This window comes from Monodelphis domestica, chromosome 2 (genome assembly GCF_027887165.1).
Source record: "Monodelphis domestica isolate mMonDom1 chromosome 2, mMonDom1.pri, whole genome shotgun sequence".
NCBI classification, from domain to species: Eukaryota; Metazoa; Chordata; class Mammalia; order Didelphimorphia; family Didelphidae; genus Monodelphis; species Monodelphis domestica.
Genome location: NC_077228.1, coordinates 201,022,268 through 201,146,514, shown reverse-complemented (window position 1 = coordinate 201,146,514; position 124,247 = coordinate 201,022,268). Strand labels below are relative to the sequence as shown.

Below are 124,247 nucleotides of genomic sequence, written 5' to 3'. Positions count from 1 at the left end.
GTAAAGCACTTTATATATGTTTTCATATGAATATATACACACATATGTTTGTATACATATATATTGTCCATTGTTAAGTTGTTTTTTTATGGTATCTGATTCTTCATGACACCATTTGAGGTTTTCTTGGCAAAGATACTAGTTGTTTGCCATTTCCTTTTTCAACTCATTTTTTACAGATGAAGAAACTGAGGCAAATGAGATTAAGTGATTTACCCAGGGTCACATAGCTAGTAAGTGCTTGAAGCTAGATTTGAACTCAGGGAGATGAATCTTTCTGACTCAAGCCCTGGCATTCTATTCATGTACCACCTAGCTGCCCTATCTATAGGTGTATAAATATTTGTTTGCATTTGTATATGTATGTATATCTATATCTATCTATTCACCTATCCATTTATCTACCTACCTACCTACCTACCTACCTATCCATCTATCTGTCTACTTATCTATCTATCATCTATCCATCCATCCATCCATCCATCCATCCATCTATCCATCTATCTATCTATCTATCTATCTATCTATCTATCTATCTATCTATCTATCTGTAATTTCATTTGAGCCGTATCACAACTTTATAAGGTAGGTACAGCTATTCTTTCCATTTAGTAAAGGAGGAAACTGAAGTTGACAGCGGTTTCACAAAACTAACAAACATCTGAGGTTGTCTGACTTCCAATTCTAGCATTCCATTCACTAAACCACCTGTCTCATTCTCTATTTGGGCTAATCAGAATTTCAAAGTGCACTGGTAATCATGTAAATGTGAAAGGAATAACTTTGATAAATCTGTTGTCAATATTACCCTCCCAAAAAGAGAGAAATTTGGGGGCAGCTAAGTATCTCAGCCTGGAGATTGGAGGTCCTGGGTTCAAATTTTGCCTCAGATACTTCCTAGCTGTGTTACCCTATACAAGTCACTTAATTCCCATTACCTAGTCCTGACTGTTCTTCTGACTTGGAATCAATGCTTAGTATCAATTCTAAGACAGAAGATAAGGGTTCTTGTTGTTTTTAAAAGAGAAATTTCTTTTTATTGATTACTGAGAGCAGTGACAAGCATTTTACTTGTGTTCTTAAATAGCTCAGTGTCTTGCACATAACAAATGCTTAATAAATTCATGTTGAGTTGAATTGTCTTGGTTTAGTTTCCAAAAAGTGCAGGTTAGAGCTCTTTATTAAAAGTACTATAAGGGGCTTCTAGGTGACTTAGTAGGTAGAAAGCCAGAGCTGGAGACAGGAGGTCCTGGGCTTTATAATGGTTAAATTGGTGTTTTGACTAAATAAGAGAGTTATAAAAAAGTGGTTGCCAATTATTATCCCTTAAGTCAGGAAAAGTGTTAGCAGCTTTTAACAATTTTGTTTAATTGGAATATTAGTAAAAAGAGGGAAATGTGGAAGGGAAAGAGGTAAGGAACTGTCTAGCCTACCCTAAATGCTGATCCAGTGAAATGAGGCTCACTCCCCAACAGAGTTCCAATCTATGTGGGAATCCTAGTCACTCAGCAGTAAGTTGAACAGGATCCAGGCCCCAATGCAGAAAAACCCTCCTGAGCTAAGCTCATTGAGGCAGCAGTGAACTCAACAAGAAAGTCCTCAACTCCAAGAAGCTCCAAAGCTGAAAGTCAAAGTCCTGAAGCCAAAAACTCCAGTGGAAAGGTCCAAAGCTTCAAGTTGAAGTCAAAGTCCAAAAGCCCCAAGGAGCTGTCCTCCAAAGAAGAAGTCCAAAGGAGAAGATCCAAGGAGCAAAGACTCCAAAGAAGAACTCCAAAGGAGAAGTCCCTTGGACAGTAAGTTCAGAATATTTTATAGTCCTTTTTCCCACATCACTTCCTGTCCCTTCCCCACTTTTCAAGAACCAATTTCAGTCTTTCAATTTGTCTAGCAGGGAGGGGGAGTGGCCTCTGGAGTTGTCACCCACTCTAGCAAATGACTTGTGAACTCTCATACTTAGTGACTGGTAAGGTACTAAGTAGGGGTACTTAAGTTTTTGGTTTATTAATTTAGAAGTTGTTGATTGATAGACAAAAAGAGTTTGATTCACTTTTCACAGCTCAAATTTGTCCTCAGACACTCCCTAGCTGTATGACCCTGAGCAAGTCACTTTACCCTAATTGCCTAGCCCATAAGGGCTCTTCTGCCTTGAAACTGATACTTAGTATCAATTATTATTATTTTTATTTTCTCCATAAGTGGTTTATTTTTTTCTTTCTTTTCTTTCTTTGTTTTTACAATATTTTCCCATGGTTATAGGACTTACATTCTTTCCCTCCCCTCTACCTTTTTCCCTCCCAGAGATGACAAGCAATTCTACTGGCTATACATATATTATCACTTAGTATCAATTCTATGACAGAAGGTAAGGGTTAAAAAAATGTGCTGTGAGGCATTGATTTAATTTGTTTTTTAATCCCTGAATTCCCAGTAAGAACAAATAGAGGTAACATCTCTAAGGGGAAATACCAGGACTAGTGGTCACACTAATAAACAGGATATTCCTGAAAATGAAGATCTATTTGGACATGCTACACAGTTTTGAGGAATTAATCATATAAACTGTCTATGAATGGGAATGAATTCTGTAGGATAACATTTGAAGTTTGTTCCTCCAGGTGATGGGGACTGGCCACATCTAGCCATCATGAACATGCATGTTCTTAATGCAGTCTCCACATGGGCTTCAGAACATCCAAGGTATTCCATGATTATTTCAGGTTTTCTAGTCATGGGGGGGGGCAGAGAAATGGACTTTTGATTGGCTGACAAGTTGGAAATCGACATACATTCAAAAAGCACAAACATACCAGAATGACTTTCTTGCTTTTCCTATTGGTTGTTTGATTTGAGGTAGGAGGCAAGAACTGCTGCACAACTTTGGGTAGGGAAAGAAAATGAGTGCCAGTATCCAAGCCTTCCCACCCACATCTTCCTGAAATTATGAGAATATGGTTCTACGGTTGCTTTTGTATCTACTGGGTCTATCCTTTCAGGCCTTGTGTGAAGGAGTGTTGGGGGTAGAATGTCACTTGTATTGTTTTCTGTCCATTAAAATCTCTAGAACTTTTTTTATTTTTAATAGTTCAACTTTTAATAGTTCAACAATAGTTTCAACTAATCAGCATTTTAAGTTAATCTTTTCCTTCCATTATCTTCTTATAGCTTCTTTTACTATAAGTAAATGGGGAAAAAATACTTGTGAAAATAAAGCCTTTGATACCTATGTATGGAGACTGGCAAAATGAGTCTTGATTAGTATCTTTGGTATGAGGGTTTACTGAGCCCTTTTCAGGGCTGCTTTCCTCCTTTGGTGTCTACCTGCCATCCAGTTCTCATCTGTGACTCCAAGAAGCTGTAGCATGTGCATTGACTACACTCTGGTAAACTGTCATGGCAGACAGGCTAAACTGGGTTGAGGGTAACCAGCAAGCATCAAAACCATCTGTGAGTTAGGGAATATCTACCTCAGTCATGTGAAGACTTCCCTAGGAGGAAGGAGCAGATAAGAACAATTTACTCCAATGGCCATGAAGGCAGATCAAGTAGATGTTGTGGTACACTTAGAGGTTGGTCAGACATCAAAGAGGCCAAAGTCATCCACTGCATCCAGGGCCATCACCAGTTGTCCTGAATTTTTCTTGCCACTTGACATGGATAGCTCTGGAAGAGAGAGGGAAGTCCACAACTTTGTACAATTCTGCCTCACTTAAATCCAATTTATGTATGTCAAAAGTCCTTATCTGTGATGTCATTTTGGTCCTCTTCCAGTACTAAGGACACTATGAAGGGCTTTTTGCTGCTTTTCATAGCCCCTGGAAAGACTCCTCTCCTAAAACTCTGTTTCTGACCATCTTTTTCTGCAATCCTGGACTGGGTGAAAAGGTTTTCATCTTACTGCTTAGTCTTTATTATTTGATTTGGTGCACCTTTGCATCCTTGTTGGAGTGAATATGGAAGATCTAGGATCCTCTGGATTTACCACCTTAACTAGAAGTTCCTGTTCATTATTCTAAAGAACTTTGCACCCAGAACTGAGTTTCTTCCTCTGAAGGTAATGAAAAGCCTCTGTAGCCAATTCATTGAGGGAATATGGCAGGGGAAAATTTTTTTATTGGTCTAAAGGTAAAGTGCCGTGGTCAGGGTCCAGCCCCATTCGCGACTCCAGGGTTCCCGACTGGTGGTGAACGATAAGTCAAAATAAATAACATAAAATAAATAACAAATGGAAGACAGCTTAATCATTATGGCCATGAAACTGCTTTGCATTTCAGCTGCTCTGACATTCCCAGGCTTGGGATTTATTTTTATATTCATATTCTTGGCTTGCAGGTATACAAAATCAAAGAGAGATAATTGGAAAAGTGATACATTAACTTTTAGCAAATAACTTGATTAACATTCTATATTCTTGTATTGTGATTACAGACAGAATAAAGTTTGCACCCAAGATAAATGATTTTGTCACAGGTGGCTTCCTAGGGAGTTTGAGTTACTGATTTGTGTAATTGAGTCCCTGAGGCATATTGAAGCTTAGTGTATTGTACTGTACCTGTACGTATTGTATAAGCCTCTATGATTGATTTGTGTGCTGGCTTCATGAGAAAGTTTTGGGCTTGGCCTGTAGCTGTGGTTTTGATGGGAATTATGTACCTAAGTAAAAGTTAACTCATGATAGTCTTTTTTGGGATTGGGTTTGAGGGTCTGATCTTTTGGTGATGTTTTAGGGAATTAGGGTACAGGTGTTTTGCTCTTGCATGATTTCTTTTGAGTCTAGGGGGAATAATAATCATGCAAAAGGGATAGAGTGGGCAGTCACATCTCACCAAGGACCACTCTGTGGTCTCCCCAGCTACCACGTGTGACTCCGTCAAGGCATTGTGGACTAATGGCCCCCAGCAGTAAAGCCTCTTTGCTTTTTCTTTTCTTTTCTTTTCTTTTCTTTTCTTTTCTTTTCTTTTCTTTTCTCTTCTCTTCTTTTCTTTTCTTTTCTTTTCTTTTCTTTTCTTTTCTTTTCTTTTCTTTTCTTTTCTTTTCTTTTCTTTTCTTTTCTTTTCTTTTCTTTCCTTTTCTCTTTCTCCTCCTTCCTCCCTTCCTCCCTTCCTCCCTTCCTCCCTTCCTCCCTCCCTTCCTTCCTTCCTTCCTTCCTTCCTTCCTTCCTTCCTTCCTTCCTTCCTTCCTTCCTTCCTTCCTTCCTTCCTTCCTTCCTTCCTTCCTTCCTTCCTTCCTTCCTTCCTTCCTTCTTTCCCCCTTACCTTCTGTCTTAGAATCAATACTATGTATTGGTTCCAAGGCAGAAGAGTGGTAAGGGCTAGGCAATGGAGGGGGGGGTCAAGTGACTTGCCCAAGGTTACACAGCTAGGAAGTGTCAGATTTGAACCTAGGACCTCCCATCTCTAGACCTGACACTCAATCCACTGAGCCACCCAGTTGCCCCTCCCCCTTTTTGCTTTTTCAAAAGATTTCAAAAAGATCCAAGGACAATACTTAATTTGAAAAAACATGTCAACTGTTTATTTGCCCAAGATTTTTTAAAACTAAAGTTACAATTTAAGAACAAAAAACTCATTAAGAAGATCGTTGTAGCACAAAGTAGAAAAAACACTTTTAAATTAATTAATAAATTAATTAATAAAGAATAGTTTTCCATGATTCCATGATTCATGATTTTCCCTGTCCCCTTCCCTCCCTGCTCCCAGAACTGATGAGCAATTCCACTAGGTTATACATGTAACATTGTTGAAAACCTATTTCCATATTAATATTTTTAATAGATTGATCATTTAAAGTCAAAATCCCTGATCCCATCGAACCATGTGATCAATTATATGTAGGAAAAACAATTTTTTAAAAGATTCCATTTTTCTGGATTAAGAAATCCTCTCAAGGCAGCTGGTTGGCTCAGTGGATTGAGAGCCAGGCCTAGAGATGGGAAGTCCTAGGTTAAAATCTGGCCTCAGCCACTTCCCAGCTGTGTGACCCTGGGCAAGTCACTTGACCCCCATTGCCTAGCCCTTACCACTCTTCTGCGTTGGAGCCAATACACAGTATTGACTCCAAGACAGAAGGTAAGGGTTATTTAAAATAAAAAAAAAATCCTCTCTCCCCCCATGAATCTAGAATAACTGAGTAAAACTTTTGAGTGTTGGTTTTGAAAGGTTTAGAAGAGGAATTCTTAACCTGGGGGGGGGCATGCATTCCAAAAAATTAATAACTTGATTTCAGTATTATTGGTTCTCTTTGTAAGTAAAAAAATTAAAAATTTAAAAATTTAATTAACAATTTTAATAATTTTTTAAAAATTTAAAAATTACCCTAAACTATAAAACTTCATCAGACAACCAGAGAGATCCATGAAACATGGAAAAGGTTAAAACCTCTGATCTAGACAATCCAAATGATAATTGGGGACTTCTCCTACTACCACTACCCTAGGTCCAAATTACAATCAATGATTATCCCTCACTGTTAGCAAGTTCCTTCCTCAGTTCTCTTAGAATAGCAATAACATAGAGTTATTTCTTTCTCCTAGGTGTGGATACAAGAGCAAAGATTCACAAATGACTTCTTGTGCTAAGAGCATCATGCCATTTAAGTTTGGGAACAGTGTCATGAAAAATCAAAGTAATTTTCTATAAAAATCTGGATCTGGGATCTTGTGATCACTGAAAATTTTCACAAAAATAAAAGGGATATTTTCATCTGATTAAAAGAAGTATACATACATATACGATTCTTTCAAGAAGTCATTGATTAATAAATTATTCATATATGATAAAAATTGTCTTTACTACATGAAATTATTGCGGTGTTTCAAGTTGTGGTCAATAAATAAATTGACCTCCATACCAACATTTTTGGATTATTGATAACAGGAAAACATGGGCCATGTCATAGACAGCCACTAATATTCTGTTGCAGTTATCCCATATTTTCTAGAAATGGCTTCTTAGAACTTGTATGCTATGAACTACCAGCATTAGTATTTGTCAATAATTCTATCAGCAGAGCTGATGCTATTTAAATCAAAGAAAAGGTAACTTTGTGTCTTTGGGTAAGCCTGACCCTCAGGTTTCCCATGTATAAAATAGGGGTGATAATACTTTTACTTAATACCTCGAAGGATTACTGTGGGTAAAATATTTCATAAATATTAACATGCCAGTGATAAAGGGCATCTATTAAAAGTCATTAGCAAGCATTATCTGTAATGGGGATAAGCCAGAATCTTCCCCAATAAGATCAGGGGTAAGCAAGGATGCCTATTATCACCACCACTACTTAATATTATACTAGGAACACTGGCTATAGTAATGAGCAGGACAAAAAAGTGAAGGAATTAGAACAGGTAACAAGGAAACAAAACTTTCTCTGCAGGTGATATCATGGTTTACATAGAGAACACCAGAGAATCAACCCCAAAACAAAAGAAACAATCAACAACGTTAGCAAAGTTGCAGGATACAAAATAAACTCACATAAATCATCAGCATTTCTATTTTCCACCAACAAAGTTCAACAACAAGAAATAGAAAAGGAAGTTCCACTTAAAATTAATGTAGACAAAATAAAATACCTGGGAGTTTACTCACCAAAACAAACCCAGCCAATGATATGAACACAATTACAAAACATTTTTCACACAAATATTAAAGCTCCATTTAGGTGTCAATATTATTGTTGTATTATATGTTATCTTGATCACTGGTAGGATCAAAGTCATAAAATGACTGATCTTAACTTAGTTGCCCGCCTTACCATATCACCCATTCCATTCCTTTTTATCAATTACACCATGGTTCTAGTTGTCACCTTGGGCCATTTGGTGTTACTTCACTGATGGTTGGTCCATTCCTTCACTCTCTTTCCTATTGACTGGGGGAGATACATGGAAAAGTCTCACTGGCACATTCCACATTACCCACCCACCTCATTTCTGAGTATAACACTGGAGATGATTCTTGAAGTAGTGGAGAGTCAACTTGAACTTGATCTGATCCTGAGAGTTATATCGGAACCGACTATACATTTTTTCCAGGGAAGCTTGATCTGGGTCAGAAGCTTTGGCGTGGGACTGGTGATTCACAACCACATTTGAGCATGATCCCACACGAAGATTCCCTAGCCCATCAATGAAAAACTCTGTTAAGAAAAGGGAAATAGAAAGAGGGGTTTGCTGTGAACTTTGTGCCAGAGATCCCTGTGGCCAATTCCCAACTTGTATTAGCAGTTGTTTTTATCAGAGTCCTGGGAAATAATTCATGGGAAGAGTAACACAGTTCTGTCCTCAGAGAACTTCCATTCTGAGGGCAAGACACAACCTCCTATGTGTATTCTTTCCACCTATGAAAATGTAAGTTCCTGAGGTCATGAAGAGTCAGACACAACTGAAAAATGAACAACAAAAGGAGGGAAAGTAGGGACAGCTAGGTAGATGAGTAGATAGAGAGCCAGGCCTGGAGATGGGAGGTCTGGGGTTCAAATCTGGCCTCATAAACTTCCTAGTTGTGTGATACCCTGGCCAAGTCACTTAACTCCAAATGCCAGTCCTTAATGCTCTTTTGCCTTGGAACCAATAGTTAGTATTGCTTTTAATTTTTGAAAATTTTATTTAATTAGTCAATTTAGAACATTATTACTTGGTTACAAGAATCATATACTTTCCCTCACCTCCCCCACCCCATCCTGTACTCAAAGGGCAATTCTACCGTGTTTTACATGTGTCCTTGATCAGAACCCATTTCCATGTTGTTGATGTTTGCATTAGGATGATCATTTAGTCTACATCCCCAATCATATTCCCCTTGACCCTTGTAATCAAGCATTTGTTTTTCTTCTGTGTTTCTACTTCCATAGTTTTCCCTCTGAACGTGGAGTGTTCTTTCTCATAAATCTCTCCAGTTTGTTCAGGATCACTGCATTGCCACTAATGTAGAAGTCCATTACATTAGATTGTACCACAGTGTATCAGTGTCTGTGTACAATGTTTTCCTGGTTCTGCTCCTCTCGCTCTGCATCAGTTCCTGGAGGTTGTTCCAGTCCCTATGAAATTCCTCTACTTTATTATTCCTTTGAGCACAGTAGTATTCCATCACCAACATATACCACAATTTGTTCAGCCATTCCCCAATTGAAGGGCATCCCTTCATTTTCCAATTTTTTGCCACCACAAAGAGTGCAGCTATGAATATTTTTGTACAGGTCTTTTTCCTTATTATCTCTTTGGGGTATAGACCCAACAGTGCCATAGCTAGATCAAAGGGCAGACAGTCTTTTAGTGCCCTTTGGGCATAGTTCCAAATTTCCCTCCAGAATGGTTGGATCAATTCACAACTCCACCAGCAATGCGTTAATGTCCCGACTTTGCCACATCTCCTCCAGCATTCATTACTTTCCTTTGCTGTCATGTTAATCAATCTGCTAGGTGGTGAGGTGATATCTCAGAGTTGTTTTGATTTGTATCTCTCTGATTATAAGAGATTTAGAACACTTTTTCATGTGCTTATTAATAGTTTTGATTTCTTTATCTGAAAATTGCCTATTCAAGTCCCTTGCCCATTTATTAATTGGAGAATGGCTTCATTTTTTGTACAATTGATTTAACTCTTTATAAATTTGAGTAATTAGACCTTTGTCAGAGGTTTTTGTTATGAAGATTTTCCCCCCAATTTGTTGCTTCCCTTCTAATTTTGGTTACATTGGTTTTGTTTGTACAAACACTTTTTAATTTAATGTAATCAAAATTATTTATTTTACATTTTGTGATTTTTTTCCCCAATTCTTGCTTGGTCTTAAAGTCTTTCCTTTCCCAAAGATCTGACATATGTACTATGCTGTGTTCACCTAATTTACTTATAGTTTCCTTCTTTATATTCAGGTCATTCACCAATTCTGAGTTTATCTTGGTGTAGGGTTTGAGATGTTGATCCAACCCCAATCTCTCCCCTACTGTCTTCCAATTTTCCCAGCAGTTTTTAGCAAATAGTGGATTTTTGTCCCAAAAGCTGGGATCTTTGGGTTTATCATAGACTGTCTTGCTGAGGTCACTTATCCCAAATCTATTCCACTGGTCCTCCTTTCTATCTCTTAGCCAGTACCATATTGTTTTGATGACCACTGCTTCATAGTATAGTTTGAGATCTGGTACTGCAAGGTCACCTTCTTTTATATTTTTTTTTTCATTATTTCCCTGGATATCCTTGATCTTTTGTTCTTCCAAATGAACTTTGTTATGGTTTTTTCTAATTCAGTAAAAAATTTTTTTTGGAAGTTCAATGGTTATTGCACTAAATAGATAGATAAGTTTGGGTAGGATGGTCATTTTTATTATGTTAGCTCATCTTACCCATGAGCAGTTAATGTTTTTCCAATTGTTTGGATCTAGTTTTAGTTGTGTGGAAAGTGTTTTGTAGTTGTGTTCTGTAGTAATTAAAATAGTTGAGGCAGTAAACTGTAGTGATTAAAATAGTGGAAGACTTAAATTGTTGTAGATAAAAGATAGCAAGGCCCTTTTATTTCTATGCTTTCTAGTGTTTTCAATAGGAATGAGTTTTGTGTTTTGTCAAAGGCTTTTCCTACATCTATAATGTGAAATATCATGTGATTTTTGTTGGTTTGCTTGTTAATATGGTCAATTATGTGGATGGTTTTCCTAATATTGAACCATCCTTGTATTCTTGATATAAATCCTACCTGGTCATAGTGAATAACCCTTGTGATCACTTGCTGGAGTCTTTTTGCTAGTATCCTATTTAAGATTTTTGCATCTATGTTCATTAAGGAGATTGGTCTGTAGTTTTCTTTCTTTCTTTCTTTCTTTTTTTTTGACCTGCCTGGCTTTGGGATCAGTACCATATTTGTTTTGTAAAAGGAAGTTGGTAGAACTCCTTCTTTGCTTATTCTGTCAAATAGTTTGCATAATATTTGGATTAGTTCTTCTTTGAATGTTTGATAGAATTTATTTGTGAATCCATCTGGTCCTGGGGATATTTTCTTAGTGAGTTCTTTGATGGCTTGTTCAATTTCTTTTTCTTTTCTTTTTTTTTTTTAAACCCTTACCTTCTGTCTTGGAATCAATGCTGTGTATTGGTTCCAAGGCAGAAGAATGGTAAGGGCTAGGCAATGGGGGTTAAGTGACTTGCCCAGGGTCACACAACTGGGAAGTACCTGAGACCAAATTTGAACCCAGGACCTCCTGTATCTAGGCCTGGCTCTCAATCCACTGAGCTACCCAGCTGCCATCTTTTTCTGATATGGGTTTGTTTAGGTATTCTATTTCTTTCTTTGTTAGTCTAGGCAATTTATATTTTTGTAAACATTCATCCATATCACCTAGATTGGCATATTTATTGCCATATAATTTTTAATGATTGCCTTAATTTCCTCTTCATTAGAGGTGAGGTCTCCCTTTTCTTCTATGATGCTTTCAATTTGGTTTTCTTCTTTCCTTTTTTAAATTAGATTGACCAGTACTTTGTCTATTTTATTTGTTTTTTCAAAGTACTAGTTTCTAGTCTTATTTTTATTGCCTTATGATCTGAAAAGGTTGCATTTATTATTTCTGCTTTTCTGCATTTGTTTGCCATGTTTTTATGCCCTAGTCCATGGTCAGTCTTTGTAAATGTACCATGTGCTGCTGAAAGGAAGGTGTATTCCTTTTTGTACCTATTTATTTTACTCTAATTTTTCTAAGATTTCATTCACATCTCTTACCTCTTTCTTATTTATTTTTTATTTGATTTATCTAAATTTGATAGTGGTAAGTTCAGGTCTTCCACTAGTATACTTTCAGTATCTATTTCCTCCTTCAACTCTACTAGTTTCTCCTTTAGAAATATGGATGCTATACCATTTGGTGCATACACGTTGATTACTGATATTTCCTCATTATCTATACTGCCTTTTATCAGGGTGTAGTTACCTTCCCTATCCCTTTTAATCAGGTCTATTTTTGCTTTGGCTTTGTCAGATATCATAATTGCAACTCCTGCCTTCTTTCTATCAGTTGAGGCCCAATAGGTTTTGCTCCAGCCTTTAATTCTAACCTTGTGAATGTCTACCCACCTCAAATGTGTTTCTTGTAGACCACATATGGTAGGATTTTGATATCTAATCCATTCTCCTATTTGTTTTCATTTTATGGATGAGTTCATCCCATTCACATTCAAAGTTATGATTGCCACTTGTGTATATTGGTTTTTTTTGGCCTTTTGTGGTAGTCTATATCAGTAGGTGCTGAGGAGAGAAAGAATCCTGTGTCTACACTGCCATCATGTTTACCCAGAAGTCCCTCTTAAATCAGTATTACTTTTAAGATGGAAGATAAGGGTTTTTTTTTTTCTAAAGAGGGAAAGTATTATCTCTCCTCATTCCTTTTCCTCTCCTTCCATTCCCCTTTCTCCTCTCCTCTTCTCTCTTTTCTTCTCTTTCAAGGAGCATTCAGTCTGAAGGAGGAATCAGGACATAAGCTACTGTGACAAACGCAGACTTAGAGAATAGACATGAATAAATACTTCTAGCTGAATAGAGCACTATACTCAGGAATGGGAAAGGGGATAATGGAGACTAGATGGAAATGAGTAGTGGACTTGAATGTGGTGAGTCTGGGAAGACTTTTTAAAAAAAAATAAAAACCCTTATCTTCCTCCTTGGAATCAATACTGGGTATTGGTTCCAAGGCAGAGTGGCAAGGGCTAGGCAATGGGGGTTAAGTGATTTGCCCAGGGTCACACAGCTGGGAAGTGTCTGAGGCCAGGTTTGAATCCAAGACCTCCTGTCTCTAGGTCTGGCTTTCAATTCACTGAGCCACCCAGCTGCCCCCTTGAGAAGACTTTCTGAAAGAAGCAGAGCTCAGAAGGAAGGGCAAGGTAGATGGACCTCCACTTCAAAATGTTCTTTTCCAATTGCAATGCCCCAAACGGAATATAATATTCCAGATATTGATGGATCAGAGTGAAGGATAATGTCCCAAGATGGAAAACAGTCATTGTCAAGACTTAGAATGGGAAAGGGTGAAGAGGGAAATGAAAAATCAAAGAATCATAAATGTAGAGTTGGAAGGGACCTTAGAGGTCATTGTTCAATCCAAACCCCACCCCCACATTCAGTATTTCAGATGAGGAAACTGAGGTTAAATGGCTTCCCCATGGTCACCCTACTAATAAGTGTCTGAGGTAGAACTTCAAACCAGGTTCTGGTGCCCTATATTACTTTGCTTTAATTTGAATTGGAGTACTTTTGAAAACTGTCTCTGTTTTGTAATAAAATATGATAAATGAGATGTATCTCTTGGAAGCAGAACCAGCTGCTGAATACGCTTAATCTGAGGCTGCTTCTCAGTCTCCCCATCTAGCCCCCTTACCTGTGTGTGCCACTCTCTTTAGTTGGGGATCAAATCCAACCCTTTGGAGGCTCTCTGTGTGAGCTAGGAAGAAATTGGCAATACCACTGGTCACCACACAGTTGGGGAAGCCATTCAGGACCTCGAAATAGCCTGACCTCTTGTGTATGCAGTCACCATCCTCTCCTTGTTCCATCAGTAGTTTAAACTGGAACAAATTCCCAGACACACTGCCACCAACCTAGAGGGTGGGATACGTAAGGGGGAAGAGATCAGGGAAAATCTGCATCAGGGAACTCCTGACTCAATACCCAATTTTCCATTTTGGGGAAACTTTCTCATGTTGTAGTCCTATGTTCATTTATTTCACACTCCCAACTCATCTTCCTTACTCCCATATGATTCTAGCTATCTACCTACCTGCTTCCATCACATCCCTTTCCATAGTCCATATCTTCCCTTGAGAAAACCAGAAGTCCACAGTCTTGCTATTGCTACCACCACCAAACTTTTTTTTTTAACCCTTACTTCTGAATTGGAATCAATACTGTGCATTGAGTCCAAGGCAGAAGAGTAGTAAGGGCTAGGCAATGGAGATTAAGTGACTTGCCCAGGGTCACCCCAAGGGTGTGGCAAAAATTGAACCCAGGACCTCTTATCTCTAGGTCTGGCTCTCAATCCACTGAGTTACTTAGATGTCCCCAAACCATTGCTGATTGCTTTCCAGTTTCAATCCCCTCAGAATTATCTCAGTAATCCTAGTCTGAGTGACAGGGACAAAGATCAGAGATCTCCAGGGACCATAGAATCTTATACATTTTCAAGGTTTTGAGAGAGCTCAGAGGGCACCTGCTCCACTCTTTGCATTAACAGGAATGACCTCTGAGCATCTCTGACAAATAGACACCAACCCTTTGTTTAAAAATTTATAATGATGGAGAATATACTGTTTCCTGAGATAGCCCATTCCACTCCACATTTGGACTGCTCTAATTGGAAGATTTTCCAACACTAAGTCTAAATTTCCCCCTTTGCAGCTTTTCCCATGGCTTCTAGCTCTGCAGCAAGCTCCATTATCTGTAGCAAGAAGACTTTCTTGTTGCCCTTCAATGCTAGTGCTTTTCCTCTCTTGATTTCCCCTGATTTGTTCTGAAACAATTTTGCTTATATGTAGCTATTTTTAAAAATATAATTTTTATTTTAAAAAAATTTCCATGGCTACATGATTCTTCTTTTTGTAAATCGATTGATTGCTTTAGAATCTTTTCCCATGGCTACATGATTCATATTCCTTCCCCAACCCCTTTTTTCCTTCCCCACTCCTGGAGCTGACAAGCAACTCCACTGGGTTATACATATATTATCACTCAAAATCCATATTATTCATTTTTGTAATAGAATAACCTTTTAAAAACAAAACCTCAAATCCTCTACCCATATAAACATGTGATAAATCATATGTTTTTCCTTCTGCATTTCTACTCCCACACTTCTTTCTCTTGATGTGGATAGCGTTCTTTCTCATAAATTCCTCTGGATGGTCCTGGATCATTGCATTGTTCCTAGTAGCAGTCTATTACATTTGATCATACCACAATGTTTCAGTTACTCTGTATAATGTTCTCCTGATTCTGCTCATTTTAGTCCTCATCAGTTCATTGAAGTTCTCCCAGTTCATATAGAAATCAAGCAGTTCATCATTGTAGCACAAAGTGTTCCATCACCATCATATACCACAATTTGTTCAGCCATTCCCCAATCAAGGGACACCCCCTTGTTTTTAAATTTTTTTGACACCACAAAAAGCACAGCTATAAATATTTTTGTATAAACAGGTCTATCCCAATTTTTTTTAAATCTCTTCGAGGCACAAAACTAGTAGTGGTATTGCTGGACCAAAGGAAATGTATTCTTTTAAGGTCCTTTGGGTATAATTCTAAATGCCTCCCAGAGTGGTTGGATCAATATACAACCTCACAAGAAATGTATTAGGGTCCTAATTTTGCCACATTCCTTCCAACATTTATTATTTTCCTTTATTGCCATATTGGGAGGTGTGAGGTGGTACCTCAGAGTGGTTTTTGATTTGCATTTCTTTAACCAGGAGGGATTTAGAACACTTTTTCATAGGATTATATATATATATATATATATATATATATGTGTATATATACACATATATATATATATATAATTAAATACTTATTGCTTTCCCTATTAGACTGTTAACTTGAGACCTAGGACTGACTTTTTTTGTTTGCTTGCCTTTCTTTATATCTTCATTTTAGCAATAATGCCTGGAACAACATAGTAGGAGGTTAATAAATGTTTGGTGACTTACTGACTCATTCATGCTAGCTCAGTCTTGTTCTGGCTGGTGTCCCTTCTGTTATGTTAAAATAGCATTAGTGACTCCATTTTGCCTTTAGCCACTGTTCTGGGAAGCTAAGTTTCAGCTGCTTTCCCTCTTTTCTTGCCTCAGCTTCATCATAAAAACTTGCTAATGTTATTTTTTTAGGGAAAAAAATAGGTGGGTGGGAAGGACAGGTAGGTGACTCAGTGATTTAAGAACCAGGCTTAGAGATGGGTTCAAATCTAAGTTCAGACACTTCCCATTTTTGTGATCTAGGCAAGTCATTTAACCACTATTGCCTAGCCCTTTCTTACTGCTCTTCTGTTTTGGAACCAATACACAGTATTGATTCTAAAAGGAAAGATAAGGATTAAAAAAAAAAGGGAAAAAGTTATTTGATTTTGGAGAAGTCACAAGATTACTTTCCCTCCCAAAAAGGGAAACTTCAGTTTAAGAACATCACAAAACTAACTCTTTCCCTCTCCCCTTGGTGTCTCCTCTACCAATGTGGAGGAGTAATCCTCTTCACCAATAAGAAACCAGGTACCTCAATCTCCATCTCCTGTTTTTTGTTTTTAACTACCTCTATATTTTATGTTAACTATGTAGAAACCAATGACCAATGTCCTTGGTAGACTAAGAGCCTTGAACCTGATTTGTTTCTGCAACTTCAAGCACATACAAAGCAAATATATATCATTGCTTGGATGCAACTTCTCAGGGTCTTTATCCCACCATATTTCTTGATCTATTTGTGTCTTTAGGGAACCCAAACCAACACAAGCCTGTTAGCACAGTGGGGAAGGCAATTCACCTGAATTGTTTTTTATGGAAGGGAGAGAAAGGCTATTGCATTGAGAGGATGCAACATCAATATTTTCATCTTCTCTTGGTATACCAGGAAGAAACAGAGGAAACTTTTTGACATATTTGAGACAAACCTTTTACAATTCTGCTGAAAAGAGGTAGGGAATGAGGCAGGTAAGACTTTGGTCGTCATTAGGTGGCACTATGAAGGTGCTTGGGTCCCTGGGTCCTTCACTATGTCTGCTATGTGTTTGAAGGGGCCCAAGGGAAGTGGGTGGTATCTGTGTATATTGTCAGGGTGCTGTGGTGATATCATCATCATCATCATCATCATCAGTCATCATAGCTAGCATTTATATGGTGCTTTCAGGTTTACAAAGCACTCTACAGATATCTCATTTTATTCTTACCCCTGGGAAGGAGGTACTCTCATCATCCTTTTTTTGCCCTTATATATAATGAGCGGAGGCAGACAGAGGTTGCAGTGACTTTCCCAAAGTCACATAGCCCAGTGTCTCAGGCTGGGTTTGAACTGAGGTCTTCATGATGCCAGGTCCAGTGTTCTGTGCATCGTGGCTCCACAAAACAGCCAATATTGCTAGTGGTCCATTACCTCTCATGTTTCTGTGTTACACTATACTCCCTTGACTACTCTCCTTAGCAATGTTGCCAAAACCTTTGCACTCCATTTGCCTCCAACTTCAAGCTTTCCCATGCCACACACATACTTAGAGCAAGGACACCCTCTATTTCATTTTGAAGACAGAGCTCCTTCCACTTGTCCATTCCTTTGAACAAATAGTCTTAACCCTAAGGACCTAGATTTTATTTTTTAAATACCTTGATAAATCTATTTAAACATAACTGGTTCCCTTTATAATCCTCTTTATTTTATTTAATTCATCTTAAATCATTATTCTGAGGAGGCCAGAGGTTTCACCAGATTTCCAAATGGGGCCCTGACAAAAGAGGTTACAAATTTTTGCCTTAAAATTTCTGGGCATTGGGGCAGCTAAGTGACTCAGTGGATAGAGAGTCATGCCTGGAGATGGGAGGTCATCTGGTCTCAGATACCTCCTAGTTGTGTGACCGTGGGTAAGTCACTTAATTCCAGTTACTGAACCCTTATTTGCTTTGGAACTAATACTTACTCCCTATTCTAAAACAGAATGATACATTTTTTTAAATGACTTCTGGGCATCATTACCCTTTTTCTTCTTTTTTTCCTCATCATAAAGGTGTGTCCCTTAAGGCGAATCCCTCTACCAACACCCTTAATGCTAATCCCTTTAACTCCCTCATGAATCTGGAATGTTCAGAACTTTTCAATCCTTTCCCTTGAACTCTCTACACCATTCCACTCCACTTCTCTTTTTCCTTTTGGGGTGAGTCTAGAAGAGGTGACCTGCATGACCTCCAATATGCCTCATATCTCTATAACCAATCTGATCCCAGACTCTACAGACTTCTGTCTTGCCCATTAGTCAGGCCATGGTTACTTCCCTACTGCTGCTGAGGGAGGCCTGAGCAGGGAGCTGCCCATTCTTGGAAGTTCAGAAACATAAATATGTCAAAGCCCCAGCAGCTGGTATGTACCAGATCAGAACTTAGGGGCCAAGCAGACCCCAGCAACATGAACATGTCAAAGTTTCAAGGATAGTATGTCCCAGATAAAAGACTGGGGGGCCATACATGTGGAAGAGTATATAAGTCCCAACATTCAGGAGGATAATTGGAACTCCTTTGCTGAGTTTCCCTAGTGCTCGCTAGTTCAATAAAGGACCCGCTTGCTAATTGCATTGTCTATTGGTCTTCCGTGGTGGTGGGCGAAAACCCAGACCCTAACACTGCATATTTACCTTTTGTCCTTAGCCCTACCCCCTTCCACCTCTTTCTTAGGGATTAATAATGAAATAAACAATTTCAATACTATTCTTAAAGTCAATAATCTACTTCCTCATGGCTAGACTGTTTTTGCTGACATTCTGCTCATTATTGCTTGTTTCTTTATCTAAATCCACATCAGCCCAATTCTTGTCTTGTCTTTCCCTTCCAGTGTACCCTCCCAAATCATTGTTTTATTGCTAACAAAATGTCTTTCCTTCTATACCTCTCCCTTTCCTTGAAAATCACTTTGTAAGTAATTTGTATTTACCTAAATGTTTGCATATTGCTCTCCTCTAATTAGAATGCTGATTCCTTGAGGCCAGAGACTATTTTGTTTTGTCTTTGGATTTCCAGAATCTTGAACAGTACCTGGCACATAATAGATACTGAATAAATGCTTATTGAATTGAAATGAATTGATCCACATCCCTTCGAAGTGAGGTAAGTAGGGCAGATGCATTATTTTCCCATTTGGGGGATGCAGAAACTGAGGCACAAAAAGGTTAAATTATTTGTTCAGCCACAAGAAGAGTCTGTGGTAGAATTAGAACTCACACCTAGTTCTTTGGACTCCACCTTCAGTCTAGGGCAGTGATGGTGAACCTTTTAGAGCCTGAACTCCATGCCCTGCTCCCCAGGGACCAAGTGCCATGCCCCAAAGCTCCCCTCCAGATCAAGTGCCTAGCTCCTCTATCCCCCCATCTTACCTCATACAGGGGAGGAAGAAATTGCTCCCATTGGGCAGAAGGGTGGGTGGGTGAAGTGAGAAATGTCCCCAGAGTAGGTGGAGAGAGGGAGGGAAGTGGCCCAAGTGTTCCACTCCCCTCCAGCTCTGCTGCTTGTGAGTCATCCACCTTATCTCTTGTGAGCTTCCATTGGGCTGCTGGGCAGAGGGATGGGTGAAGTGAAGAATGTCCTTAGCCTTGGTAGTGTGGGGGAAGGGTCTCTCCCTGAGTCCCTCTGCCTTTCTAGTAATGAACTCTGGTTAGGGACAGAGCATTCCCACAGAGAGCACTCTGTGTGCCCTCTTTGGCATGCATGCCATAGGTTCATGATCACAGGTCTAGGGTCTTCACCACCATGCCAAAGCTAGCTAAATCCTCCCACCTTGTACTTTGTGTCCCATGGCTCCTCCCAGATTTCAGTGGAGGTGGGAAATAGTAAATATTTCTTACCACATCCAGCTCTGTTTTCTCTAAAACATCTACCAGCTCCTCAATCTTGGTATCTTTTGTGAAAAGAAAGTCATCATCCACCCATAACACATACTTTGTGGTGACCTGAGACACAGCTAAATTCCTGCCAGCAAACCAGCCCTGTGAATGAGAATAAGGGTACATGAGTTACAAGCTCAGGCTCCAAAGGAAAGCCTAGAGAGGGGGATGATGGTTGCAGTCTGGGAACTGGATATTGGCTGTGCTGGATAAAGAATCACAATGTCAGAGAGGTAAAACTAGAAGGGACCTCAGAGGATATCTAGCCCAACCCCTTAATTTTAAAGAGAAGGAAACTGAGGCCAGGGGAGTTTTCATTACTTGCTCAAAGTCCCAGGGGGAGTTAATTTCAGTGATAGGATTTGACCCAAGATCTTCTGACACATTACTTAGTTGGTTTTATTTCCTCATTTCCTTATGCTCTATTAACATAATTCTAATCTTTGTGATGCACTCATTTCTGCTCTCCACTGAGCTGCATCCCAGTTAGAAGTGAGATTCTGTATGGTGGATAATCTTTGCTATATGGATTCTCTGGCCCTTTGGTGGTGATGGTAGGGTTTTCAGCCCCAGATCCTTCTAACTCTTCTCAGCCCAGGGGAAGACATAAGCTGGACTTTGAGCCTAGGTTAACTACCAAAGTTGAAGGTGTGTCCAAGTAAGTAATGATACTATCCATTCTCAACAGGAAGGAAAAAAATTAGAGAAGAGATAAGCAATGGAAATTCATCTGGTTTCCATTCTTCTGCCCTGACACAGGTCTTTCCAGCATCTCTCTAGACATGGGTTAAAATGGGCTGTGAATCCACAAAACATTAGATACTCTTAGTCAAATTTCTAGACCAAAATAACTTCTACAGATGAAGAGGAGGGACCTTCAGATTAGATACATCATTCATACAAGTTTGGGAATGATCTTTTCCTCAGACTATGATGCTTGGACACAGCACAGAAAGGGCCAGGACTTGAGGTAAGAAGTAGAATCTTTAACCCCTTCTATCTACATAAACTTATCTTTGTATCTCTTCATAAAGGCAGCTATATTATCCCCTTTCCATGAAGAGAGTTAGGGCTATGGCTCTCCTTCTCCTTGGGGATCTAAAGGTCCAATGCACCTTGGATCTGTACCTTTCCAAAGGGCATGATGTAATGCTCCACATAGGTGTCATTGATCTTCTGTGGCTTCTCGCTATCATCAGCCACAATCACGGTCACATCTGGGTAATATTGCCGGATACTCATAAGTAAAATCTGGAGCTTGTGGGGACGGAGGAAAGTCTTAGTAGCAATGGTCACCAGGTTCTTGAGCTTCTTTTCTGGAGAAGGAAAAAAGAGTTCAGTGTCTTTTCTTATTCTTCCACTGCACATTTCTTCATAATCCCTGCTCTCCTGTGATGGTATAGAGGAAAGACCACTGGATTTGACCTTTTCCTACATAATATCCCATCTGCCGTCTCTGTGGCTTGGCACCAGCTGTCCCTCATACATGGAATGCCCTTCCCCCTCACCTAAGCTTTTTTTTTTTTCTTAAACCCTCACATTCTTAGTACTGAGACCAAGTATTGGTTCTAAGGCAGAAGAGTGGTAAGGGCTAGGAAATGGGGGTTAAGTGACTTGCCCAGGGTCACATAGCTGGGAAGTGTCTGAGGTCATATTTGAACCCAGGACCTCCCATTTCTAGGCCTGGCTCTCAATCCACTGAGCTACCCAGTTGCTGCCCCCCCTCCTCCCCCCATCCAGTTTTTAAAAATTATTATTGAGTTGAAAACAGGTCATAACAAATCCCAGTCTCTCAGAGCTGAAGCCATTGATCATTTTCATCATTCTCTACTCCCTCTCCTTATCTTCTCTCCTGGATCCTTCCCACCCCACCAATCAAGACGGTAGCATGGTACAATAGAAAAGCCTTTTGTACCAGGAGATTTTGCTTCAATTGCAAGCTTTGGTTGAAAAAGACTATTTGTGACTTATGTGACATTGGGTAGGACACTTAACCTTTCTTCCTTGGCTTCATGCATAATATGCATGAGAGGGTTGGACTAAAAGATCTTTGAGGTCCCTTTCGGCTTTGGTTTTTAGATCCAATGTGCAGAATTCCTCTATCTTTAAACACACACACACACACACACACACACACACACACAAAATTTTCCCATCCTCCCACCCCTTCAATCTATTATCTTCAAATTCTGCTCCCTGTAACTATTCAACTCTTTAAAAAATAGTCATGGGGGCAGCTCAGTGGATTGAGAGCCAGACCTAGAATGGGAGGTCTTGGGTTCCAATCTGGCCTCAGACACTTCCCAGCTGTGTGACCCTGGGCAAGTCACTTAATCCCTATTGCCTAGCCCATACCACTCTTCTGCCTTGGAGCCAATATATTGATTCTAAGATAAAAGGTCAGGGTTTAAAAAAAATAGTAGTTATACCACTTCCTCATTATTCTTCATCCCTCTTCAGTACCTTGCAATTTGAATTTTGACTCTACTATGCTACTGAAACTGTTTTCTCAAATGTTACCAATGACATTGGGAGAGGATGATTGTTTTGTTTGTTTTTATTTTTTTTAAACCCTCACCTTCCGTCTTGGAGTCAATACTGTATATTGGTTCCAAGGCAGAAGAATGGTAAGGGCTAGGCAGTGGGGGTTAAGTGACTTGCCCAGGGTCAAACAGCTAGGAAGTGTCTGAGGTCATATTTGAACTTAGGACCTTCCATCTCTAGGCCTGGCTCTCAAACCACTAAGCTACCCAGCTGCCCCCAGGATGATTGTTTTTTAAAAATAAATTTTTTTTGGTATTTTAGTTTTTATATTGCCTATATTTTCCATTGTATTCTCTCCCACCTCCCCTCCCCACTCATTGTCCTTTATAATAAAGCATAGATAAAGGAAGAAAGGGGAAAAAACTGCTTTGTAAAACTAAAGATATGGAAAAATGTCTGACAGTATATGCAGTATCCCACATCCATGGTGCTCACTTCTAAAAAAGAGCAGATGAGGGAGGGCTTTCTCATATCTCTTCTTTGGGGCCAAGTTTAAAAAAAATTTATATTATTGTAATTCTCCAGCTTTCAGTTTTGATTGTCTTTTTGTTGTTGTTTGTATTATTTCACGTATTGTTCTGCTGGCTCTGTTTAATTCATTTTCCTTAAAATAAAGAATTGTTGGCTATATCAAAATTCCCAGGTCTCTTTCTCTCCCCTCCCTACACCAGAGAAAGCATCACTTGAAAAAAATATGTATATAGAAATCATTATGTATACGTATATATGTATGTTTCTATCTTCAACATATTCATGATTTCTTGCAACATAGTAATATTTCATTGCATGAGTGTACTATAGTTTGTTTAGCTACGCCACAGTTGAGAGGCATTTATTTTCCAGGGCTTTCTTACTGCTATAAATACTTGTCACTGACCTCTTTGGCATATATGTCTAACGTTTTAGTCACTTCTTTTGCATCATTCAAGATTGCTTCCCAGAATAACACTGTACCAAAGCACAGTTCCCCCAACAATGCATTAGTGTGCCTATCTTTCCACAACTCCTCCAACATAGAGCACTCCTATCTTATGTTATTTATACCAATTTGTTACTGTGAGTTGAATTTTCAGGGTGGTTTTAATTTTAATTTCTCTTTATGAGCAATTGAGAACATTCTTTTTTTTTTTTTAATATATTTTATTTGATCATTTCCAAGCATTAGTCGTTAAAGACATAGATCATTTTCTTTTCCTCCCCCCCACCCCCCATAGCCGACGTGTAAATCCACTGGGCATTAGATGTTTTCTTGATTTGAACCCATTGCTTTGTTGATAATATTTGCATTAGAGTGTTCATTTAGAGTGAGAGCATTCTTTTATGTGATTATTAATAATATACAATTTTTTCCAGAACTTGTTCTCTCCTTTGACCATTTATCTATTGGAGGAAGCCCATCACTTTTTAAAAAAAGTTCTTACCTTCCATCTTAGAATCAATACTGTGTATTGATTCCAAGACAGAAGAGCAGTAAGGGCTAAGTAATGGGGGTTAAGTGACTTGCCCAGGATCACACAGCTAGGAATTGTCTGAGGTCAGATTTGGTAAATCAATCATTTTTTAACTTCTGGCTGCCTTTTCTGGTTCTCATGCTACTACTTGCTCTGACTATACCTATCTCATAAATATTCCCTCTTAACTTGGCTTCTGCAGCTTCTCTCTGCTGGTTGTCCTTTTGCCTTTCTGACTCCTTTGCTGAATAACACCACCACCAATAATAAGCACTTGCAGAGGCCAACTAATTTGATCCCCACTGCAACTATGGGAGGTAGTTGCTATTATTAGGCCCATTTACAGATGAGAAAACTGGAGCATAGTGTGATTGACTCACCCAAGGTCATATAGTTAGTACTATTTGAATCAGGATTTGAACTCAGGTCTTCCTGACTCCAGCTCCAGCATTCTCTCCACTAAGCCATCCATCACCTTCTCCCCAAGTCTGGAGTATTTTTCAAGGCTCTTCCCCAAGCCCCTTTTTTTCTGTATCATTTCCCCTTCATGTACTCTGCATTCCAGCCAAGATGGACTACTGGCTATTCTTTACATATCACATACTGTCACTCACTCCCAAGTGTTTGTACAAGCCAGACCTTATACTTAGAATGCATTTTCTCAACATCAACCCATCACATTCCTTTATTGTCATTCTTCAAGGTTCAGCTCAGGTGACACATCATCAGGCCCTCCTTGATTGCCCTAGCTGTTAATATTATTTCTTTCTTCAAATAGACTGAGACTTAGAGCTCTTTGTCAGAGCTCTCCCTTGTTACTGTCCCTCCCCAAGGTATATTCATCTTATATATGTAGAATGTAAGCTCCTTTAGGGCAGAGATTATTTCCTTTTTTTTTTAAACCCTTACCTTCTGCTTTAGCATCAATACTGTGTATTGGTTCCAAGAGAGATGAGTGGTAAGGGCTAGGCAGTGGGAGTTAAGTGACTTGCCCAGGGTCACACAGCTAGGATGTGTCTGAGACTGGATTTGAAACCAGGACCTCCATCTCTAGGCCTGACTCTCAATCCATTGAGCCACCCAGCTCCCCCCTCTTTTTTTGTGTTTGTAACTGCCATTAATTAGCAGAGTGGAAATTAATAGGAAATCAATAAATGTTTGCTGAATCCAACTAAAGATTAGCAGAAGTCTGTCAATAAGTTTGAAATTTTAAACCAAACGAACTAGAATATTTTCAAGCCATTTCTCCAAGGAATCAAGTGAGTAAAGAACTTACCTGGCCCAGGGTCATACAACTTGGGGATGGAGGGCTGATTGACATTCACAGGAAACTTAGCTACTGCACTTCCAAACTCAATACTCACTGAAAGGAGAAAGAAGATGTCAGTGTAAGGTCCCTTTCTCCAGTCTTGGGGAGCAGCATCTTTCTCTTCTAGCTCAGGGAAGCCTGACTGATAAAGAAACTGAAGACATGGGGAGTGAGCCTGTGTCTTGAATTCAAAACTTCTGGCTTGGCTTTGCCCTCAGATTGTCTTATGACCTTGAATGAAATGGCTTAACTCCTCTAGGTCTCTGCTTTCTTTTTATATAGGTCATGGGAGAATCATCCCTTTTTTACTCATGCCTATAATCTACCCTTGTACATCAATCTGCCTACATCTGTTTCTCTGTCTGGGGCATGGGCCCTGTCAGCCTGGGATCACCTGGTGATGGGGGACTATTTCTTAGCATAAAGCTGCATTAGTAAAAGATATGGACAATTTCCATGCCTTCTCTCTACCTCTAAAATGTAGTTTCAATCACAGAAGGCTAAGTGTTCTATGGACAGAAACCCTGGAAATTCAGGATATTATTAGTGAGTCTGATTAGCACTGTGGCATCATGGTTAATGAGCCAGCCTAGGTTTAAATTTTGTTTCTTATATTTTCTGACTGTGTGACTTTGAGGGAGTCATTTAACATCTTTTTTTTTTTTAAGACTTTCTATAGTACTTTAATTCTTCAAAACCCTTTACATGCACTAATTATCTCATTTGATTCTCATAACAATCCTAAGGAGTAGGTTCTGTTATGATCCCTGTTTTATAGAGGAGGACACTGAGGCAGGCATAGTGAGTGTGCCAGAGTCACTTCACTAGTCAAGGTCTGAGTATAACCTTTTAATTTTTCAGGTAACTCTCAAAGACTATGTCACAGAATAGGAATATTCTCACCAGGGGTTCCTCATGCCAATTACAGATGGAGTTCAAAAATAAGTGAGTGGGGCAACTTGGTGGCTCAGTGGATAGAAAGACAGATGGGGTTCAAATCTGGCCTCAGACATTTACTAGCTTGGGCAAGTCACTTCACCTCCACTGCCTAGCCCTTACCACTCTTCTGCCTTAGGACCTATACTTTGCGTTGAATCTATGATAGAAGTTAAGGGTAAAAAAAAACAAAAACAAAAATGGAGTGAGCACTGCAATGTACTAGGGGTCAGAAAGCACTATCTAAGAAAGCTCCCCTTTACCTTCTACAGATCTTTATAGATATCATACCTCTTCCTTTTCTCTGTGAGCATTGCATTCTGGACAGCATAAGCTAGAAAGAGCCACCTGCAGAGCAGGTATAATATGACACAGAAACAAAAGAAAAACCATTCCCTCACTCCATCTATTTAGATTGATATATGTTTCTTCAAGGAGACAGTCTCTGAGAGAGCCCTAGTGGTGTCTTTTCTCTCCCAAAGGGTCCTGGGATCAAGTGATGAGCTCTCACCAATGTCCACAACTCCTGGGTGGTAGATAGTGCTGGTGTATGTCACATGCTGCAGGATGAAATTCAGGCGATTTTGAGAAAGGGTCAAAATGACCAGCTTCTTGTGTCCTCTACCCATCACCTCATAATCTGGGGTGTCAGCAAGAGTGTTCAGGGTCCCTAATAAGGCTTTCAGAGTGACCTGGAGGGGCGAGGTAAACAGACACTAAATTTGGTTGTTGGACAACCCCCTTCCAAAGAGATGAGCAGATTTGTAGTTTGTGGGTGGATAGAGTAGCTTGGAGGCTGGAAGCTTGTGATTCTTATGCCATACTTGCCAAGCCTAGATACAGAATGCCTTCTGAATCTTCAAGGCCACTTGGTTCATATTTGATTCTCTTTAGTGTTGAATCTGGTCAGAAGATGATAAATGGGCACATGGGAAGAGGGCAAGAGACAAAGAGATAAAAGGGCTTGGTACTGTAGAGTTGGGGAGGTCTAATAACACCAACCTTGTATGATGGTACTTTTGTTCCATTAAACTGAAGACCTTGAATTCACAAAGAGACAGATATCAGAACAGGTGCCATGGGTTCTTCAAACAGTTCTTAGTATCATGTATAATGAGCCAGGGGTGATACTGAAGGATGCACAGGACCAAACTTTTCTCTTATTTCTCAGTTCTTTGAACATATACAATATTTCCAATGCCTTTGTTCAACCCATCCTCTTCAATCTGGAATGCCCTCAGTATTTCAATGAATAGAAAAATGTTGTTCACCCTCCAAGACCTCCTCACCCCTAAACACTGCAGAAATTGGTGTAGAGTGGAAGAAAAAGTGATTTTATGAGAGACAGACAGAGGTAGAACAGAGAGAGAAAATCACTATGAAGCTTGGGGCTCTAGCTGCTTTATGAGAGAAGTTTAATTTGAGGGAGACTAGATTGCTAGGAAAAGCTTAGAGATTGCTACATCCCATCCTGCACACTGAGATCAAAGAGATCCTGTGCTGAGTCTTAGTCCCTTCACAGGCAGCTATACAAGTATTTGGAATTGGGAAGATAAGTCCAATAAAGTTTTGTATTATGTGTAAATGCTAAAGTTTCTGAACTCCTTTTAGTCTCCCCAGAGGAAAAGGATGTGGGCCCACCACACTCAAAAGGACTTTGAACTTGGACAGGGAGGGGGACCCAGCAGTATGTTTATAGAAAACAAGGGAAGAAGAAAGTGATTCCTTACTTAATGAGGGGGGGGGGGGAGAAGGGATGAGGCTAAAGTGATCATGTTATGAGCAATTGAAGGAGGAAAAAATTACTTTCAACTTATGAGAAAAGGAATGTCTCATGAAAGAGATGGTATTTGGATAGATTTTTTTAAGCTCTTACCTTCCATCTTAGAACCAGTTGTATTGGTTCCAAGGCAGAAGATCAGTAAGAGCTAGGCAAGGGGGGTTAAGTGACTTGCCCAGGATCACACAGGTAGGAAGGGTCTGAGGCCAAATTTGAACAGGACCTCCTGTCTCCAGGACAGGCTCTCTATCCACTGAGCCACCTAGCTGCCCCTAGAATTGATTCTTGAAAGAAGTGGGGGACTTCAATAGTAGGAGAGGAATTTGTTCCCGCCTTGGGAGAAAGTGTGAGGGAAGACATGAAGAGGCAAGGAGAGAGAAAGGGAAAAGAGAGAGGTCAGAACAAGAAGCAGAAAAGGCTCATAGTCAACCTTTTCTGTAGAGAACTTAAATGGAGAGTCAGTAGGAGATAAAGCTGGAAAGATTTGTTGGATTTTAGCCCCAAATGCCAGGCCAAGGAGTTTTTACTTTTTTGGTTGGGCAGTAAAACATTATTGAAGGTTTTTGTGTTGAGGAGAGAAAATTATATAAGGAATAGTCATATGGACAGATTGGATATCATCAGGGAGGCAGATCAGTTAGAAGGTTATAATAATATGCTAAGCAAGAAGAGGTAAGTGGTTGCAGTGGGACTGAAAATGATGGGATGGATTTGAGAGACATTTCAAAGGTAGAATTGTCAGCACTCAAATACTGGATGTTAGGAAGGGAGAAGTGAGAAATAAAAGACAAAAATGACTCTAAGATAATAAGCTTGGGTGAATGAGCTTTGGTGCTCTCAGGGCTTTTAGTTTTCTGATCTTTATGGAAGGGAGGGACCTAGGGAGATTTCAGAGGGAAAAAACTGAAGATCTGTAGAGGCATTGAAAAGTAAAGAAGAAAACCTTCAGATACAAAAGTAGATATTCCTCTGCACTAGAAAGAGTGCTAGGCTGGAATATCTTAATTGTACAAGTAGATAGCCAGAAGACAATGAACTGCCTCTAGAGCATAGCCTGCATTCTCAATTTATTTTTTACTTCCTCATCTACTTATAGTTCTCAAAGCAACATGAAAAGTGAAAAATGGTCATCATTCTAAGGGAACATGAAGTCACAAAGGTAAAAAAAAAGTTTTCCAGCAGGAAGGTACTGTCCAAAAGTACCAGTACCATCTATTTCTCTATTTATCACCAAAAAAAATGCCTAATAGTCTCAGAGCTTAAGATCTGAGTGAGTTGAAAGGAAGGATTTTTTTCCAACTTTAAGAGCTATTATTTTAGCTCAGAAAGCTTCTGTTGTGCTGCAGCTGAAAAGAGTGCAATACAATAGAACCTAATTTTATGTGACCAATACATTCCAAGACCCATAATAGTATATTAATATTAATAGCATAATATCAAACCCAATTATTTAATAAGTATTTATTATACAAATATGCATCGGTACTTTTCTACTTTTCTTAGGCCTATCAGAACTACTGGTATCACTCTTCTTGTATTTTGGGGTCATTATTAATAACTAAGTAGCATTAATGAAACAAAGAGGAGCCTTTCTTTAACACTGACACAACTTTACAAGTGAGTACTCAAGACATTGATGCAAAAGCTAATGTTTGCAAAATGAAAAAACCTGAAGCTTGGGACAGTGCCCCTTCCATTCTGGGAAAATAGCCCAACGTTAACATTAGGTTAAAAATTAAAAAATAGTTTGGAAAATGAACAAACAACAATAACAAAAGAACCTGACTATAAAGAGTTACTATGCCCATATAAATCATCAGCATTTTCATATATTTCCAACACAACTCAACAGCAAGAATTAGAAAGAGAAATTCCATTTTAAAACCGCCCTAGACAACATAAAATACTTAGGAATCTATTTGCCAAAACAAACACAGGAATTATATGAACATAACTACAAAACACTTTCCACACAATTAAAATGAAATCTAAACAATTGGAAAAACATTAATTGTTCATGGGTAGGATGAGCTATGTAAAGATGATTTTAGAGTTGTGACTTAAATTTTGGTCACTAGGGGAAATCCCAAATAAAATACCCAAGTCACAAAAATCTTTATGACAAAAACCTCTGACAAAGGTCTAATTTCTCAGATTTATAAGGAGCTAAATCAATTGTAGAAAAAAAACAAACAAACAACAAGCCAAAGGGACACGAACAGGCAATTTTCAGATAAAGAAATCAAAACTATCAATAAGCACGTGGAAAAGTGTTCTAAATCTCTTATAATTAGAGAAATGCAAACCAAAACAACTCTGAGGTATCACCTCACACCTGGCAGATTGGCTAACATGACAGCAAAGGAAAGTAATGAATGCTGGAGGGGATGTGACAAAGTGGGGACATTAATACATTGCTGGTGGAGTTGTGAATTGATCCAACCATTCTGGAGGGCACTTTGGAACTATGCCCAAAGGGCTTTAAAAGACTACCTGCCCTTTGATCCAGCCATAGCACTGCTGGGTTTGTATCCCAAAGATATAATATGGAAAAAGACTTGTACAAAAATATTTATAGCCATGCTCTTTGTGGTGGCAAAAAACTGGAAAATGAGGGAATGCCCTTTGATTGGGCAATAGCTGAACAAATTATGGTATCTGTTGGTGATGTAATACTATTTGTGCTCAAAGGAATAATGAACTGGAGGAATTTCATGTGAACTGAAATGACCTCTAGGAATTGATGCAGAGTGAAAGGAGCAGAACCAGGAGGACAGATACACTGTGAGAGACTGATACACTGTGGCACAATTCAATGTAATGGACTTTTCTATCAGTAGCAATGCAATGATCCAGGACAATTCTGAGGGACTTATGAGAAAGAATGCTATCCACATTTAGAGAAAGAACTGTGGGAGTAGAAACACAGAAGAAAAACATTTGCTTGTGTGAACTTTAGATTACTCCACCCTACTTAGTCTAACAAAAACAGGAATCTTTATTTACTTAGAATATTTTTCCATGGTTACATGATACATGATCTTTTTACCCCTCTTCCCTCTCCTCTGTGAACTTTAGATTTACTCCACCTTGCTTAATCTAACAAAACAGGAATGTCTACACCCCTACTTAAGTATTAAGTATTGAGGAGGATGGCCTATGAAAGACATGTGCTAGCAAATGACAAATCAGAAACAACTGACAGACCCTGGGCTGTCCTAAGTCAAGCTTAAGCTACCATTGGTTCATGTGAGATGCAGGAAAGTGATATAAAAACCGTCTATATATTTTGCATCACTTCCTCTCTCTGGTTTCTTTGGTGGTGGAAAGGTGGCTCAGGTGGCAGCTTGCTGAGCGTTTCAGCATCTTGGTGTGGTGGCAGCTATTTTCTGGGTTTGGCGGTGATTTTTCCTTGATACTATACTGGGAGAAGCTTAGTAGCCTAGTTCATGTGAGGCATCTTCACTGAGCTCTCTTGAAGTTTAGGCTGATTCTTTTCTCCTTTACCTTCCAAACACTAACCTCTTAGGAAAGCCTCTAATCTTCTTCAAAGACCTTGTGGTGGAGGTCTTTGAACTCCCCCTGGCAAAGGCCAGGCAGGAGAAATCCTATACCCTCTCTCTCTCTCTCTCTCTCTCTCCCTCTCTCTCTCTTTTCCTTAATTCCTTCCCACTATATTAATTAAAATCACCATAGATTTCCAATCTGACGGATATTTTATTTGGGATTTTCTCTGGTAACCAAATTAATTTAGATTAAGTCACAACCCTAAAATTACCCTTACACTTGATAACATGGTTTGATGGGGATATGTAATAAACACATGATAGTTCATGTCTATAGCAATTTAGTGTTCAATACACCCAAAGATCCAAGCTTTTGGGGAGAGAACTCACTATGTGACAAAAACTGCTGGTAAAATTGGAAAACAGTATGACATAAACTAAGAATCTCACACCATATACCAGGATAAAGTCAAAATGGATATACTTGATCTAGAAATAAAAGGTGACACCATAAACAAATTAGAGGAACATGGAAAAGTTTACCTATAAGACTTATGAATAAGGGAAGAATTTATGATCATATAAGACATAGAGATCATTACCAAAAATGAAGTAATGTTGATTACCTTAAATTAAAAGAATTTTGGACAAGCAAAACCAATGCAACCAATATTAGATGGGAAACAACAAATCTGGAAAAAAATATTTATAGCAAGATCTGACAAAAGTCTAATTTCTCAAATATATAAGAACTGAGTCAAATAGATAGTAAAACTATACCCTCTCAGAACTAGATAAATTTCCCCATAAAATAAACATGAATAAAGTTAAAGAGATAAGTAGAAGTTTTTTAAAATTTAGATGTGATAGATTACTGGAGAAAATTGAATGGGAATAGACAAGAACATACTTTTTTCTCAGGTAAATATGGTATCTTCACAAAAATTGACCATGAAAAAACCTCAGGACCAAATGCAAAGAAAGAGCAGAAATATTAAATGCATCCCTTTCAGACTCTAATGTACTAAAAATTACATTAATGAAGAGCTGTACAAACATAGATGATAAAAATTAATTGGAAACTAAATAATCTAATTCTAAAGAATGATAATGTCAGAGAATAAATCATAGACGCAATCAATAATTTCATTAAAGAGAATGACAACAAAGAGACATTATGAGATGCAGCCAAAGCAGTGTTTTGTAGTTGTCGTTTAGTAATTTTAAGCTCTATACTCTTTGTGACCCCTTTTTGGGGTTTTCTTGGCAAAGAAGATAATGGAAGGGTTTGCCATTTCCTTCCTTAGCTCATTTTAAAGATGAATATACTGTAGCAAACTGGGTTAAGTGATTTGTCCAGGGTCACATAGCAAGTAAGTATCTGAGGTCAGATTTGAAGTCAAGTCTCTCTGACTCCAGGACGACACTCTTTATACTGTGCCACCTAACTTCCAAAATGATACTTAAGGAAAAATTTATCTCTCTAAATGCTTACATTAATAAAAATAAAGAAAAAGCAAATCAATGAATAGGACATACAACTAAAAGAATTGGAAAAAAAATTAAATATCACCAATTTTAAGCACTAAGTTGGAAGTCCTGAAGATTAGAGAAGATTTATAAACTTGAAAATAGGAAAGCCCTTCATCTAATAAATAAAACTAGGAGCTTAATTTATGAAAAAGTAAATACAATGGACAAACCATTGGTTAACTTGATTTGTTAAAAAGAATAAAGAAAACCAAATTACTAGCATAAAAAACAAAATGGGTAAATTCACTGCCAATGAAGAGGAAAGTAAAGCAATTATGAGGAACTCTTTTGCCCTATTATGTGCCAATAAATCTAATAATTTAAGTGAAATGGATGAATATTTACAAAAATGTCCAAATCAATAGAAGAATAAATAGAATAATTAAGTAACCCAATCTTAGAAAAAGAAATTGAACAAATCACAAATGAGATCCCTAAGAAAATTTCACTAGGACCAGATCCCAGGTGAATTCTATGAAATGTCTAAGAACATTTAATTTCAGTACCATATATACCACTTGGAAAAGGGGGCAAGGAAGCAGTCCTACCAAATTCCTTTTGTGACACAAATATGGTGCTGATACTTAAACCAAGAAGACCAAAAACAAAATTATAGAACAATTTCTGTAAAAGAAATTTTGACACTCCCTACTCAGTTTAATCAGTATTTATGAGGCAGCTAGGTATCACAATAGCTAGAGCATCAGACCAGGAGTCAGGAGGACCTGGGTTTAAATTTGACCTTAGACACTTTCCTATCCATGTGACTCTTGGCAAGTAATTTAATCCTGACTGTCTAGCCCTTACCACTTTACTGTTTTAGAATTGATACCAAGACAGAAGGTTAGGGTTAAAAAAAAAATCAGTATTTACTTAGTTCATGTCGATTTTTGGAAATTCGTTATATTAAATAGTTAAGACTGATAGGCAATAGGTATATTGTTAGACTGACAGGAATATTAAGTATGTATTAGTGATTATTATATTATTATAGATTATAAAGCAAAAACTATATGATTGTCTGTTAATAGAGAATTATATTACCCCTAACTTGTTAATGTTTTATCAACACTCCTCACTCCTACAAATCATAGTCACTACTCCTTTCTGACATTTCCTCTAGACCAGCACTTCCTTATTCCCTTGGATAATGCTGACCAAATCAGCCATTGATTAATTTCTTGTGAAAATTATTGCTGAGATGGCAGGAGGTGCACCACTTGTCACCTGGAAAAATCTGCAGTTAATGACCAGAAATGAATGTACTAAAAGCTTACTGATCAAGTGGTTATGATTAACCTGTATATCCCTCAACCAATCATAGAGTTTTCCTCTCATTTCTGGTATTAGCCAACCATGACATTGTATTACCTCATTTTATTTTTGATGTACTCTCCATCTGCATAAATATTGGTCACTCTTAAGTAGCAGGGATCCTTCACTGTCAGAAAGGTGTTGAATCTTTATTGCTTAGGGACCATTGATCTCCCTAAATAAACCCATTATTGTGTGTAACTCAATTGCCTTTTGTTGCTGATTGGAAATATTGTGGCCCACATTTCCTTAGTGAATAGTGATACAAAAATTCTAAATAAAATACTAGCAAGGCGATTACAGCAATCGATCACAAAAAGCATATGAGTAGGTGAGATTTACACCAGGAATGCAGGATTGGTTCAATATTAGGAAAACCATTCACATAATTGATCATATCAGGTTTTTTTTTTTTAACCAAAATACAACATTCATTCCTATTAAAAACACTAGAGTCAAAGAACTAGAAAGGGAAGTGATGTTCATCAATTGGGGAATGGCTGAACAAATTGTGGTATACATTGGTGATGGAATACTATTGTGCTATAAGAAATGATAAGCAAGATGATTTCAGAAAAACCTAGAAAGATCTTCAGGAACTGATGCAGAGAGAACTAAGCAAAACTGGGAGAACTGGGACACAATAACAACAATATTGGGTAATGATTATCTGTGAAAAGTTGGCTATTCTCAGCAATGCAATGATTTGGGATAATCCTGAAAGATTTATGGTGGAGAATGTTATCCACTTCCAGAGAAAGAATTATGGGAGTTGTCTTTCACATCAGTGTATTTATGGTTTCATTTTTGGGTTTTGGTTATTTTGAGTTTGCTTTTACAAAAATGATTAATATGGAAGTATTTTGCATGACAATAAAATATTTTTTTACAAATAAAAATTTTAATTTAATGAAAGCATAGGAATTAATGGAGCTTTCCTTTAAATGATAAGTAGAATCTATCTAAAACCATCAAAAAGTATTATAAATAGTATGGATAAGCTTCCCTTATTACCACTATTATTCAATATTGTACTAGAAATGCTAGGTCAAGCAATAATAGAAGAGAATGAAATTGAAGGAATTAGACTAGGCAATGAAGAAACAAAACTATTACTCTTTGCAGATGATATGATGGTATACTTAGAGAATCCCAGAAAATCAGCTAAAAAAACTACTGGAAATAACTACTTCAGTAACATTGCAGGATATAAAATAAACCCACACAAATTATTAGCATTTCTACATATTGCTGACAAAATCCAACAGGAAAAGATAGAAAGAGAAATTTCATTTAAAATATCTCCAGCTAATATAAAATACTTTGAAGTCTATCTACCAAGACAAATCTAGGAACTATATGAACACAATTATGAAACACTTTTCACAGAAATAATGTCAGTTGGAGAAATATGTATTACTCGTGGGTAGGTTGAGCCAATGTAATAAAAATAACAATTCTATCTAACTTAATGTAGTTTTTCAGTAAGTAATCAATTTTTTTCATATTCAAACTATCAAAAATTCATTTTAGAGAGTGAAGAAGTAATAAAATGTATCTGGAAGAACAAAAAAGAAAGAATATCAAAGGAATCAATGAAATAAATGTGAAGGAAGGTATCATAGCAGTACCAGATTTCAAACTATATTACAAAACAGTAATCATCAAAACAATCTGGTCTTGGCTAAGAAATAGACTAGTGGATCAGTGAAATAGATTAGGTACAGTGTATACATTGGTAAATGACCACAGTGATCTAGTTTTTGACAAACCCAAAGATCTAGGCTTTTGAGACAAGAATTCACAATTCTGACCAAAATTGCTGGGAAAATTAGAAAGCAGTTTGTCATAAATTATATATACACTAACATTTCGTATTTATCCTGAGATAAGGTTAAAAAAGCAGTCATTATTTAGATATATAGGGAAGCATGGAAAATTTTACTTGTCAAATCTATAGGTAAGGGAAGAATTTATGATTAAAGAAGAGATTGAAAGCATTGTGGAATGTGAAATGGATAATTGTGATTATATTAAATTTAAATTTTCTTGCACAAATAAAACCCATTTAGTGAACATTAGAAGGAAAGCAGAAAACTGGGGGACATTTTTAAAAATATCAAGTCTCTGATAAAGGCCTCATTTCTCAAATATATAGAGAACTTAGTCAAATTTATAAGAATATGAATCAGGGGGCAGCAGTGTGACTCAGGAGACAGAGAGCCAGGCTTGGGGATAGAAGGTCTAAGCTTCAAATCTGGCCTCAGACATTTCCTAATTGTGTGACCCTATGTGACTGCTCTTTTGCTTTGGAACCAATACACAGTATTGATTCTAAGATAGAAGGTAAGGGTTTAAAAAAAAAGAATAGGAGCCATTCCCCAGTTGATAAATGGTCAAAGGATATGAAGAGGCGGTTTTCAGAGGAAGCAATCAAAGCTGTCTATAGTGAAATGAAAAAATACTCAAAATCACTATTGATTAGACAAATGCAAACTAAAATGACAGAAAAGGAAAATGACAAAAGATGGAGGAGATATGGAAAAAATAAGGCTACTAATGCACTATTGATGTTATTGTAAACTGATTCAATCATTCTGGAGAGGAATTTAGAACTATGCCTAAAGGGCTATAAAATTATGCATATTCTTTGACCCAGAAATATCACTACTAGATCTATATCCTAAAGAGAATGAAAAAAGGGAAAGGACTAATTTGTACAAAAATATATGGGGGCACCTAGGTGGTTCGGTGGTTCGGTGTTTTGAGAGCCAGGCCTAGAGACAAAAGGTTCTGGGTTCAAATCTGGACTCAGATACTTCATAGCCATGTGATGCTGGGCAAGTAACTCACTGCCCCTACACCCCAATTGTCTAGCTTCTACAATTTTTTTGTCTTGGAACCAAAACACAGTATTAGTTCTAAAATGTAAAGTAAGATTTCACACACACCACACATATCCTTTTGTGGTAGCAAAGAATTAAAAATTGAGTGGATATCTATCAACTGGGGAATGGTTGAACAAGTTGTGGTAAATGATTGTGATGGAATTTTATTATGGTATAGGAAATGACAAGCAGGATGCTTTCAGAAGAACTGGAAAGACTTACATGAACTGATGCAAAATAAAGTGGAGAGATCCAGGAGAACATTGCATACAGTAGCAGTAATATCACGTGAAGATCAACTGTGAATGACTTAGCTACTCTCAGTAATACAATGATCCAAGACAATTCTGAAAGATTTATGTTTAAAAATATTATTTACCTACAGTGAAAGAAATTATGGAGTCTGAATGCAGATGGAACCATCCTTTTAAAGCTTTATTTCTTTTGTAGCATGGCTAATATGGAAATGTTTTTTATGACTGCATATGTATAGTCTATATCAAATTGCAGGGGGAAGAAAACATGGAACTCAAAAATTTTTTTAAATGTTTAAAATTTTACACAAACAAAAGAGGAAATAGAATACTTAAATAATCCCATCTCAGAAAAAGAAATTGAACAAACTATCAACGAATCCCCTAAGAAAAAGTCCCCAGGGCCAAATAGATTCATAAGTGAAATCAATAAAACATTTAAAGAATAATTTACCTGAATGCTATAAATCCTATTTGGGAAAGTAGGCAGAGAAAGAATCCTACCAAATTCTTTTTTTGTGACAGTGTTTTCTAAGTCAGGAAGAACAAAAACAGAGAAAGAAAATTATAGGCCAGTTTCATTAATGAATATATATGCAAACATTTTAAATAAAATGTCCCCAAGGAGACTAAAGTAATATATCATAAAGATTGTTCAGGATGATCTAGAGGGATTTATACCAGGAATTCAGGGCCGGTTTAATATTAGCAAAACTATCAGTATAATTGACCATATCAGTAATCAAACTAACAGAAATCACATAATTATCTCAATAGATGCAGAAAAAACCTTTGACAAAATACAACACCCATTCATATTTTAAAAAACATAGAAAGCATAGGAATAAATGGGCCATTTCTTAAAATGATAAGTAGCACCTACCTAAAGCCATCAACAAGTATTATCTGTAAAGGGGGATTAAGTTATAAGTCTTTCTAATAAGATCAGGAATGAAGCAAGGATGCCCATTATTATCACTTTTATTTAAAATTGTATTAGAAATGCTAGCTTTAGCCATAAGAAAAGAAAAAGAACTGAAGGAATTAAAGTAGGCAGGGAGGAAACTAAACTATTACTCTTTGCAGATGAGATGAAGGTATACTTATAGAATACTAGAGAATCAACTAAAAACTAGTTGAAATAATTAATAACCAACAAAGTTGCAGGATACAAAATGAATCCATATAAATTATCAGCATTTCCATATATTACCAACAAAGTTCAGAAGCAAGAGATAGAGAGAAATTTCATTTAAAACAAATCTAGACAATATAAAATACTTGCGAATCTACTTGCAAAGACATAGGAATTAAATGAACACAATTACAAAACACTTTTCACACAAATAAAGTTAGATCTAAACAACTGGAAAAATATTCATTGTGAATGGATAGGCCAAGCAAGCTATTATAATAAAAATGATAATTCTACCTAAATTCATTTACTTATTCAGTGCCATACCAATCAAACTACCAAATAATTATTTTATAGAACTAGAAAAACTAATAATAAAATTCATCTGGAAGAACAAAAAATCAAGAATATCAAGGAAATGAAAAAAAAATGTGAAGGTGGCCTAGCAGTACCAGATCTCAAACTGTACTATAAAGCAGTAATCATCAAAATAATCTGGTCCTGGCTAAGAAATAGATTGGTAGATCAATGGAGTAGATTAGGTATAAATGACTTTAGCAATCTAGTTTTTGATAAACCCAAAGATCCCAGCTTTGGGAATAATAACTCACTATTTGACAGAAACTGCTGGGAAAACTGGAAAATAATATGGCATAAACTAGATGTAGACCAATATCTCACACCCTGTACCTGTGTTGGCAAAGGTGTGGTATGCGTGCCCTGACAGCACTGAGGGGGCTGCTCCATTCCCTGTCTCCACAGTGCCCAAGGACATTTTTTGCATGCCATATGCCTCTGTCCAGCTGCCCAATGTGAGCACTTCCTCCCTCTGCTCTCTGGGGTAATGCAAGGGGTGGGTGACTCACAGGCAGCTTGAAGTTGCAGTTTGGACATGTGATCTCAAACATTACTCTGCCAAGATAAGATCAAAATGAATATATGATCTAGACACAAATTGGGGGAATAGTAACACTGGACTTTTTGCTGCTTTTCAGACACAACACTATCTTCTGCTTCCTTTTCACTGGCTATCTCCCAGACCTGGAATGCTCTTTGTTCAGAACTCTGTCTCTTGCTTCCCTGCAATTTTTTAAGACTTAGGTCAAATCTCAACTTCTAAAGGAGACTTTTCTTGGTTCCATCCACTAGCTGTGCCTTCTCCTCTAAGATTGCATCCATTTACACAATCTATATCTTGTATGTAAATAGTTGTTTTACATTCAGACTGTAAGTTCCTTGAAGGCTTTTTTTTGTTGAGGGCTCTGTTTTTTTTTCCTTTTTTTCCCCTTTAGGCTTTGATTCTTAGAACACGGTATGAGACATAGTAGATGGTTAACAAATGGTTGTTTAATGAATGAATGAATAAATGAATGAATGAATAGTGGCCAGGGAAAAGTATGATCTGGAAGCATATATATAGGAAACCTCCCAGAAACTCCATATTCATAAAGTCTGTAAGCCTAGAAGTCAATTTATGGTCAACAGTAGGAGGAAAATACATTTTTAACAATTAGAGATCTTTATAATCATAACTGGTGGGGTTACTGATCAAGAACCATATATCTTGGAGAATGAAGTCAAGTTGACCTTAGGAAGATTTGCTAACAATAGGGTTAGAAGAGATGATAGAATTCCAACTAGGCCATTTGAAATCCTAAAAGTTAAACTGTTGCAGTCAATCTGCCAACTGGATTGGGAAAGTCTATGTCCCAACTTTAAAGACAGATAATGCAGTGCAGGTTGGTTTTTGAGGAGGCAGAGGAACTGGAAACCAAATTGCTGACATTTGCTGGATTATGGAGAAAACAAGCAAGTTCCAGAAAAACATCTACTTTTCCTTCATAGACTACCTTAAAGTCTTTGACAGTGTGGATTATAACAAAATTTAGCAAGTCTTCAAAAAGATGGAGTACTAGATCATCCTACTTGTTTCCTGAAGAACCTGTATGCAGGTCAAAAAGAGTTAGAATTGAAATGGAACAACTGATTGTTTTAGGATTGTGAAAGGAACGTGACAAGGCTATATGTTGTCACTTCATTTCTTTTAACTTATAAGCAAAGTATATGTCAAGCTGGATGAATCAAAGTACAGAATTAAGGTTGTCAGTAGAAATATAAACTCTCTCAGATATGCAGAAGATACTATTCTGATGACAGAAAGTAAAGAAGGACTGGAAAGACTATTAATGAGGGAGAAAGAAGAGAGTATAAAAGCTGGCTTGAAGCTTAACATTTAAAAAAAAATGAAGATGTGACAATTTGCTCCATTGCTTCTTAGAAAATAGAGAGAAGAGAAATGGAAGCAGTGTCAGATGTTATATTCTTGGACTCAAAGATCACTGTAGATAGCAACCACAGTCATGGAATAAAATATGCCTGCTCCTTGGAAAAAAGCTATGACAATTCTGGACAGCATACTAAAAAACAGAGATATCACCATGTTGACAAAATTTGTTATAGTCAAAGCTATAGTTTTTCCAGTAACAACATATGGCTGGAAGAATGGAACTGAAGGAAAACTAAGCTCTGTAGAATTGATGCTTTTGAATTGTGGTTTTGGAGAAGACATATGAAGGCTCCTTGGACAACAAGAAGATCAAATCAGTCAATAATTAAAAAGAAATTAATTCAGAGTACTCATTGGAAGGACAAATACTGAATCTGGAGCTTAAATACTTTGGCCATATAATGAGAAGACAGGAATCATTGGAAAAGATGTCTGTACTGGAAAAGATGAAAGCCAAAAAGAGAAGGAGAAAGCAAAGGATAAGATGGATAGATAGTATCATGGAAGCAACTAACATAAGCTTAGACAGACATCAGGAGATAGTGGAGGATGGAAGGTCCTGATGCACTATAGCAGGGGTCCCCAAATTATGGGCCACATGCAGACCCCTGAGGCCATGTATCTGGCCCCCTCTGTACTTCAGGAAGGGGCACCTCTTTCAATGGTGGCCAGTGAGAGGAGCACTGTATGTGGCAGTGCCACAAAGTGTGGTGTTGCTCACGTACAGTACTACTTCCGGTGACACAATCCTTTGTGTGGCACCTTGTTCTAATAATGAGGTGCCACACAAAGGATTATGTGGCTGCATAAAAGAAGATGTCAGCATGGTGAGCGGTGATCTGGGGGAGAGGATTCTGCACTGTGTATACTGCACGAATTTAGGGTTAGGATTAGGTCCAGCTCTCCAATGGTCTGAGGGACAGTAAACTGGCCCCCTGTGTAAAAAGTTTGGGGACTACAGTGACTATAGTCTATGTGGTCACAAAGAAACAGACACAACTAATCAGCCGAACAAATGAATGACAAATACGTAGAATGGACTGCCTTTGAAAGCAGATACTGAATTTTCTCTCATTGGAAATGTTTTAACAAAGATCATCTAGTTTGTTATACCAAGGATTCCTTTTCAGGTATATACTGAGCCCCATTCCAACTCTGAAATTCTGGCATTCTGGAGAAGGGATAATATCCATGCCAACCAGGGCTTCTTAACAAGCTGATTGTACAGTATATGGTCAGAAGTGTTGCTTCTCAATGGACAGAGAATCTCTCAGTTGCTAACAAGTTCCTCAGAACCTAGTCCAGCCCAAATAACTTCTCAGATATCCTGAACTCTTGATTAATTAATGAATGCTTTGTTGTCTGCTCCTTTCATAGCACCTACTTTTCTGTTTCAAATTATTTCTTCAAAAAAATATAACTTGAATTCTCCTAACTCTAACCCTCCTTATTCTCTCTACCCCAAAGACCTCTGCTACAGAGCTATAGCTCCCCAATATAGCTTGAATCCCTGGCAAACAAACATGATTCCAATTTCTCAATGCCCTTCACTGCCTGCCCTGTCCATGACCCAGCAGCAGTGCCTGATTCAGGTGGAGCTGGATATGAGGATCTTCCTGGAAAAAGAGGTAAGACAATGGAGGATTCCTCTCTCCAAGGTCTGGGCTGTGGACAGCATGTCAAAGAGAAGCAGTAGGAGGCAACAGAAAAGAGAGCTATGTTGACAAAGGACTAACCAAAGCAGAATAGTTATCAGCAAGGAGTTGCAAGGAAGACATCTTCAGTGAAAAACAAAAAAGGGTAGCAAAACCAAGAGCAAAAATGTGTCTTGCATGTAAGGGTTAAGTGAGAACAGTTAAAGATGAGTCCAAAGTTGTGAATCTGGGTGACTGAGAGAGGGTGTATCTTTTGTATGTGTAAGAAAGACCACAAGTCTTTCTAGAGAAGCAGTTGCTGAGTTGTTTACATTGGGACATAGGTCTACACATGGTTTGAAAAGAAGCAGTTAACAAGTTGAATTTGACAGAATTCTGATACAGCAGATTTATTTTAATGGGTCAAACTATAGGGTCCTGGAGTGCATGGAGAACATAGAATGCTTCAGTCCATTGAATATGAGGAAATGAAGAATTAGATCACTTTTAAGTTAATAACAGGATATGCAGATGTCAGAATTATTCTTTAAGTATAGGACAAATATACTTTGCCTGATTAAAAAAAAACCCAACAACCCAGAAGAAAATTTGGTTACCAACCAAAAGCTAAGGTAGGGTCATTCACAGAAAGGATCCAAACCATAAATCCAGAAAGATAAGAGAGGTGAAAGAACAGATTTCAAAATTGTGTTAGAGATCAAAACTCTAGCTCTGTGTTGACACTAGATGCTAAGCAAATTAATTTTCCAGAGAACCAGAATTACTCTCTGACATCTACTATTCCACTGCAAGGAAGCAAGGAGAAAATATATTATGACTATTATGGCTCGCTGCTGAAAAATGAATAACAATGAGGAGAAGAGAATGTATTCTGTTATCTACTATGATTTTCTGCTGAGACCAACACAAGTAGATAAAAGACACTTCCCTGAGTGCTACCTGTTGTTCCTGGGAAGTAGAAATGAAGAATCTTGAAGATCAGAGTTGAAGAGGCATTTTCTGAATTTAGGACAAACTTCATTGCCTTTGGGGGCAGTCAGGTGGCTCAGTGGATAGAGAGCAGGTCAGAGGTAGGAGGTCTTGGGTTCAAATGTGGCTTCAGACACTTCCCAGCTGTGTGACCCTGGGTAAGCCATTTAACACTAATTTACTAGTAGCCTTTACCATTCTTCTGCCTTGGAACTAATATTTAGTATTGCTTCTAAGAGAGACAGTAAGGATTTTTTACAATGTCATTGCCTTTTTCTAAAAGAGTGTAATACTGCTTTAGCTGAAGGCATCAGCTAAGCCTCAGTCTAGAAGAGATAGATACTCCAGTGGCTTTTTGAAGGAGTTAGTGCAACGAAGGAGGAGAACAACTTGGAAGCAGAGAATCAGAAAGTCATTCAGTGGACTGATTAGGTGGCACCAGTCCCAATTAAGTATTAGTCAAGCGTCAAGCATAGTATGGATAAACTTTAGATTAGAAGTAGAAGTTTCTTTTAAATATAGAAACTACATTCATCAAAGAACTCTTTTGGAAAGACATGAGACAAGAAGAGGACTCTATAAACTTTTTAGTTCTAGTGTTGTTATGTCAAGCACATGGGTTTTCTGCACTTATATGTTTCCCTGCCAAATTTGTGCCCCTCTTCCACACAGGTACTAGCTACACCAGTGGAAGAGTATGGCTCAGTTTGTATACTAACTGTGATGTATATATTATTGTTGTGTTTGCTTTATATGAAGGTTTGTGGTGTTACTATGCTTTCTTTTACCTTACTGATAACTATTTAATGTGCCATCATTGAGAATGGCTGAGTTTATAGAAATGGAAGTACAAAAATGAGGGCATGCGATCGATGATGACTCTGAGAAATGTAATTTCCCCACAAAAAAGCTACCTTTAGAATTCTGAGAGAATTTGAGCGTGGCCTCCAGTGGTCTTTCACTGGAAATTCAGATCTAACAGAGTGAAGTAAAGTTGAGGTAAATGAGCCAGATAAGTAAATATGGGGTGGGAGGAATCCATATTAGAGGTAAACCACATCAGATGTTACATATATGCTTTGTATATACTAATATATGTGTGTGTTTTCTCCTTCATTAGGAAGTAAGCTCCAAGAAAGGAACGCTTTCACTTTTTTCTTTTTATCACCAGCACCTAGGCTGGAACATAGTAGGTACTTAATAAAGTACCTGTTGGTTGACTGAGAGGGAGAAAATTAAATGGTAAATTGTCTATTAAATAAGTCTTGGGAGCAAGCATGAAAACAAGAAGGGGGATGGGGCAAGGAAGTTGGTAGGCACCTACCTGGGATCACTATTGTGTGAAGGGGCATCACCTCCACCCCATGGACAGGGTACCCAAAAGGAATGTTGGGCTGGGCCAGCACAGGTGGAGGCTGGGGCAGCCCTTCTCTGCAGAGGAAAGAAAAATAAGTGCAGTGTTTGGAGATCTTTTTGACTCATTGGTTCTCACCTCCAACAAGCAAATTATGAAGCATTTCCCTTAAGCATGACCTGTGATGGTCTGTGGGAAGAGAGACACCATGGGGAAACTTTATACCTTCTGAAAGAGACATGGTTCCTGCCTTTGGTGAGCTCCCACTATATTAAAGAAGACACAGTATCTTCCTTCTAGAAGCATCTAATAAATATAGGAAGCAGGGCACACACCAAATATACCTTGGGAATACCTACAGATGGATATTCCCACAGAATACCCAGTGATGGGTTGAAAAGCAGAGTAATATAAACTTTTCCATATTTGCTTACCTGAGAGTTTAAAGACTTAGGCTGCTGGATGAGGCTCAGGGAACTTCCTTAAACCTGAAAAGTCTAAGGAAGGATTTTCAAGGGATAGGCTGACCCTTCCAGAATGATTGACCCTTTGATACTTTGATGGAGTTGTGATTTCACAGGCAGGAGCTTTGATTGCTTGATATAATGTGTAGCCCCTCGAGGTTTCTTAAACTATATAATTCTTTATGCTTTCCAGAAAATTTCCACTGAGGATCCAACCCATTCACTGACTTCTCTTTGGTTCTTGTTCTTGTCAGAGAAAGCATTGTAGTGCTGGGCTTATACATATATTATCTCATTTCTGATACATGACTGGTCCACCTTCTTTTCCCACTAGAAATATCCTTTATGATGCATCTTAATTCAATTCAAATTTGCAAGTAAATATTGACAATATACTAAAGCCTACACAGATAGCATTTGTATAGCACACTAAGGTTTAAAAAGAACTAGACACATTTTATATCATCTTATCTTCAAAACATCCTTGGGGTAGGTTCTCTTATCTTCATTTTACAATTGAGGAAATTGAGGCAGGCAGAGGTTAAGTGACTTGTTTAAGGTCATACAGCTAATTAATGTCTGAGGCTGGATTCAAACTCAGGTCTAGGTCCAGCACTCTGTCCATTGTGCCACCTATCTATGTCTCCTTCTTAAACCCACCATGTCTTCCTATTGATCTTTTGACTTACATGTTATGTTCAAAGATTTTGAATGGGAAAAGATCATAGAATTCATTTAATCCAACTCATCTTCCAGATGAAGAAACTGAGTCACAGGGAGTTTGTCAAATTCCAAGTCTTCAAACTATTCCTGAAGCTTAGCCAATAATGGTGGAAGAAGTATTCCCATTGGAGTACTTATCTCCGGAAGGTTACAGTTAAAATGCTCATGGTCCCTGGGAGTGGGGAGTAAAATTATAGGTCTTCATGTTTCTCCTTTGTCTTTCTCCAATGAGCACAAGTTAATTTCCAAACTAGTGGTTTTGGTTTTTGAGTAGAGGAGGGAAGCAGCTCCAAGAGAAGAAATACCACTAAAGATTAATTTTGTGATCACTGGGGAGGGTCCATTTCCAATAAGTATGAATTTCTGAGAACAAGTTATCACAAGTATGCTTTACTTCCCCTGATTGTTTATGTATAATAATAGCTATAATTGCTGGCACTAAGTATAAGTAGTGGGGAATCTAGGGAGCACAGTGCCTCAGGTCTAGAGTCAGGAGGACCTGTATTCAAATATTCCTATCTGTGTGATCCTGAGCAAGTCACTTCACCCCATTTGCCTAGCCCTTGCCCTTCTGTCTTAAAGTTGTTACTAGGAAAGGAAGTAATGTATGAATAGCTCTTTAAGGTTTGCAAAAAGTTGCTCATATGTTGTTTCATTTCATTCTAATAAAAGCTCTGAGAGGTAGGTACTATTTTTATTAGTCCCATTTTACAGATGAGGAAATTGAGGCACAGAGAGGTTAAGTGACTTGCCCAGGGTCACATAGCTAGTAAATGTCTGAGGTTGGAATTGAACTCAAGTCTTCCTGTATTCAAGTCCTATCTTCTTAACTACTGAACCAGTGAGATGCCTCATGTACACTAGTTAATTATGTATATACAATTAAAAGGCAGCTACTCTCTTGGGAAAGAAAGGGTAGCTAGAACTATCTTCCTCTGGCACCACTATCAGAAAGTTAATCTTTCCCATCTGTTCAATTCCTGACTATCTCCATGACTCCTTCTCCAGCCCTATCCCAATATTTTTCTTACTCTCTTAAATTGCAGATCTTTTTCTTCTCCTCAAGGAAGTCTTCTCTAATATCCTATACCCAATTTTGTTCTTCTATCTTTTCCCCATATTCCAAGCTCTGGTGCCTGGCAAAGAATCTGTCTTTCATTTAGCAGACTCTGGGAGCTCTATCCCTCTATCCCTCTTGTTCTTCTAGGCTCTACAACCCATCACACACAAATACACCTTATCACCAACAGAGATCAACACAGTGTTCTGTCCACAGAAGTCCTATCCATCCCATCAGTGGTGGTAAATGATGATCTCACTTAAACAGGACCCGAATAGAGCTTGCATAAGTACTCACAGAAGTTACAGATAGATTCTCTATCCTTTTATATAAGTCCTTCCCTCAGTCTCATGGATATTTCCTGGGTTTTTTCGTCTCAGTTTCATCTTCCCAGCCCTTCAGATTGAACCAACTCCTTCACTAATGGTATATGGCAAAGAAAGAATCACTCATAAAGTCAAGAAAAGGGGAGTAGAAGAGCTACTAAGAGTTGTATTCTTTCAACAGAAATCCTGCCCCATTGGTTGACTTGCCCAGGGTCACACAGTCTGAAGCTAGATTTGAACCCAAGACCTCCCGTCTTCAGGCCTGGCTCTCTATCCACTAAGCCACCTACATGCCCTTATTGAGTCATAGTAGTATACCCCCTATAGTGGGGAAGTCCCCAAAATCACAAGACAAATGCCATCTACCTTGATCTCTAGTTCATTCAGGAAAGAAAGAAAAAGAAAGAGAGAGGGAAAGAACAATAAAGGTGAGAGAAAGAAGGAAGGAAGGAAGGAAGGAAGGAAGGAAGGAAGGAAGGAAGGAAGGAAGGAAGGAAGGAAGGAAGGAAGGAAGGAAGGAAGGAAGGAAGGAAGGAAGGGAAGGAATGAAGGAAGGAAGGAAGGAAGGAAGGAGAGAAGGAAGGAAGGAAGGAAGGGAAGGAAGGAAGGGAATGAAGGAAGGAAGGAAGGAAGGAAAGAAGGGAAGGAAGGAAGGAAGGAAGGGAAGGAAGGAAGGAAAGAAGGGAAGGAAGGAAGGAAAGAAGGGAAGGAAGGAAGGAAAGAAGGGAAGGAAGGAAGGAAAGAAGGGAAGGAAGGAAAGAAGGAAGGAAGGAAAGAAGGAAGGAAGGAAGGAAGGAAAGAAGGGAAGGAAGGAAAGAAGGAAGGAAGGAAAGAAGGAAGGAAGGAAGGAAGGAAGGAAGGAAGGAAGGAAGGAAGGAAGGAAGGGAGGAAGGAATCCTGCCCCAGGATGATCTTTCTCAGCTCTCCCCAGAGGCATATGCTCTGGAAAACTCCCTTAGAAATCAGCCAGAGAACTTTTTAGAGATTCTTCATGTGCAGTCTGCATTACCTCCTTTGGAAGTGTTTAAATTCTGCCTTTCTCCTTTCTTTCACTGCCTCAAGCTCACTCTTGTTATAGAAATCTTGAAAAATGTAGTTCCCTGGTTGCTTTTCACATTCACACTGCCTTTGGGGGAACAACCTGTAGAAAAAAAAGACAGACTATAAACACGGTTCATGTGTATGTACTGGAATGGAGGGGACCCAGAAATTCACTCCAATAAAACAGTACCCCATTATTTTTCCCTTTTGTTCTTGGAGGTGGGCTAGTTGGATTTGAAGACTGGAAACAGAGTGTGGTAGGGGGGCAGCTAGGTGATTCAGAGGATGGAGAGCTAGGTCTGAAGATGGAGGTCCTGAGTTCAAATCTGTACTGTCACTTTTTAGATGTGTGATCTTGCAGGCAAATCACTTAATCCCCTTGGTCTAGCCCTTACCACTCTTCTGCCTTGAAACTTCTACTTAGCGTCAATTCTTTTTTTTTTTTAACCCTTGGCTTCTGCCTTGGAATCAATACTTCGTATTAGCTCAAAGGCACAAGAGCAGTAAGGGTTAGGCAATGGAAGTTAAGTGACTTGCCCAAGATCAAATTTGAAACCAGAACCTCCCATCTTCAGGACTGGCTCTCAATCCACTGAGCTATCTAACTGCCCCACTTACTATCAATTCTAAGACAGAAGGTAAAGGTTTTTAAAAAGAAAAGAAACTACACAGAGAACGGTCATCCTCCTGGAGATAAAAAGAGATGTCAAGGATAGAGATGTGGGAGGAGCTGTGGATCTACAGTTTCTTCTCATTTTTCATGTGATGCCCTTCCCCCTGAGCCAATACCTATGATAATCTCCCCCAAATCTACTTCACAACAAGGAAAAGAAGGGAGGAAGGCAGTGCATCTGCAAATATGCATATGTTCTTCACAAAGAATTCCAAGAGTCTAGTCCAACTCTAGGAAAGGGAACAGAAGAGAAGTTCCTAGCACTTAATAGATGAGATAAGACATGATGGCAAGAGAAGTAAAGCAGTTTCTAAAAGTATATCACTTCTTAAAGCCCCAGATAATAATCTGGCCAAACCTATTAAGTCAGGCACTGTGCTTTGCATCAGGGATACCATGACAAAAAGAAAACATTCCCCATCCTCTAGGACCTTATATTCTCTTGGAAGGAAAAACTAAACTGAGATGAGGGAATACCAAACATATGAAAGATAAATACCACGAGTAGCATAAACACCAAGGAAAGGTTTCTTACAGGAGGGGGGCAGTTGAGCTGAGACTTGAAAGAAGTTAATAGATTTCTGGAGGCAGAAGTGAGAAGGAAGAACTTCAAAGAGGAGGGGCAGCTAGATGCTCTTTGGATAGAGTCACAGGTCTAGAGACAGGAAGTCCTGGGTTCAAACCTGGCCTCAGACACTTCCTATCTGTGTGATCCTGGGCAAGTCACTTAACCCCTCATTGCCCAGACTTTACCACTCTTCTGCCTTGGAATGGTTACTTAGTATTCATTCTAGAACAGAAGATAAGGGTTGGGGGGGGGGGGGGGAAGAGCCTCCAGAGGAACAAGTTTATGCTGAAAAGCAGAAGGGATTGTGATTAGACATTAGGAAAAATGATTTTTTATTTTTGAAATTATGAATACAATACTTATAAAAAACAATAAAGTATGTATATTGTATATAGACACATATAATATTCTTTAGGGAGAGTTCTAAAAGTGGAATCTTTGGGTCCAAAAGTATCATTGGTTTGGGGACCTTTTTGTATGTTACCACATAGAACTTCAAATACTTTGTACTCAGTTATTATTACAGGGCTACCAAGTCATAAAATGCCTATTTCCCTGCAGCTCTGCCAACATTGAATTTTATAATATTTTGAGCCATTAATGTTTTATTTCACATTTCTTATACTTAGATTATTTGATTATTTTTTAAAGTAGTCATTCACAGTCAATATTTCCTTCTTCAATAATTGTTCATATCCTTTGATCACTTCTTCATTGGTGAATGTCTGTTGCTCTTTTTTTTTTTACCCTTACTTTCTGTTTTAGAATCAATACTGAGTATTTGTTCTAAGGCAAAAGAGAGCTAGGCAATGGAGGTTAAGTGACTTGCCCAGGGTCATAAGCAAGGAACTTACTGAGGTCTGACTTGAATCCATGACCTCCTGTCTCCAGGACTGGCTCTTTATCTACTAAGTCACTTAGCTACTCCTGAGTATCTATTACTGTTAAAGCTATGCATCAATTTTTTATAAATTCTGGATGTCAGACTCCTATCAGCCAGAGACCTGTAGTTTACTGTATTTTCCTCAACGGTTTCTTTTCTTTTACTTTAGAAGGACTACTTTTGGGGGACAAAATCCTTTTACCTTTTTTTTTTAAATAAACCCTTACCTTCCTTCTTGGAGTCAATATTGTGTATTGGCTCCACAGCAGAAGAGTGGTAAGGGCTAGGCAATGGGGATCAAGTGACTTGCCCAGGGTCACACAGCTGGAAAGTGTCTGAGGCCAGATTTGAACCTAGGACCTCTTGTCTCTAGGCTTAGCTCTCAATCCACTGAGCTACCCAGTTGTCTCAAAATCTTTTTATCTTTGTATTATCAAACACATTCATTTTATCACTAATCCTATGCTTCATTTGTTTCCATGATAAAAATTGTTACCTCTTTCTCCAGATGAGTTAAATGTATTATTCCTTTTTCTTCCCATTTTCCATGATTAAAGCAGTTCAGATCACTGATCTAGTTAGACATAATTGTAGTATATTATTTAAAATATTTCTTAAAATCCTTGAATTTTTGAAATTTCTTTAATTTTCACAATGAAGCTATGAATTTTGCCAGCAGTTTTTACTGGAAGGTGATTCCATTCCCCAGGGATTTTTAGACCTGTATTGGCCCAGCCCTCTCTTATAAACATTGGATTCTATTTCTGGGTTCTCAGTTTGGGTTTTCAGGTAGGTTTCTCTTTTTTCCACCTGCATCAGTTTAAAAAAAATAATTTGTAGTATACTTTGAAATGCAATAGGGAAAGTTGACCTTCATTTATTCCGTTTTTGTTTTCTTTCATGCTTCATTTACCATCAGTTGCTCTGGTTGGTTTCAACTCCATAAACATGATGTTTCCCATGGCATAAACTAAAATCTCAGAATCTTAACGATTGATTCAGCTTTGCTATTTTAATACCTCAACACCCTCAGTTGCCTCTTCCTTCTGATTAGAAGACTTTTATAAAGGGCTTCATTCCCCCACCCCCCCCAGCTAACTTTGTTTACTGGCATCTCTGAGTGTTTTGCATCCATTGCCAAATTTCACTCTATGTGTGGCTCAGCACAGGACTCCTTATACTACCATTAACCTAGGCTCCATCATTAATTGTAACCTGAACCTTTGAAATTCCTCCCGAAAGTAGTTTGACTTTCATTTGTGCCATTACCAAAACCTCGTTCCACGAAAATAATTCTACTATTATTTTTGTTACTCTAACATACAACAAGACAAAGCTTATTCCAGCACTGTCCTGGGGACTAGTGACTCCTGGACAGTTTTTTTTTTGTTGTTGTTGTTAATTTCCAAATGGTTTATTCAGGTTAGTTGAGGCAGGTGATGGCAAAAGGTATGGTGGGAAAAGGAAGGTGGCAGAAGGGGAGCCCTAGAGGTTGCCCCCCTTGCAGATTGGCTTTCAAAGTCTGGAGGCCAGAGGCCTCTGTGCCTTGGCCTCTTTCTCCACCAACTGCTTCTTCTACTCTTATGCTTAACTAAATCCCAAGTTCAGTTCAAAAGGGATAAATAGGAGAGAGAGATTAAAAGAGGTGGATCATGTGGCTCAAAGCCAGAATGAGTCTGACACAATCCCTGTTGAGAAGCACACAGACCATGGTTGAGTCTAAGAGAAGGTATTTGAGAGTCCCAGAAGGAAGACAGGTCTCAACTGGATGGGCTCTTGCCTCCACTACCAGAAAACAACCTTCCCTCTTCTCTTCCCAGGCTGGAAGTAACTCCTCCTGTCAGTTGACTTTCAAAGTTCCAGGCAGCTCTCAGAACTGACAGTATTCTCCTCCCTTCCCCAGCTGCTTCTCAGGCTGATCTGTCAATCAGGCTGGCATCTCTCTTCCTTACCTTACAAATCCCCCTTTTTGTCTTGTGCAATTGTTAACCAAACAATGCACCAGGGTTAAACAAATAACTTATTATTTTTGTTCTTAACACTAAATTTTTAACTATCTATTTTTCTATCCCATCCCCAAAAGAAAAAAAAAACAACTATTTCCCCTAAACTCCCTTCTACACTTAACTAACTCTATATCTAAGATGGGATTTATGGGGGAAAGGGTTCGTATAGGTGATTTCTAGGTTACATGGAATTGATACATTTGAATAAAGTTTTTGAACCAACAATGTCCCAGAACAACTTGCAACAATTTAACTTAATGCTGCTTGGCAACAATTTCTTATAGTTGAATTATGATAACTTTGTAAAACCTTATTCTATTTTGTCTTTTGCTTAGTACTTCACTGATAGAATATTTCTTATCTTGCTTTCTATCTCTTAATCTTATTTCCTATGTCTTTCCCTCATTTTACTAGCTGAATATCAAACTTCCCTAGTCCCTGCCTTTCTGTCCCCATGATAGCCTTATTTTATGTTAGTACCATTGTTGTTAGTGGCATCCCTATCCTTAACTTTGTGATGTCAGATTTATGACACATGTGATTTACATTATGCACATGTAGTTTTTTTCACTGCACAACATTTACATATGCTATACATACGTACATTACATATATACAAGAGTTCTGCTTTTGGTGTCAACCAGACAGAAAGGTCTTTTTGTTTTTTTCTATCTGTTTGAGCCCAAGCCAGAACTTATTTTATAGTTTCTTTTTCATTGTTATTGTCATGAATCCTGCTTATTCATGACAGGATTCCTATGTCAGTTTGTATTGTGATCATGTCCTAGATATGTAGTGTTTGCTTGTAATATACTCACTGGGGTGTATGGGGTGCTCAAGAAGGGGGAGTATCTCTGGTATGGAGGGCTTGTAGTGCCCGCTTAGGGCAGCTCTCCAGCCTCTGACCCTCACCTGACACCCAGCTCTCACTTGTGGCTCCTAGTAGCTGCTAGCATGCGGCAGTGGCCACACCCCGGGCAACGGCTTCGACAGGCCGGCTAAACCTTGTGAGGATAGCCATTGGGTTGTCGACCCCTGGTGAACTAAGGCTTTGCTCACCCAGCATGTGAAGACTGCTTCAGCTGAATAGATGGAAGAAACCAATAAGAAGGTTCAACGGCTGAGATGGCGATGCGGCAAAGCACTGTGCTTAGGGTGTGTTGGAGCACAAAGGACAACACAGTCATCCAATGCAGCTGAGGAAGTCTCCAGGTGTAACAGTTTTTCGTGCCAATGGACCCAGGCTTCCAATGTCGAGAGAGTAGGACTGTCTCTGTGCATCGACTTTTCCATTTAAAATCTCATTCATGCACAAGTGTCTTTGTGCACACTCATCTATACACCATAGATGAAAACACACAAAGACAATTGTCATTCTCGGTTACTTCTCAGTAACTACTCTTCAGACTACTACTATATACTCACTCCATGTTGAAAGATGTCCTTGCCTGTATGTTGTCTGAAGTGATCAATCTTCTTTCCTGGAGCTGTGTGTGTGTTGGATGCATGTCCCTAATGTGAAGTTAATGTGTTCATGGTACACTATCTTATGTGACCGGTCCCATGAAGATCTGTCTTCTAGACTGTTCTTGAGTAAATTTTTTTCTTTTGGCTGTTCCCTAGACAGTTTTTAATCTGTACTGGTCAAGCTTTTTTATGCCTTCCCTCAGGATGATATGTCACTCATGGAGTAGCTTACAAGAAACCTGTGTACAATGGTGGCATGGAGAGAAGAGATCCCATTTTGGGGAAGTTCCAGTCCAGTAGAAACATATGGAAATAGCCCCAGATTCAAATTTTTATGAGCATTTATTCCTAACAAAGGGATAGATATCCTGGGCCAACAAACTTCAACTGTATTTCTGACATCATTTCTGTAAATTGTGCTATATAAGGGGTTCACTTTTGAGACTCAAGGTTTTCGGTTGCTAACTGGAATCCAGCTTATTGTGAGACCAGGCCTCTCTCAATGAACCTATTTCTTTTTGACTTGGAGCCTTGGTTTTTGCTTTTTGTGTCTCAGCTGATAAATTTTCACCATGCCTGACAACCTTGCTTAAAAAACTCAGATAAGAAGGATTCCATTACTTTCTAAGGGAGTACATTCCAATCCAAGATAGCTTTAATTGTTAGGTTTTTCTTGTCATCTTGGCTAAATGTACTTATTTGCTACCACCTTTTGCTCCTAGGTTTGCCCTCTAGAATCAAGCAGAACAAGCCTACCCCGTCTTCCCATGAAGATAGCTATCATGTTCCACCCTAACTATCTGTTTCACTAATTTGGCCCCTAGGTATTTTTGTCATGACTGAATTTCTTCTCTGTGGGACACTTTTGTAATGTCACCCTTTTCCACAAGAGAAAGATTCAGAACATGAAAAGGACCAAATCTGGCTACATGTCTAGCTATTACATAAGCCCTATGATTCCCCTGGGATATGCTGTCCTTAACAGAAGTGTGTACCTTGCAATATATCACAGCTACTTCTCTAGGTAATTCTATGGATGCTATTAGGCAGGATGGGGTATATGGGGTGTTCAGGGAGGGGTAGTATTTCTGGTAAGGAGGGCTTGTTGTGCCCTTCTAGGGCAGCTCTCCAGCCTCTGACCCCCACCTGACACCCAGCTCTCACTTGTGGCTCCCAGTAGCTGCTAGCATGTGGCAGCGACCACACCCTGGACAACGGCTTCAACAGGCCGGCTAAACCTTGTGAGGGTAGCCATCGGGTCGTCGATCCCTGGTGAACCAAGGCTTTGCTCACCTAGCATGTAAAGACTGTTTTGGCAGAACAGGCGTAAGAAACCACTCTTTTGCCAATTTCAGTGCTGTCATTAGATCTTTTAATTCAGCACCTTGGGTGCTAGCATGACCAGGTAGTGAAGTATGCCATAGCATCCTGTCATTGGTCACTACTGCTGCACCTGTGACCCTTTGTCCTCTAAAGATGTATAAGGATCCATCAGTATATAAATCAATTTCTGGATCCCTAAGAGATGTATCTTTTAGGTCTTCCCTTGGTTTATGTATCATCTCTATTGTTTGGGTATAGTCATGCATTGGTTCTCTTCCCAAAGGCAAATCAGGTATCAGAGTTGCTGGGTTGAGAGGACATCTGTGAATGATCAGATGATCATTTCCTAGCAAAATGATTTCATACTGAGATAGCCTAGCAGATGTGAATGCATGCATACTCTGTGACCATAAAAGTTTTTCAATTTGGTGAGAAGAATATACATGTAGCTTATATTCCAGTACTGTGTCATTTGCTTTTTTCACCATGAGGGCAGCTGCGGCTATGTTCCTCAGGCAATATACCATTCCCTGTGCTACCTTATCTAGGATTGTGCTATATTATATAAGCTATAGGTCTCAAATTCAGTCCTAAGTATTGTGCTAGAACTCCAGAAGTTATACCCTGAGCTTCATGAATGTACAGATGAAATTCTTTGTCATAATTTGGTACTCCTAATGCTGGGGCTGTTAGAATTGCCTGTTTCAACTGTGATAAAGCATGGAGATGTTCTTTTGTTAATTGCAATGCTTCTTCCACCTCATTCTTTGTCAAGTCCATTAAGCATTTAGATATGTTGGAATACCCTATAACATATTGCTGAGAGAAATCTGCCTACACAATGTCTATAGACCACAGAGCTCGGGTCAGGTGGAGAGGATGAATAAATAGTTAAAAAAAAAACCCTAGGAAAACTGTGCACAAACACACCTAAAGTGGACAGATGTTCTTCATTTGACTCTATTCCACCTTAGAATCAGACCCAGAGGAGATTTGCATATTTCCCTGTTCGAAATTCTTTATGGACAACTGTTATGGCATGGATGGACCACTAAACCATCTTACATTTCCATGCTAGGAGGAGAATGCCAGCTCCACACCTATCTGGTAGAAATACAAGAGAGACTGGAAGAACTCAGGAATCCAGGATTATTAGTTCAGAGAGTACCACTAGATTTCTCACTGCACAATATCAAACCAAGTGATAAAGTATATGTGAAGAATTTTGTCAGAGATACATCTACTGAGCCTAGATGGTACAGTCTGCTAGAGATAGTTTTAACTACTCCTACATCCAATAAGTAATAGGCAAGGATCAGTGGTACCATGCCTCTCATGTTAAACATCATTATGCCCATGATGATAGCACAATAGAAAACCCAGAAGAAAATCCAGAAGATACTGCAGGAGAAATACCAGAATCTGAAGAAATTCCAAATGCCCTACAGATAAATGAATTTGCCTCTACAAATGAGAACAGTGAGAGTGGAGAAGAAATATAATAAAGCACTGCACAAATAAGTATACATATAATAATCTGAATCTCAAGAAATAGCTCCATGTAACATCACCAATCTCTGCTAGATCAACAATGAAATGTTAACTCAACAACTGAAAAAATTCTATCTCCAAACCTATATATATTTATATATAAGAAGTATAATTACAATAAATGGAAAAATATATTATATACACATATATATGAAGATGTACATTGTATGATACATGTACACATGAAGAAATCAACCTTACTTGCACATGAAAAGAAAAATCAATCATACACACGTGCACACAATAATCTTACACACATGCATGATCCTGTATGTTACAGTCATCAGAGAACATAGGACTTCATTCAAGGCGAGACAACAGACAAGTATGTATGCTGTATAGAGGAATTTCACTGGACCAATACAATTGCTTCAATCAACACCAAGGACAACAAAAGAACTTTAACAACAAGAACTGATTATAATGGGTCATGTAAGATTGATCGTCGCACACTTAACATCACATTTAGGGAATTGCATGCACATGCACATAATATTATATGAGAAGAAGGAAAAGATCAGCAGTCAAAATGAGAAGAGGATTCAAAAAGAAGAGGAGTAAGTATGCATCGACACTACACAATTAGTACATGAACACATATACACACTGACATGTATATTGTTGGTTGCATCATAGATAAGATCAACCTATATGAACTTTATGCTTTATAACTGAGCTTCTGCAAGACACATACAGGCAAGAAATGCAAGAATTCTTATCTGGATGAATTCTAAACAGGACTCATGTATATATGTAATATGTATTTGTACATATGTAATGTTTGTATAGAAAGAATACATGTACATATGTAAAATACTAATGGTCTAACATACTAACACATAACATAGGAAAAATAATATATTAATCATTAACAGACAGGGAAAAATTAGATAAGAAAGTTTGAAATAGAGATAGACTAGGGACAGATTAATATCATATTTTATGGTATGATTTTTTAAAAGAAAAATTATTAATTAGTATACATATTAGAAAGGTTCATAGGGGCAGCTGGGTAGTGTATTTTAATTTAAAATCCAAGATTTTTGATCTTTTGTTTGAGATTGTATTTTTATAAAAATCTAAGATTTTGATTTTGTTTGAGAAAAGATCTTCAAGGAAGAAGCTTGCTAACTCCTAAATCCAGAAAATGAACTGTTGCAGAAAGATACCAAAAAACCCACACTACATCAAGAAGATAAAGAATGAACTTTGGATATAGTTGATTGAACTGAAGTTTGATTGAACATCTATTGTAAATGTCCACATTTATGCCAAAAGGGACTTCCCCTAATTTGGCTTTCTGTCAATGCGCCTAGCAAAACATTGGCTTTGCTTTCTTTCTTTTCTATTCCTCCCTCACTACTCTAATTTCCTCTTAGAAAATTGAATATTGTATGCATGTGTAGTTAGAAGTGCATTTAGGACTACAAGATGATTATGTTAAATGATCAATGGGGAGACTAGTCTCCCAATGATCATGGGGGGGGGGGGCGGGGTATTGTGAATCTTAAAAATTCTCAGACTCTACTTCAGAACACTTGGTTAAGACCATTCCCCACTTTAAACAATGAAGGTACTTGATCAGGAATGTGGGAACTCTACTTCACCTATACTTAACCATGCCTTAGGGGAAGATAAAATTGTAAACTCTTTGCTGAACAATGAAAAATACTTAACCCATACTTATAGTAAGGAAAAAGCTCTTAAGCTGGGCCCATTTTTAGATCTAATACAAAAGGGTGCTAAGTACCTATAAAGGTCAGGCAACTTGTAAACTTACAAGGGGTAAAGAGGTGAGAACTTACTCAGAGATTTTAGTCTACTCAGGTGTGAATTACTCAAAAGTTTAGCCTATTCAGGTGTGAATTAAGAATGGTCTGTTCTTTGAAAAACGTCTACTGTGATTGGTAGATGTGAGAACTTAGGGGTGATATAGGAGAAAATTCTCTTTAAAAGGAGATGAGAAACTGAGAGCAAGGGACTCTCTCAGAGAACTCTCTCTGAAGATTGAGCTGGCCAAAGCTGAACTGGTGTCTCTCTGAACACTAGAATCTTGTTTGGAACAAATCTTGTGGTGAGTGGATTAACGACTGACTGATCTCTCTTAGGGCTTGGGCCGAGGCTGGCTTAGGCTGGCCTGGGCTGACCTAGCCCTTTTCTCATCGTTTTCTCTTACTCTCTCTCTTTCATTAAATTTCTTAATTTGTATTAATTAAAATCTCCATAAAACCCAGCTCTTGGGTGTATTTCATATTTGGGAATTTTTCCCTGGTGACCACTTTATATTTTGATTTAAAACAAGACACTGTCTTGAAACCATATTTCTGTGGTCACAATTTAAGCCAACCACTATTTTAAATGTTACAGTAGCTCAGTGGATTGAGAGCCAAGCCTAGAGACAGGAGATCCTAAGTTCAAATCTGGCCTCAGACACTTTCCAGCTGTGTGACCCTGGGCAAGTCACTTAACCCCCATTGCCTACCCCTTACCACTCTTCTGCCTTGGAACCAACACACAGTATTGATTCCAAGATGAAAGGTAAAGGTTTAAAAAAAAAGAAAGTTTCATAGAATTTCATAGTTATAGATTTGTAATTTTTCATTGGGATAAGAAAACTTTAGATTATTACAGAGAGTGTTACACTGTTGAAATATTATTATGTTGAACATACCCATGTATTTAAAATACTTTCCTACCTCCCATTTTCCTATAATCCTAATCTTAGACATAGAATTAGTCAGAGTAGGAGTTATTTAAGATAGGTTAAGGTTTCTTAATTTGGGGGGAGGAGGAATATTTAGAGGAGTATATTATGTATCATGGACAGAATAGAATTTATAACTAAAAAGGTAAGTACTGAACTGTGGTACAGATATCAGATTGAATCTGTACTGCAAATAAGGGGGGAGTTGTGGATGAGATACTGATTGCATTTCAAGGGCTTGTTGGAAAAAAACATCATGCAGGAAGATGATGGAATTCTGCTACCAGCAGGGGATGGACTAGAATCTCTATCTAAAAAAAAACACCAGCTGAGACAGGGTTCTTTTCTCTTTTGAACAAGAAGAGAGAGGAACATCCTGCTGAGCTCAATTTATCGTAGTCCCTCAGTTATATGAAAAAATCAGATTAGTCATCAATTCCTCATTAGTGGATAGAGACATTTCCCTTTGGGGAACAGAAGAGACTATTCACCAGAAGACATATTCTCTATCTGTAATTTCTCTAGATCAGGAAAATCCAACAGCCTGACTCTACATCTCTCCAGGGACTTATGTCCCCAAACCTGAGCCATCAACCCCTCAGGAGAAATTTAGGATTAACAGTAGTTAAGGACACCTATTTTTCCCTCTACCCTAAACTCCACATTCCTGTATACTCCAAAGAACAAACAGACCTCATTATTTAGAAGAGACTGATCATCTTTTTTCATCTAATGTGCTAGGGGAATCAAGATAATCTCTATTAAGGGAAGAAACCAGAAACCAGAAACTGATAAGGGGATTTTCTCTTTACCTCTCAGTTCTGGACTTTGGTCAAAACTTCTTCCCTTTCCTTGTGTAGTCCTACCTATGAGAGGAAGTAGTGCTTTCTTTTATCTTTCCCCTCTCTTACTCAGACCTTTCTAACTTTGGTTCCTGACCCCTCTAGTACACTATTATAAAGATTAAAATTCAACTGTTATGATTTAAATTTTGGGAAACTGAGGCAGGTATAAATTAGTTTCTCTCTGCAAGGAGTATTATTTTTATGAGGTTTATTAAAGGTCAAGGGTTAAAGAAAATACAAGCAAGAGAAGCATGTGCTAGGTGGGCCATGAGGCCCACCCAAATTTTACTCACATCATGAGACGCGTCTGTTTGCCAGAGGAGACAGGAAGAGAAGAGCGCTAATAGCCTTTACAGCCAGGTTAAATACCCCATCTCGCTCTCGGCCCAGGAGAGGTTACAAGGCATTCTAGGAAGTGAGCAAGGACTCCTGGGGATTGAAGTCCTGGATTCAAGTCTCCATTTTTTACACTATCCATACTCTATACCAGCATTGGTGAAAGTTTTAAAGTTGTGCCCAGACTGCAATTTCAGGCTGCTTACAAGCCCCTCTCATTATCCCAAAGAGCAGAGGGAGAAAGTGCTCACTTTGGACAGCTGGACAGAAGGGCAGGGAATGAAAAAAAAATCCTCCAATTCTGGAAAGGGGGAGAACAGAGCAGCTACCTGAGTGCCAGTTCTGCCAATACTTCACCAATGCTGCTCTAAGCCATTGAAAATCTTCTCTCCTCAAATCTAGGGTGCATGTCACACCATTTTCAGTTCTTTTCTTCTGTATCTCAGAATGCTAAGAGGGAGAGGTCACTCACTCCTCCCTGAGTTAGTCATCATTTTCATTCCAACAATTAGTTCCAAAGTATTAGTTCCTGAGGATTTCCCCTGTTAGAGAAAAGGATAGTTGCTGAGCCTTGGAGAAAATAAACACATTTCTAGAGACAGAGGAAAGTCTTGGGTTCAAATCTTATCTCAGACACCTCCTAGTTGGGTGACTTTGAGCAAGTGACTTAACCCCCATTGCCTAGGTCTTACCTCTCTTCTGCCTTTGAATCAATATACAGTATTTATTCTAAGATGGAAGGTAAGAGTTAAAAAAAGAGACAGAGAACATTTTTTCTCATAGAAAGAGGGATTGTAATAAGAAATTGGGGAAAAAATTTTTCAGTTTTGAAATCATAAATAATCATAAGGAAATTCAAGTGTGTATATTTGACAACAGATATGCATACTATTTAGGGAGTGTTCTAGTACTGGAATCCTTGGGTCCAAAATTATGATTGGTTTGGAAACATTTCTTGTATGCATCCCCATCGAACTTCAAACACTTGCTCCCAGCTACTGTTTCTCTATGTTTTGAAAAATGAAATGATCATAAATCAAGAAATTATTAGATATTCTTCTTTTAGACAATTGTTTTTAACATTCTTGCCCTTTACCTTTCCATATAAATTTTGTGACAGCACAAATCTGAGAGGAGTAGCTAACAGTAGATGACAGTCAGGATCCAAAGGATTTAAGTCTTTCAAATTTGTGAGGTCACAAAGAGTTAGATATGACTGAACAACAATAATGAAGTTGTGTATTAGTTCAACTAGATTTTCATTGACTGATTTGGGTTTTCTAAAGATATAATCATGCCATATGCAAATAAGGAGATATTTTAGCTTCTTTAATATCTGTGAGTATGTTAATTTTTTTATGTTGACAACTAAAACACAGTTTAAAGCAGGGCTATTTGCTTTCATTATTTCTATTTGATGACCTGTGAAGACTTAGCAATAAATAATCTTTAATACCATAACTTGTATTTTTAATACTTTTTTAAAAAGCCAATATTAGGACAGGTCTTTCTCTTCTCATATTTTTAGCATATTTACAATAATATAAGTGAGGACTCTATTTTATCAAAGACTCTCTGAATCTCAGTATATAATTATGCCACCTTTATTTTTTTCTCTTGTTGCTATTATTTATAAGATTTATTTCCTGCTATTAGAATATCTTTGCATTCTAATTATGAAATATATTTAGTTATCAAGGATAATTTTTATTTATCATTTAATCAATTTGCTAGTATTTAATTTTTTTTCACTGCTATTTATGGATATAATGGCCTTGAATTTTCTTCCTTGGTTTAATCTTTGCCTGGTTTAACAATCAAAATCCTATCTTCCTCATAAAAGGAGTATTTTCTCCTTTATGATTAGGAAGAGCCTATATGAAATAAGAGATTTTATTCTTTAACAGTTTTGAATAATTAACTTGATAGCCCATCTGAGCCCAGTTCTTTTTTTCTAGCTATGATTTTTTTTATGAACGATAAGATTTCTCTTGGAAATGACCAAATAAAAATTAAAAAAAAAAAAGACTTCTCTAAGGTCTTGATGGTTCTATTTAGCTTATTTACTTCTTGATTTGTTGATTATGATATTTTATAGTTTTAAACACAATCATCCATCTGTTAAGTTTTTTAAATTGTAATGGGGCAGTTGGGTAGCTCAGTGGATTGAGAGTCAGATCTAGAGATGGGAGATTCTAGGTTCAAATCTGGCTTCAGACACTTCCCAGCAGTGTGACCCTGGGCAAGTCACTTAACCCCCATTGCCTAAGCCTTACTGAACTGCTCTTCTGCCTTAGAACCAATACACAGTATTGATTCTAATGTGGAAGGTAAGGGTTTAAAAAAATTGTAATGATAAGTGTAGGTGTATAGTTGCCCTTAGAATATATTTTTTGTTGTTCAGTTGTACCTAACCCTTTGAGATCCCATTTGAGGTTTTCCTGGCAAAGAAACAGTGTTTAAATACTTATTGTTTCATACCACACTTCAAATTAACCTTGTCTATACGTCTTTTATCTTAAGTGAATAAAGTATGAACCACATTAAAAAAAATATTCTAAGGGTCCTTCTCCAGCTCATTTTATAGATGAAGAAACTGAGGCACATAGGGTGACATGACTTGCTAAGGGTCAATAACTAGTAAGTTTCTGAGGCCAGATTTGAATTCTTCCAGACTCCAGACCTGAGAGTCTATCCACTGCCTCACCTAGTTGTCCTTCCTGGTGAATATACACAACATATATAGATATTCTTTGTTCTGCTTACAATCCAGTTATGTAAGGAGACTTGGTGAGCTACTTTTGGCCATAAGTGATTTTGGCGGCCAGTGTTGTATTGACTTCTGACTGGCTAAGGCCTTGGAGGAACCAATGACTGAGGAAGTACTGAACTGAAACAGATCAAATACAAAAGATTAATACTGTCTAACTACCTTGATCTCCTTTTCTATCCTGGTGGTATGTGAGGCAAGAACTACTATAAACTACTGGGAGGGGTAGAGGAAGAAACTGACCTTCTCCCACCTAGCCACAATATGTCTGTGAACACAAATGTCTTTCGTGCTTATGTTTTCTTCGTCTTGGGTGAAAGAGTATTTTTAGAGGGGAGTGCCCAGACAATCAGTGAGACTGGAAAAATCATCAAAGCTAATAGCAGTCCCACTGGCAACCAGAACCACTAGTAATAGCAACCAAGATCAATGAGAAAACTCAGTAGCAATCCAGTTACCCAATTAACTAACCCAGCAGTGGACTGACCCATCAACTGAGACCAGCAATGAGACAGATAGCCTCAATTACAGTCATCTTAACTATGGAAGAAATACAGAAATCACACACTTGATCTAAGATGATACACAAATTTCCCTGACCATCCAGAATGGTTGAGACCTTTACCTTGTTTCTTGAAATTACTTATGGTTGTTCACAACTCAACTGAAAGCATTTGGTTAAAACATTTCATAGACAATGATCAGTTTTTAAAAGTTAAAACATTTTACAACCAATCTGAACCACCTACTAATACATCATTGATTTATTTCACCTCCATAGTTGTTCCACTTATCATGCCTTGCCTAATCTTGTCAACTATTTTCTCCTCTCCCTTTAGTCTAACCACTTCAACTTCCACTCCTGAGTCTACCTTTATAGTCTTAAATATTGGTACATCCTCTTTAATTGTTCTTGATCTTGTTTCTCTTATGGCCTGAAAGATAATCTGAACTTGAAGATTTCTCTCCTTCACATTTTTTTTAGTTTCTTCCAAATCATATCAAGTTTTTTTACTCTTCAAATTCAATGTCTAACTTACTTTGCTAGATCAAACCCATCCAAGGTACTGAAATGATTTCTTCCTTATATTCAATTTAAATTATGAACTCATTAATCATCAATGTTTACCTGTACATAAATGGAATTAATGCCTGAAGATGAGCCATACCCAGCTGGAATGAAGTTTGGTCAAAGTTGCATGAAATTCCTGGAAGAAAATAGCTATCCTGCATTTGTCCTGTTTGCATTTATTTCCAGGTACGTAGGTGGCAAGGTGGATAGAATGTCAGACCTGAATTCAGTAAGATTCATCTTCCTGAATTCTGTCAACTTGAAATCTGGAGACCCTAATCCTGCCTCTGTCCCCAGAGATGTCTCAGACTCACCAGTTTCAGATAGAATAGACCTTAAAGTACTTGATAATCCCAGTTTAGGTGGGGCTAGCACATCTCAGCAAATACTAAGTATCCTTTCAGTCTTGGAAGTTCCCACCATAGTATCAGATCCTTCCCAAGAAGACCAACCCCTGGGCTGGGACTATCTTTTTAGTATCTATTGTAAGTAGACCACTCCCTGATACCCCAGCCTCTGGCTATGGTTTCTTTTCCAAACATGTTTTGCATCCTATCAGTGTAGTTGTACATTTCCTTGTAGTCATGGTAATGTCAATCAATCATACTTCCCTGTCCTTGGTTCCCCATTTGATATATGTTCCTTAAATTCAATTGTTCTTTGGAGAATCATCTAGCATGGTGATCCTCTCAGAGCTACTGTTGCCCGAGTGCCAGAGCCTTTGGTTCTGTGTAGTTTTTAAGCACTTGACTCTGTGTAGTGGCCAAATATTGAACAGTATCTTTTCCCTGATTCAATACTTGTTCACTACTTTAGTAGTTCTGTGTTGTTCCCAGGTTAACAATTCAAATTTTACTATACTTAGATATATACTAAGTATATGACCCTGGATTTCCCCAGCTACCAAATGAGCTGGAGAAGGAAATGGAAAACTACTTCAATATTTTTGCTAAGAAACCCAGTGGGGGCAACAAAGTGATTCAATGGATAGAGAGCCAGGCCTGAAGATGGGAGGTGCTGGGTTCAAATCATTAGCCTCAGATACTTCCTAGCTGTGTGACCTTGGGCAAGACACAACCCCCATTACTAGCCTTCTATCTTAGACCTAATATTTAGTATCAATTCAATAAAAAAAAGTTTTTAAAACCCCTGCCTCCCATCTTAGAATCAATACTATGTATTGGCATTAGGAATTGGACAGGTTCTGATGAATATGAAGGAAGGCAATATTAAATAGAATCTTGTAAGTACCAAATGGTGTGTGTGTGTGTGTGTGTGTGTGTGTGTGTGTGTGTGTGTGTGTGTGTGTGTGAGGTGGGGAGAGATTAAGTGTAAACACTGGGATTTAGGGGGTAAAGTAAGAGAGGCACCTGTTTTATATAGTCTGGGCTGGTTCTTTGAAGGAATAAGAGATCCTTTCTTGCCAGAGGTTTAAAAGGTTTAGTTCATGAAGAATTGGTGATAGATACTTTAGTAAGGAAGGTTTTTCTAACCTCTCATGGCTGATTACTATCATAAATGCAAAAACAAAGGGAAGTAGCCACTTTACTTGACTTAGAATCTTTTTAATCTTAAAAGTTATATCCTTTATACCAGAAAAGTTATTTTTTCTTAATTTTATGGTTCAATTGCCTTATTGTTTTTATATTTGTTTTATTGTGTCTTTTTTTACAAAACCCTTATCTTCTGTCTTAGTATCAATTCTAAGACAGAACAGCAAGGGCTAGGCAATTGGGGTTAAGTGACTTGCCCAAGGTCACATAGGAAGTATCTAAGATCAAATTTGAACCCAGGACTTCTCATCTCTGGGTATGGCTCTCAGTCCATTTGAGTCACCTAATTGCCCCTGCCTTATTGTATTTCAATCCCAAGCCTGAATCACTGGACTGGCTTGAAGGGGACTGGGTAAAAGAAGTCTGGTCCTTTTCAAAAGACTGGATTTTAGGATTGGCTATCCATAAACTGTGACAACAGCACCCTGTGAATAATTTGCAGGGAATGAAAATTTCTTTAACTGAGAAGATAATGTAGAGAGTGTGACAAAGAGTAGCTTGATAAGACAAAGTAAGCTCTTTAATGAGGTGTGAATTCTCCTGGCTTTGGTTTATTTCTCTTTCCTTTTAGCACACTGTTAAGAATGATCAATTGATTCTCATTTAGTTCATGCATTTGGGCTATAAGGCTGTGACCTTTAAAATAAAGGACTAGAGGGCTGAATCTCAGAGAGGAGGGACTACACAGTGTTGGTTTGGGGTATCTAGAGAAGAAGGATGGTCAGTTAACATTGTAGCTTATCAAAAGAAGATGAGCAGAACTGGGGCTCAGGAGAGAAAAGTGAAAGGGGCAACATCTCACCAGAGTCCATCATAGTTAAAGAGTTTCCTGAGTTTCTTCTGGGGAAATAATTTCAAGACAAAGGGAGCTGAAATGTCTGACGAAGGTAGGTTTTCCTGGACTCCCTTGACATTTCTGACAATTTTGAAGAGAAGGCCACCAGCGAACAAAAGGGAAAACAGCAATAACCATTTGAGGTGCATCCATTGCCTCAGGGATCTCCAACTGCTGAAAGAAAGAAACATTTTACCTTACAAATTCATCCTCTACTCCTCAGAGAACTTGGACAAAGTGTCTAATTGCACTGGATCTGATCAATGTGAATAACAGACTCAACCTCTATCCTTGGGGAATTTATGGTCTAAGTCAGATATATGAACAAACATATTTGGGCACAGCAGAATATCACCTTCCATCTGTCTGGAAAATGTGAATATCTAGTATCTGCAGTGAGAAGCCTTGGGTATAATTGAAGTTAGGGATATTATCATTAGCTCTAAGGTTTTTTTGATCTTTTATACTAGTGGTATCAAACTCAAATGAAAATGGGGCCATCAAACCATACATAAGCATCCCTGGAGGGCCACTAGTAACCTAATTTAAAAAATAATTTTATTGTATTTCTATGTATTTTGTTAAATATTTTCCAATTACATAAAAAACTCCAATCCTTACTTTCTGTCTTAGAGTCAATACTATCTATTCTAAGGCAGAAGAGTGGTAAGGGCTAGGCAATTAGGGTTAAGTGATTTGACCAGGGTCATATAGCTTGGAAGTGTCTCTGATAGACAGAGGATCCTAGTGGATTACCCCAGGGATCTTGTCCTTGGCTTTCTGTTGAATTAAATACATTTATCAGTGACTTGGATGAGGCTTATCAAATGTGTATGTGTCATTAAGTTAGAGACAAAGCTAACATGCTTGAGACATATTGAATAATCTGGAAATATTTGACCTGCAGAAGAAAAAGTTTGGAGAGAACAAGAAAACTGTCTTCAGAAATTTAAAGAACTGTTCCATGGACAAGGGAATAAGTTTGTTTTTTGTTCAGTCTTGTATAATTTTGCCATTCCATTGGAGGTTTTCTTGGCAAAGATCTTGGAGTGGCTTGCCATTCCCTTCTTCAGCTAATTTATTTTTTTTACAGATGAGGTGACTTAGGTAAACAGGACTAAGTGACTTGTGGGGGGGGGGGTCACACAGCTGGTGAGTGTCTGTGTTCAAATTTGAGCTCAGGTCCTCCAGACCTGACTGCAGGTCTGGTGCCACCTAGCTCCCCTTACTTTGCCCTGTTGGCTCCAAGGCAGGACTAAGAAAAATGGGTGACTGTTGTAGAGAGGCAGATTCAGAACTATAGAAGGAAAATTTTTCTAACAATCAGAACAAGTCTAAATTAGAGTGAGTTCCCTGGGAGATGCTAGGTCCTTCCCTGGAGGTCTTTTAACAAAGACTGGAAGACCCCTAGCTGGATGTGGGAGAAGGAATTATTCAAATAATGGTTTTGGAAGAGATCAACTGAGATTGCATTGGAACTTATGTTACATTGCAAACCCTTAAAACATTATGTAAATGCTATCATTATATTATTACATAGCCCTGGCTATCTTTTCAACTCATATTCTGTGCAAGAATTTGATTCATTTCAAAAAAAGTATCTTCAGCCTAGGTAAAATATTTCATTGAATCTTCAGGAGAGACCTAGAGGAGGCAGTTAGGGAAGAGACAATTATAATGGATAACCATTAACAGATAATAGACGAGGAAACAGATCCTGGCACCTGGAGGCATGAGTGGATTCTAAGAGAAATTCCCCAGTTCAGTGATCTCAAGGGAGCATTCCAAGTTAAATACGAGCATGGACTTAAGTGCCCAAAAACATTACGGACAAAAGGCAAACTTCCAAAGGGGCTGGAACCTTTCCAAAAGGATAGTTCTTTGGAAAGGTGGGAGAGGTGGGGAGAAGAGAGGGTAAGATTGATAAAACCGGATAGATGTTGGACTTTCCTCCCTCCAGGTCTGGTTTTGGGTCCCCGTGGTTCCCAAAGGGTAACATTTGCCTACTCCAGAGAAAATTAACTGGAGCCAATGAATGTTTTCTACATCATCGTCCACATCTCATTAACCAAGGAAGTGGAGGAGCATAATTGTAAAAGAACTGGGAATCGGGCAGGGCACTTACTTGGGACCCGGTCCCTACGTATCTATTCGCGGTTTGATCTTCATCAAACTACTTCCTCCTCCCTTGACCTGCTCTCTTCCCTGGAAAATGAAGGGTCGAACTAGTTGATTTCTAAATCCTTGAGTTCTTACAAAAGGCAGCCACTTCCCCATGCAGTCCACGTTTCCTCTAGCACCTTTCTCCAATCCCTCTCCTCCATGCTCTATGCCGCCCGCGTTCCCACTCACCCAGAACAATTCATCTGGAATCCAGCAGACAAACGGAACCTGGGCCACCTCTCGGTTCCAACACTTCTGTATCTCTGCTACTCAGCTCAGGCTCCACCCGCCTAAATCCCGCCCCTCAAAACACCTGCGATATTGGACTCCTCGGTCTTCAGAAACTTTCCTTCGGTCCCACCTCCCCCACCCCCACCACCCCCACTCCCGGTTCCGGAATGAGTGCATTCCTCCTCTCCTAGCCCAGGATGGGGACTCTTGGGCCACTCGGAAGTTCAGAGGAGGAAGTGAGAATGCTCGTAGGCAGATTCTCCTGGTAGACGACTGTCTTCTGGAACACTGGGTGGATGTGGGAGACTTCACTTCAAAACGAGATCTGATGCCCTTCTCGCATTGGCACCCAGTGAGGTCTGAGTATACACGGGAGGTTGGCCAAGAAAGTAGAATGATAGACGTTTACTGATGGATACTTTATGTCCTTGGAGTGAAATGAGCAAGGCATGGCCGCTTTGGGAGAACTGAAGTCCAGCTAACCTCATTCTCCGGCTCCCGTGGCCTGTGGCTTTTGTCACAGCTTTTCACCCGTCCCTCTCTGACTAGACTTGACCTCAGACTGGCCAATGGGACTGAGCAAGTTGTGGGGATGCCCCAAGCAGATGGGCCTCCTCTTCCCCCATGGTCAGCTTTCCTTTAGTGTGAAGAGCACAAGGCTGAGAGTCTGGAGACCCAGCGTCCAGCTCCTCCTCTGCTGCTCTCTCTAATAGACCACGTGACTATGCAAGTTGTTTGACCTGTTTTTTCCCCAGTTTCTTCATGGGCTAAATCTGCCTACATCACTCAGGTGGCTTCAGAGATAGAATAATAGGGGGTGAAAGTGCTTTGCAAAATTAAAATCCCATAAAATGAAAAGTATGTTAATAGTCTTAGCTCTCATTGTTCTTTGTAGCCAGAACAGTACAAAGAACCTACATCACTCAGCCCTACTTTTTCAGAGTATGGAGACTAGATAAGGCAATGTTTATCAAATTTGCTGATGTCCTGAACATTGAATCCCTCCCAGATTTCCCCCTGGAGAATTCTTTAAATACAGCTCACCTATGTTTCTGCCCGTATCGGTAAAAGGGTCTCTAGATGATGAATAAGCACTTAAGAATCAACTATAAAGTAATTGGAATAGTTAAAAAATATAGCTAATATAATAAAATAATAGTAGTACTGAAATTAATTTATTTAATTTTTTGTCATGCTAATGACACTATTAAAGAATTAATTTCTAGAACTAAAATATTAGCAAAATTCATAATGAAGAAAAAATGGTCAAGAATACCACCGATAATGATGAAAAAAGTGGCAACAAAGAAAGCCTAGTAGTACCAGATCCCAAGTTATCTTAAAAAGTAGCAATTGTTAAAAAATAATTTTGGTTCTCATTAAAAGATAGAGAGTTCAGATCAGTGAATCAGATTAGGTATGTAACATATAGACCACAAGCTAACACAGTAGTCTAGTATTCAATAAGCCCAAGCACTATTGTTACTGGGATAAGGACTCCCTATTTGAAAAAACCTTCTGACGAAACTGAAAAATGGCCTGCCAGAATATTAACCTCTGACAGAAATGAGAAAAAGAGCAAAATTTCAACTATATGCCAAGATACACAGAAAATTACAGAATAAAAGTAACATCATAACCAAATTAGAGGACCAAGGAAATAATTATCTTCCAGATCCATGGATAGGGACAATGACTAAAGTAATAGAAAGCATTAGAGAAGATAAAAAATGTTGATAAATGAAATTTTAAGAATTTTTTTTTAAACCCTTACCTTCCGTCTTGGAGTCAATACTGTGTATTGGCTCCAAGGCAGAAGAGTGGTAAGGGCTAGGCAATGGGGGTCAAGTGACTTGCCCAGGGTCACACAGCTAGGAAGTGGCTGAGGCCAGATTTGAACCTAGGACCTCCCGTCTCTAGGACTGGCTCTTAATCCACTGAGCTACCCAGCTGCCCCCAATTTTAAGAATTTTTACACAAAAACTAAGAACTAAGTGAAATTAAACAAAACTAAGTAGCTAAAATTAAAAGAGAAGTAACTGGAAAAATCTTTGCAGCAATTCCTTTTTTTTTAGTTAAAAAAAATCTTTTCCCACAATTACATGATTCATGTTATTGCAATTTCACTGGGTTATACATGCATTATCACTCAAAATCCATTTCCATATTATTCATTTTTGTAATAGAGTGATCTTTTAAAATCAAAACTGCAAATTTCTTGATAAGAGTTTCTTATCCAATATATATAAAGAATTAATTTAAATTAAGAAGAAGAAGAAATAGCCCCTTTTGGGCAAAAGACATGAACAAGAACTTTTCAAAGGAAGAAATCTAAGCTATCAGCTATCATGTGAAAAAACATGCTAACATTTAGAAAAATGCCAACTAAGGCAGTTATGAAATTTTTTCTTATAAGAGTGGCAAAAATAACCAAAGAGATCTAGTACATCATTAGTGGAGCTGTGAATTAGTCCGGCCATTCTGAAAGGCAATTTGAAACTATATCCCCAAAGTTTCTAAATTATAGATTCCTTCTGACCTAAATATACCATTTATAGGTTCATAGTGCAGAGATCAAAGAAAGAAGAAAAGGATGAACATGTACAAAACTATTTATCACAGTTCTTTTTTGTGGTTGCCCTAAAAGAAGGAAAGTATGAGTTACTTATTTGTGAATGACTAAGCAAATTTTGTATATGAATGCAATGGAATAGCATTGTGTTATAAGAAATGACAAAGTGGATAGTTTCAGAGGAAATGGGGAAGAAAGTCAAGAGAGCAGAACAATTTACACAATGACATTATAGGGAAAAAAACTTGAAAAACTTTAAAAGTCTAATAAATGACAATGATAAACAATGAATCTGGTGGCTGAAGATTAATCCCACCATCCAGCTGGTAGATGGATATAAAATCTAGAAGGACACACACATTTTTAGACATGATCAATATGGAATTTGTTTTGCTAAATTATGCATATTTGCTGTGAGGTTTTGTTTTCATTTTAGTTGTTATTTGGGATGGGAGTGAGTCATGAAAGAAAGATGAGTGATTTTAAAAGATTTTGTTATTTTTTAAAATTATTTTCCCAATGTGGTAAGAGAGCATAAGAGAAAATAAATGCATATTAATTTGAAAAAATAATTAGAAAGGAAAATAAAAAAAGAATTACCCGAGGCAGGCATTAAAGGAAGCCATGGATCCTAAGAGGTATAGGTGAGATTGAAATGCATGAGGCACAAGCCAAGGCAAAGGCAGAATCAGGAAACAGAAAATCTTATGTACAAGGCAGTTTGGCTGAACTGTAGAGTGTATGAAGGATAGAGATATGCAAGAAAACTGAAATAAAATTGTGAAAAGCTTTAAAAACCATATACTTGAATTTGTATTTTATTCTAGAGGCAAGAGGGAGCCATTAGATCTTCCTGAGCAGAGCAATAACATGATCAGACTTGTACTTGAAGAATTTCAACTTGACAGATATATTGGAAGATATATCAGAGACAGACAGGATAATCAACTTGTAGGCTACTAAAAGCATACAAGAATAGATTCCAAAGAAGACTTAACTATGAAACCCTAAATAATGATTGAGTCAAAGAAAAAAAATCATGGAAACAACTACTCATTTGAGAAAGAAAAATGATAATAATTAAACAATATCCCCAAATATTGGGATACAACTAGAACAGTCCTCAGGAGGAAAAGTATATTTTTTAAATAATCCAAAAAAAGGTGACGAAGGTCTCAACTAAAGTAGTTGTCATATAAGCATAGAAAAGGGGTTGAATTGAGGTATTTTGTGGAGATATAATTGACAAGATTTGGCAACTAATTGTGAAGAGCAGGAAAGAGTGAGAAAACAAGGATGAGTCTAAAGTTGTTAGTATGGAAGGCTACCTACACTACCAAAAGGGGAGACCTTCGAAAGCAAGATAACGAATTCCTGTTTTAGACATGTTGAGTTTGAGATGACTATGGAATATCCATCCTGCATATGTTGTCTTCCCTAATTTGAGTGTGAGTTTCTTGAGAGCAGAGATGGTCTTCTATTTCTATTCCTATCCCTAGCACCTATTGTGTAGTGGGTACTCAATAAATTTTTAAAAATTCATTCATTCAACCAGTTAGAGCTGTCCACTGGGAAGCTGGTAATTCAGAACTGGAGTTCAAGAAAGGTACTGGAGGAGGATCTAAGCATGTGGAAGTTACCTACCTATAGTTGAACTCCATGACTGGAGTGTCATCCCTTCTCATTTCTGCCTCTTGGATTACTCAACTGCCTTCAAGGACTGTCTCCTATAACACCTCCTAAGCAAAGCTTTTCCAAATCTGTCATCTATTTAGTTTTCTACTCACCCTACTGAAATATCTTTGTATTTATTTTGCAATATGGGGCAGCCTAGTGGTACAGTTGGTAGAGTGTTAGTTATGGAATTAGGAAGACTCATCTTCCTAAATTCAAATCTGGCCCCAGACACTTACTAGCTATGTGATCTTGAGCAAGTCCCTTAAATATGTTTTCCTCAGTTACTTCATTTGAAAAATGAACTAAAGGATTGTGAAAATTGGATTTGGCTCTCCCCGATTGTAACTTTGAAGGTTCTTAGCTCTTCTCTGATTGTGAAGATTTAAATTGTAACTCATGTCTATTTTTAGATTTTAATCTCCATAAGTGTAAGCATCCTACTTAAAAGTTAAGTATGAAGATCTGCCCATTTAGATCTAATCACCAAAAGTGCAAATATCCCATTTAATCATGAAGTAGGAGGTCTGTGGCCCACATGTGTGATAGTGGGTAATGAATCAGAATCGACTAACTGCCTTCTGGGCAGTCCTAGAGCAGAGCGTTGGCTGTGATTGGTAGATGTGGAATTAGGGGAAGTGACACAAGAGAAAATGCTTTTAAAAGAGAGGGTGCTACACAGAGTTTGGGGATTTTCTTGGAGCAGAGTTCAACTTGAACTTCTGCTTCTGCTGGAGTTCAATTCTTCAGGCTTTCGAGTTGAGGCTGGTGAAGAGGGGCAGAAGAATCTGCTGACTGGACTGACACTTGGTGAATGAAAAGCTGACTCTTAACTGCTGGATTTTCTGAAGAGACTTCCTGGGTTCTTGGCTTTGCTGAGGCTGGCTGAAACTAATTCTCCCTACCCAGAGGGGCAAGGAGTAAATTACTTAGTACTCAGGCTAGATATCTTACCTTATCTCTAATTTCTTGCTTCACTCTTTCTACATTTTGTAAATAAATTGTAAATAAAATCTCTTTGGAATTAATTAAATTCCTGTTGACCAGACTCTTAAATAATCAAGTCCAACCCTTTAAAAATGAACTCTTTCCCTCCCTTACAGAATAAACTGGCAAACTACTACAATGCCTTTGCCAAGAAAACCCCAAATTAGGGTCACAAAGAGCTGGACATGATTGAACAACAATAATTGCATATATTTTGTATTTACTTGTCTTTAGATGTGTTACTTCCCCCAATAGAATGTATATACCTTGAGGGTAAGGACTACATCAATTTTTTCTTTGCATCTTGAATATTTAATACAATGTCTTACATATTAAAAAAAAAAAACCAACCACCTAGATTCACACTTTAATTGGAGTATGAAACTCCAAGTAATTCTCTGTACCTGTACAAATCAGTATCCATCTCACAATTTATAAACAAAAGCAATATAACCAAGATTAGAATGGAAACAGCAAACTGGGAGAAAAATTTCTAACAAGTTTCTTTGATAAAGGTCTCATTTCTCAAATCTATAGAGAACCAAATCAAATTTGTAAGAATACAAGCCATTCCCCAATTGACAAATGACCATTATACAAACAAGCAATTTTCAAATGAAGAAATCAAAGCTATCAATAATCATGGAAAAATGTTCTAAATCACTCTTAGAGAAATGCAAATTAAAACAACTCTAAGGTACCACCTGACACCTATTAGATTGATCAAATTTGCAGGAAAGGAAAGTGATAAATGTTGGAAGGGTGTTGCAAAATTGGGACATTAATGCATTGTTGGTTGAGCTGTGAACTCATCTAACCATTCTGGAGGGCAATTTGGAACTGTAAAACAAAGGGCTGTAAAATAATGCATGCCCTTTGTTCTAGTAATACCACTACTAGGTCTGTATCCTGAAAAGACAGAAAAAAGGCCAGAAGATAGGACCTATTTGTAAAGAAATATTTATAGCAGTTCTTTTTGTGGTGGCAATGAATTGGAAATTGAAGAGATGTCTACCAATTGAGGAATATCAGTTAGGTGGCTGAATAAACTGTGGTATATGATGGTGATGGAATACTATTGTGCTATAAGAAATGATGAACAAGATGATTTCAGGAAGAGCTGGAAAGACCTACATGAAGTGATGTAGAGTGAAATAAGCAGAACCAGGAGAACATTATACACTGTAACAGCAATATTGTGGAATGATCAAATGTGATAGATTTAGTTACTCTCAGCAATACAATCATGGAGGACAATTCTGAGGGATTTATGACAAAGAATGCTTTCCACCTCCAGAGAAAGAACTGTTGGAAAATGCAGATCAAAGCATACTATTTCCAATTTGGTTGGTTTTTATTTTATTTTGGTTTTATATGATTATTCTTTTACAAAAATGAAAAGTATAGAAACGTGTTTTGCATGAAAATACATGTATAACCCAAATCAAATTGCTTACCATCTCTGGGAAGAGGGAGAGAGACAATTTGCATCATATAACTTCAGAAAACACATAGGAAATTGTTATTACATGTAAATTATTACAGGTGAAATAAAATATCTTTACAGTAAAAGAAAGAAAACTCCTTTGTAATTGTGTTCATATAGTTGCTGGGTTTATTTTGTTAAGTAAACTCCTAGGTTTCCTATTTCATTTTGTATAAAGTAATTTTAAATAAAATTTCCTTTTCTATCTCTTTCTATTGAACTTTGTTAGTGGTAAATAGAAATGCTGATGATTTATATGGGTTTATTTTGTATCCTGCAACTTTGCTAAAGTTGCTCATTATTTTATTCTATTAATTTTTTTGGTTGATTTCTGGTTTTCTCTATTTATGGTATCATATTCTCAAAAAAATGATAGTTTTGTTTCCTCATTGACTATTCTAAATCCTTCCATTTCTTTTGCCGATCTTATTGCTAAAGCTAGTGTTTCTAATATAATATTAAATTGTGGTGATAATGGGCATCCTTGTTTCACCCCTAATCTTATTGGGAAGGATGTTAATTTATCCTCATTACAGATAATACTTGCTGATGGTTTCGGATAGATGCCTCTTATCACTTTAAGGAAAGCTCCAATGTTTTCTAATGTTTTTGTAAAGAATGAGTGATATATTTTGTCAAAGGCTTTTTCTGCTTCTATTTAAAAAATCATATGATTTTTGCTGGTTTTGTTATTATATGGTCAATTATGCTGATAGCTTTCCTAATATTGAACCATCCCTGCTTTCCTGATATAAATCTCACTTGGTCATAGTGTATGATCCTTGTGATACAATACAATACTTTTTGCAAGTATTTTATTTAAAAGTTTTGCATTGATATTCATCAGGGAGATTGGTCTATAGGCTGGTTTGTTTTTTCCCCTCTCTGCTTTTGCTCTTCCTGGTTTAGGTATCAGTATCATATTTAATAAAAGGAATTTTGAGGAATTCTTTCTTCCTCTATTTTTCCAAAAAGATAAGTAATAATGGCATTAATTGTCCTTTGAATGTTTGTTAGAATTCACATGTGAATCCATTTGGATTTGGGTCCTTTTCTTAGAGAATTCTTTGATGATCTGTTCAATTTATTTTTCTGTGATTGGGTTAAGTATTTTATTACATTTATTTATTTATTTATTTTTTGTTAAGGGCAGTGAGTTTGCCCTTGAGATAATTTAGGTTCAGGCATCTTGGCTGAACCCTCTTGGAGTCAGGCTGATTCCTTCCTCTTTTACTCTCCAAAACCTTACCTTCTAGAGCCTCTAATCTTCCTACCCGACACAAGCCAGGCAGGAGAAATCCTACACCCTTTCCTTCTCCCTTCTTAAATTTCTTTCCACTATATTAATTAAATCACCATAAATTTCCAGACTGACTTGGGTAAATTTTTTTTTGTTCTTTGGGATATCCATGGTGACCAATAATTAATGTAGTTCAGGTCACAATGCTAAAATTATCCTTTATGGTTGTGAAGTTTTTGTGCCCTCTTATATGGTTAATTTTTGTGAAAGTGCCATGTACTCTTCTGGAAAAAGTACATTTCTTTCTATTCCCATTCAGTTTTCTTTAGAAATCTATCATATCTATCTTTTCTACAGTTTTGTTGATCTTAACTTCTTTCTTATTTATTTTTTGGTTGGATTTATCTACTTCTGAGAGGGGAAAGCTGAGATTTTCCACTGGTAAAGTTTTTCTGTCTGTTTCCTCCTATAATTCATATTTCATCCTTTAGGAATTTGGATGCTATGCCATTTGGTGCATATATGTTGAGAATTAATATTGTTTCATTTTCTATGGTGTTTTTTAATCAAGATATAATTTCCTTACTTATCTCTTTTGATTAGGCCAGTTTTTACTTTTGCTTTGTCTGAGATCATGGTTGCTATCCCAATTTTTTAGCATAATAGATACTAAATATAAAACTTTAGAAAATATAGGGATTATAGACTTTCTGAGTATTTCTTATAGATAGCATATCGTGGGGATTTGTTTTTTAATCCACTCTGCTATTCTTGTCCATTTTAGGGATAAGTTTATACCATTCACACTTATGATTACTGTGTGTATTTTTCTCCATCTTACTTTCCACTTGTTTGCCCTTCTCTCTTTCTCCTTTCAGAATTTCCTCATTCAAAAATGTTTTGCTCTCAATCACCATTTCTTCCAGTTCATACTCTTCATTTTTTTGTCCACTCTGCCCACTTCTCTTATTTCCCTTTGTAAAAATTAAATTAGTTTCTCTACTAAAAGTATTATATTTTTAGAGGTTTATTAAAGATTATTAGAAATCAAGGATAAAGAAATACAAAATAAGAAGGCACTGCCTAGAGCACTAACCCATTCACAATTCACTTACTACGTCTTGAGAGCTGCGTGTGCTTAGAAGTGGAAGCAGAGAGAGAGAGCGCAAGGAGGTGATATAGTCAGTTTAAATACAAATTTTGTTCTCAGCTCCGGTGGGGATTTTGGTGAGATTATAGGGAATTCTGGGAACTGCCAAGGACTTCTGGAGATTGAAGTCTGGGGTTCAAATCTCCATTTTTACACCTTTCCCTCCTACTTCTCTATTGAGTAAGGTAGACTTCTATAACTGGTTGAGTGTGGGCATTTTAACTACTTTTAGCTAATTCCTATGAGAGTAAAGTTCAAACATTGCCCACACCAGAGCAATCTTTGATCAGAGGATGAAAGAATCAGAGCCCACTCATATTTGTCTTATTTTGCTAAATGCCCATCATTTAACTATCAGTCCTTCTCCTCAACCTTCTATTGGTGAAGAACCTTCCCTATCCCATAGATAGCTTTCACAAGATGTAGATAACACCAGGAACACTGCCATACTTACTTTCAGAAGCAAATGGAAGGACGGTGGCTACAGAGTCTAGGGTCCAATATCAGAACATCTGTTTACCCAAGGTTCCCCTTCCTCTACCTTGCTCTTCCCTTACTTCAACCATGATATTATTCTGATTCTATCCTGATGACTAATATGAAATGTTCTGGGCCAGTTCTTTACTCAGACCATTTTGATGGCCTAGGATGAAAAGAAACTTATAGTCTATTACATATTCCCCCCCCCCCCAATACTTACTTACCTTCTGTCCTATATAAATTCTAAAACAGAATCATGGCAAGGGCTAGGCAATTAATAAGGGACTTGTCTAGGGATACATAGCTAAGAAGTATCCAAGGTCAGATTTTTAGCTCATGTTCTCCTGACTCTATATCTGGCATTCTATCCACTGTGCTACATAGCTGCTTTTCTATCACATGTTTTTAAAAAGGAAGTTTATTTAACTCTAGTATGAAAGAACATTCAGCAAAGTACAGCACTGATTCAGTTGTGGAGAATGGAGGGAGGAACAATTATTTATTAAAAACCTACTGTGTACCAAGCATGTTGATAAATATTATCTCATTTGATTCTCACAATAACCCTGAGAGGGAGGTGCTATTATTAGTCTCATTTTAAAATTGAAGAAACTGAGTTTCTTCATTTAACAGAAGTTAAGTGACTTGCCCAGAGTAACATAGCTACTAAGTGTTTGAGGACAAATTTGAACTCATATCTTCCTGATTCCAAATCCAGCACTCTATTCACTGAGCCACTTTGCCCTCCTGCTTCAGCAGTTGCTGTGATGAAATGCCCACTCAGAAAATGTGTTCATTCTTTTTAAAAAACTTTTTCTTTGTTTCTTAGAATTAATATAGATTACAAGGCAGAAGAATGGTAAGGAGTAGGCAATTAGAGTTAAGCAACTTGCCTAGGGTCCTACAGCTAGGCAATATCCGAGGCCAAATTTGAAACCAAGATCTCCTGAATCAAGGGCTGGCTTTCTATCAATTGAGTCACCTAGCTGTTTTGAAATGAATTGATTCTTTTGAGGAACTCTCACCTCTTTGAATACTAAACTGTTGTACTTATACAATCAAGAAGGATTAGTTCCTTGAATCAATTAAGTTTTGAAGCTAGATTTATCTTTCAGGGGAAAATTAGCCTAGCCCACATGGCAAAGACATTAGTAGGTATTATTCTGACCACATATCCAATCAATTGCCAAATCAATTCATTTTTACCTCCATTATTAAGAGTTCAGTATGGGGAAAACCTTGAGATAAGTGCTGGGAATATAAATGAAAAACAAGACAAGTTTCTGCTCCAGAGCAGCTAAGGGAGTACAGTGGATAAAGCCCTAGCTCTAGAGCATGGAGGATCTGAATTCAAATCTGGCCTCAAATGTTTTCTGGTTGTATGACCCTGGGGAAATTACTTAATACCAATTACCTAGCCTATGTTGTTCTTTCTTAGAATTGACTCTAAGGCAGAAAGGATTTTTTTTTTAACCCTTACCTTCTATCTTAACTGATACTAAACATCAGTTCCAAAATAGAAGAGTAGTAAGGGCTAGGTAATTGGGGTTAAGTGACATGGCCACACACACATCTAGGAAGTATCTGAGGCCAGATTTGAACCAAGAACCTTATTTCTCTAGGCCTATTTATTTATCCACTGATCCACCTAGCCATTCCATAAGGGTTTGTTTGTTTTTTTAAGTCTTTATTTATCCACTGATCCACTTAGCCATTCTATAAGAGTTTGTTTCTTTTTTTAAGTCTGTGCTCCCATGGAGTTGGTAGTCTCTTATGGAAAACAACACATATAGGAGACTTCCAAGCATTCAGCTGCTGTTAAGTTTCCTGGTTTCCTAGCTCAACTATGCTATTTATTAACCTTCATTGCCCTGATCCTTGGTCCCAATCAAAGTGGAGGAACATTATGGGCAATATATACAACGAAAATCAGTTTCTTTTACAGAAAGATGAAAGGATTTCAAAAGACCAAGAGTCCTTGGAACAACATGCCTCTAGACCACTGGTCCTAATTCCAGGTCAATTCTTACACCCATTTTCCAGAAAAAACAACCCTTGTGGGAATATGACCTGGTAGTTGCCTCTTCAGATGTTGTAGCCCCTTCTCCAACTGCATCCACAGCCACAGATGACCCAGAAAATAAAGAGTTACCACCAAAGTTCTTGATACTGTCAAATGGGTCAGTGGAAATGGTTTTATCAGTGGAAATAAAATAAAATAAACTGAAATGCCATTGACCTTGCTGTCACACTCTGAGGACCACAGGGCATTTCTTAAGCTTTGCAACTGAGGCTTGTGAGATTTAAAATGGTTGAGGTCTTAAACTGTAGTGATTAAAATAGTGGAAGATATAAATTGTGATAGATATAAGAGAGGGTGAGTAAATTTGACCACAGAAATATGTTTCACTACAGTGTCTTGGGTTTAAAATCAAATATAAGGTGGTCACCAGAGAAATATTCCCAATTATTCAAATACCCAAGTCATTTGGGTTTTATAGAGATTTTAATTAATAATACAATGAGTAATCAAAGAAAGAGAAAGAGAGAGAGAGAGAGTAAGAAAGGAATAAGTATGAAGGGCCTCAAGCCAATATGGCCTAGACCTGAGTCTTAAAAGAGAAATCAGTCAGTTTTTTAACACTCACCACAAGGTCTGACTAAACAAGGATACTAGTGACACCAGGCCAGCGTCCTTCCTCAAAGAGTCTTCCAGCCAGAGATTGTTTCAAAGGGCCTCTCTCAAGAGCCTCCAGAGCTCCTACCCCAGAGGGACAGAGCCCCTCCAAGGAGCTCCTCAAGGAGCTCTCCTTCAGAATGAGATTTCCTCCAAGAGCACTTCTCCTCAAAGAGATCTATCTCCAAGGAAAGAGCCCTCAAGCATCAGTCCTCAAGGAAATGAGTCTCTCAGAATGAGATCCTCCAGAATGAGAATCAGAAATTGAGATCCCTGAATGAGATCCAAGCTCTTATTTTTAAGGGCAAAATTTCCTCTGTCACCTCCCCTAAGTCCTTACATCTACCAATCACTGTAGATGTTTCTAAAGGACCGCCCATTTTGAATTCACAGCTGAGTAGTTTTAATCTCTTTAGTAAGTCAGAAAAAAATGCTGCTGTGTCGACAAATTTCATTAAGAAAAAAACCTCTGAATAAGTTATCACCCTTTTAGGTTTAAGTAGTTTACAAGTTGCCCCACCTATATGGGTACCTAGCATCCCATTGTATCAATTTTAAAGACAGGCATGACTCAAAGAACTTCCTGTCCTTTCCATAAGCATGGGTCAAAGCACTTTCATTGTTCAGCAAGGAGTTTTCTGTCCTAAAGCAGTCTTAAGTAGGGTGGAGTAGGGATATTCCCAAGGCAAGGAGTTTTCACATTCAAGTAGAATTCTCACTATCTGCTAGGGAATTTTTTTTAAGTAGAAGATTCCCCAATGGGGAAATTTCCAACATTCATAAGTCTGAGAAATTTTAAGGTTTACAGGCTTCCTATATAGAATATATTACTATATTCTAAATAAATAAATCTAAATAAATCTCCTTACTGGAATGTGTTATCCTTGAAAGCATGGACTATCTTATTTATCTATTTGCAACCCCAGCACTTAATACAGTTCTTTATACTTTGTAAGCTTTTAATACATTTTTTCATTCATTCATTATTTTTAAAAAAACCTTTACCTTCTATCTTAGAATTGATACTAAGTATCCCCAAGCTGCTTTTTATAGATGATATAATGGTATACTTATAAAACCCCAAAGAGTCAACTTGAAAATTAATTGAAAACATTAATAACTTCAACAAAATTGCAGGAGATAAAATAAATCAACACAAATAAGCATCATTGTTTATATTACCAACTAAATTCAGCAGGAAGAGAGAGAGAAATTCCATTTAAAAAAAACACAGAATATATGAAATACTTTAAAGACTACTGTGAACCTTAAAAATTCTCAGACCCTACTTCATAAGGTTAGGATTGTAAACCTTAAAAAAATTCCCAAACCCTACTTCATAAGGTTGGGTTAAGACCATTCCCCACTTTAAACAATGAAGTAACTTAGATCAGGAATGTGAGAACTCTACTTAGATCAGGAATGTGAGAACTCTACTTCCATACTTAAGCATGCCTTAGGGGAAGATAAAGTTGTAAACTCTTTGCTGAACAATGAAAAGTACTTAAACCCATACTTATAGTAAGACAAAAAGTTCTTAAGCTATGCCTATTTTTAGATATAATACAAAAGGATGCTAAGTACCTATAAAGGTCAGGCAACTTGTGAATTTACAAGGAGCAAAGAGGTGAGAACTTACTCAGAGATTCTAGTCTACTCAGGTGTGAATTACTCAAAAGATTAGTCTTCTTAGGTGTGAACTAAGAATGGTCTCTTCTTTGAAAAACGACTACTGTGATTGGTAGATGGGAGAACTTAGGGGAGGTGACACAGGAGAAAATTCCCTTTATAAGGAGATGAGAAATCTGAGAGTGAGAGAGGCTCTTAAAGACAGTCTGTTGAAGACAGTCTGTTGAAAACAGTCTCTTGAGACAGTCTCTTGAAGACAATCTGAGGGAGGCTGACTCTGGCTGGAACTCCCTCTGAGGAGACTCTGTCCCTCTGAATCCTTGCTTGAACAGATCTTGTGGTGAGTGATAAAAGACTGACTGATCCCTCTCTTCCTAGGCTGGCTCATGCCGGCCTAGGCTGGTATAGTCCTTTTCTCATTATTTCTTTTTTTTTCTCTCTCTCTCTCTTTCTTAATTCCTCATTTGTATTAATTAAAATCTTTATAAAACCCAGCTGACTTGGGTATCTTTTAATAATTGGGAATATTTCCCTGGCGACCACCTTATATTTGATTTAAAACAAGACACTGTCTTGAAAACATATTTTCTGCAGTCACAATTTACAATCCACTCTTTTATCTACTACAATTTATATCTTCCACTATTTTAATCACTACAGTTTTAGTCAAACCAACTATTTTAATTATTACACTACCTAACTAAATATACACAGAGTGGTCTCTGTGTATATTGACTATAACTACACTGTCTATATATGACTATAACTATAAAACACTAAGAACATTAAGATAGAAAGAAATGGAGAAATATTAATTGCTCCCAGATAGATTAAACCAATTTAGTAAATATGATAATGCTTCCAAAATTAATTTGCTTATTCAATGTCATATCAATCAAACTATCAAAAAACTAATTTATAGAACTAGAAAAAATAGAAAAATAGTATGAAATCAATCTGGAAGAATAAAAGGTAAAGAATCTCAAGGGAAATAATTTTTTTAAAGTGGGAAAGAAGGGGACTGAGTAGTACAGATTTGAAACTACACTACAAAGCAGTAATCAACAAAACAATTTGATGGTGTTTATTAAAAAAAACCTGTTTTTTTTTTTTTTAAATCAACCTAGGGTCTAACTGCTGCGGTCAGGGTCCAGCCTCACTTGTGGCTCCGGGGTTCCCAATAGGTGACTAACGATCAGTCAAAATAAATAACAAATGGAAGACAGCTTAATCATTACGGCCATGGGACTGCTTTGCATCTGACAGCTGCTCCACTATTCCCAGGTCTGGGATTCATTTTTATACCCATTTTCTTGGCATGCAGATTACATTACCTAACAGACATGTTCAAAGAGAGATAATTGGAAAAGTAATACATTAACTTTTAACAAATCACTTGATTGACATTCTATATTTTTGTATTGTTATTACAGACAGCATACAAGATATATGATTTCTTCACAGGTGGCTTAATTTTCTCATTACCCTGTGAGAAGTTTTAAGCTTACAAATAATCAAGGAAAATTACTTATTGCTTTTAATAAAATGGAATAATTAATCAACAGTTCTTAAAAGACAATTCAACAATCATACCATTGAGGTTGAGGGGTACTGGGAACACAATTCAAATTTAGAATGATCATTTCTCAGGGTTTTTACTAGGGAGTTCCTGAGTTACTGATTTGTGTAATTGAGTCACTGAGGCATACTGAAGCTTGATGTACTTGTACTTATTGTCTGGGCCTCTATGATTGATTTGTGTGTTGGCTTCATGAGAATAGGTTTCTGTGAGTGGGGAGGTTCTTTGGGCTTGGCCTGTAGCTGTGGTTTTGCTGGGAATTATGAACCTAAATAAAAGATAACCCATGATAGTCTTTTTGGGATTAGGTTTAAGGACCTGATCTTTTGGTAATGTTTTGGGGAATTAGGGTACAGATGTTTTGCTCTTGCATTATTTCTTTTGAGACTAGGGGGAATAATAATCATGCCAATTCATAGGTAAGGGGCATTGATGAAAGAGGTCATGTAAAAGGGGGACTGGGTGGGCAATCACATCTCCCCAAGGACCACTCTGTGGTCTCCTCAGCTACCACATGCGACTCTGTCAAGGCGTTGTGGTCTGAGGGCTCCCAGCATCTAACTACTGAGGTAAGAACTCATTCTCTTATAAAAATTTCTGGGAAAACTGGACAGAAGTCTGGCAGAAATTAGATGTAGACCAACACTTCACACTATATATCAAATGTTTATATAAATATATGTAAATATAAATTTTTATATATGTATTTGTATTTATTTGTGAATATGTACACATATAGGCCCACTTCTCTGAGATTTTGCTTTCCATGGTTTCAGTTACCCTAGACCAACTTGAATCACTGGAAGTCACCAGAAGACCAGTTGCTGCAATGGTCTTCCCTTGTGAGTCTCTTCTGCTTCTACTTCCATTTGTTATGGCAAAGAACTAGAAACTAAGGATATGTCATCAATTAGGGAATGCCTTAACAAATTATATTAAAGTAATGAAAAATTATTGTACTGTAAGAAGTGAAGAAAGATATTTCAGAGAAAGCTGGAAAGACTTGTCTGGAGTGCTGCAAAATTAAGTAAGCAGAATTAGGGGAACAATTTATATGAATGTCATTGTGAAAAAGAACGTTTTAAAAAAGATTTAAAGAATCCTTTTTTTCTAAGTGGAATAAATGCTTTACTTATTAATGTAGTAATGTGTAAATATGTGTTTATATACTTATATTTTATAGCAATATTGATTCATTTATATTCTTCAGAATGAGGAAAAATAATACTTAAAGTTTAAAAAATCCTTAAAAAGCAAAATGATTTCTTTATATTCATAATAAGAAAGCATACAGTAATATAGATATTGACCATCATGGTAAGCATTGCAATAAATAGTTAAAATTTTTCTGGCCCTCTCACAGATATAGTGATGATTATGATAATAACTCATGACTTGGTGGCTAGAATTGTGGTAGCTCACTATCTTTCTTTGGTGGCAGGGCACTTCCTTTTTTTTTTTTCACATGCTTAAAACCATCACTATCGCCAAAAGCCACTTAACTAAACAAATGTATAGAAATTATGTGCAAAACCACAAACTTCACATTATTTGCAATTTGTTTTAAAATATATAAATTATGTGTGTGTGCTAATATGAACATCTTCTGCTATTGAGTTCCCTTTGGATTTGTTTTACTTGGATACTTTTGATTTTGTAGCTATTTTTTAAATGTAATCATAGTATGCATCATTCTTACTCCTTTTTTTACTTCATATATTTACCTTACTTTCATTATATTTCTAATATTTCTCATTTCTAATAACATAATACAACTTATCAATTTCAAGTATCATAATCTATTCAGCCATTTCTCCCATTTATTGTATTATGTTCTTTCCAGTTATTTTTTCATTACAAAGCTTCTATGAATAGTTTCATATATACACAGCTTTTTACCCTCTCAATAATGTCTTTAGGACCCAATCTTCATAGTTGGATTCCTACAGCAACAAGTCTGAACAACTTTACAGCTCTTAATGTATATTTCCATCTGGTTATAAAAAAAAAAAATTCACAATTGTTCAATTGGTATAATACTGTTTCTCCATGTTCCTATCAGTATTTAATTTGACCACTTTAAAAAAAATCTGGTTCTCAGTTAACATATATTATTACCAGGACCATATTTCTTTAGATTGGTCTTTAGGCAGCAGACACAATTTGCTGCCTAATTTGCACAAAAGGATCATATTCTTTTCAAAACCTAGTGTTTCCAACTTGGTCATATCCAAAGGAGCTTTTGTTCCAATACCACAACCCCTGAGGAATACAGAATTATCTCCATAGTGTATTAAGGAAGAGAAAAGATGCATTTTGATTGACAGAGACATGTGACACAGAATCACATGGGACTCTGGATCAAAATTCCAAGCAAGGAAGTTGGGGAAGGTTTGTCCCAACTGCTAATAGTTTTTCCTTCTGGAGCAGAAGTAAGTGTTGCTAGTGGCTACAATTTCAACTATAAAAGATACCACTGGTCCATGGAAGACATCAGCTGTGGAGAGGGACTACTTCAGCCAGACTTTCCATCAGCTAGACTGGAGAGTATAAGGAAGAGATTCATCTACTTGGCTGGAAGCTGCTATCTTTCCTTTTGGACTTTGGCTCATCTTGGACTCAACTTTGTGAGATAATATTTATGTGGGGCTTAACTTATTTAGCTTAGGAAGTTAGCCAATAGGATAGTTATTAGGGAAAATTAGTTTTGGGGATAAGATTTAGAAATTTCTCTTCTCCTTCTTACCCTCATTCCTATCCCATTTCCCCATCAATAAACTCTCTCTCTCTCCTCTCTCTCTCTCTCCCTCCCTCTCTCTCTCTCTCTCTCTCTCTCTCTCTCTCTCTCTCTCTCTCTCTCTCTCTCTCTCTCTCTCTCTCTCTCTCTCTCTCTATATATATATATATATATATATATATATATATGTTTACCTCTTGTTTCTTTCCCTTAAAAAGCCCATAATAAAAATAGTATGATGGGTGCTAAAGTAAGACTTTTGCAGAATATTTATGCTCTATAAACCATTGTTTTATCACTAGAAACTATGTTTGGATTGAATATATGCTCAGGTTTAGATCTACTACTAACTTCATATAGGTGTGTGTGTGCTCTCCAGATAGCTATTTTATTTAATTCATCTAATGTTCTGTTCATCTCCTTAACTTCTTTCTTATTTATTTTTTGTTCAGATTTATCAGTTTCTGAGAAAGGAAAATTAGCCTTCTGCTATTGTTTTGTTATTTATTTCCCTCTAGAGTTCACTTAGTTTTTCCTTTAAAAAAGAGAATGGGGTGGCACAATTCCATGATTGGTCATTTTCAGAATGGGAAAGAGAGCTTATAATTGGCTAAGAGATACATAGATCTGTCATAACCATTTTATCAGCAGACTTTCAAGACTTTTTAAGTCACAAGTTCTAGGTCATCAATTCCAGGTCACCTCAGCAGAGGCTTTCATGAGAAATCAAACATCTGGTTTTTGGTCAACAGTATTCTAGGGCATAAGGAAGTTGTGGGCAAAAGGGAAAGTTGGCATGAGAGTAGTAACAATAATTCATAGGAATGAAGAGCATTGTTGATACAGTAATAAGCTCCAGGGTTAATATAATATAATTCTCTATGATAGACAGTCATTTGATTATGGCTGTGAGGAAGGTCTTAATCAATTAACCAGTTAATCAATAGGGACCATCAGATTCCCTAATAAATTGGTTGATCATACTTGGAGCTCTGTCTCAGTAACTTTTGTTACAGACTAGATATTTTTGGCCTAGCACTATGAAGGTTGTCTTTTTCTTTTTCTCTTTTTTTCCCCAGTAGCAGAATTAAGTGAAAGAGAAAAAATAAAGGCTTGATAATTGAAAAATAAAATTTTATTTTAAAAAGGAGACCGATGTGGATGGATCTCAATGTGTGGAGATGAATAAAAAGTAAGAAGATTTAGAAAGACAGGAAAGGGCCAGATTAAGAAAGAAACATACATAGCATTTAATCCTAGAAGTAATAGGGGACCACAGTAAAAGTCCATAGACTTGCTTTACCAAAAAAAAGATCAGAAGTATACAGGCAGTCAGGAATAGAGAAAGGGAGACTGAGCTAGACAGTCTAAAAGAGGAAAAAGAAAGAGTAAGATAGACACTCTAGGAGAAAAGAAGTCAGGATGACAGAAGACAGTGGTGATTCCAAAAACAATCTCCACTGTGTGGCCACCTAGGAAAGAGAAATTACCTCCTCTGAGGTCTGAAACTTTCTATTGAGAAAAGTTTTGCAACAAATATAAACTATGCCTGGGGAACCTATAATATCACACCCTCCTTTTGGGGATGGAACTCAGGACCTTCAGCTTGAGAGACTGAGGTGCTACCTACTGCACCAAAGCTGAAGTGGATTGGGGAACCTATAATAAAAGACATTTAATTCTCCAATGTCCATTTGAGCCAATAGAGGAAAGGATGTAGGTTGACCTGAGGAAAAAAAAATACAGAGGAAAGAATGAGGCAAATTTGCAATGGGTGAAACATGAAAATGAAGATGGAGTAAACTGACTAGAAGGTACTGTCACATTAACAGCTGGAGGAAACACTGATAGATTCTGTGTAAGCAAAGATTCTCGAGACATATTCCATTCCACCATCCATCCTTGTAATCTTGTCATTTAGCCTCCTCCATTTCCTCCCATCCACCTCCAAAGGCATCTTCCAGGATTGACATCCAAAGATCACGCCCCATCCTCTTCAGATCTAGTTAATACACTCATTTTCAGAAGTCCTTAGTGCTAAAGTGTCTTGATGGGCGACAAATGGCCGCAAAAATATACTTCATCATTTTTCACATTTCAACAATTTACAATGGGCATCTTGCCAAGCTTCCTACCACATCTACCCTTTTACTTATTTAGAAAAGAATCCTTCAGAGACTTCCCCACTCTCACCCCATCCTAAGACCAAGCCTTACTCAGAGAACATTGATAAATTAGTCTACTCTGTTCTGGAGCTCCACTTTGGGAATGAGCTGTCTTGATTGTTGTTTGAGTACACACTCACCAAACCCACTCTAATTAGCAGACACTAGAACAAAAATCCTATTCCATCAAGCCATCTACCCTGAACCATCTCAACATCTGCCATGCACATTTCTCCAGGGGTGTGCTGGTAAATGTTTAAAAACTGGTTCACTCATGGGTGGGAGAGGGTGGTATGAGATGTGGGAGGGCAGGAAATGTACCTAGGATATACTTTTAAGATTTGGGTTTTTTAAATGTTTTTATTGATATCTTCTGTTTGTAAGAAACATTAAAGTTATCCCAAGTATGGCTCCTTCCCAACTCCCAGAGAGCTATTCTGCATAACAAATAGTACTATGAAAAAGGAATTCATCTCGCTTTGTTTTTTTTTTTAATTTAACCAATCAGGGATTTGGAGTTCCCCTCCCTTTGTTTTAATTTAATCAGGGTCCTGGAGGTTCTTTTTACTATTGAGATGTGCAGAGATAGATAAGTCCACAGTGAAAGAAATTAGAAACCAATGAGACAGGAAATTGATCCCACAGGCACTTCCCCCCTGGGTAATGCCAGGCAAATTAAGGAGCTATGATTGGTTCTTGAGATGTGACATAGGAGAGCTAATGGGTAGAGAAGAAAATGGCTTATAAAATATGACCAGAGATCTTAGAGGTCATTTGGATTCACATTCAGATTCTGGTGGAGTCTCAGGTTCATTCCTGCATTGGTGACTTGGATTGAAGGGACTTGGATTTGGGCTCCCCCCCCATTTTAGTTTATTGGCTCATCCCATGGCCAAGGGTCCAAGCTCTCCACAAGCCTTTCCTTCCTTCACTTCCTCAGATGCATGAACACACTTGACACATTGTGAATTTTAGATTTACTCCACCCTGCTTAGTCTAACAAAACAGGAATGTCTACACCCCTACTTAAGGATAAAGTGTTGAGAAGGATGGCCTATGACAGACATGTGCTATCAAATGACAAATCAGAAACAACTGACAGACCCCCTGGGCTGTCCTAAGCCTAAAGTACCAATGGTACATGTGAGACACAGGAAGTGATGTAAAAATGGTCTATATATTTCCCATCACTTCTTCTCTCTGGGGTTTTTTCTCAGAGAGGTGGCTCTGGCTTTTGTGGTGGAGAGGTGGCTGGTGGCAGCGTGCTGTGCGTCTTGGCATCTTGGCAAGGCTGCAGCTATAGTCCAGGTTTGGCAGTGAGCTCCCTTGATACAGTATCTAGGAGAAGCTTAATATCATAGGTCAGGTGAGGCGTCTTCTCTGAGCTCTCTTGGAATTTAGGCTGATTCCTTTTTCCTTTACCTTCCAAAACACGATCCTCTTAGAAAGCCCCTAATCTTCTGATGAGGCCTCGTGGCAGAGGTCTTTGAACTCCTCCTGGCACAGGCTAGGCCGGAGAAATCCTATACCCTTTTCCTTCTCTCTTCTTCTTAATTCCTTCCCTCTATATTAATTAAACCACCATACAATTTCCAAACTGACTTGAGTATTTTATTTGGGATTTGAATTAATCCTTGGCAACCAATTAAATTTATATCCTATACACACACACACACACACACACACACACACACACACACACATACATGCTACACAACTGACTCTACCTCTGGGAGACCTAGGATAGAATGTTTTAAATCCTCCTGGCCTAGAGTCAGTTCAGTATAAACTCTACTGGGGAAAAGGATAGGCAAGAGGTAAAAGTTAAATTTAGGGCAGGGAAGGAAGGGAGAGGCCACACAAATCCAAGTCCTGCTTCCATTACCAGCTCCTTCTATGGATAAGGGTCCCATAGGAATCTCAGCTCCCTGTTCTCTCCTTCCCAATAGAACTCTGGTAGGAATGAGCTCTCAGAGATGAGAGGGGAAGTCAGGGCAAAGACCAGAGCTTGAGAAGTGCCTCCCACCCTCTTCATGCCAACCTATAATAATTCATAATTCCCCTATGGGCAAATAGGAGCTGGGGCTGTAGTGGGAGGTTGGGGTGGGTTTGGGGATGGATCTATGGCAACTAGAATAAGAATTCCTGGACTCTGGGGGAGCACTAGACCTATGGATGGCCCCACCACTAGGATGAGCAGGAAACATGGGGATTCCTGCCCAGAGATACAAAGACAATGGTTGAGCCCAAGAAACCCAGAGAGAGAGAGTCCTAGACCCAAAGAGCAACATGTGCATGTGTGTAAATATACAATCCAAGTGTCTTCCTCCTCTTTCTAGCCTAGGATATGAGAGCAGATAGATGGGACATACATGTGTCCTGGCAAAAACACATATTGTCTTTGTCCTGCCTCATGCAGGGATTCCCACTTAAAGCCACCACACATACACAATTGCTTATATACACTTACACTTCCCAGGTCATATGTTCACTCATGGATCTTCCACCCCCCCCCCCCACCCACTGCCCCTACCACCCCTTGCCCAAGTCAGTCTCTGTTACTAGGCTTCTCCAAATGTCCCAAGGGATTCTTCTCCCTCCCTACCCACCATCCAAGGAACTAGATGAATAGAAACTAGGGGAGGGGGAGAGTTGAGAGGGGAAAAGGGAGGAAAAGAGGGATCATTCAAGGAGATGGCCTTTGGGAGGAGAGCAAAGCAAAGGTTTCTTGATGAAGGAACTCTCTATCTCTGGTGACTCTGACTAAAGACACATTCTTGCACTGGTGACACTCTTGCTGGAGACATTACTGCACTGGTGACTCTTGCTGAAGAGACTCTCACAGACATCTGATTGGAGATTGGAACCTGAAGGCTCACAAGGGTATTTAGCTAAATTGCTCCCTACTTCTTTCCTACAATTTCCTTTCTTTACTATCTCTACTTTGTTTAAACTAAATTGTTAAAGCTACTAACAGATTCATAATTTAATTTTAATTATTACAATTTAGCAACCCCTTTTTAATCATTACAGTACATTTTAGGGGGGGGTGGAAATCAATACAACTGATTGATACATTGAAAAAGCCTGAAAATATGCACAATGTATATAACATGTGGAGTTTGAGTTTCAAAATGAGGAGAGTTAGGGGTGTCCTCTCATGTCTTTTCATTTGTGTCCTGCTTGAGCTTTATGATTTTGTTTTGCTTTGTTTTTAAACCCTGACCTTCTGCTTAGAATTGATACTAAGGGACGTCCATCAACTAACAAATGGCTTAGCAAATTGTAGTATGTGCTTGTAATGGGATACAATTGTAGTATAAGATGAGATGTAGTATAAGATGAAATGATGAGAAGTCTGATTTCTGAAAAACCTAGAAAGACCTAATGAACTGATTCAAAGTAAGCAGAACCAATATTATATAATGAACAATTGCTAATGACTTGGCTATTTTTAGCAATACAGTGATACAAGACACTCCCAAAGGACTCTTGATGAAAAATGCTATCTGTCACCAGAGAAATAATTGTTAGAGATTGAATAAAGACGGAAACATACTATATTTAAATTTCTTTTTTCTACATTTTTTGTTTGAATTCTCTTCCACAAAATGAATAATGTGGAAGTATGTTTTACATTAAATTTTTTAAAAAAGAATCAATTCTAAGTATCAATTTCAAGGCAGAAGAGTAATAATAACTAGGCAAAATTGGGGTTAAGTGATTTACTCAGGGTCATACAGTAAGGAAGTGCCTGAGGCCAGATTTGAACTTACTCCCTCTCATCTCCAGCCTAACTCTATCCATTGAGCCAGGTAGTTAGCTCCATTTATGGTTGTTAGAATAACTTGATTTTTTTAGTTTGCAGTTACTATGTATATTGGTTTCTTGACTCTGCTTACTTCAATTCAATTCCATAAACATGTATCAAGTGTCTACTATGTGTCAGGCACTATGCTAAACACTGGGTACAACTATGAAAAATTAATACAGTCCCTGCCATCAAGGAGCTTATAATATAATGGGGAGAAATAACACTTAAAAGGAAATAGGAAAGTGTGGGGAGGAGGCTAATACCAGGAGGGATTTTGTTCCAGGGAAATGAATCCAAGCAGAATTACAGATAGAAAAGGAGAGTGAGCAGCAAAATCAATGATCTTCCCTCTAAAAAGGAAAGCTTCAGGTGTAATTTAGCACTCTACCCTCCAACTCTTAATTCACTCTGCATTAATTTACATAGATCTTTCCATCCTTCTCTGTATTCATCATACACATTATTTCTTAATAGCATAGAAGTTACATTACATTTATGTACCACAATGTATTTAGTCATTGCTCAATTGATGGGCATCTATATTGTATCTAGTTCTTATGTATCAGCAAAAATGCTGCTAAAAATATCTTGAAGCATATGGGGATTTTCTTATTAATTGATGGCTTCATTGGTTTATTAGACCAATAAATATATCTTTGCTTCAGAAGATATGGACATGTTAGAAATTTTATTTGCATAATTTCAAATTGCTTTCTGAAATGGTGATAGCATTTCAAAGCTCCATCAATACTAGATAGTGTGACTATCTTTCCACAACTCCTCCATCATTGATTATTGCCATCATTTTTCATCTTTGCCATTCTCTAGGGTGTAAAAAATTTAGGATTTAAAAATTTTGCATTTTTCTTATCATTAATATTGTCTTATTAATTTAATTTGGAACATTTTTTCCATATGGCAGTGTATACTTTGTAATTCTGCTTTTTGAAAACCATTTATAGTCTAAACCATTATCTATTGGGAAATTAGTCATATACATGCACATATACACAAACATATATTTACATACACAAATATATACACATACATATATAGATTAATGAATATATGAATGAATGCATTTATATTTATATAAATATATAGATTAGATACCAAATTCATATCAAAATTTAATACAAAGATGTTCAAGGTATATCATCAGCAGATTGGAATAGTTTTTAGATCTTTACCTATCTCTATATGTTTAATTTCTTTCTCTTGCTTTATTGCTGTTGCTAGCATTTCCAATACTATATCATATAATAGTGGGAGAAGTAGGCATCATGCTTATTAGAAATTAAGTTTTGCTCCTTTATTTTTTGGAAAAGGTTCTAACCCTGTAGTATATTATGCTTATTTTATTTTTAGAGATGATCTTTAGAGTTTCCTCTTTGCCTATATTTTATAGGCTAAAAAGTCTTTTAAAATATAAAAAGAATGTTGTGATTTGTAGAAGGCATTTTTGGTATCTATTGAGATGATTGTGTGGTTTTGAAAGCTTGGGATCTTAATATGATTATGTTGGTTGTTTTTCTTATGTTGAACCATCCTTGCATTCCTGGCATAAATCTCATTTGGTCATAATGAATGATTTCCTGGATAAACCTCTGCAGGCTTTTTGACAGGATTTTGTTTTAAAATCTTGACTCGTGTCTGCCCTTTGATCCAGCCATAGCACTGCTAGGTTTGTACCCCAAAGATATAATAAGGAAAAGTACTTGTACAAAAATATTTACAGCCATGCTCTTTGTGGTGGCAAAAAAAAATGGAAAATGAGGGGATGTCCCTTGATTGGGGAATGGCTGAACAAATTGTGGTATCTGTTGGTGATGGAATACTATTGTACTCAAAAATGATGAAATGAAGGAACAACCTCCAGGAATTGATGCAGAGTGAAAGGAGCAGAACCTTATACACAGAGACGGATACACTGTGGCACAATTGAATGTAATGGACTTCTGTACTAGCAGCAATGCAATGATCCAAGACAATTCTGAGGTAATTATGAGAATGAACACTATCCACATCCACAGAAAGAAATGTGGTAATAGAAATGCAGAAGAAAAATAACTGCTTGGTCAATGGGGAAATTATAGAAATAACTACAATGACTATAGAAATAAAAATTTTAGAAACCAAAATTATAGAAATAGAAATTGGGAAAATAATGACAGTGTTCCAAATGAAGAAAATGATAATACCCAACACAATGCCAAACAATATTTTAAAAATGGAGCTCATCCTAAAAATACTCAGGGTGCTACTGCCCCTCCACATGGGACAGAAGGTGGTTCTTCTTAGACTCTATTGATTTTATTGATATTAATTAACCTTTTTCAGTTTTGTCTCCCCTCCAAATAGTAGAGAATCATGAACAAAGAACTTAAAACCATGATTGGAAAATTATGCAGTGAGACACATTTAAAATGGCCTGAAATTCTCCCTCTGGCACTATTTTATCTTAGAAGCAGACCTAGAGGAGACCTACACATCTCACCATTTAAGATGCTTTTTGGACATCTACCTATACAGGCTTTTTGGACATCTACCTATACAGGCTTTTACCCCTGCATATACATCACTATTAGGGGGAGATACTACTATGCTTCCTATATACAGGAATTATAGCACCAACTGCATGAACTCCATGAACCTGGAGCTGCAGGACAAGCTGGACCAATAGACTTTTCATGACCTGAACCCAGGAGATAAAGTGTATATTAAGAATTTCAAGTATACTAGAGAAACTCAGCCTTCCTGGGAAGGACCATTCCAAATATTGTTAACTACTCCAACATCTATAAAGGTTGGAGAGAAGGACTCTTGGATTCATTGCTCACATGTGAAGAGAGCATCTTCTGTTCAGACTGATTGACTATATACTATCACATGCATTGGAGATAATAATCCATAGACAAGAGGATACTGTTTTTTGAGGACACATTGAATTACTGGTTTTTTCCTTATTTTTATTATTGCTTTTCTTTTCTTTTGATTAGAATATTTGATTTTTCTTTACCTTTTTCTTATTTTTTGTACTAAAGGTACATACAATTAATATTATTTTTTTCTGCAGTAATATGTTTAATATATATATATATATTTATATATATATACTTGCTATAATATCAATGCATACCCCAAAGCTTTAAACTGTGGGAACCTGCCATTTGTTGATAAATGTTATGGGACTGTGATTAATGTTTATGTCAGATTCTAGGAAATGGGATAAAAACAAGGAGCACAGACTTAACCTGAATAGTGAAAAAAAAGAGCACATAGGAAAAACTAGTGGGTGAGACCCGATGTTGTGATGCTTGACATATGTTAAGTTGTAGGACTTCCTTGTATCTACACTCTTTGTGAAGTACTCAGACAAGTACCAAAGTTTGATTACCATCCTGGCTCCCTATATCCCTGAGAATGACAAAAATTAGACCAGGGAATGACACTTCCCTATCAAAATAAAATTCTAGTTCCTTTTTTTTTCTTATAGTATGGTAACTTCCTATAGTCTTGGCTGCAAATGGGTTAGTGAAATATTACTGCATTCTGTCCTACAGACTTGTGGGATTAGAAATTACTTTAAATTTGACCTATACAAGGGCCTGTTAGAAATTTATTAATCCCAAGTAAGGGCCTATTTTGAATTTTTTTTCCTTTCCATTTTTTCCCCTTATGTTTTTGGTTGCTTTTTCTCTTTTTTTGATAATTAACTCATACATCCCCATAACTCAACATTGCATCCTGAGTTGAACTGGATGTTTTTTTAACACCCACTTGGGGGGGGGTTGTATTTTAATAAAAATCCAAGATTTTGATTTTTTTGTTTGAGAAAGATCTTCATGGAAGAAGCTTGCTAACTCCTAAATTCAGAGAATGAAGTGTTTCAGAAAGATGCAAGAAAACCCACACTATATCAAGAAGATCCAGAATGAACTTAGGATGTGGTTGATTGAACTGAAGTTTGATTGAACATTTATTTGTAAATGTATACTTTTATGCCAAGGGTACTGCCCCTAATTTGGCTTTCTGTCAATGCACCTAGCAAAACATTGGTTTTGCTTTCTTTCTTTTCTATTCCTCCCTAACTACTGTAATTTCTTCTTAGAAATTTGAATATTGTATACATCTGTAGTTAGAAGTGCTTTAGGACTACAAGATGATTATGTTAAATGATCAATAGGGAGACTAGTCTCCAAATGATCATCAGGGGGGATTGTGAATCTTAAAACTGCACAGACTCTACTTTAGAAGATTTGGTTAAGCTATTCCCCTATTTTAAAAATGGAGATACTTGATCAGGAATGTATTGGGAACTTTTAAAAATACTCCACCCTACTCAGATAGTCGCTTAGGGGAACATAAAGTTGTAAACTCCTGATTGAACAATGAAAGTCCCCAACTCATACCTTATAGTAAAAACTAGAACCTTAAGCTAGGTCTATTTTTAGATCTAATACAAAAGGGTGTTAAGTACCTGTAAAGATTAAATTAGTTCCTAAAAAGGTCAAGTAACTTACAAAAGGCAAGCTTAACAAAGAGGTGTGAAGTACTTAGAAGATTTTATCTAACCAGAGAAGGTGAAAACCAAAGAAGGTGAAAACTAAGAATGGGAAGTCCTGGGGAAAAGCGCCTACTGTGATTGGTAGATGTGAAAATTTAGGGGAGGTGACATAAGAGAAAATTCTCTTTAAAAGAGGTCAGTTGAATTGAGTGGGTTCTGAACTCAGTTCAGTGGAGAACTGGAACTCAGCCTGGAGGATTTCCCCCTCAGACAGCTTCTTGGAGACAATCTTGTGGTAAGTGATAAAGACTGACTCACTCTCCCTTAAGCTCAGACCTAGGCCATTTTGGCCTAGGCCCTTTTCCTACTTCTTGGCTCAGCCTGAGCCAGAGCAATTTAATAAATTAATTCTCTCTCTCTCTCTCTCTCTCTCTCTCTCTCTCTCTCTCTCTCTCTCTCTCTCTCTCTCTCTCTCTCTTTCTCTCTCTCTCTCTCTCTCTCTCTTTCTCTCTCTCCTTCCCTTAATTCCTTCTTTCTTTATTAATTAAAATCTCCATAAAATCCCAGTTGACTTGGGCAATTTTTCATATTTGGGAATTTCCCATAGCGACCACTTATTTTAGATTTTAAGTCAAAAACACTAAAAATTATCCTTTACAGTTTGGCCAGAATCTTTACAGTTTGGCATTTACAGTTTTTAACATTTACACAGACCACTTTTATTCTTTGGTGCTGTGTGATACCAGGGACCGTGGGCCCTTTGTCTAGATTTAAGACCTTTATTATGCTACTTTGGTAATCCTTTTTCATTCAGGCTGACAAGATAAAAAAGCAAAGAATTTTTAAAAACCATTCATGTAATCCCAATGAAATAAAATAACACTTAATTAAATAACAGCTTTTAGACAGCTAAGTTTATAACCTGACAGTATCAAGATTACAAGTGAAGTTACTTTTCTACCAATGTTGGTTATACCATATTTCCCAACACAAGCATTCATTGTATTTTATATTGATCATACTAGAAAGTACACATAAGGCTCTACCAGTTTAGATTCACACTTTTATTAGGTTAGCTCAAATTATTCTGGGCTAAATATTATAAGCCAATGCTGTTAAAATTTCTCTAGGTGGAGGATTGATCTTTGCCAGATCTGAGGCAAAAGATTCTAAGGCATTTGGGCAGATGTTGGCAAGGTCTGGCCCTTTATCTTCAGACCAAAGTCCTTGAGGGTTTTTTACAGGACACAAAGGAAGTTAATACAATGATTCTTAATTTACATGAGGAAACACTTAAGATATAGTAGAGTGGTCATATCTGAAACAAAATAGAGACTGTAAATCACAATAGGCAATATTTACAAAGTGATAGATGATACCTGTAAGAGAGAAAATGATATTCAGCATGGCAAAAGGAATGACCCAAGCAGGGGAAGGGCAAGGAAGACCCAAGATTCCAGAAAGGAACAAATGAGCTGGGAAAATTCAAAAACAGTCAATTCACTTCTTGGGAGCTCTCCTAGAGCAGATGGTCTGTGGGAGGACCTCTGAGATAGAGGGTCTCTCTGGACATTGACTACCTTCTAGTGAACCCCAAATCCCTCTCTTCCAGCCAAAGACAATAAAAGTAGATTGGGACTTTGCAGAAAGCCATCTACTAAAGAAGATTTCTCTCTTCCCCCACCCAAATTATCTTTGGACTTCGTTTCACAGCTAGATTAAATTAGGAGGAAGGACAACCCCAGCAACTGACCAAAGGAAGGTCAGGCCAACAACACCATTCTCCGTGTCTTATGTGGCCCCAAGAATAAAGAGTTATCCTTTTAGATCAGGTCTCCCTGCTTCCTAACATCACTGAAGGGGACTGAAGCTTTGGGGAGAATTATACCTTTCTTTCCAAAGAGGAGAGTTAGCTCCAGACCAGGGCTGAGGTGTAACCCAGATCTCAAAAGGGAGAAGGGACAATTGGGACATCAGGGAAATCCAGAAGCAAGAGAGTTGCCCTGCTTCTCTATAACAGCCAAGATTTAGAAAGGAGACAGGTCAATTCTCTGGGACCATCTCTTCTTGTCATTAGCCTCCTTATTCAACCCAATCTCTGAAGTAACATATTTTGATCCTCTAGAAGACAATTTTTGCTGCTTTCCCCAAGGGGAAGAGAGGGGAAACTCAATCTCTCCCCTCTCTCCATCTCTTTAAGACTTTCATATCCCCCTCTCTCTAGTTCCCCAGTGTGAGTGTAAGTGACCTCATTCTGGTCCTATATTCCATACCCAAGATTCCGTAAATGGTGGGGATGGCTACTAAATGCTTAATCTAACTTAATCTAACACTCAGAGGAAGCTAAGTTTCTCTTCTCAAAAATTTCTGGTTCTCAACTCAATTACTGTACTTTAACATGCACATGGGACTAGATCTTGAAGTCTTAAAATAATGATGCTTTGCTCAGTTGTCAGCAATAGCCCAGCATTCAGTACTATTTCTCAAACTTAATTACTTCAAACTGTTAGCAGAGCTAGTAAGATCTTAGGATTCTGCTTTTCCCCTGATGAGGTCACTTTAGGAGCTCTTTGCTATAACAACTTCACAGAAAACCATTATCATAATCCTGCATATTTCTATATTTTATCTTTTGTATTTCTAAACAGTTTCCCAACATATTTAATAATTGAATCTTTAATGTAAGAGAATAAAAAACTTCCTTTTCTAAGAATATTTCGATTACATTAATTTATCAAATGAGTGCTAGATATTTCTTAGTAATTACATCTTTTAGTTCTCCCCAAAAAAGCACTGGAAAGTACCCTGGAAGTTCTACCTTTCAATAAATTATTTTAAGATCAGATCAATCTGATCTTATCAAATGAGGCAACTATGCCTAAAGTCAAACCCAGAGCATAATCATGATGCCTCATGAGATTTGCAAAAAATTAATTTGATTCTCTCATGGATCATTTATTTATAATATAGTCCTATAGGATTTTTAAAATAATCATTATCTTCACTACCCACTGTCACCAGTTTCTCTTTTGGTAAAAGCTTGAAACATGGCCTAGTGTATTATCTAAGTCAAAGCCAAAAAAGGATAAGAAGCCCCAAAGATAATAAGGGTGCATTTATTTTCCCAAAAAAAAATTGTCTTAATTCCAAATAGTTAGGCAAATTCTGACTAGGAGAATACCCCCCCTCCCCCGCCGCCTAAAATATGACCAAAATGAAGTCAATAGCAGCTATATCTCAAATTTTTTTTTGACATGCTTATATTTTCTTCTGTCATTTTTTCTCTATCCCTCCAATCATCTTAAAAACTTCACCTTTCATAATTTCTCCTAAGGTTACCCTTTATTTGCTCAGTTCCTACATCCTCTATATTTCAACCACATCCCAGACTATCTCCACTCTACTGAATTTCTCTTTAATTTTAGTACATATTGTTGTTAAACTAAACAAGTGACTTATTAAAACTTTGACTTCCCTTAACTGTCTAGCTTATTGCAACTCAAATGACTTTTTCACTAATTTACCTATAACTAAATCTGTTAAATTATTGCTTGAGGACTTCCGGGTAAGCATGGCAGCAGTTTAAACGCGGCTTACTTACTCTCCCCAGCACACACCGACAAGGACTACCCCAAAAGACCTTAAGAATCATTTTCAGAGGAGCGGAGGAGCTGTAAAGTGGGGCACAGCATTGAAGGTGTGTGGGATTGGGGCTTTTCCAGTCTATAAGAGGGTAAAAGGGCTTCCATCCAAATGCAAGCCAATCCACTCTCCCCCACCCCCGCCTACAGAGCCGGAGCCAGTGCACGCCAAGACAAAAGAGCAAGGGGCACCTCTGGAGTGAGTAGGGGACACCTCTGGGTCCTTGGGAGCTGAATAGGACAGCAGGGGACCCACCCCTGAAGGCAGCTAGGTGGAAAACCCCAGCACGCAAGAGAGTGCAGACCTTAGGTGACCAGAGCCAGTGTGCCCACCAGAGCCAGGGAATGAGCGAGGAGTGCTTCTAGAGTGAGCAAGGGGCACTTCTGGGTCCTTGGAAGCTTACTAGGATTGCAGGGGACCCACACCTGAAAGCAAATAGACTGGAAAACCAGGAGGGCAAGAGAGAGCAGACCCTGGGTGCCCCTGGGAGGGTGACACCAAGAAGAGCTGTAAAGGACTGTGGAGAATTGAGAATTTGCCCCAGACAAAATCCTTGCTCCTTAACTCCATACACATAGAACCTGCCCAGCTGACTCAGATTTCTGACTAAAGAGGAAAGGGAAAACATCCAGAAGAAAGGCTAATCATGCACAGGAGCCTCAAAATCCTTCCAAAAAACCCAAAAAGAAGGCTGTGACCCTTGAGAATTTTTACGGAGGAAAAACCGAGGCTACAGAGGAAATACTGGATGAAACTCAAACAAAGGCACAAAAAAAAATGGAAATCGTCCACAAGACCTGGAAGAATATCAAATGGAGCTTATAAAAAAGATGGAAGCCTTCTGGAAAGAGAAGTGGGAAATGATTTTTAAAAAATGAAGAAATCATAGCTGAATACCAAAAGGTTAAAGCAGAAAACCAAAAGATTATAACAAAAAAACAGGCCTCAAGGACCAGAATTGAGCAACTAGAAACCAATGATCTTGCAAAACAGCAAGAATTAATAAAGCAAAGTCAAAAGACTGACAAAATAGAAGAAAGCATAAACTATCTCACTGACAAGGTGACAGATCAGAAAAACAGAGGAAGGAGAGAAAATTTGAGAATCATTAGTCTACCTGAAAATCCAGAAATAAACCTAAACCTTGACACCATACTACAAGAGGTCATCCAAGAAAACTGCCCTGAAGTTCTTGAACAAGGGGGCAAAATAGACATTGAAAGAGTTCATAGAACACTGTCTATACTAAACCACCCCAAAACAACTCCCAGAACGTAATTGTCAAATTCCAGAGCTTTCAAGCTAAGGAGAAAATCCTAAAAGAAGCCAAAAAGAAACAATTCAGATACAAAGGAGCACCAATCAGGATCACACAAGACCTGGCAGCTTCAACACTAAAAGACCGCAAGGCCTGGAATACAATATTCAGAAAGGCAAGAGAACTGGGTCTTCAACCAAGAATTACCTATCCATCAAAACTGACTATATTCTTCCAGGGGAAAATATGGGCATCCAACAAAATAGAAGATTTCCAAGTATTTGTAAGGAAAAGACCAGAACTAAGTGGAAAGATTGATATCCAAACACAAAGATCGAGAGAAACATGAAAAGGTAAATGTGAAAGAGAGGGAAAAGGAGAAAAATATTTTTTCTTTTTTTTTTTTGTTCAAACTCCTTTAAGGGCTACAATTAGACCAAAATAATATATTAATATATGGGGAAAATGTTATTTGTAACTCTCAAAAATGTTTTCATTATTATAGTAAACAGAAGAATCATTCATAGGAAAAGATTGGGGCATTAAAGGCTAGAAAATGATATGAAAAAAGGGTGAGGGGGAATCGATGATGGTACTAAGAGATACTTAAAGAAATAAAATAAATAAAATAATCTTGGTCAGACAAAGATATACATGGGAAGGGGAGGGGGAGAATCCTCTTATAAGAGAGAGAGGAAGAGAGTACTAATAGGTAATACTCGAATATTACTCTCAGTGAAAGCAATTCTGAGAGGGAAGAGCATCTAGATCCATTGGGATCTTGAAGTCTATCTTATCCTACAGGATAAGGAAGAAGGGAAAACTAAGGGGGTGGGGAGAGGGAGCTCAAAAAAAAGGGGAGGAAAGGAGAGGGAGGAGGGAACTTAACAGACTCTAAAAAAACAAGAAGGGAACAAAAAGGGAGGGGCCAGAAAGGGAAGCATATCAAGGGAGGGGAATAGGGAAATTGACTAAAAGTAAACCACTGGTTTAAAAGAATATAGCAAAAAAAGAAAGGTCAGAACCAGGAGAGGATATCAAAATGCTAGGGAATTCAAAAGTGACAATCATAACTTTGAGTGTGAATGGAATAAAATGTAGATGAATAGGAGAGTGGATTAGAATCCAGAATCCTATCATATATTATTTACAAGAAACACACATGAGGTGAGTAGATACTCACAAGGTCAGAATTAAAGGGTGCATCAAGACCTATTGGTCCTCAAATGACAAAGAAAGCAGGAGTTGCAATCATGATATCTGACAAAGTCAAAGTAAAAATAGATCTGATTAAAAGGGATACGGAAGGTAAATACATCCTGATAAAACGGAGTATAGGTAATGAGGAAATATCACTAATAAACATGTATGTACCAAATGGTATAGCAGCCAAATTTCTAATGGAGAAACTGGTGGAATTGAAGGAGGAAATAGATAGTAAAAGTATACTAGTGGGAGACCTGAACCCACCACTATCAAATTTAGATAAATCAAATAAAAAAATAAATAAGAAAGAGGTAAAAGAGGTGAATGAAATCTTAGAAAAATTAGAGTTAGTAGATTTATAGAGAAAAATAAATAGGGACACAAAGGAATACACCTTCTTTTCAGCAGCACATGACACATTCACAAAGATTGATCATATAGTAGGTCATAAAAACATGGCACACAACTGCAAAAAAGCAGAAATAATAAATGCAACCTTTTCAGATTATAAGGCAATAAAAATAATGATCAGTAAGGGTACATGGAGAGCTAAAAAATTAATTGGAAATTAAATAATATTCTCCAAAATCAACTAGTCAGAGAACAAATCATAGAAACAATTAATAATTTCATTGAAGAAAATGGCAATGATGAGACAACCTTTCAAACTTTATGGGATGCAGACAAAGCAGTACACAGGGAAAATTTATATCCTTGAGTTCATATACTAACAAATTAGGAAGGGCAGAGATGAATGAATTGGATATACAAATCAAAAAACTTGATAGCAAACAAATTAAAAACTCCCAGAAGAAAGCCAAATTAGAGATCCTGAAAATTAAGGGAGAAATTAATAAAATTAAAAGTGATAGAACTATTGAACTAATAAATAAGACTATAAGCTGGTATTTTGAAAAAACAAACAAAATAGATAAAATATTGGTCAATCTAATAAAAAAGAGGAAAGAAGAAAATCAAATTAACAGTATTAGGGATGGAAAGGGAGAACTCACCTCCAATGAAGAAGAAATTAAGGCAATCATTAAAAACTATTTTGCCCAATTATATGGTAATAAATATGCCAAACTAGGTGATATGGATGAATATTTACAAAAATATAAATTGCCTAGATTAACAGAAGAAGAAATGCAATTCTTAAATAATCCCATATCAGGAAAATAAATTGAACAGGCCATAAAACAACTTCCAAAGAAAAAATCCCCAGGGCCTAATGGATTCACAAGTGAATTCTATCAAACATTCAAAGAACAGCTAATCCCAATACTATACAAACTATTTGACATAATAATCAAAGAGGGAGTTCTACCAAATTCATTTTACAACACAAATATGGTACTGATCCCAAAGCCAGGCAGGCCAAAAAACGGAGAAAGAAAACTACAGACCAATCTCCTTAATGAACATAGATGCAAAAATCTTAAACAGGATACTAGCAAAAAGACTCCAGCAAGTCATCACAAGGGTTATTCACTTTGATCAGATGGGATTTATACCAGGATCCACATAATTGACCATATCAACAAGCAAACCAACAAAAACCACATGATTATCTTAATAGATGTAGAAAAAGCCTTTGATAAAATACAACACCCATTCCTATTGAAAACACTAAAAAGTATAGGAATAGAAGGATCTTTCCTAAAAATAATAAACAGTATCTATCTAAAACCATCAGCCAATGTCATCTGCAATGGGGATAAACTAGATGCATTCCCATTAAGATCAGGAGTGAACCAAGGATGCCCATTATCACCTTTATTATTCAATATTGTACTAGAAACACTAGCAGTAGCAATTAGAGAAGAAAAAGAAATTGAGGGTATTAAAATTGGCAATGAGGAGACTAAGCTATCACTCTTTGAGGATGATATGATGGTCTACTTAATGAATCCTAGAGAATCAACTAAAACGCTAGTTTTATCAGGAAATCATCAACAACTTTAGCAAAGTTGCAGGATACAAAATAAACCCACACAAGTCATCAGCATTTCTATATATTTCCAACACATTTCAGCAGCAGGAATTAGAAAGAGAAATTCCATTCAAAATCACCTTAAACAATATAAAATACTTAGGAATCTACCTGCTAAGACAAACAAAAAGGAACTATATGAACACAACTAGAAAACACTTTCCACACAACTAAAACTAGATTTGAGCAATTGGAAAAACATTAACTGCTCATGGATAGGATGAGCTAATATAATAAAAATGACCATCCTACCCAAACTTATCTATCTATTTAGTGCAATAACCATTGAACTTCCAAAAAACTTTTTTACTGAACTAGAAAAAAACATAAAGTTCATTTGGAAGAACAAAAGATCAAGGATATGCAGGGAAATAATGAAAAAAAATACAAAGGGAAGGGGGTCTTGCAGTCCCAGACCTCAAACTATATTATAAAGCAGTGGTCATCAAAACAATTTGGTACTGGCTAAGAGACAGAAAGGAGGATCAGTGGAATAGACTTGGGGTATGTGACCTCAGCAAGACAGTCTATGACAAACCCAAAGACCTCAGCTTTGGGGACAAAAATCCACTATTTGATAAAAACTGCTGGGAAAACTGGAAGACAGTGTGGGAGAGATTAGGTTTGGATCAACACCTCACACCCTGCACCAAGATAAACTCAGAATGGGTGAATGACTTGAACGTAAAGAAGGAAACAAAAAGTACATTATGTGAACACAGAATAGTATGCATGTCAGACCTTTGGGAAGGGAAAAGTTTTTAAACCAAGCAAGACTTAGAAAGAGCCACAAAATGTAAAATAAATAATTTTTACTACATCAAATTAAAAAGTTTTTGTACAAATAAAATCAATGTAACTAAAATCAGAAGGGAAGCAACAAATTTGGAAACAATCTTCATAACAAAAATCTCTGGCCAAGGTTGAATTACTCAAATTTACGAAGAACTAAATCAATTGTACAAAAAAATCAAGCCATTATCCAATTGATAAATGGGCAAGGGACATGAATAGGCAATTTTCAGTTAAGGAAATAAAAACTATTAATAAGCACATGAAAAAGTGTTATAAATCTCTGATAATCAGAGAGATACAAATCAAAACAACTCTGAGGTACCACCTCACATGTAGCAGATTGGCTAACATGACAGCTATGGAAAGTAATGCATGTTGGAGGGGATGTGGCAAAATAGGGACATTAATTTATTACTGGTGGAGTTGTGAATTGATCCAACCATTCTGGAGGGCAATTTGTAACTATGCCCAAAGGGAGCAAAAGACTGCCTACCTTTTGTACCCCAAAGAGATAATAAGGAAAAATACTTGTACAAGAATATTCATAGTTTAACTCTTTGTGGTGGCAAAAAACTGGAAAATGAGGGGATGCCCTTCAATTGGGGAATGGCTGAATAAATTGTGGTATATGTTGGTGATGGAATACTATTGTGCTGAAAGGAATAATAAAGTGGAGGAATTCCATGGGGACTGGAACAACCTCCAGGAAGTGATGCAGAATGAAAGGAGCAGAACCAGGAAAACATTGTTCACAGAGACTGACAACACTGTGGTACAATTGAATATAATGGACTTCTCCATTAGTGTCAATGCAATGTCCCTGAACAACCTGCAGGAATCGATGAAAAAAAACACTATCCACTAAAAGAGGACAAACTGTTGGAACAAAAACACTGAAGAAAGGCAAGTGCTTGACTACAGGGGCTGAGGAGATATGATTGAGGATATAGACTCTAAATGAACATCCTAGCGCAAATACCAACAACATGGAAATGGGTTTGGATCAAGGATGCATGTGATACCCAGTGGAATAGCACGTTGGCTATGGGAGCGATGGCGGGAGGGGAGGGGGGAAAAGAAAATGATTTTTGTATTCAATGAATAATGTTTGAAATTGACCAAATAAAAATAATGTTTAAAAAATTATTGCTTGACTAGTTACAATTCAAGTATTCTCTAAGACATTAAATATATTAAAGCTCTCTCTTTCACCTATAAGGGGAGAGAAACCTGCACAGCCCACTCCTAGTCCAAATATATGGAGAAATTTGTGGGAGGGAGATACTTAAGGGTTAAGTGTCCTCTTACAAATTCAATACCTTATTAATCAGGGAAAAGGCCAAAAAGGGGAAAGAATTTTATTTCACTCTAGGCCCAGTGTTCTATTCACTTATACCACTGAGCTGCCCCTCCTTTTCCAATAGCCTGCTCCAAAAGAAAGTCAAAAGCTTTTGTGTAGGCAGGATATAGGCATTGGTAATTAAAATAAGAGGTTACTAAGAAGGAGATTGATATCTAGCCCTATAACAGTGTTTGAGAACCTTTTAGAGATAGAGTGCCAGGCCCTGCCCCACCCACCCATCCCCAGAGACCAAGTGCGCCCCCTCCACTGAATGCAAGGTGTACTGCCTCCCTTTACCCCATACAGAGGTGGGAAGAAGCCCTCCCACTGGTGTATAATTGGAAATCTGTTACCCTAAAAAAGAACTATATTTCCTGGGAGCCCACTGACTTCCTGTTGTTATCTACTTCCTGTAGACGGGGGAAATAAAGCAGGGACATGGAGTATCTCACCCTCTTTTTGGTTTGCAGCAAGCATGGTGGCAGTGGTAAGGTGGGGGTTTTGAAATGACTAATCAGCCATGGGCACGTTGTCTTTATTTTGTATCCTCTTTATTCCTTGATTAGAAAATAATCATTAATAAATCCATTGAAATATTATATTTTTATGATTGAGATCTAATTTTAATTTTTACATTGATGGCAACCACTAGTTGGAGAAGAAACTCTCAATTTTTTAAGATAGATTAGATACATTTTTTTAAAGCCATGTTTCTCCTGCCAAGGCTTTTCACCACCCCCCTTTTGAACTCTGAGAGAACTCCAAACTGTCTACCTGAACTGCTGCCCTGCTCCTGTCAGTTTGTTTGTTGGTTTTTTCCCTTTCTTTTTTTTTTGCCAGTTGCCCTCCCTACTGGCTACAACTAGTTTGAGGAACTTAGCCTGGGGCTCTTGGCTGAGAAGAGATAAATAACTTCTCTCACTCATCTGCTTGAGTCCACATTCCTCATTCCTCACTGCTGCCTTTGGTTGCTGCTGCATTTGCTGCTTGCTCCTAGTCCTGTTCCTGCTCCTGCTATGGCTTTGACCCCAACCCCAACTTTGTTCCTGCTGGCAGTTGCCACTGTATCTTTGGGACTCACAAACTTGGAGCCACTCTCTGGGTACCTGGTAAAAACCAGGGTGCATTTTCCTTAGGCAACAATTAGCCTCCTAACTTTCTCTCTATGTGGTTGGGGAAACAAACTGTTCCCTAGCATTTTACCTCAGGGGGAAGGTGAAGAAGTTTAATCTTCCAAATAGGAAGTAAAAATTGCAAGCATGTCACATTCTATGAAAGAGCAGAACCTTGCCTATTTCAAACAGCTTCTAGTTTTAGGATGTTTTTTCTTTCTACCACTGATCCTTTCACTTATCTTGTCTGAGATTCAGGGGAGAAATTAATCTCCCTTCAGCCCTTTGCCTTTGGGGCCTGCCCAGGCTCTAAGATTCATCCAGTTTGAGATTCCTCAACCCTATGTTCTCCCTCACTATGGGAAATACCACAGTTCTGACAAACAGAATCTGAACAGATAGAGAAAGGAACTTTAAAGAGACTGGAGGTGAAAATTTTAAGCCTTTTCAGATTCCATTGTTTTATGAAAGTCTCTGTATTTTATTATATTTTACTGATTGTCTGCTTTAAGATTTAATTTTGTTGTTTTAAGTTCACATATTAATCTGATCAATACTATTCTGTTATACTGAATCATTTTAATATACTGTGCTTTAACTATTAAATATATTGTTACCTTTCCCCTATAACTATACTGAACAAAATATTGTAAATCCCATAAACAGCTTTTTCTTCCATTTTCATTTGTTAAGTGTCACATAGATAATGGATGAACTCAACCTGGTTAACAACCTTTGAAGAATTTAATGAACTAAATATCTCAAATTGGTTTTAAGAGGTCTTCAGACATGATTTTTAGATTTTTTTCAGCAACTCTGACTGATCATTTTGCCTGCCTTTGAGTTATTTGTAGCAAGAGGTAAAGAGTCCATTTTAGTAGCTGAAGTGAAGCACTATTATAATCCCCACCTCCCACATTTGTAAAAATGTGAATGGATGTGTAACAGCTAAATTAGTTTCTCTACTAAAAGTATTATATTTTTAGAGGTTTATTAAAGATTATTAAAATCAAAGATACAAATCAATAAGCCACATTTCTAGGGCTGATAAGCCCATTCAATTTCACTTCCTACTGTTAAGATTAAAAATTAGTTTCTCTGCTAAAAATAGAGGTTTCTTAAAGATTAAGAAATAAAGAAAATACAAAATAAGAAAGTATGTGCAACCTACATATTTCCGGCTAGGTAGAGAACCGCCTGTCCATAGAAGTGGAAGTCGAGAGTGAGAGAAGAAGGGGGAGTCAGTTTAAATATCCCTCTCTGCTCGTGGTCCAGGTGAGGACCTCACCTGGGATTATGGGGAACTCTGGGAGCTACCAAGGACTTCTGGGAATTGAAGTCTGGGGTTCAAATCTCCATTTTTACATTTCTCCATATGATCCTGTTGGGAAAAGATTTTTCCCCCAAAGGATCATGAAAACATAATCAACTTGAAGATTACAATAATTTGAGGATAAGAGGAAAAAACCAAAACAAAACCACTAATTGCTAGAAGCATTGACAAAAAACCAGTTAGGGGGCAGTCTTCTTTGGCATGAAGGTATACATCAAATAATTGTTCAATCAACCACATCCAAAGGTCATTCTTGATCTTCTTGTGCAGCTTGTTGTCTGGAGGCTTCTTCATGGTGTCTTCTCCAAACAATTCAGTTTCTGGATTTGGAGAGGTATCATTTTTCTTAACCTAAAATGCTTCTCAAAAGGAACTTAAACTTTTCAATTAAAATAATAATATTTTTACATTTCCCCATGAAGAGAGTGATTGAAAAACACAGGGAACATTTACGGATGCATGGCTGAGTTATGAGGTATATGGATCAATTGGAAAGAGAGATTAAAAAGACATCAAAAAAATCCAAATAAAAAAGAAAATTTCTAGATGAAAATATAGACTATCAAAGTCTTATGTGTAAAAATTCTAAGTGAAGGAAAAATAAATCCATAACAGGTCCTTGAATCAGGGCCCGAATAAAATGATCTAAGCATTGAAGCATTTACCCAGTCAGTAGTCAGGAGTACAGAAAGTTTGCCACACTATGAAAGACAGAAAAGGGACTAGATTATAGAAACCAAGTTTGGAGCCAAGTTTGGGATACTCATCTGTAAGTATTTTCAGAGTGAGTGTGGATATAAGGAAGGCCTATGTCTTAATGTATGTTAAGCATCGCAACCTTGAGTCTTCACACTAGGTTCAAGTTCTTTGTATTGGCTTGGAAGTGCATCAATATATCCTGGATTGGTTTATCTCTGGCCCTGTGCAATGGCTATTTTGTATATTTTGTCCTAGAATCAGACCAAATCATAAAGCAAAGTCCCATAATTTTTTTAAACAATTAGTGGCATCATTTTTATAGTCTCAAGCTTTTGGGGCATGCATTGACATTATAGCAAATATATTTTAAATTTATATTACTGCAAAATCAAAAAAGTTAAAGAAAAAATTTAATACTGGTGATATGTGCTTCAAATATAAAAAGGAGATAAAAAAATAAAAAAACTGAAATAGTATGTTGCACATGCAAGAAAAATATAATAATAAAAGAGTTTTAAAAATTCAAAAAATGTAGCTCATAATCATTGACACATTGTATCAGATAAGGAAATATAGAATATAAGGCATTCTCACCAAAAATGAGATCCATTTCTTCTTCATATCTGGCCATGATCCACTGTGAGTACAAGCAAAGGAATTTCACAAGGTAACATTTCTTTTTTAAGAAAGAACAGTAGTACAAATATGTTGTTATCAATATCCCCAAAATTCTCAATAGCCCAATTAATTACAATAACAAACAAACATACTATCATTTTTACATAAGTTGCTGTATGGCATTTTTAAAAGCCTATGAACTGATGGATATTTGTCACAATTTTTACAAACATAGCAAATCTTTCAACCTTGGTAAACATATTTTCAAACAAAGTAAAACTTATTTTGGGTTTTGAACATCATCACGAATTCTAGATATCATTCTGGTGGAAGTAAAATGAGCGGAAGATTTGTAAATTAGAGGTGCTCCTTTTTTGGAGGCTTCTAGGGGTACAAATGCCCTGGGATTAACTGCCCAACTTCCATTCACATTTTTATAAATGCGGGAGTTGGGGGTTATGATTGTATTTCAATTCAGCTAATAAAATGGGCCTTACCTTGTGTTAGGGGTGGGCAAAATGACCAGAGATTGTTAAGAAAAATTCTAAAAATCAAGTCTAAAGAACCCTTAAAATAAATTTGAGATATTTATCTCATTAAATTTTCCAAAGGTTGTTATAGCAGTTTTCTGATGGAGTCCATCTATCCTCTATGTGACAATTGACAAAGTCAAAAATAGAAAAAAACCTTTTTTTTAATATGGGCTTACTCAATAATGTTTGTTCAGTATAGGTATAGGGGAAAAGCAACAGAATTCAGCAGTAGTTAAAACCCAGTAGATTAAAATGATTCTGTGTAACAGAATAGTATTGAATGCAGTAATATATGAACTTAAAATCACAGTTAAACTTTACACAAAACAATCAGCAAATGCAATAGAATACAGAGATTTTTATAGAACATGGAGTCTGAAATGCCTTAAAAATATAACCTCCAGTCTCTTTAAAGTTCTTGGGTTTTTTTTTATCCATTTAGATGCCTATTGTCAGAAGGCAGAAGATTGGTAATGGTTAGGCAATGGGGGTTAAGCGACCCGCCCAGGGCCAAAGAGCTGGGAAGTGTCTGAGGCCAGATTTCAACTAAGGACCTCCAGTCTCTAGGCCTGGCTCTCAATCCACTGAGCCACCCAGCTGTCTCCCCTAATTTGGCTAAAGAGTTGCAGGGAGTTGAATTTTCCCCCTGAATCTCAAGTGAAGTAAATGAAATTATCAGTACAGTCAAAAGATATCCTCTTAAATACCCCATGCTTGTAAGTTTCTGTTTGGAAAAGTCTCTTCCTTCTTTCTTTCTTTCTTTCTCCCTCTCTGTGATCCCCTGCCCCCGGTCCATGTGGAGGCTAATTGCAGCCAAAGGAAAAAATCACCCCCGTTTTTTTACCAGCTGGCTTTTTGATCCTGAAGAAATTGGGTCTGCTACCAGCAGCCTGGGTGATCAGCTGGGCCAGGTGATCAAGAGAGAGACCACAGGGGTGGGCAGGGCTGGGACAGGAACTCAGACAAGTAGGGCCGGGAGCCGGGAGCCTGAGCCGGAGCCTGAGCCGGAGTCTGTTTGAGTCAAACAGGTCTGGATTTTTTCAGAGGCTTTTCTGAAAATTCTTGGAGGAACTTGTCTTTAAAAAATCACTATTTAGAGAGGCGGAGTCAAGATGGCAGCTTAGAAGCAGCAAAAGTTCAGACCTCTGAAAACCCTTCCTTACCGATCACAAACTGAATGCTCCTAGGGGACTGAAATTCAAACTTAACAACAGGATAGAGGTGGGGAACCCACCTTCTGGACTCAATTCAAAAGGTATGCCGCCACAAAAATCCGGAATTTGAGAACACTTGGGTCTAAAGGGAAGGCAGAAGAAAGGACAAAGGGCCCCTCCCCTGAACCCAGAGCATGGTGCCCCCAGCGGCAGCAGGAACCTCTGGGCAGGCAAAGGTGCTGATCTGGAGGGTGTACTTTGAGAGCAACCTGGGCCAGGCTCAGAGCGTCCAACACAGGCGGCAGGGAAGCAGCCAGAGAGAGACTGAAGAGCCTGCAGCCCCATGGCTGGATCCTTCCATCTGGCTCCAGTCTCACCAGAGGTTTTTGCCTCGGGGCACATCCAGACCAACCCAGTTGAGCCTAATCCCATTAGGAGTCCTCAGAGCTCAGGGAGGCCAGGACCCCTCCCAACTAGAGTGCAGGGCCTCCCGCAAGGACAGGAACCTCTGGGCAGGAAAAGGCACTGGTGTACCTTGCAGACAGTGCTGTGCCAGGCTGAGAGCATGGAACACAGGCTGTGGAGAAGCAGCTGGAGAACTGGAGAGAGCCCGGGCAGCTGAGACCTTCCATTTGGCTCCAGTCTTCCAGGAGTCTTTGACCTCAGAGCACATACAGCCCAACCCAGTTGAACTTAATCCAATCAAAAGCCTCCAGAGGACAGGGAAGCCAGCATTCCTCCCCCAGAGACTGTACCAAGAGATCTGACAAAGCTCCAAGAGGGGAGACTGACAGCCCCAAAACAAAAAAAAATGAGAGGAGCAAGAGCACAAATATGGGGAGCAAATAAAGGGTAAACATGAGCAAACAAAAGAAAAAGAAGAAAGAAATTATAATACACAGCTTCTGTACAGGTAACGAGCAAAGAGCGAACAAAACAGAGGGGGAGGGATCAGCAAAGCAAAAATGAGAAATCCCAGCGAATTGGATATAGGCTTTGGAAGAACTCAAAATGCAATTCAAAACACAATTACTGAAGACAATTGGGAAAAGAACTTAAAGCTAAGATAAATCATCTGGAAACAGAAAATAGTGTCTTGAAAGTCAAAATCAACCATCTGGAACATGAGACAAAGGAGGTGAAAGATGAGGTGAAGAAGATGAAAGATGAGAAAAAGGAGATGAAAGACGAGGTAAAGAGGGTGAAAGACGACCTCCAAAGAAAATCAGACCAGAAGGAAAAGGATGACCAAAAAGCCAGGGATGAAATCCAGTCTTTAAGAACCAGAATACAACTAAGTGACCTCACAAGGCAGCAGGACACTATAAAACAAAATGAAAAGAATGAAAAAATTGAGGAAAATATGAAGCATCTCATTCACAAAACAGACGATTTAGAAAATCATTCGAGAAGAGACAATTTAAGAATCATTGGTCCACCAGAAGATCATGACAAAAGAAAAAGCCTGGACATCATACTACAGGAAATTATTAAATAAAACTGCCCCGATATCTTAGAACAAGAGGGAAAAGTGGAGATTGAAAGAATCCACAGATCACCTTCTTTACTTAATCCCCAATTGACATCACCCAGGAATGTTATAGCCAAATTCAAGAACTATCAGACCAAAGAAAAGATATTATAAGCTGCCAAGAAGAAGTCATTCAGATACCACAGAACCACAGTGAGGATAACGCAGGATCTGGCTGCATCCATACCGAAAAACCAAAAGGCATGGAATATGATATTCCAGAAAGCAAGGGAACTAGGTCTACAACCAAGAATCAACTACCCAGCAAAACTGACTATATTCTTACAGGGGAAAGTATGGTCATTCAACACAATAGAGGAATTCCAGGTCATTGGTAACTCTTAAAAACTGTTGTAAACAAAAAAAAAAAACTGTTGTTATTACCTGGGCAGCAAAAAGAAGTACACTTAGAGGGAACAAACTGTATAGGATGAAAGGACAAGACATAAACAGGTATATAGATATATGAATGCGTAAATACATACACATGAGTATGCGTATATATATACATATATACATGTATATATATATACATACATGTATTACATGTGTCCTTGATCAGAACCCATTTTCATGTTCTAGGATGTTCATTTAGAGTCTACATCCCTAACCATATCCCTTCGATCCATGTATTCAAGCAGTTGTTTTTCTTAGGTGTTTCTACTCCCACAGTGTTTCCTCTGAATGTGGATAGTGGTTTTTCTCATAGGTTCCTCCAAGTTGTTCAGATTCATTGCATTGCCACTAATGGAGAAGTTCATTACATTCAATTGTACCACAGTGTATCAGTCTCTGTGTACAATGTTTTCCTGGTTCTGCTCCTCTCACTCTGCATCAATTCCTGGAGGTTGTTCCAGTCCCCATGGAATTCCTCCATTTTATTATTCCTTTGAGCACAATAGTATTCCATCACCAACATATACCACAATTTACTCAGAAATTCCCCAATTGAAGGGCATCCCCTCATTTTCCAATTTTCGCCACCACAAAGAGTGCAGCTATAAATATTTTTGTATGTGTCTTGTTCCTTATTATCTCTTTAGGATACAAACCCAGCAGTGCTATGGCTGGATCAAAGGGCAGACAGTCTTTTATCGCTCCAAATTGCCCTCCCTAATGTTTGGATCAATTCACAACTCCACCAGCAATGAATTAATGTCCCGACTTTGCCACATCCCCTTCAGCATTCATTATGTTCCTTTGCTATCATGTTAGCCAGTCTGCTACGTGTGAGGTGATACCTCAGAGTTGTTTTGATTTGCATTTCTCTGATTATAAGAGATTTAGAGCACTTTTTCATGTGCTTATTAATAGTTTTGATTTCTTTAACTGAAAATTTCCTATTCGTGTCCCTTGCCCATTTTGAAATTGGAGAATGGCTTGATTTTTTTGTACAAGTGGTTTAGCTCTTTATAAATTTAAGTAATTAGACCTTTGTCAGAGGTTTTTCTAATGAAGATTGTTTCCCAATTTGTTGCTTCCCTTCTAATTTTGGATGCATTCGTTTTGTTTGTAGAAAACCTTTTTAATTTGATGTAATCAAAATTATTGTTTTTGCATTTTGTGATTTTTTTCTAACTCTTGCTTGGTTTTAAAGTCTTTCCTTTCCCAAGGATCTGACATGTATACTATTCTGTGTTTGCCTAATTTGCTTATAGTTTCCTTCTTTATATTCAGGTCATTCACCCATTCTGAGTTTATCTTGGTGCAGGGTGTGAGGTGTTGATCCAAACCTAAACTCTCCCACACTGTCTTCCAGTTTTCCCAGCAGTTTTTTTTTAATCAAAAAGTGGGTCCCCAAAAGTTGGATCTTTGGGTTTATCATAGATTGTCCTGCTGAAGTAATTTACCCCAAGTCTATTCCACTGACCCTCCTTTCTGTCTCTTAGCCAGTACAAAATTGTTTTGATAACCACTGCTTTATAGTATAGTTTGAGATCTGGGACTGCAAGTCCTCCTTTCTTTGCATTTTTTTCATGATTTCCCTGGATATCCTTGATCTTTTGTTCTTCCAAATGAACTCTGTTATGTTTTTTTCTAATTCCGTAAAGAAGTGTTTTGGTAGTTCAATGGGTATGGCACTAAATAAGTAAATTAATTTGGGTAGGATTGTCATTTTTATTATGTTAGCTCATTCCATCCATGAGCAATCAATGTTTTTCCAATTGTTTAGACCTAGTTTTAATTGTGTGGAGAGTGTTTTGTATAGTTCATATAGTTCCTGTGTTTCAGTGAACCATTCATGACTTCATGGAATAAAGTTCCTCTTCCCAGATGTTTGTGACATACCATTCCTGCTGAGTACGCCAAAACATAGTAATTTTAGTTCAAGGCTGCATGAACAGTTCCAAGATCTCCTGGGAACGGGTTAACTCCCCTGTTTACACTCTGGGGAGGATTGGGGAGGATAGATTGTGTCTCTCAAGAAGAGCTTTAAATCTGGTGTTCTGCTTACAATAAACGTTCATTATCTCTCTTTGATAATGTTCCAGTCTTTCTTTCTTGCGACTTCTCCGACAGCTCTAAGCTGTCCCCCGACAGTTCTAAACTGTCCCCTATTGCGACTCCGTAGATGTTCCTGGCAAGTGATGCCCAGTACAGGGACACCCTTTCCCCCCGGTTCTTTTATTGGAACCCTCCATTCGGTTCTCTTTGGAGAATCCTTGGCTTGTCCGGTTCTTTCGAGAACCCCTGACGCTGTGTGCTGGTCATGCAGAGTCTCGATGCTACGGAGATCCCCTCGGTGGTGAGTATACAAGATACTCTAAGGGTGAGAGGGAAATTATATTTCTTTAGAATGGATCCTAAAACACTGATTTTTTTTCTTTTCAAAGCATGCTTGTCACAATGTTGTGTGTTTCTGTTTATCGTTGTCTTTGTCACAGTCTCGTCTCTATGTATTCTTAAAATTGGACACTCACACACAAAAAATGGGATAGTTGCAAGATTGAACTCGTCTGTCAGAAATCCTCAGCAGAGGACAAAAGCAAATACCTGTTCAATGATTTTTTCCTCTTTCTTCCTTTGGATGGGCCCCCGAAGGAGCGAAAAAGAGAAAAATTCAGAGCAGAAAAGGGAGATTTTTACTCCACAATTAGAGACTACTTTTCACTTAGATTAATGGTTTGATGTATGCAATTTTGGAGGATTGTTAATGATTTTGATATGATCTAAATATAATTTCGCGTAACTATTTGTCAGTTAAATGTAAAATGTTAACCAGATTTTATTGAGCACAACAAAACTCATGGTTAGAAGTTTGTTTTGTTAGATCTTGAAATGCATAATTGTTTCAGTGAACTTGAGAATTGTCTAAATGTGGCTGATAGCCAGACTGACATAGAGAGGGAATGTTTTATTCTATAAGGACAAAAATTGCACTGGCTACATTATAGATGTAAAAGTCATCCAGAAAAAGTTGTTATGTTGTTGAGAAGAACTTATTCTAGAATTTAAATTTGGGATTTTTTCAAATCAGATTTATTTTCATGCATGTGCTGTCAGGAATAGTAACAAGAAATCATATGACACACAAGAAGTTTTTAAAGTGATTAATCTGTTCATGGAATTCTATAATACTAGTACTAAGAATTTGGTATTTTGCAAGAGAGAATTTCTAAATGATGTTGTCTTTGACTAAGGTTATATGAATTGCTTTTAAAATGTGTACAATGTATAGGAAGGAATATAAGAGTATATGATATGCAAACAGCAGCCTTGCAATCAAGAAGGGTGATGGTACCTTTCCTCTACTTACAATAATTATAAAGAGGAGAAGCCAGAAGAAATAAGAGTAATGGATAGAGATACTAGTTGATACTATGAATTCTAGTGTAAAATATATACAACAAATTATAAATTGGGATTTAATCAGGTATGTAGCAATATTTTGAGCTAAAAGAAAATGAAACTGGAGGATCTATTCTACTTTAGACAGAAATTTGAGAGGAGTGCACGTAAATGCTTTGTACTTCAGTTTGGTTAAACACTGAAAGATTGCTAAAGGACTTAATCAAAGTTATTTGGGAGTTGTGGAGTTCAAACTAAAATCCACTGAGAGTAAATTATTATGAAAGAGGTTTGATAAATTCAATATTTTAAATTATAGTAAGCTCACTTGTTAAAGAAGGATGGGACAAGGCTGTTAAATAATAAATCTAAATTGAGCCAAGGAGCCTTCAGATAAATTGCTCAGAAGCTATTAACCCCTTCCTTGCACACAGGAAGGAGAAAGACTGATACTTAGGGATAAACAGGGACCTCAAAGAGTTAACACCCACTGTGTGATAGAACTTAAAGATAAGTATATTTTAATTGTAGATTCAGAGGTTTTAAGACACTCAAATAAACTTTGCCAGCCCTGTCTGACCAAGTAGCTTGTTTGAAGCTGTGGAATTTTAATGCAAACATTCCATGTCCAGAATGATAAGATTATTCAGCCAACAATATGTAGCTTCAGCTCTTCATTCTGTAAGACTACATTTTCCTGCTCTGTACATCATCCATTATATGGATGATATTCTTATCGTGGCTGAAGATGAATACCAAATAAGCAAGTGCTATAGTCAATTGGAAATTACTTTGCAAAAATACCATTTAGTCATTGCTCAAGAAAAGATTCACAAAACAAGTCCCGTACTCTATCTAGGGGCTCAGTTATAGGCAACATCTGTTATGCCTCAAAAATACAATTAAGAAAGGACTGCTTTAATGATGATCAGAAATTGTTAGGTGATATCAATTGTGTTAGGCGATATTCATTTCTTACTACAACTGAATTACAACCTTTATTCAAAATACTGGAAGGGAGTTCTGATTTGAATTCCCCTAGAACTTTGACACCTGAGGCCTCTCTTGCTTTAGAGATAGTAGAAGACAAATTGAATCAGGCTCCACTTAACTGCTATCAGCCTCAATTAGCTGTGAAAGTGACTATTTTTGCAACTTTAATGTTACCAACAGGTGCCTTAACTGAGAAACAAAGAGTCATTGAATGGTTACATGTAAAAAGCAAAATGGGAAAGGCAAGTTATAATTGTCTTATGGCTCAATTAATATGGAAAGGCATAGAACATGTGGTCTCAGGTTTAGGACGGTATCCTCATGAAATCCGGGTACCCATTGCTAAAGATATACTACAGAAATACTTACAAAGTCATGACGAATGGTCTTTACTATTAGTGTACCCCATTGCTATTACCACCTACACTCCACAAGGCTTATTTTCTTTTTTGTCACAACATCCTATTGTTTTTCCTAGTGTTCTAAGAGATCGTCCAGTATCAGGACCTAATGTTTATGTTGATGCAAATGCTAATTACAAGGCAGGAGTATACAAGGAAGATAGCTCACCTGTCATTTTTACCACTCCTTATTCTTCTACCCAACAAAATGAATTAACAGCTGTTTTATTAGCTTTTTGGTTATTTCAGAAGCCTTTCAACTTTAAAATGGACTCTAAATATGTTTTTCAGTCTTTGCAGGGTATAGAACAAGCTGTCATCAGATCTACTCAAAGCAATGTACAAATGTTATTCTGGTAAATTATGAACTGTCATACGACAAGGGACACATCCAGTATGTCATGCATGTACGCAGTCATACCACTCTGCTTGGACCTATTTTTAAAGGAAATTCTATCATAGATCAAGCTTTGATTGTTCAGTGTTATCTAACTGATATACAATTAGCTGAGGAATCATATCATAGATTTCACCAAAATAGTACTGCTTTACGCAAATTGTTCCAACTCACTAAAAATCAACTTTTTTGTTAAAAAGTGTCCTAATTGTGTTCCAAGCCACCCCCCAATGCATATTGCTATGAATCCCAGAGGCTTATATAGTACAGATATATGGCAAATGGATGTGACCCATGAACCGTCCTTTGGATGACTTAAATATATCCATGTCACTGTGGATACTTATTCAGGATTTTTATGGGCTTCCTGCTTGACGGGAGAAAGAACTTCTCATGTTATTAATCACTGCTTAATGACTTTTCAGATGGCCGGTCCCCCCAGAACATTTAAAACAGATAATGGACCTGCTTATACTTCAAACATTTTTTTTCTTTTTTGCCAAACTTGGGGTATTCAACACCTCACAGGTATCCCACACAATCCACAAGGACAAGTTATTGTGGAGCGCAGTAATGAAATACTAAAAACATTTCTTTTTAAAACAAAAAGGGGGAGACAGCACCCCACATCAATGATTGGCAATAGCTGTATATACTATAAATAATTTGATCTTTACTTCCAATAATATATCCAGAGCTGAAATTTTTTTTTTCTCTGCATTCTCTTATGAATGAAATTCAGGTACTACCACTCCCATGCTCCCTGCCCCAGAACAAAAAATTTGTCATGCGGAAAGATGATAATCAGTCTTGGCAAGGACCCCACCCAGTTGTCCTGCCAGGCTGAGGTTTTGTTTGTGTCTCCACAGGTAAAGACAGAGTATGGCTCCCTTCCTGCTGAGTTCAAGAAATTGACCATAAAGAGAAGGACAAGGAGAGGACGCAGGAAGCCTCGCAAGGAGACTCGACAACGTCTCCATAAGATACTGATGCTTCTGCTTCTATTCCAGAATTTAAGTACAGCTACTGGAATAAAGAGATGGGTTTTTTGGGGAACAACCACCTTGGGTAGAGTATGTCGGCATGTTACACTCTTTACCGGAAGTCATCTTATATACAAAAACTAACTCTGATATTCCTGACATTTACCATTTTGAGAGACAAGCTAAAGACAGAAACCAGGCCAACAATTTGTTTGTGTCTTCCAATTGGACTGGACTAGTTGAGGCACCCCCAGTGTGCCTCGCACAAGGCCATCCTGCATGCCTTCCCCTCAGATCTCTGTAGGCACATTATTATGGTCATCCTGACCTGTCAGACTCTTTCTGGATAGGACCTTATCGTGTAGACAAAGGGGTAAAATATGAAGGTTATGGCCAACTGCAATATCTAAGTTGGCTAGGGGAATCTTGTGATAGTACTTGGGGACAAGAAAGATCTATTTGTCCATATGTGATGGAATATGAACAAAGAGACACTGTTAATGTGTTTTTGCCCTTGCTATTATGTAGATCTAAAAGGGAATCATGTATTCATTGGAAAAATATAATTTGGGTGTCTTGGCATAATGATGCAAAGTGTATTGGAAAGAAACTGAATTCTTATGAATTTCATGATTGTTTTATAGGAGGATACAGCTTGCTTTTGTGGGTGACACCCCCAGAACTAATCAGTGACATTCTGCTAATTTCATACAGATTTTGACTGATTACGGAAAGATAGCCCTGGCATTGGATAAAGTAAATATGTCTCACTATGTTAATGTTACTAATAATGGGAAAGTCCAAAAACCAGTAAAAAGAAGTGTTACATTAGACATTCAAGCTTGCCTAACAGGGAGGTATGCTCTTATAACTATAGTAAAAGATCATCCTGAAGCTTTGAACATTACTGAATTACTTTGAACACAAAGGAGTTAGATATTGGAATGTAACCTGTAGCAATTGTAGGGTCAGTCACTGTGTAGGATCACGAGTGGATGGGCCAGTCTTAATCATCAAGCGACCACGCACGGCCCTTTTTGCCACTGAACATAAAGATTCATAGTATGGTAGTCCAGGGGATCAAATTCTTCATGTATTACAACAAAAAATAAGAACATGACATAACAATGTATTACTTGTATTGCATTAGGCATAATAGCATTAGTTTCTGCATTGGCTTCTACTATAATAGGTTCTGTATCTTTGGCACAATCAGTTTCTAACTTACAAACTCTTGAAAATGATGTCAATTATTTGAAAGCATTGACTGCTAATGTAACCTCAGCATTAGAAAGACAAAAAGAAAATGATATGAGTTTTTACAAAAGTATTATGATGTTACAGAAAAATATGATTGATCTAATGAATGAAGTAGAATATTTGTCATTGAAAACACACATGAAAAGTGATTATAGGTATACTGCATTTTGCTTACTACCCAATACAGTAAATAATGATACAAAAACATTGGAAAAAATAAAATTACAATTATAGGGATTGTGGGACCATGAAAACACCACCAAAGATATTAATGATTTTGGTATATTAATTCAGAATATTGTTTCATTCTTATAGGAGAACCTTGTACCACAGTATATTGCAGATTTTTTGTATAATTGGATTGAAACAAAAAAGGGATTATTTTCCTCCTTATTTCATGATATTACTCTTCTTGTAGTTGGTGCACTTGTGATTTTGTTTATCTGCTTATGCTTGCCTTGTTTACCAAAAGCTTTAATGACTAGTTTTGCTATATTGCAAAAAACTATTAATTGGACCCTGTACCAAAGGGAATTGGATGAAATAAACAAAAAAGGGGGAATTGCAGTGAACCATTCATGACTTCATGGAATAGAGTTCCTCTTCCCAGATGTTCGTGACATACCATTCCTGATAGTAATCTCAGTTCAAGGCTGCATGAACAGTTCCAAGATCTCCTGGGAACGGGTTAACTCCCCTGTTCACACTCTGGGGAGGATTGGGGAGGATAGATTGTGTCTCTCAAGAAGAGCTTTAAATCTGGTGTTCTGCTTACAATAAATGTTCATTATCTCTCTTTGATAATGTTCCAGTCTTTCTTTCTTGTGACTTCTCTGACAGCTCTAAGCTGTCCCCCGACAGTTCTAAACTGTCCCCTATTGTGACTCCATAGATGTCCCCGGCACTGTGTTTGTCTTGGCAGATAGATTCCTAAGTATTTTATATTGTCTAGGGTGATTTAAAATGGAATTTCTCTTTCTAATTCTTACTGCTGAGATGGATTGGAGATATATATAGAAATGCTGATGACTTCTGTGGGTATATTTTGTATCCTGCAAGTTTGCTAAAGTTGTTGATTATTTTGACTAGCTTTTTGATTGATTTTCTAGGATTCTTTAAGTAGACCATCATATCATCCACAAAGAGTGACAGCTTAGTCTCCTCATTGCCAATTTTAATACCTTCAATTTCTTTTTCTTCTCTAATTTCTACTGCTAGTGTTTCTAGTACAATATTAAATAATAAAGGTGATAATGGGCATTCTTGTTTTACTCCTGATCTTACTGGGAAGGCTTCAAGTTTATCCCCATTGCAGATGATGTTTGCTGATTGTTTTAGATAGATACTGTTCATTATTTTTAGGAAAGGCCCTTCTATTCCTATGCTTTCTAGTGTTTTCAATAGG

General features: G+C 37.6%; 1 protein-coding gene across 3 annotated transcripts; it reads right to left on the bottom strand.

Annotated features, from left to right (window-relative positions):
• Nucleotides 1-5,484: 5,484 nt before the first annotated feature.
• B4GALNT2 (beta-1,4-N-acetyl-galactosaminyltransferase 2) lies at nucleotides 5,485-69,219 on the bottom strand. Of its 3 annotated transcripts, XM_007482378.3 has the most exons (12): nucleotides 69,065-69,219; nucleotides 68,838-68,917; nucleotides 66,680-66,886; nucleotides 48,095-48,226; nucleotides 44,483-44,589; nucleotides 26,840-26,877; nucleotides 26,349-26,529; nucleotides 24,869-24,955; nucleotides 20,726-20,913; nucleotides 19,559-19,699; nucleotides 13,358-13,577; nucleotides 5,485-8,139 (listed from the first exon to the last, which is right to left on the bottom strand). In XM_007482378.3, exons 3-12 carry the CDS (start codon nucleotides 66,859-66,861, stop codon nucleotides 7,928-7,930), a joined length of 1,488 nt encoding a protein of 495 aa, XP_007482440.1. In that variant the 5' UTR covers nucleotides 66,862-66,886; nucleotides 68,838-68,917; nucleotides 69,065-69,219; the 3' UTR covers nucleotides 5,485-7,927. The 3 variants fall into 3 exon arrangements, with proteins under 3 accessions (XP_007482440.1, XP_016286023.1, XP_007482439.1); XM_016430537.2 differs by lacking the exon at nucleotides 68,838-68,917; XM_007482377.3 differs by lacking the exon at nucleotides 68,838-68,917 and having other exon boundaries at nucleotides 66,680-66,883.
• Between the last annotated feature and the right edge of the window lie 55,028 nt (nucleotides 69,220-124,247).

Excerpts from the sequence above, each read along its gene's own strand:
- B4GALNT2 (XM_016430537.2), bottom strand. Across the intron at positions 44,590-48,094 it reads TTTAAACACTTCCAAAGGAG|AGAAGGGCTGCCCCAGCCTC; the intron begins GTAATGCAGACT and ends TTTCCTCTGCAG. Across the intron at positions 8,140-13,357 it reads AAAGAGAGTGGCACACACAG|AGTTTTTCATTGATGGGCTA; the intron begins GTAAGGGGGCTA and ends TTTTCTTAACAG.